Here is a 118,670-nt window from a genome sequence, read left to right as displayed (position 1 = left end):
ACAGTAACAGAAAAGGCACATCCAGATTCCAGTCCTAGGATTTGTTTGGAAGGTGTGCAAGCAAGATGTCAGTACTATGCTAGGGAGCTCCCTGGAGCCTTCTTCTTGTACAACTCTCTAAGTGGGTGTACTTCTTTTTTTTTTTTTTTTTTTTTGGTTTTTTGAGACAAGGTTTCTCTGTGTAGCTTTGCGCCTTTCCTGGATCTCGCTCTGTAGACAAGGCTGGCCTTAAACTCACAAAGATCCACCTGCCTCTGCCTCCCGAGTGCTGGGATTAAAGGCGTGCGCCACCACCGCCCACGTGGGTGTACTTTTTTACTCTCACCCTAGTGGTGTTTTTATGCCACGGGAGTCGGACCACCCTGTTTCTCTTGCTTTTCTGTTATCCAGAATCTTGAGGTTCCACTTTTCTGCTGTTGAATTTCATTTCTCATTTAGGGCTGCCCACTTGTGTGTATAGCTGCATGCCTGTTGTTTGATTCAAGTTCAGGGAGGAATGCCTTTATGCTACCATCTGACTAAATAAATCCAAAAATTATGATTGTACATTTTAATGGGACAAACATTTCCAATGTGTGAGGAAAAATATTGTTTAGATTTTTGGACCAGTTGGTGGAATTCAAAGAGAAACAATGGAGGCGGTGACCTTGGCTGCTATGGTATTTTTTAAGCCTTTGTGGCTTTGTTTCCTGTATCAGCTTATGGGGGTGGAAGTAGGACTCATTGACACATGTTGAAGAGCTTGGTCATCATCAGTCTGAGGATATGTCACATAAGCCGGGATCTGGGACAAAAGCTATAACCTTTACTTTGCCCCTAATTTATAAAATACCATTTAAAGTTTATGATTATAACTAAAGAGCTGTATTATCACCCTCTCGTAACACTAAGTGGCAGCCAAGCACACAGTAAAGAACAGTCATGAACAACTAGGGCTTTGTGAGGTCATGTGGGTCATGTTAGGAAAAGACACATTGCTGCATACTGCAAACTTGGGGGAAATGTGGAACAAATATCCTCCTCCATTTGCTTGTATCATAGGACCTGTACTTCTCAGTTTCCATTCTAGTTTCTGCTCCTTCTAAATTTCCTTTCACCAACTCAACCTTAGGATGTCTCATGTATCATTTTATTAATGTCCATACTAACCCACTCATTTTCACACTAATTTCAGGGCGCCTAAGCTGGAAATTATTTTCCAACAGAATCTAAATATGTGTCATTGGCACAACTCTAGGCTTAGTGGCACAACTGTCTTACACACTTAGGTAGATACCTGGGAAGTCAAATGTAGTGTGTTTAAAATTCATTGTCTTCCTGGGAAAAATCTGTTCCGTTCTCATTTCCTCAGCCAGCTCCTTCAGTTGTTGGCCTTACTAAATTTGGGGAGTTAACATGGAGTCCATTTCTTTTTTCTTACTATGTGTGTGATATATCAGAAAGCCATGTTGACTCTATTCTTGAAAAATTGTGATATTTTATTTGTGCTGAAATGTGGTGATATTTTATTTGTATGTTAATAAATAAAGTTTGCCTAGAGATCAGATGTCATAAGCAGCCATAAACAGAAGTCAGGCAGTGGTAGCACATGCCCTTAATCCGATCACATGGCAGGCAGAGTCTCTGTGTGTTCAAGGACACAGCCAAGGAGGGTGACACATGCCTTTAGTCCCAGTACCAAACATAGAGACCTGGAGGTCTGTATAGACACGCAGTGAGGAGGATGTGAAGTGGCTGGGTTCAGAGCCAATGAGAATGCAGAACAGCAAGGCCAAAAAAGGCACAGGTTAGATAGGTAGAGGTTCTCTTGGGAAACTATGGAAGCAGCGTGGTAAGCTAAGGTTAGTTAATGGTTATTCGCTATTCACTCTGATCTCTACAGCTATCACCCCTGTATTTGGCTCTGTGTTTCTTATTTAATAAGACTGTTTAGAAATTCACCTACAAAAAATTGTCATTTTACTCAAACTGTTGGCCATCTTCCCTGCTGGTGCTCTGATCCAAGCCTGTGCCATTTTACATATGAATTGTGAGAAGCCCAAGAGAACTTTATTAATTATGAGAAGTCTGAGAGAACTTATTTTCCCCGACACCTTCAGCATCTTCTTAATAAACACAGCCAATAGCCCTTTATAAACATACCTGTCATGTAGCAACTGTGCTGAGGAGTCATGATTATTTGGCTTTTTTTCCTGTATAAACATGGAAAAGCACAAACAATCATTGAGAAGGTCTAAGGAAGAATCAGAATCCTTGAGGTAGTAAAGGAATCCCCCAAACCAGAAGGGCAGGGTTGAGATTAGCTTGATATTACCAAGTAGTTGAAGTTGAAGAGCCAGACCCTGTAGGAGCTTCAACTTCTGATTCTAAATGTAGTCCTCTCCTTTCTCACCCTGGAAGCACGTGGAAGAAAGAAGAATGACTATGAATAAGATATGATGCATGCTCCCACATGAGAGAAATTGCTCCTGACGTCACAGTGTCTCACCTCGACAGATGCTCTTCAGTTGTGACTCCTTGATTCTCTGCTCATTGAAGCTCTTCACTTTCATACCACATTGTAATTGGTAGCACAAAATTACTTGGTCTAGAGTTTGTAGCTTTGGTAATGTGTAGATGTAACCAACCGTCTTATTAAATAAGAAGCACAGAGCCAATTCAGAGAAGAAAGCCAAGAGGTCAGAGCTAAGAGCCTTACCCTTCCTGCTTTAGCCAAGAGAGCTCTTCGAAAAGGGGGTCTACTTCCTGTGTGTATGTCTTTAAATAGTCTTTCTGTTCTGCCTTCTCATTGGTTGTAAACCCAAACACATGACTGCTTCGTCACTGCCTGCATGTAAAGCCCTCCAGGTCCTCTATGGTATTGAGATTAAAGGCGTGTGTCTCCAATGTTGGCTGTATCCTTGAACACACAGAGCTCTGTCTACCAAGTGCTGGGATTAAAGGCGTGCGCCACCACCGCCAGGCTCTTGCTATGGCTCTGATAGCTCTGACCCCCAGGCAACTTTATTTATTAATATACAATTAAAATCACATTTCAGTACAAGTAAAATACCACCACAGTAATGACCCTTAAGATTGGCTTCTCTAGGACATGTGGGCCGTGTACATAAACTTTCACACTGAAACATGTATACACACACACACACACACACACACACACACACACACACACACACACAGTCTGCAGACAATCAAAATTAAAGTATGATAACATTAACAAAAGTTTCATGAGTTCAGTAAGTGGAAGGAGCTAAAATTTCCATCAACAGATGAAGGTGTAAATAATATGTGATATACATGTAAACAAATGCAATGGAATGAATTACAGGCTCTTTCAGTCACAATGATAGATTTCTGTTTCTGTGCGACAGATACTAGGCACAAATGAAATATAGCTGATACTCTTTTCTATACGATTCATTTTTATGTGGATAGATATTTTGCCTACATGGTGTGTTTATCCACAACATGCATTTAGTGCCCATGGAGGTCAGAAAAGGGCATAAGATACTCTGGAGTTACATAACTCTGTGGACTGCCAAATGGTTGCTGAAATCAGACCTTGATCTTCTGGAAAAGGAGCTGATGCTTTTAACAGTAGAGCCCTCTCTTCAACCCTCTTTATATTTCATAGTAAACACCTTTTTTTTTTCAGCCTCCAACTTGACAGATATTAATTCTAGGTTGGAAAGCATATAAAAAGTTATTAATCAACATAACTTTCTTTCAGAAGAATGAAGTTTTATAAATTTCAGCCTTACCTTGTATAGAATGCACATTGTATGGTCAGATTACACTAAAAATGATCACATATTCTAGTCTCATATGTACAGCTTTATTGAGAACCCATATATTGTAGATTTAATAGAATAAATATATAGAATAGTATCTCATCAATACTTTACATTTACTCTCCCACTCCAAAACTCATAGTAATTTGATTATTTTCAGTTTAGTTATTTTATGAATATTGAATAAGGCTACAAACTCTAAAATATTGATCTGCATTTAACATCTTATTTATAGTGATCTAAAATTTGGGCACTGAAGAGATGGCTCAGTGGTTAAGAGAGGTTGCTGTGAGGTCATGGGACCAGAATTGTTGACCAACAATCTTATAACAAGCTAGGTCACCCATGACTGCTGGTAACTACAGCCCCAAGAGATCAGACACTCTCTTCTGGCACACCCAGCACATGTACACAAATATTTCAAAACTGCCTAACAAATGAGTGCTATAGTAATGTTTAAGTTCCCTTGCTTGTTGTAAAACAATACCCAGTAGTTGCCAATTGTTTATCAACCACTAAGCACTGTTCTGTGTTGTCCCCTTTATGCATTTCAGGATTGTATTGTGACCATGACAATGGAAAAATACAGGAAAAATTTCAAAAAAGATTAACCCTTCTATTTTAATTGTTGACTAAATTTAATTGTTGAGTATCAAAATGTTTTAAATGTTCGATAATGGCTTCTTTGTTCTTTTAATATATTTATATGGGAGTTGCAGCTCTTAATTTCCAATGATGCATGGTCAAGTGAAGGCTTCATAATGATCAAAGGACAATAAGTGTCTGAAGTATTATAATTATTCAGTCACTCTCTTCTCCACAAACATAACATATGTGATAATAAGAGAAAATTACAGAAAACAAATACTTTATCAGTATATAGTACTTTGTTTAAAATTCATCCTTCATATGAAAATGAGTGGTTTCCTTTATTCCATGAGAGATAAAGCTTTAACTTCATGGCCTGTTCCTTTCTGTCAGCTGTCCATTAGACAGTAGTATTTAATACCGTAGTATTTTAAATACAGTAGTATTTAAAAGGTAGGCATTCAGCAGTATTGTTTAACCATTAGCCAGACAGTAGCACTAGTTAATAAATTTCTAGGGAGTAGAAATGGTTAATCATTAGCCAGTAAGTAGGAATGGTTAACCACCAGAATGAGAGTGCCAACTGTTAGCCAGTAGACAGGAAGTTAATATATAATGTTTACCACCTTCCCCTTTAGGGCACCAGAAGATTCAGGACGTGCTTAGGCAGAGGAGTGGCAAGCTATGAGTTCCAAACAGCAGTTTGTCAAACTAAATGATGGCCACTTCATTCCTGCTCTGGGTTTTGGCACCTATAAACCCCAAGAGGTAAGACTATATGATTCTCAGTTATTTCCAGGCTAGAGCTATTCCAAGTCCAAGAAGGCAGAGAGTTAGGTTTGTCCTGCATCAGGGTTTGATTGACTCCCCACTTGTTTATTAATTTTGTTAAATAGAGGTTACAGCAGCATCTACAATTGGTGGCTGTGGGTAGGAGACGAAGCTGGTTCCCTAGATAGGCTGAGTCAGGATTCTGGCAGAATAGGGTCTTTCTCCATGCTTGCACTTCTCTGGGAGAAAGTTCCCTGCTCCTGGTGAGCCAGCAGAGAGGCATGCTTAATGGAGAACAAAGGGAAGGCCTAACTCTGAAAACATTTTCTTTGAGGATGGATGTGAGTGTTGTATATGATGGAGCTATAAGGTACATGCCTCAGTGGCATCGGAACATTTACTGTAACTCAGTTAGGAACTTCAGGGATAGGAAGAAAGATTTTTTTTTTTTATCTTCTCTGGTTATTCTTGCTGTAGGCTTAGGAACCAGGGCTTGGCAGGATGTGGCTGTATCTTTTCTCTTGGATTTGCTTTTCTAGCCCAGACCTGCCTGTGGGTTTACTGTTCTTATTTGAAGCCTCTAAGAGTGAACTTGGCATGAATCTCCAGGCTCTGAGCTCCAGACTTAAAGGGACATATTCTTGACCTAACAATTCTGAGCACTATGCTTTTCCTATGTCTATGTTTCTCAGTTTGATAGAAGAGAAGAACTTCACCAGATTGCCAATCAGCTTTCTTGGTTGCAGTGTGAGAGAGGACTTCTCTGTTTATGACTACAATCCATGACACCGTTTTTCCTTTCAAGGAGGAAAGATGCAGGGAAATCCGTGTGGTAACTCAGGGTGTCTCCCTGTAGATTAATGCATGAAACAAATATTTGAGGAATATTTCAGTTTTGTTTTGGGGGTAGCCTTCAGCATCGCATAGTGAATACTGCACCAGAGCTAAGTAAGCTCTCCCATGTACAAACTCTCAACTGTGGGAAACTCACTGGAGTTTGTAATGCATCATTATGATAAGGGGAAGGAGGACCTAGTAAAGATGAGTGTGAATTATTGGTCTTCATTAATGCATGTTGAGTTTGGAGCAAGGTTGCTGTGGGAAAATTTGTTCCGTTCAGCCAGTGTCTTTGGGATACAAGCCCTAGGGTGTGGCTTTGTCTGTATGTGACCCCTTAAGAGCTGTGCTTTCTTGGTTGGTTTGGAGGCCGGATGGTTGGTTCCCAAAATCCCTGGGCAGAATGGAGGACGACAACAGCTGAATACCCAGTGGTGTTTACTTGTTCTGTATTTGTGAGTCTTTATCCCCATTCTATATCTCAGTAAAGTCTAGAGATCCTTTCACCGATTCCTGTGGGTTCACATAACACCTGGTGGTCCCCAGAAGTGAAAACATTGAAGAATACTGTTTCTTAACCTGGGGTGAATTTCTTATTTTGTAAACGTTCTGAGACTTTAATTCTGTGACAAAGGACCACTCCCCTTAACTTCAAATTTGTACATTTCCTTCCTATTAGATTTATGCATGTATAATAGGGAAATCTGGAGAAATATACAGGATTTGTTTCTTTTGCAAAGTGGCACAAAACCCAAGATCAGGTCAAGGCCAGTGCTAAAGCCTCAGTGTTGGTAACTCATAGAATGGCTTTATTCATAAATAAGTCAGGGATGGTATCAGGAGAAGGTGGTACAAGCCAGAATTTCAGCCACTGTGTTTTTTTTATGGAAAGATAAATATGGAAATTATTGAAGTAATCAGAAAAGGCTGTCTGATTTCCTTTTTAATTCCTTTGATTATGTTTATGATTACATGAGTGTGTGCACAGGTGTGTGGAGGGTAGAGGTCAAAGTCTCCCTCAACTGCTCTTACTTTATTTTTGTGAGGTCTGCCACTGAGTCTGGAACTCAGTGATTCAGCTAGACTGGCAATCCAATGAACTCCAGGGATCACCCTGAGTTTGCATCCCCAAGCATGGGATTACATGTGTATACCACTATGCCATACTCTGATTTTACATGAGGGCTGGAGGTCTGAACTAAGATTCTGAGAGTTGTTAGCAAACACTTTATTGATTGAGACATCTCCCCAGCCACAATCTTAAATCCTTTAATAAAAGAACTGTCATATCATTATCCAAATCTCACAGTCAAGGCACTAATTTTAGATTTAATTCGTCATATCTTTTTTAAACAAATGATCTTAGGTTGAAAGGGCTGACACCACGAATGAATAATCTCCAATATGATATAGGTAATTTATTTTTTAATGAGGATATATTCCTAGGGTCAATTTTCTTTTCCTGTCAGTATTTAGGTCTGTCAGATAAAGAGAATGGATATTCAGAAAGACTGACATAGGACACTGTTCTCTGCCCAAGTCCCTAATATTAACCTGTCCTTGCTTAGTGTCTGTGATCTTTGCTTTCTTATCCCTTTGTGACAATGTCTTAGATAGGGTCAAGGAGGACACTGTTCTGCTTGTAATTGTCCTTTATCCCAAGTAGACTTTTTTTGTGTGTGTGTTTATTTTGCTTAGTAACCCTTCTACATAAACTGAGTGTGACTTTCAAGCAAACAGTTGAACCCAAGGTAAGCTTAGCATTCATCAGTGCCAATAAGTATCTAGGACTGCATGGGTATAAAGAAGTTTTTAGATGTGAAAGTCTTGCTATTAATTAGGAAAGACCCCGAGAAAGCAGATTTTGACTCATTGTCTGAAATATGGGACAAAATATAGGCAACCATTGAGTCTGTGGAGATACTTCATTTTCTGTGACATCTACAATGTTTCTGGAGAATTTGTTGTGTTTTGTAGAGTAGAAAGTGGAAATTCAAGGATCAAGGGAATAGGCTCTTGCCTAACAATTGGTCTGAGGATGACTTTGAAAGACAAAATTCTTTCTAGTCTAGTAAGCTCCCATCTATGTCTACTCTGACCTAGCTCTCAGAACATGCATCTCTAAATACCTCTTTTGGTTGTTTCTCTAGGTTCCCAAGAGTAAGTCACTGGAAGCTGCAAACCTAGCTATAGGTGTTGGGTACCGCCATATTGATACTGCTTTTGTGTATCAAGTAGAAGAGGAGGTAGGACAGGCCATTCAAAGCAAAATTAAAGCTGGTATTGTAAAGAGAGAAGACATGTTCATCACTACAAAGGTATTGTTTTTATACTATGCAAGTGTGCAAATTATTGAAATATAATATAAGGAAGTGAAAATTATATTACTTGATCAGAAGTTGGAAAAAGGAGTCAGTTGCAGAAATGGTGAGTGAAAGTAATGATAGATTATAATGTCTATGAAAAATATTTCAGTTGTTGGATGTTATCAGATGTATGTGTTTTATTTCTTAAGTAATTTCCTTTCATTGTTCGATAAATGATCTACCAATAACAAATATATATAATCGAGTTCACATTGTTAAGTGAGAGTAAAGTAAATTCTGGTGTAAAGGGAATGATTAAAACTTTCCTTCAAGTACAAAACATATTTCAGTATTAGGATAAATAAGTGTGCATGTTTGGGCAATCTATTAATTGATCACAACTTCTGTTCTTCAACTTCTGTAGCTTTGGTGCACTTGTTTTCGGCCAGAGCTGGTCCAGTCTAGTTTGGAAAAATCACTGAAAAGACTTCAACTGGACTATGTTGATCTTTACCTTATGCATTTCCCAGTGCCGATGAAAGTAGGTGATTTATATTGTCAAATGTACATATTTTTGCATGGGGGCATGGAAATAATTTTTATGGATGGTTGAGACAAGTTTCCATTATAATTTCATATAAAGTTAGTTTATGTTATTAAACTTCTTAGTAGGTTCTACAAAGAGTTTACTGGATTAGGAAATGAGGTGTCCAAGAAATTGTCAGAATCTCAGAGTAGAAGTAACTTCCAGAAAATCTTGTATGTACACATCTTTCACATGTATTTGTATTACTAGGTGTTTGCTTGGGTGTTGCCCCTATTTTTCTCTTAGTGGCAATAGTGGCCCAAGATAGTATCAATTTCAAGGTTATTGACACTTTATGGCTTCTCTGCATCTTTTCCTATCATAATCAATCTTGCACTCAGTCCTGATTGGCCATCCTTGGCTCTCATGGCTGCCCTTGGGCCCACATGTATTCATACTTATTATTTATACTGGGACTAGATTGATATAAATTCTTGGTGGAGGTCAAGGCCATGCATTGACTGGGCTTTCCTGTGAATAGGAAACATTTTCTTTTTTTCCAAAAGAAAGAGTAGACAAAAGAACACAGGTCAACTAGCAGGTCTCATTTTATTGTTTGAAAATATTATTTAGGTGCAAGAATTATATATATTTGTGTGTGTTTAATTAACAACAATTAAAGAAAGAGAGGCCATGAATTTGAGAGACAGCAAAGGCATACATGGGAGGGTTTGGAGGGAGAAAAGGGAAGGAGAAAAATGCTGTACTTATAATTTTAAAAATAAAATTATTATAAGAAAAAATATTTAATTACTTATATAATTAACATAAAAAAATACAGCAAAACTAGGCTCCTAAAGATAATTTGTACAACTCTATACGTATATCACTTTGTAAAAACAGTACATAGGATGATGCCTCACTACTTTATGGCTGTTTATTGTCTTATTTCCATGATAGTCTTTAAATTTTTTTAAAAATATTTGTTTAATGTATATGGGTGTTTGGCTTGTGTGTATGTCTGTGCACTATTGTCTGTGGAGGCCAGAAGAGGGCATTGCCAATGTAACGTATTTACAAATAGATGTGACCCATACTGTAGGTGCTGGGAATTGAACCCAGGTCCTCTGAAAGAGAAGCCAGTACTTAATCACTGAACTATCTCTGCAGCTCCTCTAAGACATTCTTAAAAGCCTTACTATAGGTGAGACACATGTGTTTGTGAGATTTATTTAACAACCATTACTCTTCCAGCCAGGGGATGATGATTTTCCAAAAGATGACCAAGGGAAAGTACTACTGGACACAGTGGACTTCTGTGACACATGGGAGGTGAGTGCCTTTCCAAAGGACAATAGAGCAAGCAGAAGGAGGGAGAGCCAGCTCATTTCCCCTTCAGTATAGAAATTCATTTACATGCATATATATTTGCTGGAGTAGAAGGGGAGAAATGCATTACTAAAATGTAAGAGATGGAAAATGAAGAAGCACTCAGAATAATAAGGAATATGTGTTATTTTGCCACCTTATGTAATAGCATCCTCAACTTTTTAGTGATGTCAGAGAAATATATCTTTGCCTGGCATCTTATTCTTAATATCACCATTATCTTGACTTCTTCATATTTAAGTCCAGTGATCACCTGGGCAATACATCCTTCCCTACCTTTTTTGTGTATGTGTCTATAATCAAACTTAGGGCCTTGTATACACTGGCAAGTGTTCCAATGCTGAAATGTATGTCTCACTCTAGATAATTTTTTAAAAACTGTTCCATCTTCTCTTTATATTGATGTAGCCAATTGCAAGTATGGCCCTTCACAACCTCTTTCTCATCACCAGGCATTGGAGAAGTGTAAGGATGCAGGATTGCTCAAGTCTATTGGGGTGTCCAACTTTAACCACAAGCAGTTAGAGAGAATCCTAAATAAGCCAGGACTTAAGTACAAGCCTGTCTGCAATCAGGTAAGGATTCTCATTCCCTCCTCATTTCTTATGGTTTTCCTTATTCTGTACTGCTGACATGTGTCCATTTATCCTCTGTGGAAGTGATTTTCATTTTGTGGAAAAGAAGATTCTGAGAGCAGTATCATTGCTTCAAAAGATGGGGGAGATTACAAATTTAACCTTGGACTATTAAAGTATTGGTGAGAATGGGGACATAATTTATTACACCACCTTTGGAGAATGTATAAATTTAAAGTTAGTCCAGTAGGCAGAATTTGCGGGCAGGGGAAAGTGATCTTCTCCTTGAGCTGCGAATAATGAGGAAGCATGGGACATTTTGTTGAAAGATTGAGTTAAAATAAAAATCAGTCAGTGTTCAGGACTTATGTGGAGTTTAGATGCTTCTCACCATCTTATTATGGTCCTTTCTGATGATTTTATTAAGCTTAGCAGCTGACATCTTTACCCATGAACTTCCTTGCTGACCCCTAACTACTTTTTGACACAAAAACTTGCCCAGTCAAATGTTGTTTACCAGAATCTTCCAAAATTAGTTCTTTTGCCTTTCAAGAAAAATTGCAAATGTTTTAAATTCAAAGGTGATATTGCATATAATTTTCTTAGTCTACTTTATTGACTTTGAGCATTTTTATTCATCGTAATATGAACATATGATATAATCTGATATCTTTCTATAATACTCCTTCATAGGTTGAATGTCATCTTTATTTAAACCAGAGTAAGCTGCTGGATTACTGCAAATCAAAAGACATTGTTCTCGTTGCTTATGGTGCTCTGGGAACACAACGATATAAAGAATGGTAATATGAAAAAGAGTATACCTGAAGCAAGACTGTCAATTAGCATCATGACACTCAGTTCTCAGGGAGAGAGGGATCTTTCTTTACAAGAACCTGGTGAAGCAGAAGTTGGTGGTTCAGGGACTCCTGAGTAGCCCTGGAGTCAGTTTCTTTTCCCTTTTTCTGACAGAATACTCGTATAAGAGAAACTTCAGGGAGAAAGGCCTGGTTATGGTGCACAGTTCTAGGCTACAGACCATAATGGTAGGGAAGTCAGGGTGTCAGGAGCTGGAAGCAGGTGGTACCTTCACTATACAATCAAGAAGCAGAGAATGACAGATGATCACTTATGGTCTGACCACTTTCTCCATTTATATAATCCAGGATCCCCAGCTCAGGGGAATGGTTTCAGTCACAATTAACATGGGCCTTCCCACATCAATTCTCATCATAAGATAATGCCCTATAGGCATCCCTGAAGCCCATCTTCCAGATGATTCTAGACTTTGTCCAGTTGACTCTTATCCGTAACCATCATGCCCAGTCTAGTATGTGCCCTCTACTGTGTTTTGAAGCACCATCAAAAACCTTGGCCTCAGCAGCTCATTTCTACTTTCCTGCTAGGGTGGACCAGAGCTCTCCAGTTCTCTTGAATGATCCAGTTCTTTGTGATGTGGCCAAAAAGAACAAGCGAAGCCCTGCCCTGATTGCACTTCGATACCTGCTTCAGCGTGGGGTTGTGCCCCTGGCCCAGAGTTTCAAAGAAAATGAGATGAAAGAGAATTTGCAGGTGATGAGCTCTCCTTCTTAGGGTTGTTACATAGTATCTTCCATGTGCTTGCTTCCTTCAAATTTCTGTGAACATTTTTTAGTTCAAGCCTATATTTCAAGCATTTTCTATACATGTGAGCTTTCAGGTGCATTGAGAAATGTTTTGTCTACAACATAAACAGCAACGCGACTTGATAATAGTGTTGGAGATGATGTAGAATTTGCTTTGCTTTGTTAGCCAAGTACTACATACCCCTTTCCTATGCATTTCTTTTTTATTTTCTGAAATGAGGGATCTGGACTGAGTAACTTTGATTCTAGAAATTTTTATGATTTTACTTTTAATTCTATGCATGCTGAGATATTCTAATACTCATTATACGTATATATATATATATATATATATATATATATATATATATATATATATTATGTTTCTGTTTTACTCATTTACCTGAGTTGCTTTTTTGAAATTTCACATAAGTATACTTTATTATAGTATAAAATATTAGTAGTTAGTAAAGAAACCATTCTCAAGTAGTTTAATATAAATAACTACTTAAGAATATTCTTTGATTTAAAACATTTTCTTTACTTTAGCCTGGACTCAGTGAAAATTATCTGTCTTTGCTGTGTTGCACATCTCTTCAAGGAACTCTTGTACATATATTCAGGACGATGCTGCCTCTCAGTCTCAGTGGACTGATCTTCTCAGTTCCATATAGGTTTCCTACAACTGACAAGTTTCCCAGTTCTCTGCACTTAGCCCTAAACCAAGCCAGTGAGAAGCCTTTTATGATAAGCACAGGGTTGAAGAATCACTGCTTCTGTCGTGATCAAGTGTCCAGTGCAGGTTGCACAGCCACCAAGATTAAAGGGGTGACAAGTAGACATCTCCTCCGTGGGTGAAGGTGTAAAGTCACTTCAACAGTGTACAGATCAAGAGTGTGGATTGGCTCCCAAAAGGCAGTCAACGCATTGGGGACAGCCCTTGCTCCCACTGCTAGGAGTCCCACAAGTAGACCAAGCTACACAACTGTCACACTTGTGTGGAGGACCTCAGTCGGTCCCATGAAGGCTCCCTGGCTGTTGGTCCAGACTCTGTGAGCTCCTACCAGCCCAGGTTACTTGTTTCTTTGTGTTCCCATGTGGTGTCCTTGATGTCCCTAGCTCATACAGTCCTTCCTCCCTCTCTTCTACAAGATTCCCTGAGATTGACCCAATGCTTTGCTATGGGTCTCTACATCTGTTTCCACCAGTTCGTACATGAACGCTCTCTGATAACAATTGGGATAGTCACCAAACTATGAGTATAGCAGAATATCACTAGGCATCATTATCTTCACATTTTTTCCCCAATCGTGTTTGGTTCTATCCTAGGTCTCTGGCCTATCTAGGCTCTGGGTCCTGAAGCTGCAGACAGTGTCAGGGGTGGGTCTGAGGCTGGACTAGTCATTGGTTGGCTGTTCTTACAATCACTGTGTCACTCTTTCCTCCCTCCCCTCCATACTTCCCATAAGCAGGACAGACAGTAGGTCCAAGGTTGTGTGGCTGGGCCAGGATCCCAATCCCTCCACTGGAAGCCTCCCCCTCCCCAGTCACAGGAGATGGCCAGTTCAGGCTAAGTATCCATCATTGCTAGGAGTCTTAGCTAGCTAGGGTCATCCTTGTAGATTCCTGGGAGTTTCCCTTGCATCAGGTTTCTGACTGACTCCAAAACACCCCCCTTTCCAGTCATTTCTTTCAATACTCTCCTCCATCCACCCTGAACCAGATTCTTCATGTTCCCATCTTTACCCACCTCCAATTCACTCATGAAATCTCTTCTATTTCCTCTTCCCCAGGAGATCCATGCATCCTTGCTTGGACCCTTCCTTGTTTCATTACCTCTCTGGGTCTGTGGATTGTAACATGGTTATCTGTTGCTGGAGAATTTCTCTCCAGCTCCCGCCACCAAGTCCCGTCAGTTTCAGAGCCCACTTATAAAATAAACACACAGACTCTTACATTATTTAAACTGCTTGGCCATTAGCTCAGGCCTGTTATTGTCTAGCTCTTACTCTTATATTTAGCCCATTTCTATTAATCTTTACTTTGCCACATGGCTCATGGCTTACTGGTACCTTACATCTTCCTTGTCCTGATGGCAGCTGGCAGTGTCTCTCTCTCCGCCTTCCACTTCCCAGAATTCTTTTCCTTGTCCCGCCTATACTTCCTGCCTAGCCAATGGCCAATCAGTGATTTATTTACTGACCAATCAGCAACACACTTGACATACAGACCATCCCACAGCACTTCCCCTTTTCTTTTCTTAAAAAGGAAGGTTTTAACTTTAACATAGTAAAATTACATATAACAAAACAATTATCAAGCAAGAATTACAGTTACAATATTAAAGAAGAGATCATATCTATCTTATATTTGTAAGTTTAAGGTTTTATATCTAACTTATCTTTTATTATAACTAAGGAAAATTGTAAGTATCTAGTCTTTAACCACATCAAAGACCTCAGAAGGATATACTACTACCTGAGAAATGGAGAAGGATATAAGTAACCTTTAGGAGTCTTGTAGGGTAGACAGAGACAGCTGGCAGCCTGGACAGTCATTCAAAGTTCTCTTGTAAAGTTGGGGCATCTGTCTTTAGCCCACAGGCCTAGAGTCTCTTATTTACTTTTCTCTGTGTCTTGTAGAATGTCTGGCAGTTTTCTCTGCAAAGTAGGAACCTGAAGGACCATTTTGTTAAGCAAAGTTCAGTGGTCACCTTTGTATGGGTCCTGCATGTCCAGTTGATCAGGCAGTCCAGGCAAGAACAGTTTCTTGCCCAAATGGCTATTTTTGTCAAGGTGAAGATAAACTCCGTATGGAGTGTCTTCGATGCCCATCCTCCTCTCTGAAGTAAATCGGTGCTGTCAGGAGCAGACATGTCTCATTGTCCAGAAAGTCTAAATTTTTAAAACATTTTAAATGCCATATTTTGTAGGTCTTTGAAGTGTTTGAAGACTACCTATCTATCTGAAATATAACTATGTATATCTAGAAGACTTAACTAACATGGCTACAAATATGATTATCATAGATGACTAATTATTAATCTATTTTTTAATTATCCATTATAATTTTAAATGAGTTACATAAACATAATACCTCAAACAAGAATAGAAATATATATACAGTATAACAAAATTAAGTTTAAACTTGTATCAATAAACTAAAATCTATAGCGATGTAAAACATTTTAAACAAGTTGTTATTCTTTAAAAGTAGGTTCATTAATCTACCCTTTCATCCTATCATATCTAAACTATCCCCTTTTTGTCTTTAGAAAGAGATTGTATTTATAATCAACCTGTTTTAAATAAAAATATTGGTTTTTGTCTGTCCCACACCAGAGGGCTCTTCTGATTTGGGACATAAGAATCTCTTAAGCATTTTTTTTTTTTTTGAGCAATATGTCTGGGTTTAGAGGGGGAGTGAGCCAATTCCATCTCTAAAGCCAGCTTGGTATATTTGGGAATTTGGGCGTAGCTTCTCTTACTACTTCCTGCTGGAGGGGGGCGCTGTATCTTATGGGGACACGAAGAAAATTTTAGGATCATGGAGTAGTCCATGAGGCTGTATCGTCTGAGCCAGTTGTCTTGAAACCATTTTGGATGTTGAATCATCTGGGCCATGGTGTCACTGGAGACCTTTCAGGGGGTCTTGGCTGGTCAAACCTGATGTATCTTAATCTGGAACAAATCCATAGTCTCTGGCTTTCTGTGGAAACAAGAGCAGAGACTCTTTTCCAAAGCAACATATCCTTATATCCAAATTTTGAAGTCAAGGTACCTTTAAAATATACATTTTGGCATAACTCAACAGCTTTTACAATCAAATGTTTTTCTGCAGTTACGAATATCAAAGAGAACATAATCCAGATTCTTTGTGTGGTAGCCATCTTTACGTGGCTTATTTTTTTATATTAGCGTGAGCCTATTGCTTTAAACTGCAGCATTCTAAGCCTGAAATGGCGCAGTGGCTGCTGGCTCCGCCCACTTTAGCTTTCCAACATGGCGGCGGTCCGCTTTCCGCCAGCTCTGGGAGCCATGACTCTCAGAAATAGTGGGTCTACACTTTTACCAAAGTAGCGTGTAGCCCAGAAACCTCTTTTTTTGTTTTGTACTAGCAAAGGCTAAATTCACCACACAGTTTAATGTGCTACTTGCAGAGGCCTCATTCCCACCATACTGCAGGTCGAGAGCGCACGCTAGGAACCCGCCAGTAGCTCAAACCAGCAGCTGCCGCTTATTTGAGAGAGACAATTAGGAAGCTGTTTTTAGGTCCGTTTTAGAATCTTTTTCTAAGTTTTTAGGTGGAAACTCTTGCCCCACGTTGGGCGCCATTTGTTGCTGGAGAATTTCTCTCCAGCTCCCGCCACCAAGTCCCGTCAGTTTCAGAGCCCACTTATAAAATAAACACACAGACTCTTACATTATTTAAACTGCTTGGCCATTAGCTCAGGCCTGTTATTGTCTAGCTCTTACTCTTATATTTAGCCCATTTCTATTAATCTTTACTTTGCCACATGGCTCATGGCTTACTGGTACCTTACATCTTCCTTGTCCTGATGGCAGCTGGCAGTGTCTCTCTCTCCGCCTTCCACTTCCCAGAATTCTTTTCCTTGTCCCGCCTATACTTCCTGCCTAGCCAATGGCCAATCAGTGATTTATTTACTGACCAATCAGCAACACACTTGACATACAGACCATCCCACAGCAGTTATCCTTTACTTTAGAGCTAATATCCACTTATAAGTGAGTACATTTCCTTGCCCAGCCTCAATACAAGAGGAGGAGCCTAGTGCTATCTCAACTTAATATGCCATGCTTCGTTGACAGCCATGGGAGTCTTGCCTCTTTCTGAACAGAAACAGAGGTGGGGTGCAGAGGGCTGCAGAGGTGAGGTAAAGGGAGGGCATGGGAGGAGTGGAGGGAGGGGAAATTGCAGTTGGGATGTAAAGTAAATGAAGAAATTTAATTTAAAAAATTGATATTAAAACTGGAGCAGCAATTGAATCAGAGGTGCTTCTGATACTTAAGCCTAGCAGACAGCTACAACTGCCTCACTGTTGTAGGCAAGTATTGCTGCTGTTTTTAGAAATGCTGCTGGAGAAGGAGAATAAACCCAGATTTTGTAATAAATGCCTGCAGATGTGTGCAGATTTGTACAGGTATGAGAGATTGATGATGTGTGGAATTTATATATGAATTATATATGTGATAAATATATACCATTTGATAAATATATATGGTAATTCACGTAAGTATATGTAATATTTATCATATATAATTCAATGTAATGTGATATGGTTTATATATGGTTATTTGACAATGATATACATACACACACACACAAATGAACACTGTTGATTGAAGGGTAGAAGTATACAAGTGTAAGAATTTGTAATTCTAGGTAGTGAATTATAAGATGTTCTGTTTTCTCAAACAAAAAGAAATAAGGAATATGAGTTTTCTGCATTTACATAGTCTCAATAGTGATTGTTACGCACATTCAGAAGCATTTGCTAAATTGCCTTCTCCCAATTTTTGCTTGTTTTCGTTCTCTTTTTATTACTTCACGAAAAAAGGGCACCTACTACAGTCTTCACACTTACTATGTGATTGAGCATCACATCTTTTCATTTGTCAGGCAAGAGTCTCCTTCACTATTTTGCCAAGGCTTTGTGGTATTTCCCCCTAAACTGTTCTCTAAATTGTAGTTTTTATGTATTGTAAAGAATGGATCCAGAAAGATATATATAATTTTAAATGACTTATTCAGAATAATTACATTTATGAGTTGTTTTCTGTATTCAATTGTTTTATTTATTCTCTCCCACTACCCTAATTATGTGTCTTACTAGATTCATCACTTGTTACACTGTTGACAAATTTCCTTGTCCTTCCCTCCATCCTTCTCTGTCTCCATATTTTTAAGGCACCAAGAGACTTACCAGTGCATATGTTTTAAGATGTGAACAATTAGTAAAAATCATTTTGAAGTTAAAATGTCTCAAATTTAAATAAGAAGATCCTTTTGAAAGCCAGCTCTTTTGTCCTACATAAATATGATATAATTAAAATTTGGACACATCTTGACTTACATAATATTGAATGAGCAATTGTTTACATTTTAATTATTCATTGATTTATTACAAAATGTACTTTCCATGAAAATCACTGTTCTGTGTGATACATTTCAAAAATTTGCTCTAGATTTCTTGGAAACTATGTAGGTGATGCCATTGCCTTTAGATGATGTTAAATGTTTTGTTTGTTTGTTTGTATTTTCTCATCTTTGGTACTGCAGTTTTAATATATCTCAAAAGCAGTTTTTGTTATTTTTGCTTGTTATTTATTAACCTTGAATGCTTTGGTAAACAATGTTCATTTCTTTTGAAACATATATGCTACTTACATTGCCTTTGACACCTAAAATCTCATTCATTCAAATGTCAAAACCTTTTGTTTTTCTGAAAGGTTTTTGAATTCCAGTTGTCTCCCGAGGATATGAAAACCCTAGACAGCCTGAACAAAAATTTTCGATATCTCACAGCTGAGATGTAAGTAATGTTCATAAAAACCTCACCTTAATTAGTTTCAGGTCCAAGTCTCTCCCTTGCTCGAAATCAAGTGCCTTATTCATCCTTATAATTTCCCTTGGAAAATAGTTAATACAACATTTGTTTCTGAGATTTGAAAATATGGATGTGTAATTGCAAAACACAGAGAAGGTTTTGAAAATCATCTTCAAAACTAAGAAAAAAACATTTAGGGAAAAGCACTATTGCATAGGAGCATTAATAGCCACCCCAAAGATCTTTAGTTTCCCTTCATGATCTGTGGTAACAAAATTTCATACTGGAAACAGGTTATAAATTGCAAACAAAGACTGCATCTCTCTCTCTCTCTCTCTCTCTATATATATATATATATATATATATATATATATATATATATTCAACTGTCTATCATCTATGTATTTACATCTTCTGCTTGTTGGAATTTTAATTCTCATAGAAATAAATATGGTAATGTTTGAAGGAGAATTAGAAAATCTACAATACCATGTAAATTTGGTATAGTAAGATTTTTTTGGTAGAGAGCAGAATGAAGGCAGAGGAGAGATATAGCTCAGTGAGTGAGCCATTGTTGTAAGTAATGAATAATTCTTTCCACACTTTAACAGTTAATGATTTTTATCACTGCATATTTTGGATTGTTGTTTATATAGAGAGGTCTACATATTATACAGTTAGCTCCTCGGCCATGGATGCCCATCTTGTTGATGCCATTCTTTCCTAACTGAGTCTAATACATTACTTTGTGCATAATGGGCAGTGAGTGAATAATGAATGGATTACTAATAATTAAATGGAAGTGAAAGTAGTAGGCATAAGTAATATTTTAAGGCATATTAAGACATTTTCGTGTTGATCAATATCTAGAGTTACCTTGAACTAAAGTGACTCATACTTTTTCTCCTTTCTTTGGAGACTGAAGTTCAGAAGGATTTTTGGCTCTTCTTTCTTTGATTGATGCATAGATGAAGCCAAGGGAGATGAATATTTATTGACACTGGTCTTTGTGCATTCTGTTCTGGGCAAAGGGACATAACTGGAAAAAATGTATAAATAGATAATATTTTAAAAACATTTCTAATAAATGTTTGTAAGTGAATGTAAGAATGTCACCTTCTGCAACATGTTAGGGAATAAAACGAATAACTCTCACCTTGATGGTGACTTTCTAGATGTCACATCTTTACACAGCAAAAATGGATCATACAGTGCATGTTTGTTTTTATTTCCTATTTTAGTGTTATGGAACATCCTGAATATCCATATTCTGAGGAATATTAACACGGAGACCTAGTCATGACTATGACTCTGACTAAAGTTATGGTGTGTGGACAGTGATGTCGGTGATGTGATTCAGATGCTGTTTGGTGGATGCCTCATTTCCAGTCAATCTAGGCTGCTTAGCAACTCTCACATTCAGCTGAAACTCCGACTAACAGTCTTGAAAAAAAGGGATTTAATTTTCATGATGCTTCAAAATAAATATAACATGTTCTCCTCAAAAGATACTTTATTTTTTTTTTTATGAATCATTATGACACAAAACTGGTTTTGATGGAAGTCTGTGGGTGGTGTTTGGAGATGATGATTTCCATTTTATAAATATTTCAGACTTGGGGTAGGTGGTATTTTCAGACCAGGGAATGGCTGTTAGTAGTTGTTTGTGAGTCAGTGGTCCTCTAGCCATGAGTCAACAAGAAAACACGGCACACAGTGTGTGATTCTCAGTCTGGAAGGTGAGACACACATGGAAAGGTTGACCAACAGTTCCCAGGCTCTCTCTAGCTGCTTAGCATTAGAGTCTTGGAAATGGAGAGTGAGGCATTCCTGAAAAGGTTAGACTAAAAAGGTGACATGAGAACCAGCCTAATAGGACCATTCAAAGTCAGGATGGGGGACTTCAGGAGGAGGGAGTTGATCATAGCTCTACCTAGAAATGATGCCAAGGTTGATTTTTTCCCCTAAATTTTTCTTTCTCTTTTCTTTTTTGAAGATAATTACATCTCTCAAACAAAAGGAGATTTTTATAAATTTAATCCAAGGACATATCAGAGAGTTATTTCTATCAATATTTTTGTAAAGACATAAAAAACAGAACCAACTTTAATTTTAATGAATTTAAAAATACTTACAAGAATTGTGATGCATTGATGGAATGTGATCTCCGAATCCCTGAAAATTTAGTGTGTAAAGATGTCAACACAATGTTGGACTAGGAAGTTTCAAATTTTCCCCATGAAAACATCAGAACAACCATGTAACCTAGGCTAACTGTCTAATAGGCTCTGGTAAGCAGTCAGCTGTTTACAGAAACCAAGTAAAGATGCAACTGTTAGTAACAACAGGATCCCCAAAATAGGTAGTTTTACATCTCACACTGAGAAGATCTACCTGCTTGGTAGCATGTGGTCTTGATATGTAGGTGGCATCAACAGTTATCAGTTAATTTTTCTTCAAAGCAACTGATCTTATAGGACCCAATGTACCAAATCTGTGCTTATCATTTCCAAACAATTTTCTTAATACTTCAATTCTCACATAAAGCCTCACCTCATAAATAGCAGTTGATATTAGAGAGCAAGTCTAGGTTTATGGTGCTTTCTTTAGGAATTTTACAAATTATTTCCCACAGAATCTTTATGTACCATAGAAAATAATTTTTTTTGCATTTGAAAAATGATTAAAATGATTACCAACATCTTTTTTTCAATGTTTAGAAAATTGTTTAGCAATTTAATATTTAACATTTTAGGAGAGAATTGAGTACTTTTTAAATATACGATTACCTTTTCCATATTTCTTCTTCTTCTTCTTCTTCTTCTTCTTCTTCTTCTTCTTCTTCTTCTTCTTCTTCTTCTTCTTCCTCCTCCTCCTCCTCCTCCTCCTCCTCCTCCTCCTCCTCCTCCTCCTCCTCTTCTTCTTCTTCTTCTTCTTCTTCTTTTGGTTTTTTGAGACAGGGTTTCTCTGTGTAGCTTTGTGCCTTTCCTGGATCTCGCTCTGTAGACCAGGCCTCAAACTCACAGAGATCTGCCTAGCTCTGCCTCCCAAGTGCTGGGATTAAAGGCATACCCCACCACCGCCCAGCCCATATTAATTCTTACTTACTAACCCTCAATATATTTTTTTAAATGTTTTTATCTTAAGTGTGTGTGTGTGTTTGTCTACCTATATGTCTGTTTACCACATGCATTCCTGATGCTTAGGGAGGTCATAAGAGAGTATTAGTCCCTTAGAATTGGAATTACAGATGGTTGTGAGCCATCATGTGGGTGGTAGGAAACCTAGGCCCTCTGGAAGAGAAGCAATTGTTCTTAATTTTTGAGCCATCTCTCCAACCCCTGTTGCTCAATATTTCGATCTTTATTTAGAGTCCCAGAAGCCTATAATCTCATTATGTTTTACTCGTTATGGATTCACAAAATGTCAGAAATTCTAGGTGTTTTTGGATGTGTGGAAAGTGCAATGGGAGATGAGTACATTATGGAGGAATTTGTTACCTTCACTTGCAGTTGTTAGGATATCTCTATGATATAAACCTACATCATGTTATCTGAAGTATCTCAGAAATATTTACTTCCACAAGAAGTCTGGTGAGAGACCAGACTCTGGATATTGTTCATTGAGCATTCTTATCTTCTTCCATCTCTACTGCACTTCTGTGTGTTAACCTCATGTTCAGGCTGGATGAACGAAGCTATAGTAACTTCAGATCTTATGAAACAGTAGTTCAATATCCAACAGGAGAAAAATCCACTTTTTTTTTTTTGGTTTTTCGAGGCAAGGTTTCTCTGTGTAGCTTTGCACCTTTCCTGGAACTCACTTGGTAGCCCAGGCTGGCCTCGAACTCACAGAGATCCACATGCCTCTGCCTCCCGAGTGCTGGGATTAAAGGCGTGCGCCACCACCGCCCGGCGAAAATCCACTTTTTGAAAGCAGCACTTACAAAATAATATTGGATATTGCCCTAGCGTGATCCTCTCTCATGCAGCATTGGCTAGGAATGGATCACAGCTCATTTCCCACAGGGATCATATGAAAAAGCTGATGAAATTAACAAGAACACCTGAAACAATTACTAACACAGCCCGGGAAGATCAGCCTCCAGGACTGCACCCAGAGTCGCAAAAAGAATGCCTACAGAGTAGCAGGGATTTAGAAAAAAATTATTATCTATCTGAAGGTTTGACTTTTCTATCTAAGGGGGAAAATAAGGAAACACACATTTTCTCATGGCGATTTTCTCTTTTACTTCATCTTGAAAAAAAAATCGTCTCTGAAATTCTCTTTGTCTCCACACAGGTATATCTCTTTTCACATTGCTATATCTCTCTCCATGCACATTTCTCTTTACCCACATCTCTCTCCTACACAGCTCTCTCCTATGCACACTTTTTCTTTCTACTCTGCTACATTCCTTCACACATTACTACATCATTCACATTCACTCACTTTCTCATTTCCTCAGTCTCACTCACTTGCTCTCCTTTACACACACATTTCTGCCTTACATGCACATCTCTGTCCTACATACACATATCTCTGTCTCTATAGCAAAAACTCTGGACAAATATGAGTTACATTTTCAAGGTCACAAAGCATTTCTTGAGTAAACAGTAAGAGACTGAGCCATGAGAAATCACACGGTTTCTCTCAGGCTAGGGAGGTGTGTAAAGCAGGCACATAGCTCTGATTGGTTAGCATTTTCAGACAGTTTGACATTGAAATTCAGGACTTAAACAATAAACAGATAGTTGGCTGAAACGAGCCTCGTATCAAAAGTGAGGCTAGGAGTACATGTAGAAAGTCCATTACTGCAGAGAATTATATCTACCAAAGTTGCTTCATGCTTGACCTTGATTCAACAAACACTTGGGAACTTGTCCTTGTGTATTCTCTGCAGGGGTAGGTAGTCTGTTTTAAATTTGTCCTGAAGTCTAAAATTAGCTGAGAATACTGTTACTTTCCTATGTCAGCTATGAAAAATATCCTAGTATTATTTCTGTTCATCAGAATTATACAGCTCAAGCAGAAATCATCTTCCTAACCATCTACAGCTATATGTGTACCCAATAGACGGAATATTTACATGGGATAAACACACAAGCAGTGGGAAAACACCCATAGTAGTTCTTTTTAGGGAGTAATTGTGGCAGTACATGAGAGAATTACAGACAGAAACTGGATTCAGAGTCAGTGACCCCCACGGTCTTTGCCAAGTGGGGGGCTCCCCATCAGAGAAGTATTCATCTGATAGGTCGACTTGTTGAATACTAGTTGTCACCTACTTTATACTCCCATGGCCTCTGATAAAGCCATTGCTACTGGCAGCTCTCAGCTCCATTACTTTGGAGGAAAAAAGGCCATGATTGTTGCAATCATAGGGAGAAAGTGATGATTTTATTGAAAGTGTGTTTTTCACCTTACCTAGACTTATAACTGCTTGGCAAGTTTTGAATGTTAGTCATGCCTGATTTACCATAAGTCCAAATGAATAAGTATGTATAGGAGAGGGACTCAGCTTTAAATAAATGGGTCTGTGCAAGTAAGAGCAGAATTCTTTCTGTTATAGATAAATTTATGCCAAAAAAATCGATGCAAAAGCAGACTAATAGTGAAAACAAAAGTTTCTGAATTACAATTTATAGAGAGAATGATCAGAGTTTACTAATCTTTTCCTGAGTTCGTGTTTAGCCTAATTTGAGCTCTTAGACTTGTATGGGAACTGATCATTTTGAGTCCATGGAACCCAATTCTAAATTAGACAATAACTAGTAAAACACCAGAAATAACGTTTAATGACCAGATGACCACTAAGGTCTTGGTCCTCATCTTTGAGGCACTAGATTTATCCTTTAATATTTTCCAACACAGATCAACTTTCAAATAATAGAATTATGATTGGTCACGACAGAGCAGAGAACTGTGCTCACATCTTAACTGAAGTTATGAGTGGAGTTTTATGTATGTAATATATTAATGGCTATGTACCCAGGAATAATTACTGTCCTATTAATTCCTAGATATTAAAAAAAATCACTATATTATATACATTAAAACTCTACCAATAAATTCAATTTAGATGTGACACGGTTTTAGGCACAAAAGAAGATCTAAGAGTATCATAAAACTATGAGAATTTTGATAGTTTATATATATATATATATATATATATATATATATATAAATTCTTTATATAATAAAGATCTTTGCTTACAAGCGCAACAGTTTTCTTTTTTCTTTTTTTTTTTTTGAAAAGTAAAAATCAAACTTGTTTATTGTTGCTTTTTGCCATTTGGTAGCATTTTACACACAGACTTCGATCTTCAGAATACCCTGGATTCGGTAGAAAAACCTTTTAAATGAAGTTTTGTACAATAGAAACTTCTCAGCAGTCAAAATTTGGACTGTAAAAAAATACATGCAAAACATACTTTTCTGAAAACACAACTTTGAACAAAGCACCGAACTACACAAACGCAGAATGAAAACAGCATGTCAACTCCACCAAAAGTAGTCATCATAAAAGGTATAAAAGTCACCTAGCTTCACTAGGCACTGTTCACTTTTTAAACAGGAGACAATAGAAAATATTGTCCACAAACAATATCCCAGCTCTATGGCAGCTTTCAGAAAGTCTTCAACTTCATGCTTTAATAGCGACGAGGTGAGTATGATCGCGATCTGGACCGAGATCTGTATCCTCCACGACTGTAGTAAGGAGAAGGTGACCGCCTTCTGTAAATCTGATCCCTGTCTTGAGCGGCTCTCCATCCACCACCTCCTCCTCCACTTCCTCTGTATGATCTGCTGTAATAGTCCCAATCATCATAACCCCGATCATATCCTCTGTCATAATAATCTCGGCGGCGTGAGCTACCATAAGTGGGTCTCCCCATGTAAATTCCTGGTGTTGGGGTATAGGACCTTTTTGTTATAGAGAAATCGACCTTAATTCGGCATCCATCAAGCTCCATTCCATTGGCTCGTTCTTTAGCTTCCTTGGCATCATCTACATTTTCAAAATATACAAAGGCAAATCCTCTTGAACGTCTAGACTGCTGGTCATACACAATAAACACATCAACAATGGGGCCATATTTAGAGAACACTTCTCTTAGGTCTCTTTCCGTGGTGTACAAGCTCAATCCAAATACTCCAAGACAACAGTTGGGGTCAGGATTTGCCCGGTTCCCACCATGACGCCTTCGAGTAGACATGGAAAAATGGCTGTGGCTGTGACGTCTGCGATAGTCTCGGTTGTAAGACCTGCTCCGGGATGGTCTATGGGAGCGGGATCATGATCGTGACCTTGTATAATGCCTTATAGAACTTCTTCCGGATCTGGACCTTGATCCAGATCTGGACCTTGACTTTGATCTAGAACGCCTTGATCTTCCTTGGAGCGAGACCTTGCAGGGGTATGCCGTGCAGATTTCCCCGATCCATGAGCACTTCCACTTCTTGAAGCAGAATGGGGTTCCCGTTCTGTAGTTCTGCTCGCCGCTGTCGCTCATGGCTGCGGATTGCTGTCCCCGCTCCTGGCCTTTACAGAAGCTGTCAAGCTCCTGCCTTCTTACCAGAGGCCCTGCCGCAGCCTCTCCCAACGACACACTTTTGAGAGTGGCCTAAGACTGACATGCTCCACACCACCTCTGCCCCGGTCTCGCGTAACAGTTTTCATGTTGTAATCTCATTTAAATTTTGTTTATTCCTTGTTCTCCCTCTCTCTTCTTGATCCAGCTGGGATCTCCCGCTCCCCCAAGCTCTCTTTCTCTCGACCCTCCCCCTTCATTACCCCCACTCATGTATAGGCTGTTCATGTAGATCTCTTCCATTTCTCCGTCATTGGGCGATCCCCGTGTCTTTCTTGGGGTCCTGTTCTCCAGGTAGCCTCCCTGGTGACATGAGTAGCAGTCCAGACATCCTTGTTCCACATCTAGTATCCTCCTATGAGTGAGTACATACCATGTTTGTCTTTCTGAATCTGGGTTACCTCACTCAGGATGATTTTTTCTAGATCCATCCATTTGCCTGCAAACCTCATGATGTCATTAACTCTGCTGAGTAGTATTCCAAGATCACAGCTGGATCAAGAACAGAGAGGGAGAACAAGGAATAGGAGACCATGGTAAATGAAGACCACATGAGAATAGGAAGAAACAAAGTGCTAGAGAGGCCCACAGAAATCCACAAAGATACCCCCACAACAGACTGCTGGCAATGGTCGAGAGACAGCCCGAACTGACCTACTCTGGTGATGGGATGGCCAAACACCCTAATTGTCGTGCTAGAAACCCCATCCAACGACTGAGGGATCTGGATGCAGAGATCTATGGCTAGGCCCCAGGTGGAGCTCTGGGAGTCCAATTAACGAGAAAGAGGAGGGTTTATATGAGCGAGAATTGTTGAGACCAAGGTTGGATAAAGCACAGGGACAAATAGCCAAACAAATGGAAACACATGAACTATGAACCAATGGCTGAGGGTTCCCCAACTGGATCAGGCCCTCTGAATGGGTGAGACAGTTGATTGGCTTGATCTGTTTGGGAGGCATCCAGGCAGTGGGACCAGGTCCTGTGCTCATTGCGTGAGTTGGCTGTTTGAAACCTGGGGCCTATGCAGGGTCCCTTGACTCTGCCTGTGAGGAGGGGACTGGACCTGCCTGGACGGAGTCTACCAGGTTGATCTCAGTCCTCGGGGGAGGCTTTGCCCTGGAAGAGGTGGGAATGGGGGGTGGGCTGGGGGGAAGGTGAGGGGGGCGGGAGGGGGGAGAACAAGGGAATCCGTGGCTGATATGTAGAACTGAATTGTATTGTAAAATAAAAAAAAAAGAAAAAGAAAAGAATAAAATGAATCACACTGTAAAAAACAAAAACAAAAACAAAAACAAAACAAAACAAAATTTGTTTAGATTTGCTTCTGAATTTTTACCATACCCTCAAGGCTCTATAAAGAGGAGCATTTGCAAACGTAGATTGGGGGCAGGATGTAGCAACCTTGAAATTGCTGTCCATGAAGCAAAGTAGTACTTTCCTGTGTCCAGGGCATTCAAACAGATATGTGGGTATATAGTATAATGTACAAGTAGAACAACTGGGTACCAGGATTAAAAACGAAATATTCAAATCTCCAGAGAGATGGACAATTTTGGCAGTGTCCTGGAATCCAACCAAAGGGTACTCAAGAGTTATCAATATCCATATTTGCATTTATGAGAGTAGGTTGGAGGAGTTTAATAATGTTCGGGAACATAATGAAGGAGAGATGGACACTGAGTTTGTGGTATTGAGTAAATGCAGTTGCAGTAAAGTTAAGAGTGTTGTAGAGTGTTATTTTCTGCTTGGGAAATTCCGTTCTATTCCAATAATTAAAGGCATAGCTTTACCTAAAAACTCCTTTAAATTTTTAAGATTATATATATATATATATATATATATATATATATATATATACCAACGCCCCTTTTACACTTAGTTCCCTCCAAGCCCTCGCATATACCCTTTCTGCTCTTTCAAATTTATGGCCTTTTAAAATTAATTATTGCTATATGCACACACAGATATACACATACACACACACACACATACACACACACATATATATATATTTATAAATACATAAAAACACTTCCCTGTGTCTGTATAATGTCAATTGTATGCATGCTTTGGGGACTGACATTTGGTATAGCACACCAATTAGAGTACTCTTCAGAAAGACTATTTCTTCTGTTCTCAGCATTTCTTAGCTGCTTGTAAAGAAACCCTTCATAGAGTTGAAAATAACAAAATTTTCGTATAATAACTGAAAAAGCACATAGGACATAACATAACCACACTCTGAACTTTCAGAAATAAGGACTGCTTAAAAATTCCAGTCTTCTTGTTTTCTATCACCCATGTCATATAACTATGTGATAGTATGGATGATAATATACTCCCTGCTCTTTGAAAGAAATGCATTAAAAGCTCTAGTCCTGTATTTAAACTTTCTTCATTAATATGAAATCTGTATGCTCCACTTAGAACTATGTTGTGGTATTTTGATGCCAATATTTCAAGTCCTACACAAGTACTCTAAAATTTACAGCCATGAAGTGCTTCCCGATTCCTCTTACATGAATAATTCTGAGTAAGGTCACACATTAAATGAAGTAGTCTTCTGCATTTTGACTATACTGATAGATTCTCATAGTTGTATAACAGGTGAAAGGTACAATGAGTCCTAAGGTTCTGTTTGTACCTTGGCACTGATTTCCAACAGTGGTTAATCATTCTACATATAATCAGTACACTACTGTACTGCCCTTTATATTGCACAGTGCTCTCACTACAGTGTCATGACTAAGCATAATATTTACAAAGCAAAAATATATTTGTCAGGGAGAAAGTTGAAAGGGTATTTTTCTTTTCAATTTTCAACTTAGCTTCTTAAGAGTCAAAGATTGAGAAATACTCAATTGTCATATCTTTAATGCTCTCTCTGTGCGTATTGCTATGTGCATAGTATAAAACATTTGATTGTTTCAAGGGACTTCTGATTATGTAGAGGCTTTGTGAGCTGGGAAGATGGTTCAGTGGATAAAATGCTGGATGTGTAAGTGTAAGATCTGAGTTCAGATTCCTAGAATTTGTGTAAAGCCTGTATGGTAGCCTGTGTCTGTAATCTCAATGTCTCTATAGTGGGACAGAATACAGAGATGGGAGAATGAATCCCTGGGTGCTTGTGGGTGAGCTAGTCTGGCATACTCAGCAGTGAACCACAGCAAGAAATCTGTCTCAGCCAAGGTGGAAGTTAAGGATCAAGGACTAACTCCTGAGGTTGTCTTCTGATTTCCATGCTGAGGCATATGTGCCCACACACTTGCATACATATTTATAAACATATCATGCACATTCTGCCTCCACATACAAATATAAAACAAAGGGTTCATGGTGACCAAAAAAAAATTATCAAGGAAGTAGGAGGCTAATGCATCCCAGTATAACAAATGCTAGCTTATCCAATAAATACATTGCATAATTTACTATGATTGAAAGACTCTAAAAAGAAAATTCATTAAAAGATGTTTCTTTATCATGATAGAGTCTTAAATTTAGGGATTCTAATTCATATAAAATAAGCAAATTGGTTCGAACTCTGGTACATGTGGACTACTGCTTTAACCTCTGCTCTCCCCATGCTGTTGCTTGAACATGGAAGAAGTTTTAGATGTAATGATTTCTGTTATTCTTGTGTCTTGGGAAGGAAAAGAGAAACAGTATCTGTTTAACCAGAAGAGTGACAGGAAATGAATTACACACATCAGTTTGTGGAGCTTCTGAAGCAACAGTAGTGGTGCTGGTATTGCAGGATCAATGGAAAACAGATGTAGAATGAGTGGGTACTCAACTGGATTGCCCAGTCACCTGCTTCTGGTTCTCAGTTTCTTCACACTAGAACTAGTCCATGAACGGGAGACAAGATAGTCAGAGCTTGCTCTGTCTCAGGGTTTGATCATGTCATCACCTATTAGTTATTCTGCGTACTGTGTTTGCCTATTTCAGTTTATTTTATAGCTTTGTAGAAAAATGAAAATATCTAATCTAGAGCATTGCCTAACAGCTTCCTGTTTTCAATATTGATTGCAATGAGATGGCGGTAGATTCTCTATTTATATGAACTCTGGATATATTTCTTCCTTCCTAGCAGGTCAGATCCAGAGAAGTTAATGTCCTAAATGGTAATGAGGATAAGATACACGAGTCATACTGCATTTTTGTGGAGTAGCCTCAGAATCTCTCACTAGATGCTGGACCTGGGCTATAGGGACTCATGTGTGTCACTCTCAACTGTTGGGTTTCAAGTGGTAAAGTTGGTCCTGAGAAATGAAATGATCAAAGTCAATAGTTTACCAGATTCAGAAGAAGAAGCTTTTATTCAGGTATTGTCCTCAGAACAATTAGTTGTATGATAAAGGAATAGTTTAATGGACTTTAAATTTGAAATTTTATTAGATATACACATAAAAAGCATAATATTTGTCTTTCTTTCTTCCATTGTCCTCTCTGGGCCCCTGTCTTTTTTTTTCCATCCTTTTTTTTTTTTTTTTTTTTTTTTGCTTTTTGAGACAGAGTTTCTCTGTGTAGTTTTTGTGCTTGTCCTGGACCTTTCTCTGTAGACCAGGTTGGCCTCAAACTCACAGAGATTCATCTGGCTTTGCCTCCCGAATGCTGGGATTAAAGGCATGCACCACCACTACCCAGCTCCTGGTCCGCTCTCTTTCTCTATAGCATATTCCTTTGTCTATTTTTACATGATATGATATGATGTTATAAAACATGTTTATTTATTTGAAGCCTAAATTCTGCACATGAGAGAAAGCAAGTATGTTTGTTTTTCCAAGTCTGGCTTATTTGCTTAATATGGCAAATTAATTTTCATCTATTTTTTTTTGCAGGTGGTATACTTTATTTTTTGTTATAGCAGAATAAAACTCCACTGTGTGTTTGTATGTGTGTGCATAATATATATCTTGTTTTATATGTATTATGTTGTTTTCAATTCATTCATCAATTCATTCATCAGTTCATCAAGCAGTCAACATGGATTGGATGTACAAGTATTTCTGTGGAATGCTGACTCAAGGTTACTTCACTATACAAACAGGGGTGTATAGTATCCAGGGATCACATGGTTGGTCTATTTTTAGTAGTTTATTTTTAAACTCTATACTAATTACAAACAAACTATACTAGTTCACATTCCCAACAGTAATGCATAAGGGTTCCCCTGATCCTTGTCAGCATTTTTAAAAAATAATACCGTTTTTCAGTGGGGTCAGAGGGAGCCTCAGTATAGTTTTAATTTTTCATGTCCTTAATGCATAGGCACATTAAATTTTTTAAAATAAATTTATTGGGAATTTGTGTTTATTCCTTGAAATCTGTCTGATCAGTTCAATTTCCCTTTCAGTGACTGGATACTTTTTTGGTGCTTAATTTATTGAACTTTTAAAATATTCTGGATATTAGTAGCCTATCAGATGTATACTCGGGGAAGACTGTCTCCCACTGTGTCAGCTGCTCTTTCACTGTGTCGATTATCCTCCTTACTTTGAAGAACTTTCCAAATTTCATCTAATTCCATTAATCTGTTCTTACCATCATTTTCTTGGCCATCTGAGTCCGTGAGCCCTTGCCTTTAACTGCTTATGAAAAGTTTCCCTACAGTTTCTCTACATAACAAGCATTAACTATCTTCTGGAGTGCGGGCTTAGTGGTCATGGATTTAATTTGTACTGGTCTTCAGAAGTTTTGTTTTCTCTTGGTTAGCCACTATTTACTTCCAAAGCTTGAAATAGCTCTCATGCTCTTATCGATTTCACAGTTTCTGCTCACAGGTCTCATGTTATTCTGATGGCTTTACCCATAAAAGTGAAGTGACAGCTTTCTCTTGGAGCTTTTACTTTTGTTGTCTTGGCATCTCAATTATAGTATGCCGTGGCAAGGTTCTTGTTGGTTACTGCCTACTTGAGGTTGTAAAGTCTCTTGTAGTAGAATGTTCTAGATTTGGATCATTTTCTTCTATAATTTTATTGAGTAGACTTTCTGTGCCTTTCGTGCTGGTCTCAGCTCCTTCTGTCTCATGGAGTCTCAGGCTTGGTCTCTTGATTTCCTGAATGTTATGGTCATTCCTGTTTGCCTGTCTTTATTTGCATCTGAACGTCGTATTTTCTCATCTTTGTCTTCTATGCCTGATATTCCATATTAAGCTTAATTTAGCCTGGTGTTGGGGATTTTGACCCTGTATTTTATTTGTTTTTATTTTCCAACATTTCAAATTGCTTTTTATTTTCAAAATTTGTTTCCTTTACAAATTTATCCATATTACTGACTTTTCTTCTATGTTGCTTATAGACCTTTTCTTTGTTCAGCATTTTAGTCATTTCATCATTTTTGTATTCATCAGTGGAGGTGCTATGACGTCTTGGAGACATCATGTTGTCTTTTGTGTTTTTGTTCTTGTGTTTCTGTGTGTTGATATGTGCATTTGTCAGTTTCGGTATTTTTTGTTTTATTAGGACATTTTTTTTAGTGAACAGTCTGTCTTGAGGGATCAATCCATACTACCATCATGAGCATAAAAGTCAAGCCACTATAACAGAATAACATTAATCAAATCAATATAGAAACACTAAAAACCAATTAAATACCATACCATCAAAGGCAATGGCCATGTAAAACAAAAATAGAAAAAAAAAGGTTAAAATTATTCAGGGTAAATATATATGTAGTAAAGAACAAAATAAGTGAAAAGGTAAAAAAAGGAGGAAGAGAAATGTCAGCTAATATTAAATAAAAGAGAAAAAAATAAGATTATAGAAGAATGTCATAGGAAGTTGACCGAAGAGTGAGAAATATATTTATATAATTGACCAACAAAAAATGTGTAAGAAAAATTAATAAACTTAAGAAGAATAAAAATAAAACCATAAAAACATTTTTATAAATAAAATAAATTCAAATACTACTAAGAGGAGAAGACATAGTAAGAGGAGAAAGGTAGAAAGACAGGAGCAAAGACAAGACAAAGCACTAGGGAGCCTCTTTCTGGGCCTCTAAAACTGTGTTTGGCCAGGTGGAGGGGTGGGGTCACTTGAAGCTGGAGTCTCTTGCCTCTCCTACCAGTTAGACTTCTTGAAGTTCAACCAGTTAAGTGTGACATGGCCATTAGTGCTCTTCCACTTCTTTTCTGTGTGGTCCAGGAGGAGCCCCTAATTTATAAAATACCATTTAAAGTTTATGATTATAACTAAAGAGCTGTATTATCACCCTCTCGTAACACTAAGTGGCAGCCGAGCACACAGTAAAGAACAGTCATGAACAACTAGGGCTTTGTGAGGTCATGTGGGTCATGTTAGGAAAAGACACATTGCTGCATACTGCAAACTCGGGGGAAATTTGGAACAAATATCCTCCTCCATTTGCTTGTATCATAGGACCTGTACTTCTCAGTTTCCATTCTAGTTTCTGCTCCTTCTAAATTTCCTTTCACCAACTCAACCTTAGGATGTCTCATGTATCATTTTATTAATGTCCATACTAACCCACTCATTTTCACACTAATTTCAGGGCGCCTAAGCTGGAAATTATTTTCCAACAGAATCTAAATATGTGTCATTGGCACACCTCTAGGCTTAGTGGCACAACTGTCTTACACACTTAGGTGGATACCTGGAAAGTCAAATGTAATGTGTTTAAAATTCAACTCATTGTCTTCCTGAGAAAATCTGCTCCATCCTCATTTCCTCAGCCAGCTCCTTCAGTTGTTGGCCTTACTAAATCTGGGGAGTTAACATGGAGTTCATTTCTTTTTTCTTACTATGTGTGTGATATATCAGAAAGGCTTTTGACTCTATTCTTGAAAAATTGTCATTTTACTCAAACAGTTGGCCATCCTCCCTGCTGGTGTTCTGATCCAAGCCTGTGCCATTTTACATATGAATTGTGAGAAGTCTGAGAGAACTTATTTTTCCCGACACCTTCAGCATCTTCTTAATAAACACAGCCAATGGCCCTTTGAAAACACACCTGTCATGTAGCAACTGTGCTGAGGAGTCATGATTATTTGGCTTTTTTTCCTGTATAAATATGGAAAAGCACAAGCAATCATTGAGAAGGTCTAAGGAAGAATCAGAATTCTTGAGGTAGTAAAGGAATCCCCCAAACCAGAAGGGCAGGGTTGAGATTAGCTTGATGTTACCAAGCAGTGGAAGTGGAAGAGCCAGACCCTGTAGGAGCTTCAACTTCTGATTCTAAATGTAGTCCTCTCTTTTCTCACCCTGGAAGCACGTGGAAGAAAGAAGAATGACTATGAATGAGACATAATGCATATTACCACATGAGAGAAATTACCCCTGACGTCACAGTGTCTCACCTCGACAGATGCTCTGGAGTTTGTAGCTTTTGGTAATGACCCTTAAGATTGGCTTCTCTAGGACATCAGCTTCCACACTGAAACATTTGTACACACACACACACACACACACACACACACTCAAACAGTCTGCAGACAATCAAAAGTAAAGTGTGATAATGTTAAAAAGGAGTTTCATGAGTTCAATAAGTGGAAGGAGCTAAAATTTCCATCAACAAATGCAGGTGTAAACAAGATGTGACATACATGTAAACAAATACAGTACTACCAAGCAATAGAATGAACTACAGGCTCTTTCAGTCACATTGATAGATCTCTATTTCTGTGCAACAGAAAATATGCACAAATGAAATATAGCTGATACTCTTTTCTGCACGATTCATTTTTATGTGGATAGATAATTTGTCTATCCACCACATGCATGTAGTACCCATGGAAGCCAGAAGAGGGTGTGAGATCCCTTGGAGGTACATAACTCTGGATTGCCAAATGGCTGCTGAAATGAAACCTTCATCCTCTCAAAAAGGAGCTGATTCTCTTAACAGCAGAGCACTCTCTTTAGCCCTCGTTATATTTCTTAGTAAATACATTTTTTTTCAGACGCCAACTTGACAGATATTAATTCTAGGTTGGAAAGAATATAGAAATGTTATTAATTAACAAAACTGTTTCTTTCAGAAGAATGAAGTTTTATAAATTTCAGCCTTACCTTGTATAGAATGCACATTGTATGGCCACATTACATCAAAAATTATCACACGTTCTGGTTTCAAATGTTCTGTTTTAGTGAAAACCAATATAGTCTGTGTTTAATAGAATAAAAAAAATAGAATAGTATCTCATCAATACGTTGCATTTACTCTCCCACTCCAAACTCATAGTCATTTGATTATTTTAAGTTTAGTTATTTTATGAATCTTGAATGAGGCTACAAATTATAAAATATTGATCTGCATTTAACATCTTATTTATAGTTATCTAAAAAATCAGACACTGAAGAGATGGCTCAGTGGTTAAGAATGGTTGCTGTGAGGTCATGGGACCAGAATTGTTGACCAACAATCTTATAACAAGCTAGGTCACCCATGACTGCTGGTAACTACAGCCACAATTGATGAGACACTCTCTTCTGGCACACCCAGCACATGTACACAAATATTTCAAAACTGCCTAACAAATGAGTGCTATAGTAATGTTTAAGTCCCCTTGCTTTTTGTAAAACAATATCCAGTAGCTGCCAATTGTTCATCAACCACTAAGCACTGTTCTGTGTTGTCCCCTTTATGCATTTCAGGATTGTATTGTGACAATGACAATGGAAAAATACAGGAAAAATTTCAAAAAAGACTAACCCTTCTATTTGTAATTGTTGACTAAATTTAATTGTTGAGTATCAAAATGTTTTGAATGTTCGATTGTAGCTTCTTTGTTCTTTTAATATGTTTATATGGTGAGTTGCAGCTCATTATCTCCAATGATGCATGGTCAAGTGAAGGCTTCATAATGATCAAAGGACAATAAGTGTCTGAAGTATTATGATTATTCAGTAACTCTCTTCTCCACAAATATAACATATGTGGTAATAAAAGAAAGTTACAGAAAACAAATAATTTATCAATATATAGTACTTTGTTTAAAATTCATTCTTCATATGGAAATGAGTGGTTTCCTTTCTTCCATGAGAGATAAGGCTTTAACTTCATGGCCTCCTCCTTTCTGTCAGCTGTCCATTAGACAGTAGTATTTAATACAGTAGTATTTTAAATACAGTAGTATTTAAAAGGTAGGTATACAGCAGTATTGTTTAACCATTAGCCAGACAGTAGCACTAGTTAATCATTATCTAGGGAGTAGAAATGGTTAAACATTAGCCAGCAAGTAGGAATGGTTAACCACCAGAATGAGAGTGCCAACTGTTAGCCAGTAGACAGGAAGTTGATATATAATGTTTACCACCTTCCCCTTTAGGGCACCAGAAGATTCAGGACTTGCTTAGGCAGAGGAGTGGCAAGCCATGAGTTCCAAACAGCAGTTTGTCAAACTAAATGATGGCCACTTCATTCCTGCTCTGGGTTTTGGCACCTATAAACCCCAAGAGGTAAGACTATATGATTCTCAGTTATTTCCAGGCTAGAGCTATTCCAAGTCCAAGAAGGCAGAGAGTTAGGTTTGTCCTGCATCAGGGTTTGATTGACTCCCCACTTGTTTATTAATTTTGTTAAATAGAGGTTACAGCAGCATCTACAATTGGTGGCTGTGGGTAGGAGACGAAGCTGGTTCCCTAGATAGGCTGAGTCAGGATTCTGGCAGAATAGGGTCTTTCTCCATGCTTGCACTTCTCTGGGAGAAAGTTCCCTGCTCCTGGTGAGCCAGCAGAGAGGCATGCTTAATGGAGAACAAAGGGAAGGCCTAACTCTGAAAACATTTTCTTTGAGGATGGATGTGAGTGTTGTATATGATGGAGCTATAAGGTACATGCCTCAGTGGCATTAGAACATTTACTATAACTCGGTCAGGGACTTCAGGGATAATAAGAAAGATTTTTTTTAATCTTCTCTGGTTATTCTTGCTGTAGGCTTAGGAACCAGGGCTTGGCAGGATGTGGCTGTGTCTTTTCTCTTGGATTTGTTTTTCTAGCCCAGACCTGCCTGTGGGTTTACTGTTCTTACTTGAAGCCTCTAAGAGTGAACTTGGCATGAATCTTCAGGCTCTGAGCTCCAGACTTAAAGGGACATATTCTTGACCTAACAATTCTGAGCACTATGCTTTTCCTATGTCTATGTTTCTCAGTTTGATAGAAGAGAAGAACTTCACCAGATTGCCAATCAGCTTTCTTGGTTGCAGTGTGAGAGAGGACTTCTCTGTTTATGACTACAATCTATGACACCGTTTTTCCTTTCAAGGAGGAAAGATGCAGGGAAATTTGTGTGGTAACTCAGGGTGTCTCCTTGTAGATTAATGCATGAAACAAGTATTTGAGGAATATTTCAGTTTTGTTTTGGGTTAGCCTTCAGCATCGCACAGTGAATACTGCACCAGAGCTAAGTAAGCTCTCCCATGTACAAACTCTCAACTGTGGGAAACTCACTGGAGTTTGTAATGCATCATTATGATAAGGGGAAGGAGGACCTAGTAAAGATGAGTGTGAATTATTGGTCTTCATTAATGCATGTTGGGTTTAGAGCAAGGTTGCTGTGGGAAAATTTGTTCTGTTCAGCCAATGTCTTTGAAATACAAGCCCTAGGGTGTGGCTTTGTCTGTATGTGACACCTTAAGAGCTGAAGGAGAGTCATCGTGTACTCTCTTGGATGGTCAGAGGCCGGATGGTTGGTTCCCAAAAACCCTGTGCAGAATGGAGGACAACAACAGCTGAATAAGCAGTGGTGTTTACTTGTTCTGTGTCCGTGAGTGTATTGTCTCCCTTCTATATCTCAATAAATTCTAGAGATCCTTTAACAGACTTCTGTTGGTTCACTTAACAAATGGTGGTCCCCAGATCTGAAAACATCAAAGTGTACTGTTTCTTAACCTGAAGCGAATTTCTTATTTTTTAAACGTTCTGAGACTTTAATTCTGTGACAAAGGACCACTCCCCTTAACTTCAAATTTGTACATTTCCTTCCTATTAGATTTTTGCATGTATACATAGAAAAATCTGGAGAAATATATAGGATTTGTTTCTTTTGCAAAGTGGCACAAAAACCAGGATCAGGTCAAGTCCACTGCTAAAGCTTCAGTGTCGAAGAGTGGCTTTAATCTTTGATAAGTCAGGTCTGGTATCCACAGAAAGTGATACAAGCCAGAATTTAAGTCACTGTTCTTTTTCATGGAAAGATAACAGTAGAAATTATTAAAATAGTCAGAAATGGCCTGTGATTTCCTTTTTAAACCCTTTGTATAATGTTTATGATTACATATGAGTTTGTTCCCTGGGTGTGTGGATGCTAGAGGTCAAAGTCTCCCTCTACTGGTCTCACTGTGTTTTTGTGAGGTCTGCCTCTGACTCTGGAACTCAGTGATTCAGCTAGACTGGCAGTCTAGTGAACTCCAGGGATCACCCTGACTTTGCATCCCCAAGCACTGGGATTACATGTGTATACCACTATGCCATGCTCTGATTTTACATGAGGCCTGGGGGTCTGAACTAAGATTCTGAGAGTTGTTAGCAAACACTTTATTGATTGAGATATCTCCCCAGCCACAATCTTAAATCCTTTAATAAAAGAACTGTCGTATCATTATCCAAATCTCACAGTCAAGGCAGTAATTTTAGATTTAATTCCAGTCATATCTATTTTAAACAAATGATATTAGGCTGAAAGTGCTGACACCTCCAATAGGATGTAGGTAATTTGTGTTTAATGGGGATATATTCCTAGGGTCAATTTTCTCTTCCTGTCAGTATTTAGGTCTGTCAGGTAAAGAGAATGGATATACAGAAAGACTGACCCATGACACTGTTCTCTGCCCAAGTCCCTAATATTAACCTGTCCTTGCTTAGTGTCTGTGATCTTTGCTTTCTTATCCCTTTGTGACAATGTCTTACCTGGGGTCAAGGAGGACACTGTTCTCCTTGTAATTGTACTTTATCCCAAGCAGATTTCCTTATGTTCATTTTTGCTTAGTAACACCACTACATAAATTGAGATTAAGCGAACAGTTGAACCCAAGGTGAGCTTGGCATTCATCAGTGCCAATAAGTATCCAGGACTGCATGAGTATAAAGAAGTTCATAGATGTGAAAATCTTGCTATTAGTTAGGAAAGGCCCCGAGAAAGCAGATTTTGACTCATTGCCTGAAATGTGGGACAAAATATAGGCAACCATTTGAGTCTGTGGAAATACTTCATCTTCTGTGACATCTACAATGTTTCTGGAGAATTTGTTGTGTTTTGTAGAGTAGAAAGTGGAAATTCAAGGATCGGGGACTAGGCTCTTGCCTAACAAGTGATCTGAGGATGACTGCAATACAAAATTCTTTCTAATCTAGTATACTCCCATCTAGGCTCATTCTGAACTAGGTGTCAGAACATGCATCTCTAAATTTCTCTTTTGGTTGTTCCTCTAGGCTCCCAAGAGTAAGTCACTGGAAGCTGCAAACCTAGCTATAGGTGTTGGGTACCGCCATATTGATACTGCTTTTGCATATCAAATAGAAGAGGAGGTAGGACAGGCCATTCAAAGCAAAATTAAAGCTGGCATTGTAAAGAGAGAAGACATGTTCATCACTACAAAGGTATTGTTTTTATAGTATGCAAGTGTGCAAATTATTGAAATATAATATAAGGAAGTGAAAATTATATTACTTGATCAGAAGTTGGTTAAAGGTGTCAGTTGAAGAAATGGTGAGTGAAAGTTATAGTGGATTATAATGTCTATGAAAATATTTCAGTTGTTGGATGTTATTAGTAGTATGTGTTTTATTTCTTGAGTAATTTTCTTTCATTGTTTAATAAACAAGCTACCAATAACAAAAATATATAATTGAGTTCACATCGTTAAGTAGGAGTAAAGTAAATTCTGGTATAAAGGAATGATTATAACTTTCCTTCAAGTACAAAACATATTTCAGTATTAGGATAAATAAGTGTGCATGTTTGGGCAATCTATTAATTGATCACAACTTCTGTTCTTCAACTTCTGTAGCTTTGGTGCACTTGTTTTCGGCCAGAGCTGGTCCAGTCTAGTTTGGAAAAATCACTGAAAAGACTTCAACTGGACTATGTTGATCTTTACATTATGCATTACCCAGTGCCGATGAAAGTAGGTGATTTATATTGTCAAATGTACATATTTTTGCATGGGGGCATGGAAATAATTTTTATGGATGGTTGAGACAAGTTTCCATTATAATTTCATATAACTTCATTATAGTTAGATTATGTTATTAAACTTCTGAGTGGTTCTACAAAGAGTTTACTGGATTATGAAATGAGATATCCAAGAAATTGTCAGAATCACAGAGTAGAAGTAACTTCCAGAAAATCTTGTATGTACATATCTTTCACATTTATTTGTATTACTAGGTATTTGCTTGGGTCTTGCTCCTATTTTCTTTCTTGGTGGCAGTAGTGGCCCGAGATAGTATCAACTTCAAGGTCATTGACACTTTATGGCTTCTCTGCATCTTTTCTTATCATAATCAATCTTGCACTCAGTCCTGATTGGCCATCCTTGGCTCTCATGGCTGCCCTTGGACCCACATTTATTCATACTTATTATTTATACTGGGACTAGATTGATATAAATTTTGGTGGAGGTCAAGGCCATGCAATGACTGGGCTTCCCAGTGCATAGGAAACTTTTTTTTCCAAAAAAAAAAAAAAAAAAAAAAAAAAAGAATGGACAAAAGAATACAGGTCAATTAGCAGGTCTCATATTGTTATTTGAATATATTATTTAGGTGCAGGAATTTTATATGTTTGTGTGTGTGTGTGTGTGTGTGTGTGTGTGTGTGTGTGTTTATGTAACAACAATTACAAAAAGAGAGGCCATGAATTTGAGAGGCAGCAAGGGGAAACATTGGTGATGTTGGAGGGAGAAAAGGGAAGGAGAGAAATGATGTAATCATATTATAATTTTAAAAATAAAATTATTGTAATAAAGAAAATATTTAATTATTCATATAATTACCATAAGAGAATATAGCAAAACTAGGCTCCTAAAGATAACTTTACAACTCTACATGTGTAACATTTTGTAAACACAGTGTATAGGATGATGCTTCACTCACTTTATGGCTGCTTACTGTCTTATTTCCAAGATACACTTTAAAATTTTTAAAAAAAATACTTGTTTAATGTGTATGGGTGTTTGTCTTGTGTGTATGTCTGTGCACTATTGTCATTGGAGGACAGAAGAGGGCATTGGGACCCTTGGTACTTAGTTACAAACAGTTGTCACCCACCAAGTAGGTGCTGAGAATTGAACCCAGGTCCTCTGAAAGAGAAGCTTAATCACTGAGCTATCTCTCCAGCTCCTTCAAGACATTATTAAAAGCATTACTATAGGTGAGACACATGTTTTTGTGAGATTTATTTAACAAACATTTCTCTTCCAGCCAGGGGATAATGATTTTCCAATAGATGACCAAGGAAAAGTACTACTGGACACAGTGGACTTCTGTGTCACGTGGGAGGTGAGTGCCTTTCAAAAGGACAATAGAGCAAGCAGAAGGAGGGAGAGCCAGCTCATTTTTCCCTTCAGTATAGAAATTCATTTACATGCATACATATTTGCTGGAGTAGAAGGGGAGAAATGCATTACTAAAATGTAAGGGATGGAAAGTGAAGAAGCACTCAGAATAATAAGGAATATGTGTTATTTTGCCACCTTATGTAATAGCATTCTGAATTTTCTAGTGATGTCATAGAACTATCTTGCTGTCTGGCATCTTATTCTTAATATCACCATTATGTTGACTTCTTCATATTTAAGTCCAGTGATCACCTGGGCAATACATTCCTCCCTACCTTTTTTTGTGTCTGTAATCAAACTTAGGGACTTGTACACACTGGCAAGTGTTCCAATGAGGAAATGTATGTCTCACTCTTCATATTTTTTTTAAACTGTTCCATCTTCTCTTTATATTGATGTAGCCAATTGCAAGTATGGCTCTTCACAACCTCTTTCTCATCACCAGGCATTGGAGAAGTGTAAGGATGCAGGATTGGTCAAGTCTATTGGGGTGTCCAACTTTAACCACAAGCAGTTAGAGAGAATCCTGAATAAGCCAGGACTTAAGTACAAGCCTGTCTGCAATCAGGTAAGGATTCTCATTCCCTCCTCATTTCTCATGCTTTCCTCACTCTGTACTGCTGACATCTGTCCATTTGCCCTCTGTAGAAGTGATTTTTATTTTGTGGAAAAGAAGATTCTGAGAGCAGAACCACTGCTTCAAAAGACATGAGAATTTCTGAATTTAACCTTGGACTATTAAAGTATTGGTGAGAATGGGGACATACTTTAGTACCCCAGTGGTGGAGAATGTATAAATTTAAAGTTAGTCCAGTAGGCAGAATTTGTGGGCAGGGCAAAGTGATCTTCTCCCTGAACTGGAATAATGAGGAAGCATGGGACATTTTGTTGAAAGATTGAATTAAAATAAAAATCAGTCAGTGAGCAAGTGCTATTGTGGTATGATTGAGCATTCCTTGGGTATATGCTCAAGAGTGTTATAGCTGGATTTTGGGGAAGATTGATTCCTAATTTTCTAAGAAAGTGCCAAATTGATTTCCAAAGTAGTTGTACAAGCTTGCATTCCCACCAGCAGTGGAGGAGAGTTCCCCTAGCTTCACATTCTCTCCAGCATAAGGTGTCTTCAGTGTTTTTGATCTTAGCCATTCTGACAGGTGTAAGGTGGTATCTCAGAGTTGTTTTGATTTGCATTTCCCTGATAATTAGGGATGTTGAGAGACAGCCCGAACTGACCTACTCTGGTGATGGGATGGCCAAACACTCTAATTGTCGTACTAGGAACCCCATCCAATGACTGAGGGATCTGGATGCAGAGATCCACAGCTAGGCCCTGGGTGGAGCTCTGGGAGTCGAATTAGCGAGAAAGAGGAGGGTTTATATGAGTGAGAATTGTTGAGACCAAGGTTGGATAAAGCACAGGGACAAATAGCCAAACAAATGGAAACACATGAACTATGAACCAATGGCTGAGGAGCCCCCAACTGGATCAGGCCCTTTGAATGGGTGAGACAGTTGATTGGCTTGATCTGTTTGGGAGGCATCCAGGCAGTGGGACCAGGTCCTGTGCTCATTGCATGAGTTGGCTGTTTGAAACCTGGGGCTTATGCAGGGTCGCATGGCTAGACCTGGGAGGAGGGGACTGGACCTACCTGGACTGAATCTACCAGATTGATCTCAGTCCGAGGGGGAGGCTTTGCCCTGGAGGAGGTGGGAATGGGGGGTGGGCTGGGGGAAAGGTGAGGGGGGCGGGAGGGGGAGAACAAGGGAATCCGTGGCTGATATGTAGAACTGAATTGTATTGTAAAATAAAATAAAATAAAATAAAATAAAATAAAATAAAATAAAATAAAAATCAGTCAGTATTCAGGACTTATGTGGAGTTTAGATGCTTCTCACCATCTTATGATCCTTCCTCATGATTTTATTAAGCTTAGCAGCTGGCATCTTTACCCAGTGAACTGCCTTGCTGACCCCTAACTATTTTTTGACACAAAAACTTGCCCAATCAAATGTTATTAGCAGAATCTTCCAAAATTAGTTCTTTTGCCTTTCAAGAAAAATTGCAACTGTTTGATCTTTTTAAATTCAAAGGTGATATTGCATATAATTTTCTTATTATACTTTACTGACTTTAATGATTTTTATTCATCATAATATGAACATTTGATATAATCTGATATCTTTCTATCATACTCTTTCATAGGTTGAATGTCATCTTTATTTAAACCAGAGTAAGCTGCTGGATTACTGCAAATCAAAAGACATTGTTCTCGTTGCTTATGGTGCTCTGGGAACACAACGATATAAAGAATGGTAATATGAAAAAGAGTATGCCTGAAGCAAGACTGTCAATTAGCATCATGACACTCAGTTCTCAGGGAGAGAGGGATCTTTCTTTACAAGAACCTGGTGAAGCAGAAGTTGGTGGTTCAGGGACTCCTGAGTAGCCATGGAGTCTTATTTTCTTTTCCCATCACTCTGACAGAATACTCGTACAAGAGAAACTTCAGGGAGAAAGGCCTGGTTATGGTGCACAGTTCCAGGCTACAGATGATAATGGTAGGGAAGTCAGGGTGTCAGGAGCTGGAAGCAAGTGGTCGCTTTACATTTCAATGAAGAAGCAGAGAATGACAGAAGATCACTAATGATCTGAGCACTTTCTCCATTTATACAGTCCAGGATCCCCAGCTCAGGGGAATGGTTTCAGTCACAATTAAAATGGGCCTTCCCACATCAATTCTCATAGTGAGATAATGCCCTACAGGCACCCCTGAAGCCCATCTTCCAGATGATTCTAGACTTTGTCCAGTTGACAATTATCCATAACCATCATGCCCAGTCTAGTATGTGCCCTCTACTGTGTTTTGAAGCCTCATCAAAAACCTTGGCCTCAGCAGCTCATTTCTACTTTCCTGCTAGGGTGGACCAGAACTCTCCAGTTCTCTTGAATGATCCAGTTCTTTGTGATGTGGCCAAAAAGAACAAGCGAAGCCCTGCCCTGATTGCACTTCGATACCTGCTTCAGCGTGGGGTTGTGCCCCTGGCCCAGAGTTTCAAAGAAAATGAGATGAAAGAGAATTTACAGGTGATGAGCTCTCCTTCTTAGGGTTGTTACATAGTATCTTCCATGTGCTTGCTTCCTTCAAATTTCTGTGAACATTTTTTAGTTCAAGCCTATATTTCAAGCATTTTCTATATATGTGAGCTTTCAGGTGCATTGAGAAAAGTTTTGTCTACAACATAAACAGCAGCATGACTTGATAATAGTGTTGGAGATGATGTAGAATTTGCTTTGCTTTGTTAGCCAAGTACTACATACCCCTTTCCTATGCATTTCTTTTTTATTTTCTGAAATGAGGGATCTGGACTGAGTAACTTTGATTCTAGAAATTTTTATGGTTTTACTTTTAATTCATTGCATGCTTAGATATTCTAATACTCATTATATATATGTATATATATATATATATGTTAATTGTATATTTCTGTCTTACTCATTTACCTCAGTTGATTTTTTTGAAATTTCACATAAGTATACTTTATTATAGTATAAAATGTTAGTAGTTAGTAAAGAAACCATTCTTAAGTAGTTTAATATAAATAACTACTTAAGAATGTTCTTTGAAAATGTGAAAGATTTATATGATCTGAAGAGAAACCAGAGTATGGGATCGTTAAACTTGGTCTTTGAGCAGATACTGTTACCAGGTGGTGGAGGTGGATAGGGGAAAGAATAGTACAGAGTAAGGTACTATGCCTGTTGGTTGGTTCCTGGTTGTCTAGCTATTGTTCATGTGTGCGTTTCAGTTAATGTTGCCAAGTATTAGAGGATAAGTCCCACTGCCCAAAGGATGTTAGAAGTAGCAAGATAGTCATCATAAATGTCCTGCTAGTCTTTTGGAAGGGCTGTCTTCTGGGGGTTATCTTTGTAATACTCTCACTAGAATCATTCCGAACTGGAGTTGTGCAGAGGAGAGCATGGATGAGGGAAGAGCTCTTTGCTAGGACCATCACATATAGAAAACTGTTATGCTGTACCCAGGGATCCATATGTGCATTTCTTGTGTTTCTTGTGCACAAAGTTCATTCCACAACATTTGAAATTCATAAATGTCCTAAAGGAGAGCATATGGTTAAAGAGATAGCCTGACAGATTGACAGAAAAGGTTCCTCTTGAGCATAGAATTGTTAAACCATGTCTGGACAGTATGAGTTAATTCATGTTGCTAGGCTGACTGTGGAGGGGCAGAAGGAAGCTCACAGTGCGAGATCTGCAGCAGTGTGTTGTGTTGAGACTGACATCCTGAGAAGCCCTGCTGTAGGTGCATCTTCAGCTCCTCCATAGGAATACATTTATTAAGCAGGAACACGCCTTCTTCCTCATATTTTAGTATATAGATCTGATGATAAACTTGGGAATGCTGTACTTCATGTGGTCTGTGGCTTTGTTTTCTTGTAAGCTGAGCATTGAGGAGTGCAGAATTTTAATTGTAACTTTGTCAGTCCTTCTATCTAGAGACCTGCTGCCATTTTTGTCTTCTATGAAATTTTTGTTGCCGAGGAAGACAGGATTACAATTTTGTCTGACAGATTGAGATAGCATGGTATATTCTTGGTTATCAAAATACTCGTGTAGCATGGGGTTTTTAGTTGGTGAATATTCACAATGTGGGAGAAAGCATGGTACATACTGTATAATCTCAGTTCCCTAAATGTGTGTATACTTGCAGCATCTAGAAGGACACATCAAGCTGAGCTGCTTGTGACTGGGTGGCTGTTCTTGGCTTCTTGTGTTGTGTTTCCTGTAATGTACATACTACAATTAAATGCTTCTTTTAAAAGCTTAAAAAAAAGAATATTCTTTGATTTAAAAAATTTGCTTTACTTTAGCCTGAACTCAGTGAAAATAATTTGTCTTTGCTGAGTTGCTTCACATCTCTTCAAGGAACCTTTGTACATATATTCAGGACAATGCTGCCTCTCAGTCTCAGTGGACTGCTCTTCTCTTCAGTTCCATATAGGTTTCCTACAACTGACAAGTTTCCCGGGTTTCTCACTTAGCCCTAAACCAAGCCAGTGAGAAGCCTTTTATGACAAGCACAGGGTTGAAGAATCACTGCTTCTGTCACGTTCAAGTGTCCAGTGCAAGTTGCACAGCCACCAAGATTCAAGGGGTGACAAGTAGACATCTCTTCCGTGGGGGAAGGTATAAAGTCACTGCAACAGTGTGCACATCAAGAGTGTGGATGGGGCTCTGTGCTCTCCCCTCTTTCTGCACTTTCTCCCTCCTCAGCGCGGTCTCTCTCTCTCTCTCTCTCTCTCTCTCTCTCTCTCTCTCTCTCTCTTGCTCTCGCTCTCTCTCTTCCTCCCTCCCTCCTTCCCTCCCTCCCTCTTTCCCTCTCTCTCCCAGTAAAGCTCTAGAAAGGTTTAAAAATAAAGAGTGTGGATTGGCTCCCAAAGGCAGCCAATGCGTTGGGGACAGCCCTTGCTCCCACTGCTAGGAGTCCCACAAGTAGACCAAGCTACACAACTGTCACACTTGTGTGGAGGACCTCAGTTGGTCCCATGCAGGCTCCCTGTCTGTTGGTCCAGACTCTGTGAGCTCCTACAAGCCCAGGTTACGTGTTTCTTTGTGTTCTCATGTGATGTCCTTGACACCCCTGGCTCATACAATTCTTCTTCCCTCTCTTCTGCAGGATTCCCTGAGCTTGGCCCAATGCTTGGCTATAGGTCTCTGCATCTGTTTCCACCAGTTCGTACATGAAGGCTCTCTGATAACAATTGGGATAGTCACCAAATTATGAGCATAGCAGAATATCACTAGGCATCATTATCTTCACATTTTTTTCCCCAATCGTGTTTGGTTCTATCCTAGGTCTCTGGCCTATCCAGGCTCTGGGTCCTGAAGCTGCAGACAGTGTCAGGGGTGGGCTCACTCTTGTGGTGTGGGTCTGAGGCTGGACCAGTCGTTGGTTGGCTGTTCCTACAATCTCTGTGTCACTCTTTCCTCCCTCCCCTCCATACTTCCCATAGGCAGGACAGACAGTAGGTCCAAGGTTGTGTGGCTGGGCCAGGATCCCAATCCCTCCACTGGAAGCCTCCCCCTCTCCAGTCACAGGAGATAGCCAGTTCAGGCTAAGTATCCATCATTGCTAGGAGTCTTAGCTAGCTAGGGTCATCCTTGTAGATTCCTGGGAGTTTCCTTTTTACCAGGATCCTGATTGACCCCAAAACGCCCCCCTTTTCAGTCATTTCTTTCAATGCTCTCCCCCTCCATTCTTCATGTTCCCATCTCCACTCACCTCCAGTCCACTCATGAGATCTCTTCTATTTCCTCTTCCCCAGGAGATCCATGCATCCTTCCTTGGACCCCTCCTTGTTACATAGCCTCTCTGGGTCTGTGGATTGTAACATGGTTATCCTTTATTTTATAGCTAATATCTACTTATAAGTGAGTACATTTCCTTGCCCAGCCCTAATACAAGAGGAGATGCCTAATCCTACTTCAACTTAATATGCCATGCTTCATTGACACCCATGGGAGTCTTGTCCCTTTCTACACAGAAACAGAGAGGGAGGCAAAGGGGTGCAGTGTAGCTAGAGTTTTCCTGCCTGGCCCACAGTCAGGACAAATCTCTCTCACCTGCCAATCCCACAGCCGCTCAGACCCGACCAAGTAAACACAGAGACTTATATTGGTTGCAAACTGTATGGCCATGGCAGGCTTCTTGCTAACTGTTCTTACAGCTTAAATTAATCCATTTCTATAAATCTATACCTTGCCACATGGCTCGTGGCTTACCGGCATCTTCACATGCTGTTTCTCATCATGGCGGCTGGCAGTGTCTCTCTGACTCAGCCTTCCATTTCCCAGCTATATTCTCCTTCTTGTCCCGCCTATACTTCCTGCCTAGCCAATGGCCAAACAGTGTTTTATTGACCAATCAGCAACACATTTGCCATACAGAACATCCCACAGCAGTGCAGAGGTGAGATGTAGGGAGGGAATGAGAGGAGTGGAGGGTGGGGAAACTGCAATTGAGATATAAAGTAAATGAAGAAATTTAATTTAAAAGATTGATATTAAAACTGGACCAGCAAGCCGGGCGGTAGTGGCTCACGCCTTTAATCCCAGCACTCAGGAGGCAGAGCCAGGCGGATCTCTGTGAGTTCGAGGCCAGCCTGGACTACCAAGTGAGTTCCAGGAAAGGCACAAAGCTACACAGAGAAACCCTGTCTCGAAAAACCAAAAAAAAAAAAAACAAAAACCTGGACCAGCAATTGAATCAGAGGTGCTTCTGATACTTAAGCCTGGCAGACAGCTACAACTGCCTCACTGTTGTAGGCAAGTATTGCTAATGTCCCTAGGAATGCTGCTGGAGAAGGAGAATAAACCTAGATTTTGTAATAAATGCCTGCAGATGTGTGCAGAATTGTATAGGCGTGAGAGATTGATGATGTGTGGAATTTATGTATGTATTTTATATATATGATAAATATATACATTTGATAAATACATAAGGTAAATCATGTAAGTATATGTAATATTTATCATCTGTAATTATATGTGATGTGATATGATCTATATACGGTCATTTGACAATGATATACATATATATACACACACACAAATGAACACTGGTGGTTGAAGTGTAGAAGTATACAAGTGTAAGAATTTGTAAGTCTAGGTAGTGAATTATAAGATGTTCTGTTTTCTCAAACAAAAAGAAATAAGGATTATGAGTTTTCTGCATTTACATAGTCTCAATAGTGATTGTTACACACATTCAGAAGCGTTTGCTGAATTGCCTTCTCCCAAATTTTGCTTGTTTTCACTCTCTTTTTATTACTTCATGAGAAAAGGGCACCTACTACAGTCTTCACACTTACTATGTGATTGAGCATCACATCTTTTCACTTGTCAGGCAAGAGTCTCCTTCCCTATTTTACCAAGACTTTTTGGTATTTCCCCATAAAATGTTCTCTAAATTGTAGTTTCTATATATTGTAAAATATGGATCCAGAAAGACATATGTAATTTTAAATGGCTTATTCAGAATAATTACTTTTATGAGTTCTTTTCTGTGTTCAATTGTTTTATTTATTTTCTCCCACTACCCTAATTATGTGTCTTACTAGATTCATCAGTTGTTACACTGTTGACAAATTTCCTTGTCCTTCCCTCCATCCTTCTCTGTCTCCATATTTTTTTTTTTTACTCTTTTTTTTTTTTTTTTTTTTTGGTTTTTCGAGACAGGGTTTCTCTATGTAGCTTTGCGCCTCTCCTAGAACTCACTTGGTAGCCCAGGCTGGTGTCTCCATATTTTTAAGGCACCAAGAGACTTACCAGTGCATATGTTTTAAGATGTGAACAATTAGTGAAAATCATTTTGAAGTTAAAATGTCTCAAATTTAAATTAGAAGATCCTTTTGAAAGCCAGCTCTTTTGTCCTACATAAACATGATATAATTAAAATTTGGACACATCTTGACTTACATAATATTGAATGAGCAATTGTTTACATTTTAATTATTCATTGATTTATTACAAAATGTAACTTCCCATGCAAATGACTATCTTGTGTGATATATTTCAAAAATTTGCTCTAGATTTCTTGGAAACTATGTAGGTGATGCTATTGTCTTTAGATGATTTTAAATGTTTTGTTTGTATTTTCTCATCTGTGGTACTGTGAAATTTTAATATATCTCAAAAGCAGTTTTCTTTCATTTTTACTTAATATTTATTAACCATGGATGTTTTGGTAAACAATGTTCATTATTTTTAGAAACAAATATACTACACACATTGCCTTGAGACATAAAATCTGATTCAAGAAACCTTTTGTTTTTCTGAAAGGTTTTTGAATTCCAGTTGTCTCCTGAGGATATGAAAACCCTAGATGGCCTGAACAGAAATTTTCGATATCTTGCAGCTGACTTGTAAGTAATGTTGATAAACACCTCACCTCAATTTGTTTCAGGTCCAAGTCTCTTCCTTGCTCTTCCATTCATGATGGTTCAGTAACCAAATGTCCTATTAATCTGTAGCAAGTTTCTCATGGAGATAGTTCATACAGCATTTGTCCTTAGGTTTTTGAAAATATGGATGGGTCATCGCAAAACAGAGAAGGTTTTGAAAGTCATGCTCAAAACTAAGAAAAGAACCTTCAGGAAAAAGCACTATTGCATAGGAGCATTAATAGCCACCCCAAAGATCTTTAGTTTCCCTTCATGATCTGTGGTTACAAAATTTCATACTGGAAACAGATTATAAACCACAAATGAAGATTGCATATATATATATATATATATATATATATATATATATATATATGTACATATTCATCTATCCATCATCTATCTATATCTTCTCATTGTTGGAATTTTAATTCTCATAGAAATAAATATGGTAATGATTGAAGGAGAATTAGAAAATCTACAATACCATGTAAAATTGGTATATGTGTTATCATTAGTAAGATTTTTTTGGTAGAGAGCAGAATGAAGGCAGAGGAGAGATATAGCTCAGTGAGTGAGCCATTGTTGTAAGTAATGAATAATTCTTGCCACACTTTAACAGTTAATGATTTTTATCACTGCATATTTTGGATTGTTGTTTATATAGAGAGGTCTACATATTATACAGTTAGCTCCTCGGCCATGGATGCCCATCTTGTTGATGCCATTCTTTCCTAACCGAGTCTAATACATTACTTTGTGCATAATGGGCAGTGAGTGAATAATGAATGGATTACTAATAATTAAATGGAAGTGAAAGTAGTAGGCATAAGTAATATTTTAAGGCATATTAAGACATTTTCGTGTTGATCAATATCTAGAGTTATCTTGAACTAAAGTGACTCATACTTTTTCTCCTTTCTTTGGAGACTGAAGTTGGGAAGGATTTTTGGCTCTTCTTTCTTTGATTGATGCAAAAATGAAGCTAAGGGAGATGAGTCTTTATGAACACTGGTCTTTGTGCATTCTGTTCTAGGCAAAGGGACATAATTGGAAAATGTATAAATAGATAATATTTTAAAAACATTTCTAATAAATGTAAGTGAATGTAAGAATGTCACCTTCTGCAACATATCAGGGAATGAAGAGATTAACTTTTACCTCGATGGTGATTTCCTAGATGTCACGTCTTTTACACTGCAAAAGTGGATCATACAGTGCATGTTTGTTTTTATTTCCTATTTTAGTCTTGCTGGCCACCCTGAATATCCATTTTCTGAGGAATATTAACACGGAGACCTAGTCATGACTATGACTCTGACTGAAGTTATGGTGTGTGGACAGTGGTGTTGGTGATGTGATTCAGATGCTGTTTGGTGGATGCCTCATTTCCAGTCAATCTAGGCTGCTTAGCAACTCTCACATTCAGCTGAAACTCCGGCTAACAGTCTTGAAGAAAAGGGATTTAATTTTCATGAGGCTTCGAAATAAATATAACACGTTCTCCTCAAAAGATACTTTATTTTTTTTAATGAGTCATTATGACACAAAACTGGTTTTGGTGGAAGTCTGTGGGTGGTGTTTGGAGATGATGATTTCCATTTTATAAATATTTCAGACTTGGGGTAGGTGGTATTTTCAGGGAATGGCTGTTAGTAGTTGTTTGTGAGTCAGTGGTCCTCTAGCCATGAGTCAACAAGAAAACACGGCACACAGTGTGTGATTCTCAGTCTGGAAGGTGAGACACACATAGAAAGGTTGACCAACAGTTCCCAGGCTCTCTCTAGCTGCTTAGCATTAGAGTCTTGGAACTGGAGAGTGAGGCATTCCTGAAAAGGTTAGACTAAAAAGGTGACATGAGAACCAGCCTAATAGGACCATTCAAAGTCAGGATGGGGGACTTCAGGAGGAGGGAGTTGATCATAGCTCTACCTAGAAATGATGCCAAGGTTGATTTTTTCCCCTAACTTTTTCTTTCTCTTTTCTTTTCTTTTTTGAAGATAATTACATCTCTCAAACAAAAGATTTTCACAAATTTAATCCAAGAACATATCAGAGAGTTATTCCTAGCATTATTTTTGTAAAGATACAAAAAAGAGAATGAACTTTAATTTTCATAAATTTAAAAATATTTATAAGAATTGTGATGCATTGATGGAATGTGATATACAAATCCCTGAAAATTTAGTATGTAAAGATGTCAACACAATGTTGGACTAGGAAGCTTCAAATTTTCCCAATAGAAACATCGGAGAAACCATGTAACCCATGCTAACTGTCTAATAGGCTCTGGTAAGTAGTCAGCTGTTTACAGAAACCATGTAAAGATGCAACTGTTAGTAACAACAGGATCTCCAAAATAGGTAGTTTTACATCTCACACTGAGAAGATCTGCCTGCTTGGTAGCCTGTGGTCTTGATATGTAAGTGGCATCAACAGTTACCAGTTAATTTTTTTCAAAGCAACTGATCTTATAAGACCCAATATACCAAATCTGTGCTTATCATTTCCAAACAATTTTCTTTTGTTTTTTTTTTTTTTGGTTTTTCGAGACAGGGTTTCTCTGTGTAGCTTTGTGCCTTTCCTGGAACTCACTTGGTAGCCCAGGCTGGCCTCGAACTCACAGAGATCCGCCTGGCTCTGCCTCCCGAGTGCTGGGATTAAAGGCGTGCGCCACCACCGCCCGGCTCCAAACAATTTTCTTAATACTTCCATTCTCACATAAAGCCTCACCTCATTTTATGGTGCTTTCTTTAGGAATTTTACAAATTATTTCCCACAGAATATTTATGTTCCATAGAAAATAATTTTTTTGCATTTGAAAATGACTAAAATTATGACCAATAGCTTTTTCTCAATGTTTAGAAAACTGACAAGGTATTTAATGTTTTAGGAAAGAATTGAGTACTTAATATACTATTACCCTTTTTCCATATTAATTCTTATTTACTATTGCTCAATATATTTTTTGAAAAAATATATTTATTTTATGCATATGTGTGCTTTTCTGTATATATGTCTGTGTACTATATGCATGCCTGGTGCTAAAGGAGATTAGAAGACGGTATTAGTCCCTTAGAACTGGAATTACAGATGGTTATGAGCCATCATGTGGGTACTAGGAATCAAACCCTAGATCTTCTGGAAAAGAAGCAATTTCTCTTAACTTTGAGACATCTCTCCAGCCCATGTTGCCCAATATTTTGATCTTCATTTAGATTCACAACAGCCTATAATCTTGTTTTGGATTCACAAATGTTATGAAATTCTGGGAGATTTTAGATGTGTGGAAAGTGCAACGGAAGATGGGTGTGTAGCCTTTGTTACCTTCACTTGCAATTGTTAGGATATCTCTATGTTATAAACCTACATCATATTGGCTGAAGTATCACAGAAATATTTACTTCCACAACAAGAAGTGTGGTGAGAGACCACATTCTGGTTATTGTTCATTGAGCATCCTTATCTTCTTCCCTCTCTACTGGCACTTCTCCTGTGTGTTGACCTCATGGGTGAATGAAGCTACAGTAACTACAGATTTCATGGAGCAGTAGTACAATATCCAACAGGAAAAAATATCCATCTTTTAAAAGCGTCACAAAGTAAAATTGAATAGTGCCCTAGCATAGTCCTCCCTCATGTAGCATTGACTATGAATGGATCACAGCTCACTTTGCACTGAGATCATGTGAAAAGCCAATGAAATTAACAAGAATGTCTGAAACAATTAGTTTAGAGGAAAAAAGGCATGATTGCTGTAGTCATAGGGAGAAAGTGATATTATTGAAAAGAGGGTTTCTCACCTTACGTAAACTTACAACTGCTTGGCGTGTTTTGAATGTTAGTCGCACATGCTTTACCACTGTCCAAATGAGTAAGTATGCATAGGATAGGGACTCAGCTTTAAATAAATGGGTCTGTGCAAGTAAGAGCAGAACTCTTTCTGTTACAGACACATTTCTGTCAAAAAAATGATGCAAAAACAGACTAATAATTGAAAACAAAGGCTGTACCCATCAGCAAATAATTATGAATAACAAATTATGGAGAGAATTATAGCAGATAATTTACAAATACTGATAAAGGAACTATTTATTTAGAAATTATGTTAGGGAGAACAACTCACTAAACAGGACAGGCAAAATTGTCACAGAATCCTGGAAGGCTGATGTCCTGTCCCATGCTGGTCCTGCTGCCTGAGTCAGTCCACACCATCCAACCCATGAGGGAGAGAAGGGGCCTGAGGCGTTCGTGCCCCTCAGCTTAAGCTAGCCCCTGAAGCCAAGCCCTAGAGGCTGGTACTTCAAGGTCATAGGTGGAACAGGTACCCACTACCTCTCCCCTTTTGTCTACATAAGAAAGTTCTAACCTGATATAAAACTATATATAATTGGAATGATTATCAAGTATTGTCCAGGAGAGGGAAAGGTAGTAACATAAACAAAATAGAAATACAAACAGCAAGAACAACATCAAACAAGAAACACATACTAAGTGTCCAGAAATAGCCAGACCATAGGTAAATGGCAAGTTACAGAGATTACTCCAATAGCTGTCCTATCCTGAAGAATCTAACTTTAGTACCTAAAATGTTCTTAGCTAAGATATGAGAGGATTACAATTGTAATTATCTAGTCTTCAACCCCATCGAAGTCCTGAGAAGGAAAATATTACCTGAGAAAACAGGAAGTGCAAGCAAGCAATTTCTGAAAATGGCAAGAATTGATAGAGACAGCTGGCAGCCTGGACAGTCGCCTAATGTTTCTCAGCACCTTTGGGGCATCCATTTTTGGCTACAGGCCTAGATTATCTGACAGACCATTTTCTTTCTTTCTTTTTTTTTTTTTTTTTGGTTTTTTGAGACAGGGTTTCTCTGTGTAGCTTTGCACCTTTCCTGGAACTCACTCAGTAGCCCAGGCTGGCCTCGAACTCACAGAGATCCACCTGCCTCTGCCTCCCAAGTGCTGAGATTAAAGGTGTGCACCACCACCACCCAGCCACTGACAGACCATTTTCAAAAGCAGAAATTTTGAAAAACTATCTTACCCTGTCTTCGCAAGGTTCAGCAGCTGCATTTGCTTGTGTCCTACTCATCCAGAAAGGACAGTATGCATACGGTCAGCAGCCGAGGCAAGCACAGTTCTTTGCCTAGCAGGCCTTTTTTTTTTTTTTGCCAAAGACTCTTCCATATGGAGAGTCTTTGAGGCCCAATATTCTCTTGGGAGTAGATTGGTGATACCAGGAGCAATTGTGTTTCACGTCAACAGAATTCTAAGTTCTCAAAACATGTAAGTGTCATATCCTCTAGGTCTGTGAAGATTACCTATCCATCTGACATATATTTCTGTAAATCTGGAAAGCCTAACTAATGTAACTATAGATATGACAAGTATGGGTAACTGTTAATCTGTAAGTCTTATCTAACTAAATAACCTAAGAACTAAGGCTTCACATTATTAAAGTAAACAATCTGTAAACAGATATACAGTATGAGGACAATGACCTCAAAATTATGACAATATACAAAATATCTTAATCAGAGGTAAAAATTTATAGTGCAATGTAACAGGACAGGCAGCTCTCCCCTCAGCTTAAACTAGCCCCTGAGGCCATGCCCTAGAGGCTGGTACTTGAAGTTTATAGGTGGAACAGGTACCCACTACAGAGAATGATCAGAGTCTATTCATCTGTTCCTGGGTTCATGACTTCGCTTAATTCGAACACTCAGACTTGTATGAGAGCTGCTTGGTGTGAGTCCATGGAACCCAACTCTAAATCAGACAAACCAATAGCTTGGTAAAACACCAGAAATAGTATTTAATTGTCAGATGACCACCAAGGCCTTGGTCCTGAATTTTGAGGCTCTAGATATACCCTTTGACATTTGCCAAAACAAATCAACTTAGACATAACAGAATTATGATTGGTCACAAAAGAACAGAGAACTGTGCTCACAACTTAACTGAACTTATGGGTGGAGTTTTACATGTATAAAATAGTGATAGCCATGTACCCAGGAATAATTACTGTCTTATTAGTTCACAGGAATTAAAATAATTCTTTACTATATTATATACATAAAACTCTTCCCATATATTCAGTTTAGATGTGACACAGTTTTAGGCACAAAAGAAGATCGAAGAGTTTATCATATAAGATTATGAGAATTTTGATAATTTATATAAATTTTTTTATATAATAAAGATTTTACTTATAACAGTTTTCATGTTGTAATCTCATATAAATTAGGTTTAAAATTGATTCCAAATTTTCACCATACCCTCAAGGCTCTTTAAAGAAGAGAATTTGCCAATGTAGACTGTGAGCAGGATGCAGTAACTTTGAAATTGCTGTCCATGGAGCAAAGTAGTTCTTTTCCTGTGTCCAGGGCATTCAAACAGATATGTGGGCATATAGTATAATGTATAAGTAGAACAACTGGGTACCAGGATTTTAAAAAAAATATTCAAATCTGCAGAGAGATGGACAACTTTGGCAGTATCCTGGAGTCCAGCCAAAGGGTACTCAAGAGTTATCAATATCCATATTTGCATTTATGAGAGTAGGTTGGAGGAGTTTAATAATGTTCAGGAACATAATGAAGGAGACTGAGTTTGTGGTGTTGAGTAAATGCAGTTGCAATAAAATTAAGAGTGTTATTTTCTGCTTAGGAAATTCTGTTCTATTCCAATAGTTAAAGGCATAGCTTTAACTTTTTTTTTTTTTTTTTTTTTTGGTTTTTTTAGAGACAGGGCTTCTTCTCTGTGTAGCTTTGTGCCTTTCCTGGATAGCTTTACCTTTTAAAAACTTCTTTAATTTTTAAAGATCATATGTATATGTATAGTACCAACTCCCCTTTGCTCCCTCCAAGGCCTCCCATATACCCTTTCTGCTCTCTTTCAAGTTCATGGCCTTTTAAAATTAATTGTTGTTATATGCACACACACAAATATATATATACACACACATACACACACACACACACACACACACACACACACATATATATATATATATACACACACACACACACACACACACACACACATATATATATATATATATACACACACACACACACATTGCTCTGAGTCTGAATAATATCACTTGTACATAAGTTTTGACTACTGACCATTTGATACAATGTACCAATTAGAGTACTCTTCCTTGGAGAAGACTATTTCTTCTGCTCTCAGCATTCCTTAGTTGCTTTTAAAGAAACTCTTCTTAGAGTTGAAAATAGCAAACTTTTATTATAGTAACTGAAAAAGCACACAGAAATAATGACTGCCTAAAAGTTCCAGTCTTCCCATTATTTTTAATTACCTATGTCATATAATCATGTGAGAGTATGGATGATAACATATTCTCTGCTTTTTGAAAGAAATGCATTAAAAGCTCTAGTCCTGTATTTAAACTTTCTTCATTAATGTTAAATCTATGCTCCACTTAGAATTATTTCGTGGTATTTTGACACCAGCATTTTAAGACCTACACATGTACTTTAAAATTCACAGCCATGAAGTGCTTCCCAATTCCTCTTACATGAATAATTCTGAGTAAGGTCACACATTAAATGAAGTAGTCTTCTGCATTTTGACTATACTGATAGATTCTCATAGTTGTATAACAGGTGAAAGGTACAATGAGTCCTAAGGTTCTGTTTGTACCTTGGCACTGATTTCCAACAGTGGTTAATCATTCTACATCTAATCAATACACTACTAACCTTTTATTGCACAGTGCTCTCACTACAGTGTCATGACTAAGCATAATATTTACAAAGCAAAAATATATTTGTCAGGGAGAAAGTTGAAAGGGTAATTTTTCATTTCAATTTTCAACTTAGCTTCTTAAGAGTCAAAACTTGAGAAACATTCAGTTGTCATGTTTTTAATGCTCTCCTGTGTGTATTGCTATGTGCGTAGTATAAAACATTTGATTGTTTCAAGGGACTTCTGATTATGTAGAGGCTTTGTGAGCTGGGGAGATGGTTCAGTGGATAAAATGCTGGATGTGTAAGTGTAAGATCTGAGTTCAGATCCCTAGAACATGTGTAAAGCCTGTATGGTAGCCTGTGTCTGTAATCTCAATGTCTCTATAGTGGGACAGAATACAGAGATGGGAGAATGAATCCCTGGGTGCTTGTGGGTGAGCTAGTCTGGCATACTCAGCAGTGAACAACAGCAAGAGATCCGTCTCAGCCAAAATGGAAGTTAAGGATCAAGGACTGACTCCTGAGGTTGTCCTCTGATATCCATGCTGAGGCATATGTGCCCACACACTTGCACACACATTCATAAACATATCATGCACATTCTACCTCTACATACAAATATAAAACAAAGGGTTCAATGGTGGCCAAAAAATTAACAAGAAAGTAGGAGCTAATGCATTCTGGTCTAACAAATGCTAGCTTATCCAATAAATACATTGTATAATTTTCTACGATTGAAAGACTCTAAAAAGAAAATTTATTAAAAGATGTTTCTTTATCATGATAGAGTCTTATATTTAGAAATTCTAATTCATATAAAATAAGCAAATTGGTTCAAACTCTCTGGTACTTGTGGACTACTGCTTTAACCTCTGCTCTCCCCATGCTGTTGCTTGAACATGGAAGAAGTTTTAGATGTAATGATTTCTGTTATTCTTGTGTCTTGGGAAGGAAAAGAGAAACAGTATCTGTTTATCCAAAAGAGTGACAGGAAATGAATTACACACATCAGTTTGTGGAGCTTCTGAAGCAGCAGTAGTGGTGCTGGTATTGCAGGATCAATGGAAAACAGATGTAGAATGAGTGGGCACTCAACTGGATTGCCCAGTCACCTGCTTCTGGTTCTCAGTTTCTTCACGCTAGAACTAGTCCATGAACAGGACACAAGATAGTCAGAGCTTGCTCTGTCTCAGGGTCTGATCATGTCATCACCTGTTGGTTATTCTGCGTACTGTGTTTGCCTATTTCAGTTTATTTTATAGCTTTGTAGAAAAATGAAAATATCTAATCTAGAGCATTGCCTAACAGCTTCCTGGTTTCAATATTGATTGCAATGGGATGGAGGTAGATTCTCTATTTATATGGGCTCCTCATACATTTCTTCTTTCCTAGAAGGCCAGATCCAGAGAAATGAATATGCTAAATGGTAATGAGGATAAGATACACGAGTCATACTGCATTTTTGTGGAGCAGCCTCAGAATCTCTCACTAGATGATGGACCTGGGCAATAGGGACTCATGTGTGTCTCTCTCAACTGTTGAGTTTCGAGTGGTAAAGTTGGTCCTGAGAAATGGAATGACCAAAGTCAATAGTTTACTAGACTGGGAAGAAGCTTTTTTTCAGGTATTGCCCCCAGAACAATTAGTTGTATGATAAAGGAATAGTTTAATGGACTTTGAATTTGAATTTTTATTAGATATAGACATAAGAGAAAATATAATATTTGTCTTTCTTTCTCCCATTGTCCTCTCTGGTCCCCTGTCTTTTTTTTCCATATTTTTTTTTTCTATTGAGACAGGGTTTCTCTGTGTAGTTTTTGTGCCTGTCCTGAATCTTGCTCTGTAGACCAGGCTGGCCTCGAACTCACAGAGATCCACTTGGCTCTGCCTCTCGAGTGCTGGGATTAAAGGCACACACTACGACCAACTGGCTCCTGGTCCCCTCTCTTTCTCTACAACATATTCCTTTGTTTATTTTTATATGATATGATATGATGTTATATAACAAGTTTATTTATTTGAAACCTGGATTCTGCACATGAGAGCAAGCAGATATGTTTGTTTTTTTTTGAGTCTGGCTTATTTGCTTAATATGACAATTTCAGTTTCATCTATTTTCCTGCTGGTGGCACATTTTATTTCTTCTATATGGTAGAAAAAAACTCCAGTGTGTGCGTGTGTGTGTGTGTGTGTGTGTGTGTGTGTGTGTAAATATATATATAATTTTGTCTTCAATTCATTCATCAAGCAGTCAACATGGATTAGGTGTACAAGTATTTCTTAATATGGCAAATTTAGTTTCATCTATTTTCCTGAAGGTGCTATACTTTACTTCTTCTTTTTCTTCTTCATGGCAGAATAAAACTCTAATATATATATATATATATATATATATATATATATATATATAGTGCACTATGTTGTCTGCAATTCATTCATCAATTCATTCATCAGTTCATCAAGCAGTCAACATGGATTGGATGTACAAGTACTTCTGTGGAATGCTGACTCAAGGTTACTTCACTATACAAACAGGGGTGATATCCAGGGATCACATGGTTGGTCTATTTTTAGTAGTTTATTTTTAAACTCTATACTAAAGTACAAACAAACTGTACTAGTTCACATTCCCAACAGTAATGCATAAGGGTTCCTCTGATCCTTGTCAGCATTTTTTAAAAATAATACCGTTTTTCAGTGGGGTCAGAGGGAGCCTCAGTATAGTTTTAATTTTTCATGTCCTTAATGCATAGGCACATTAAATTTTTTAAAATAAACTTATTGGGAATTTGTGTTTATTCCTTGAAATCTGTCTGATCAGTTCAGTTTCCTTTTCAGTGACTGGATACTTTTTTGGTGTTTAATTTATTGAACTTTTAAAATATTCTGGATATTAGTAGCCTATCAGATGTATACTCGGGGAAGACTGTCTCCCACTGTGTCAGCTGCTCTTTCACTGTGTCGATTATCCTCCTTACTTTGAAGAACTTTCTAAATTTCATCTAATTCCATTAATCTGTTCTTACCATCATTTTCTTGGCCATCTGAGTCCGTGAGCCCTTGCCTTTAACTGCTTGTGAAAAGTTTCCCTACAGTTTCTCTATGTAACAAGCATTAACTGTCTTCTGGAGTGCGGGCTTAGTGGTCATGGATTTAATTTGTACTGGTCTTCAGAAGTTTTGTTTTCTCTTGGTTAGCCACTATTTACTTCCAAAGCTAGAAATAGCTCTCATGCTCTTATCGATTTCACAGTTTCTGCTCACAGGTCTCATGTTATTCTGATGGCTTTACCCATAAAAGTGAAGTGACAGCTTTCTCTTGGAGCTTTTACTTTTGTTGTCTTGGCATCTCAATTATAGTATGCCGTGGCAAGGTTCTTGTTGGTTACTGCCTACTTGAGGTTGTAAAGTCTCTTGTAGTAGAATGTTCTAGATTTGAATCATTTTCTTCTATAATTTTATTGAGTAGACTTTCTGTGCCTTTCGTGCTGGTCTCAGCTCCTTCTGTCTCATGGAGTCTCAGGCTTGGTCTCTTGATTTCCTGAATGTTATGGTCATTCTTGTTTGCCTGTCTTTATTTGCATCTGAATGTTGTATTTTCCCAACTTTGTCTTCGATCCCTGATGTTCTATATTAAGCTTAATTTAGCCTGGTGTTGGGGATTTTGACTGTATATTTTATTTGATTATTTGTTTTTATTTTCCAACATTTCAATTTGCTTTTTATTTTCAAAATTTGTTTACTCTCCAAATTTATCCATATTACTGACTTTTCTTCTATGTTGCTGATAGACCTTTTCTTTGTTCAGCATTTTAGTCATTTCATCTTTTTTGTATTCATCAGTGGAGGTGCTATGACGTCTTGGAGTCATCATGTTGTCTTTTGTGTTTTTGTTCTTGTTTTTCTGTGTGTTGATATGTGCATTTGTCATTTTCTGTATTTTTTTTTCTTTTATTAGGACATCTTTTTAGTGAGCAGTCTGCCTTGGCTCAATCCCTACTACCACCATGAGCATAAAAGTCAAGCCACTGTAACAGAGTAACATTAATCAAATCAATATAGAAACACTAAAAGCCAATAAAAGACTATAACACCAAAGGCAATGGCCATGGAAAACAAAAATAGAAAAAAATAAGGGATTAAAATTATTCAGGGTAAATATATATGTAGTAAAGAACAAAATAAGTGAAAAGGTAAAAAAAGGAGGAAGAGAAATATCAGCTAATATTAAATAAAAGAGAAAAAATAAGATTATAGAAGAATGTCATAGGAAGTTGACCGAAGAGTAAGAAATATATTTATATAATTGACCAACAAAAAATGTGTAAGAAAAATTAATAAACTTAAGAAGAATAAAAATAAAACCATAAAAACATTTTTATAAATAAAATAAATTCAAATACTACTAAAACATAGTAAGAGGAGAAAGGAAGAAAGACAGTAGCAAAGACAAGACAGAGCACTAGGGAGCCTCTTTCTGGGCCCTCTAAAACTGTGTTTGGCCAGGTGGAGGGGTGGGGTCACTTGAAGCTGGAGTCTCTTGCCTCTCCTACCAGTTAGACTTCTTGAAGTTCAACCAGTTAAGTGTGACATGGCCATTAGTGCTCTTCCACTTCTTTTCTGTGTGGTCCAGGAGGAGCCTCTGCTGGCTACACTTAACACTGCAACAGGGTGCCTGGCCGACTCTTCCACATTCTCAGGACTCCCTAGCTTGTACACTTCAGCAATGACTAATAATCTAGGCAGGAGCTTTCTCCCGTTTGCACTGGGGATGAGGGAAGCAAACCCCGCACTGACATTTGTACAGACAGACCACTGTCTACTTTCAAAGCACACTCACCTGCAGACATGCTGCTGGAGGGATGAGGTGAAGAAGTGGACTGCTTTGCTGGTGCTTCATCGTTCTCAGCCCCATTGACAGTACTCCTCAACTGACACAGGTGGCCGCAGAGCCTGGCCACCTGAGGGTCTGAGGCTTGGGTTCTAACACAGCTAGAAAAGGTGATGGGGTCAGCTTCTAGCTACTGAGGATGAGGCTGATTTCTAACCATGGCCTTCAGTGTCTGAGCCAAAGCTTCCACTTGAATTTTTCAGTTGCTGACACCTGGTTTGCCTCCTCTTTGTGACTAACTCCTTTGCCTGTCTCACCCAGGCTCCAGGTTCCTTGACTTGAGATTGTTCACTGTTACTAGGTACCCAGGGTGGTTCAATATTAAACAACAGATTCACTATCATGGTGGTGCCTAGCCCAAACCATCACATCAGAGAAGTCATGGTCTTACCACATTGTATAACTCAATTCAAGATTTTCAGGAGCTGTAGGCTTACCCCTTAGCAGGATTTTCAATCCCCTTTCTCTGACAATGAGGCTAAGCTAAGGCTTCTGCATTCTCTCTCCCACTAGGGATTTGCCTGGTGGCTACAGCAGTGTGTACCTTACCCCTCGACTCCCTTTGGAATATCATATTTCAGTCTGCCCACGTTTCTTAGGTGTCCTGCCACCCTATCACCTGCTATGTGACATTCAATGTTCTTCCAATCCTTCTCTCTTGGGAATGGAGTATATTCTTCATTGTCAGGCTCTTTTTATTTACCATGTCATATGTGGGTGACTTCTGATTTTCTGCTTTAGGCAGGGAGTCTCAGACATAGACTTTCATATCCCAGATATGCTATCCTTCCTAAAGAATAGATGATGCTGACATCTATACATGGCATCTGTTGTTAGTCTGGCAAATAATTATGAGTCTATCTAAATATAAGTATCTAGGAAACTACCCAGAAGGCTACATTTCAATTGTAGACACAAATGGAATCTAAAGAGTTTTAGGTGTTATTTGCATCATGGTATCAGAATATTTTGACTTACAACATCAAATTGTATTTGTTTTTCAGTTATTTATCTTAAGTTAAAAATAAAAGAAGATAAATGAATGATTTAAAGAGGAATAACAGCATATATATAGGAGTCCAATCGATGAAAGAGAGGAGGGATTCTATAAGCAAGGACATTGAAACCACAATGGGAAAATGTACAGAGATGATCAGCCACAGTAGTTGAAACCCATGAACTGTGGACCAATAGCTGTGGAGCCCCCTTAGGACTGGACAGGGCCCTCTGGATAGGCAAGACAGTTGTTTAACTTGAACTGTTTAGGCGCTCCCCAGGCAGGGTGATCAAGATCTGTCCCTGGTGCATGAGTAGGCTTTTGGAGGCTAGTGCCTAAGTTGTGACATCTTGCACAGCCTTGGTGCAGGATGGAGGGGCTTGGACCTGTCTCAACTGAATGTATCAGGCTCTGCTGACTCCCCATGGGAGACCTTGACTTGGAGGAGGTGAGAATGGGAGGTGGGTTGGAGGGAGGGTTGGGGGTCAGGGGGAGGGAGGGAGAATCTGTGGTTGGTATGTAAGATGAATAGAAAGTTTCTTAATAGTAATAATAATATTAATAATAAAGAAAAATAAAACTCAAGAATACAGAAGTTTTACACAGTTGAGCTACAGTAGGCTTGTAGAGAAGAAAGCATGTAGGAGTAAATTTATATGCGTTAGGTTGTTTATAATCAAAAGGTTATTTATACATTTTTTCCCATTCTTTTTTTTTTTTTTTTTTGATATTTGAGGCAGGGTTTTCACTGTGTAGTTTTAGAGCCTGTCTTGGAACTCTATCTGTAAATCAGGCTGGCCTCGAACTCAGAGAGATCTGCCTGCCTCTGCCTCCCTAGTGCTGGGATTAAAGGTGTGCACCACCACCACCACCACCACCACCACCACCACCACCACCACCACCCAGTTATTTTTTCTTATTCTTTACTTTCAAAGCAAAGTGACATTCTTAGAAAATGATCTATTTATAGCAAAGTTTTCTAAACAAAACCCCAAATTTAAACTATTTATGTTCTATTGTAATAGATGTTTAACATTTTTTTGTTATAATTTTTAGAACTTTAATAGAGTTAAGGATCATTTAAATTTTCATTTGGGCTGAAATTGTTTTAATACCTATTTTTATAACTCTGATTAAATGGAGCTATTATGTAACTGGGTTGTACTTGTGTATCAGGCCAAGGAAAACTTATTAATGGTCATTGATGTTGCTTTAAAAAAAAACTGTGCTTTTTCCAATCATGGTCTCAACAATTCTTGCTTATATAATCCCTCCTCTTTCTTGCAGATTGGACTCCCAGAGCTCAAATAGCCAAACTAGTGGAAACACATGAACTATGAACCAATAGCTGAGGAGCCCCCAACTGGATCAGGCCCTCTGGATAAGTGAGACAGTTGATTAACTTGAACTGTTTGGGAGGCCCCCAGGCAGTGGGACCAGGACCTGTCCTTAGTGCATGAGCTGGCTGTTTGGAACCTGGGGCCTATGCAGGGACACTTTGCTCAGCCTGGGTGAAGGGAGGAGGGGACTAGACCTGCCTGGACTGAATCTACCAGGCTGAGCTTAATCCCCAGGGGAGTTCTTGCCCTGGAGGAGATGGGAATGGGGGTGGGCTGGGGGGAGGGTGGGAGAGGGATGGGGCAGGAGGAGGGAGGACAGGGGAATCTGTGGCTGATATGTAAAATTAAATTAAATTATAAAATAAAAAAAATTTGTAAGAAATGTAAAAATTTCAAACATTCTAAATTTAGCTCCAAAATAACTAACTAACTAACTAAATAAATAGATAGCTAAATAAATAAATAAATAAATAAGCGTTTGTATAATTATGGTGCTAACTTTTACCAAATTCTATGTATATGTATTGTAGTCGATGATTCAAAGAATGCAAAACTTAAAATGCTCTGTGACCTGATGTCATCCATGCTAAAATTGTTAATAATCACTTTCCAAGGAGTATATTCTATTTTATCCACCTCCACTCTGCCTATCCCAATGGAGGGCCCTGAGTTGTCTCAGCTGAAATGACCACTCTTATGGTGTGAAGTATGTATTACTATGTACTGTGGTCAAATTGTGGTCCCTTGTGGCTCCAATCCCTCCTGAAAGATGGTCTAATACATCATAAGTCTTTCTCCTGGGGACAATTTTGTCTTCTGGCTGCACCTCTAATTTCAGCCTTTCCTTCTCCAAGTGAAAGATTCCTGGGAGAATTCTAACTTCTTAGGGTCCATTGTTTGAATAGTCTGTTAGCCCAAGAGAGACAAAAGCATCTCTGTAGAATTCCTAGGTCCTTTGGGGACCATAACAATGGCCAATTGTTTCTTGTGTTGTGTTATCAAGTAGGCACTTCATCATAACAAAAAGCTTTGAATATTAAGCACTCACAAACTTTAGGCAGGAGGTTAGCTCTGGAAAGGACTGACTCATGCCTGCACCCACAAATAGAACATAAATAACAGCAGGTGGTAGAAGCTGAGTCACCTTAAGCTGGCATGCTCAGGGAAGCATGCACAGTGAACCTTTTTATTTTATGGGTAATTAAAATCCTATACATATTTTGATCCTTCTGTATCTTAGATGGAAACCCAAGGAAAGTGGGCTCCTGAGGAAAGCAAGCTCCTTTCCTAGAAGTGCCTGCCCTGGAGGAGGGAGAGCAAGTGTTATGAAGGAAAGGAGAAATAGAAGTCCCTGGCTGCCAGGCCCCCAGTGCTGCTGCAGGGCTCACCCTGCTCTTATTTTGAAGAGAATGCTTGCTTCCTTGTTCTCTAAAGTGAAACTCTTGGCTGCTCTCCCTATGGTGCTTTCTTCACTCTGGAATGCAGAAGAAGCAAGACTGGAGCTGGAGTTGAGAGCAGGGGAAGCTGGAGACCTCCTGCAGGACATCTGGTGCTCAGTACAGGTCCACTTTCTTTAGCTAAAGGGCACTTTAGCTAAAGTGAGGCATTCTCCTCCTCCCTAGCCCACCTGTGGCAAGGACTCTGTTTCTGTTTGCCCCCTGCATTTTCTCACTTCTTTCATGTCTCCTAAGGTACTGAAAAATTCCCCTCTTGTTACTTTTTCTGCTGCAAGAACGCTTCAGCTTAAATGGCTCTTCTCTGTCCACCTTTTCTCTGTCACTGGCTTGCATCCCTGGTTCAATTGCCACTGCCACCCAGCCTGTCCCTTTCATTCTTTTCTTTATTCTGAAGACCTAAAGGCAGCTGTCTCTGGCTTGTTGATTGTGTGATGACCGACTGTTAGTGAAAACTTGGAATGGCCAAGGACCTTGTCTTCCTCCTTCTCCTACAGTTTTTGCCCAGATGAAACCCACTTGTGCTTCCTCTCACATGTCCTGGAAAGACACTGGAGTCCCCTGAGCAGGTTATTTTGATGTTGCACTTGCCTATCTGGAGAAGTTGCATGACTTTACAGATGCAGAGAGGATCTTTGTTCTGAGGGCTGCAGTATGGATGTCTTTTTAGCCAAGCAGCCTTCTTCATTATTCTTTGATTATGAAACCCTGGTATAACCTGGGAAAACATGACTGTTAATAGAGGGTGACCCTTACATGTCCTCATACCTTGTAGGGGTATCCTTGCCCCTGTTGCTTGGATTCTTTGGGCTGTCTTTAAAAAATATTTTGTTTAAATTATTATTATTATTATTATTATTAATTACTATTGTGTTGTATGTGCATTTGCATGTGTATAGTTTTCGGAGCACATATGTCATGCCCAGAGAGGTCAAAAGATAGTTTTGCAGATTGGCTTTCTGTTTCCACCTTTATGTAAGTTCTGGGGATCAATTGCAGGTCTTCAGACTTGCACAGAAAGTGCCTTTATCAGCCAAGCCACCTCACAGGCCCAAAGAAAATGTTTTCTTTATTTTTTTGCAATAGTGGGGATTAAGCCCAGGGCCCTGTACATATGAGGCATGCACTATGTCACTGAGTCATGTTCCCAGCTTGTGTGTATTCTTCAAAAAGCATATATGAACTCCTTACCCCTAAACGAAGCAGGGACTCTCTTTGACTCTGTTATTTGATGACAGGCACCATCTATGTTGTCAAGGAAACCAGCAAGCTCAAACACCAGGTTTAGTTGAAAAGGGGGACCATAATCAACTGGGAGAAACTCCTTGATTGCATAGACCTTAGGACAGAATTAGGCTGGTGGATGTCTGGGAGGACAGCCAAAGTACGAAGAGAGAGAGTTGACAATGGTGGGCGTCTGAGAAGGATGTTCCAGAGACTGGTCACTATTTGGTCACAAGAGGAAAATTCCCTGGTGACCCCTAAAGGGACCCAGGACTGCCCCCAGGAGGCTAGACCATGCATAGGAAGTGTGCACATTCAACCATGGTTGGAGGATAGCCTGAGTGGAGAGGGACACCTCATCTGAGATGCTGCTTACCTTTCTGATTCATGTTCCCTCTGTTTGTAGATGGGGAATCAGGCCCATCTCTATCTCATCAGATGCCGCTCCCCTGGGCTGCATCCTAAAGATCTGGGATAATTTTAACCCAGACACTCTCAAAAGAAGGCAGGATGTTTTCTTTTGCAATGAAGCCTGGCTTTACTACGAACTGGGGGTGGAAAGACTTGATCTCTGGATGGGAGCCTAAATCCAGATTCCATACTACAGTTATTGACATGCTCTTAAGAGATGAAAAAGGCAATGAGATCTCTTATGTTTAAGCTTTTTATGTTAATTACATCACTGTCCTCCTGCTTGATCTACTTTGCAGGTGAAAAAGAAAAAAAGGGAAAGTTTCCTTTGTCTACATGTGCATCCTTAAAGGAGGACAACTCTAGCTTCTGCAAAAGCTGCAAATTCCAAGTATTTATTCATGTGAGATTGTCTGCTTTAGCACTTACAGGCTTGATAGTGATTCAAAAATTCTTCGGGGAATAAAATGTAGTACAATCTGTTCTTATTGCAACATGGAGATCATTAAACGATTTGAAATTTAAAAATGTCATGTGGTAGCCCTTCAACATCAAGTGTTCCCTCTCTGAAAGCTTTTCCTTATTTATGAGTGAGAGAGGTGATCACTCTGAGAGGAGAAGGGCCTGTTTTCTGTTGTTTGTCAATGCCCATTTCCAATGTCTGGGGAAGGCTTTGCATGTTAGAAGTAGGATAAGTGCCCTGGGTGCAGCCTCTTGTCATTCACCAGCAGGTCTGTCCAGCAGGCACTAGTGGTATCTCTTTCCTCCATTGGTCCTCCAGGAAAAAGTAACTATTTGCAATCTCTCACAGTCCTTCATTGGGAACAGACACATCTTTTGTGTCCCAAACGGCAATTGCAAGGTTAGCATAGAAAGGTTTTGGCTCTCTGTGTGTTTTCTTTCATGCCTTTTATTGTTTGATAGTTCGCTGTTCAAGGTCCTTGGAAACTCCTATCATGGCCAAGTCTTGCTAGAATGTAACATTTAGAAACTCTCAGAATCATATGAGACCAAGAAAAAATATGTAAAAAATTTTTAAAAATTATCCAAGCAGAGATTATAGCTGCTTAGGACTTACAACAGACAAGAGTCTTACACTTTAACAACATGTGAACAGGTACCCATAGGTTACCTTAAGTTGTGAACATAATTTGGATTCAGTTCCTCTTGAGTAAGTTGGTATATTTGTTTATGTTACTCTGTTTCAAGTTAAGAAAGGGAATTAAACAGGAAGGGATTAGTGATTAGTAAGGAGATGATGCAAGTCACATAGTTTTGTGGAGGAGGGATTTACAGATAGTATGTATATGATAGGTAAAGGTTATTAAAATTTCTAAGGTCAGAATTCAGTGCACTGATATAAAGCCTGGCTTTAACTCAATGTAAAAGTATCTGGATTATATCATTCATAAAGGCTCAGTTAGAGAAAAATTTGTGTTTAATCAACATAATTATATTGTCTGCCAAATTTGTTAAAAATCTGTTCTTGTCTAAACTGTGAGTGTCACAGAAAATTTAGAGCTAAAAAAAGTCATCTCTCACTGTGTAAGATGGACAAAACTTTCCTTGTGGGTGTTTAAAGCCAAAGGTTGAAGTCTTAGCCCATGAGAATGAGAGATCAAAAGGATAGCCAGTGACCCTTACCTTCCAAAGTCAGCCAGAACACAGAGGGAAAAGTAACCCTTCTAAATGTTTTGCTTCTCTGGTAAGTCACCTGTCCTCTTAATTGGAGAGGCCTTAGAATTCCAAATACTGAACTCTAAGTGGCACATATTCTAGTAGTATAGTCAAAGAAAAGAGAATGTTCTCTGTGCTTCTGTGGTAAGCCATATGGTCAGCAAGAATCTGACCCATTCCTTCAGATGGCACACTTGGTAGAAGAAAATAAACAAAACAAAACAAAATAAAAACTCCTGAAAGTACCTAAGAGTTAGCCTGACATTTTTTGGGGGGGTTACTTATTTATTTTTATTTAATTAAAATTTTTTCATTTATTTTACATACCAACCACAGGCCCCTCCCTCTGCTCCCGCCTCCTGTCTATCATCCTCTCCATCTACTCCTTCTTCTTCTCCATTCAGAAGAGGGCAGGCCTCCCATGGGCTTGAACAAAGCATGGCTCATCAAGTTGAGGCAGGACTGAGCTCCTCCCCTGACAGCTAAGCACCAGTGACAGATTCTGATCTCACTGCTAGGAGTCTTACAAACAGACCAAGCTACACAACTGTTACACACAGGCAGAAGGCCTAGGTTGATCCCATGCAGGCTCCCTAACTGTTTTAGCCTGATTTTTTAATAAAGAGGGTAATTTTTTGCCTATATGGTCTTAAATGCATAAAAACAACAACAGTAGTGATGGGTGATGTCATTCTGTATGCTGTGAAAATATGTTGCTTTGACTGGTTGATAAATAAAGCTGTTTGGCTTATGGCAAGGCAGCTTGGAGGCAGGTGAAAAATCCAAACAAATAGAGAGGAAGGAGAAAGACAGAACAGAGGAGATACCACCAGCTGCCGCCATGAGAAGCAAGATGTAAAAGTGCCGGTAAGCCACAAGCCATGTGGCAAAGTATAGATTTATAGAAATGGGTTAATTTAAGATATACACACTAGGGCCGGGCAGTGGTGACACACACCTTTAATCCCAGCACTCGGGAGGCAGAGGCAGGCGGATCTCTGTGAGTTCAAGGCCAGCCTGGGCTACCAAGTGAGTTTCAGGAAAGATGCAAAGCTACACAGAGAAACCCTGTCTTGGGAAAAAAAAAAAGAAAAAGATATACAAACTAGGTAACAAGAAGTCTGCCATATCCATAGTTTAAAAATAATATTAGCCTGTGTGTGTTTATTTGGGACTGAGTGGCTGCAGGACTGGCAGGTGAGAGAGATTAGTCCTGACTGTGGACCAGGTGGGACACAGGAAAACTTTCAGCTACACAGTAATGCTATCTGTTCCAACTAAGATTCTGATTCTGACCTAGTGTAGCCAGGGAACCCCTGTGTCCCCAAACACATACAAACACAGTCATTCAGATAACTGGTTTCAGCCAGTATGAAAGAGACAATATTCAAAAGGCTGTCAAACTCCAAGGAATTAATAGCTGGGTCCACAGCCAAGAATAAAAACTTATTTTCCAGAAAGACTCAGAATGTGAAGCAAGATAAGTGCACTGAAGCAATAAACTAATTAACCACTTGTGATTTCTCTTCAAAGGGGCACCAAGGTTCAGATAAGCAGATCTATGGACCATGCACCATAGCTCCTGCTATTGAAATTATTCTTATGGGAGGTGTCTTAATGACATATTCACTCTTACCTCTGACCTCACCTGATTAAATCCTTCCTTGACTCCCATAAAAATATTTCCAAATGTTTTTCTAACGTTGTTCAAGCAGGTGTGGCCCTGATGAGCCTCTCATTCCCTACGATGTTGAACATTTTCAGTCCCTGCTCCTCCTTTAATGGATAATCAAATTTGTTGGTTGCAGAACTTAACAGATTCCTTTTCAAATAGTTATGAAAAAACATTACTCCACCTCTCCTCGACCAGATCCAGATACATCATACCTTACATTGGACCAAATGAGACAAGTTTTCCTTAGGATTTTCAAGTAAAAAAAAAAAAATTACATGTTTCTTATACCAACAGTCTCCTACAACCTTTTTCTCATGGTTTGATTTTCATCTTGTGTCTTTGATTCTTGTTCACTTAGCAACCTGGTACAACTGTTATCTTCAAGACTCCACACCCCAAAACTTTAACTGATGGTGACCAAGTGATGCTAACCTTCGACCACTATGATCACTTTCTTCTTTTAGAGTCCTTGAACTTCCTTCCTTGGAGGAATCTGTGACCCCTCATCTGGATGTTCCTTATGACAATGCCCTCACCCAGCAAGAAATAGCCAGATGAGCCACTCCCCCTGTTCCCTAGAAGATTTCAAGAGGCTAATGTTGAGCAGGAGGTTAGCTGACCAATTGTCTCTCCAAATCAGGATATAGAGAGCAATAGGTGATCCCTGAGCCTTAGGTACAGGAGCTGTGTTCTAGATGTATCAGTTGGGACTGGGCTTCTCAAATGTGCACTTCAATTAGTTGTGATTTTTTTTCTTTAATGGTCTGTGTCTGTCTCAAAGAGAAGTTTCCTTGACGAGGAATGAAGATTACACTTATCTTTGAGTATAAGAACAAATATTTAGAATATAGTTAAAGATTATAATGGTTTAATAAATGGGTGGTTATAGGTTCTCCTCCAAAAACCCATGACTTCACTAGTCCTGGGTAGTTGGCTAGGTTTCCAATACCAGGACTGATTTCCTCACTGTTGAGTGGGTATTAAGTCCAATTAGTCAGTTGTTTGTTACCACCAAAGTATACATGCCACTACTGCACACTTACAATGATTGTACCGTGGTAGTGGTCATTTTAATTGGGACAACTCGGGGCTCTTGGTAGGTTGCATAGATGGTGTAGGTGGATAGGATGTAACAATATTTGCTAGTGTTCATTCTCACTGGGCCAGTGCAAGAATTCCCAACAAATAGGACCTAAGGAGCAACAAGCGGGAGTGGTTGATTCTACCTGAATGAGCTCAAACTGGCCTCAGGAATTTTTTCACATGGGAATGTTTACCTGGTGCTGTTACCTTCTTTCTTAGTGAGCTTTTCAACTTTGGGGTTATTTAAACTCTATTCCTCACTTCTTAGACTGTACTTTGGGTAAAATCTAAGAGATGCTGGCTCTTTTCCTAAAAGTACCCACCCTAAGGCAAATATAGGTGAAGAGGTAACAGAGAGGAGAGTGTGCCTATCAGAATCAAAGCCACTGTTGCCCAGCTTGGTCTGCTCTGATTTTGAAGTCTGTTCTTGTTTCCTTGTTTGCTAAAACCCAGTGCTAACCTGCTTGCTCAATTTGCTGTGCTGTATTTGATGTTTTCTCTTCTAGGAGCAAAGAACTAAGAGTGTTACTGAGCTCGAGACTAGGGGAGACTTGAGACATGCCATAACCACAAGGGAATAATTTCTATGTAGCAAAAATAAGTAATTGTTCTTTTACCCTCTTGCAGTAGCTTGCAGTAATTTATATAGTATAAAGAGAAATTTTACTAAAACATATTATGATTATATAATGATTCACTATAGAATTATCTTTTATATATCTATATGGTACCAAATGGCATGTGAAGCAATGCTTTAAATTTCCTACCTCCCCTTTTCTATTGGTTAATTGTTAAACAGGTAATGTCACTGGTTAACCATTAGACAGTCAGAAGTACTGTTTAATCATTAATCAGAGAGTAACGCTGGTTAGCCATTGCATGGGGGTGGGGTGGGGTTGGTTACCCATTAACCAGGAAGTTGATGTACGGCCTCTATATATTCATGGTTCCACAAAGGCTGCAGGAGAATCAGAACCTTAGTCAGAAGAGTGGTAAACAATGAGTTCCAAGCAGCAACACGTGAAACTAAATGATGGCCACTTCATTCCAGCACTGGGCTTTGGCACATATAAACCCGAAGAGGTAAGAACAGTGGTGCTGTGGTGGAGGGCTCAAGAGAAAATAGGCTAAAGGACAGTGGAGGAGATAAAGCTCTCAAGTCATCCACTTCTCATGTGACTCTGGGAGACTCATCTGGTTCTGTTTCTCTAGACTAGCTCTATTCTATGTACAAGAAAGAAGATGGTTTGACTTTGTTCTGCGTCAAGGGTTGATTACATAATCAAATGCCAATTGCTTCAGTGTTTCTTGGCTTGGCAGGAGAGATCAAAGTCACCAGTCTGGAACACTGTCAGCTCCTTGATTTGATGCCAAAAGGAGGGAGGGAGGGTTCCTCATTTTAGCTCTGTATTCCAAAGTCTTTCCCTCGTACTAAAAACATTCAAGACTAAAGGAAATCAGCATACTGAATGTTTTCGTAGCTGAGAAACATAACAAATGTCCAAAGACTACTGCAGTTCTGTTTTGGGGGAGTGGTCAGTATTTTACAGTAAATGCTGCACGTGAGTTAATTAAAACATCCAACATACCACTCTCAACTGTGGGGACTGAGTGGACGCTGCAACAGTATGATGGTGAAAATGGTGTGAAATGCTGATCTTTGCTAATGGACATTAGGTTTGTAGCATAGTGATCCAGAGGGTTCTCTGAAATGAAGTGACCAAAGAGGGGAGTTTACAAACCTGGAAGGAATTTTGTATTTTAAAATCTTCTTTAGATCATGCAATTTTAAGATAAGTAAACTATTTTTTAATCTTTGAATGCAAATATTTCTCATCCGTAAGATTTACAAAGATATTTATGAAGTGCCAATGGCCATACTGCTTGGGATACAATTTATCTTCTTGGAAATATCCAAGGAGCAAGAGTGAAGAAACATGATGGGACTTAATTACTTTGTAGGATAAAGTGGCAAAAAGGAAGGGAAGGCAATGGGTCTGGAGTGATGGCTCAGTGGTTTAAGACCATTAGCTGCTCTTGCAGGGACCAGGATTTTGATCCCAGTAGCCACATGACACTTCACAACCATCAATGACTCCAGTGCTAGTGATCTGACCCCCTCTTCTGTCCTCCACAGGCACTGCATGCATGTGTTGCACAGACATACATGCAGGCAAATCATTCTCACATAAAATTAATCAAAAAACAGTTAAGAAAAAGAAAGAGAAGACAAGAGCCAAGATCACTACAGAAGCCTCAGCCTGAATAGCCCTGTAGCTAGAAAACCTGGGCAGGCCTCAGGGCTCATTGCTAAGAGCCACCATTTCACTTCATCATGAAAAGAATTTCTTTTTCTTTTTCTTTTTCTTTTTTAAATTGTTCTGATGTAGAGTCTTACTGTGTAGCCCTGGGCCTGGAATTTGCTATGTAGACAAGGCAGACCTCTAACTCAGAGATCCTCCTGCCTTTGCTTCAGGGGTACTGGGATTAAAAGTGTATGCACCATGTCTGGCTCTGATGTTTTTAAAATATATGCAAAAGGAGTTTGATGTGACTCTCTACCCTTTAACATAGGACTCTTCACAGTATTATCCAAGTCTGGCAGAGTAGGCAATAATCTTAAATTTAAGTCTGGTTATATTTTCACTAAACAAAGTAACTTTTGCTTTTAATGACTGATAACCTGCTGGGCGGTGGTCGTGTACACCTTTAATCCCAGCACTCGGGAGGCAGAGCCAGGCAGATCTCTGTGAGTTTGAGGCCAGCCTGGTCTATAGAGCGAGATCCAGGCACCAAAACTACACAGAGAAACCCTGTCTCAAAAAACAAAACAAAAAAAGGACTGATAACCTAACATGAATAATCCCTTACAAAATGAGAAATAAGTAGCTTTTTATACAGATGAGATTTCCCATATATGGTCACAATTTGATGCAGAAAATAACACAGTATTTCTTAGGAGTCTTCACTGGGAGAAGACTCATAACATTGCACTGAATTTGTATTTCTTCTCTGTTTTGTCCCAAGCACCTTTCTCGTGTGACCCCACTATATAAATTATAACAGGACTATTCCTATATGCTCAGTTCTGTAAGCCCTTTTAGTATAATTACTGAATTTGAGGACTGTTTGAGGTTCTCTGATGCAAATGATTGACCATTTTTGCATAGGTGTGAAGAAGTTATGGGATGTGAAATTCTCATTATTATCCTGGAAGGACTCAATGAAAGTAAGTTGAGACCTATTACCTCAAATGCTCAACTAACCTAAGATATGGAGAAAAGGTGATTCTCCTGAAATCACCTCCATGTCTGTGATCTCCAGAGTTACTATTCGTGGATATGTTAAGTTTCACAGGAGGTGAAATTTCAGTGGTCAGGAAACCAGTCTCTTGTGATGTAGTAAAGTGGTGTGCAAATGACATAAGAATATAAGATTCCTCCTTTTCTAGAAAACTGTCTATTAGATCCACTTGAACAACCTCTCTTAAGTGTCTTTAAATACTGCTTTTGGTTCCTCCTTAGGTTCCTGAAAATAAGCCCCTGGAGGCTATAAATTTAGCTATAGAGGCTGGGTTCCGCCATATCGATACTGCTTATGTGTATCAAACAGAAAAAGATGTAGGGCAGGCTATTCGAAGCAAGATTGCAGCTGGCATTGTGAAGAGGGAAGACATATTCGTTGTTACAAAGGTATTGTGTGCATAATGTTCAGGTGAACATATTAATTGAAATGTGATATAAGCAAGTAAATACTTATTTGATTGGATAATTCATTAATTGATAAAATATACATACTGGTACAACTTTTATTTAATATAATTCATAGATGAGTTCCAGCACGAAGCACAGAAAAAGATTATGACCTCTACCAATGTATCACTCTAAAGTCCTTTGCTTTTATGAGCTTCAGTTCAAAGCAGTGTATTTTTTTTACATGGGCTGTAAATTCAAGTAAAACTACGAAATTGTGGCTTTCTGAATCTCTTTGATAGCTTTGTAAAATCTGTTATATTCCAAATACTAATTTTTACCTTTAAATATTGAAAAGCAGTAAAAGAGAACTTTCATATGAAAGGTTAAAGTACATTTATTAGTGTCCATCACACATTAAAATGTCATCTGTTGCTTCTGTTCAATGATGTAAACAAAGGGATGCTAATTCTTCTCTAATACTAAGAATGGATCAAATAATTTGATTAATAACTGCTTTTGATCTCTGTGAGATGTAATTCAGAGACTAAATATTATTAGTAGTAGATATAAGTTTTATCTATTGAGAAATTTTCTTTTCTTTTTGAAGGATTAAAAACAAACATGTAATCATGTTCATATGTGTAAGTCAGATTAGTGAAAGCCACAGAACAAAGGGAATTTTATGTCGTATGATTATAAGTTTCTATGTAGTAAAAATGTATCAATATTAGAGAAAATAAAACCTCCATATTTGGATAATTTACTAATCCAGGATTACTTCATTTCTTTCATGTAAATAGCTTTGGTGCACTTTCTTTAGACCAGAGCTGGTTCGATCTAACTTGGAAAAATCATTGAAAAACCTTCAACTGGATTATGTTGACCTCTATATCATTCATTACCCAGTGCCAATGAAGGTAGGAAATTTGAGTGATCAGACTTAATCAACTTTAATAAGGACATGGTTATTATTTTTCTGGATGGTCAAGATAAAATTCTATTATATTTTTCTGTAAACTCAATTTCTGCATTATGTAGTCCACTCAAAGTAGATTACACAAATTGCCATAAAATAGGAAGCCAAAGCAATTGCTAGAATTATGGATTCAAAAAATAATCTTCAAAAATGTCACTATTTATGCATTCCTTATATTACATCAGTAGGTATTTGGGTTTTATTCCAGCATTTTATTTTTTTGTGTCATTGAGACAGTTCAAGCTTCCTGGTTATTACCTCCTTATAGCATCGTTGAGTTTTCCACCATCAAAATTAGCTTTGCATATAACCTTGAATGGCCATCTTTAGTGGACATAGTTTCCTTTTGACCAAATATATTCAGGTAAAGAAAGAATCAGTGATTGTTTGGCCTGGGTCAGGAGTGAAATCCATTACTACTGAAGGTCAAAGTTGTATGTTTGCTGAATTTCTCAGTGAAAGAGAAATATCTCAACAGAAGTATGAATAAGAAATGACAAAATAATGGACATCAGCTAGGAGACTATAGGTAGATACATGAGAATACCATTTAATAATAATAATAATAATAATAATATATGTAAAACTACATTTATGAATTTTACATGAGACTAGTTCAAGCATCTAAGAGTACTCCTAATAATTCCATGTACATATCACCTTGTAAATGTATGTAGAATGATGCTCCAATTAAGACATATTTAGTGTCCCATTTCTAGCTCTTCCTATGAGATACTTTTGTTTAGTCAGATCATTGTGAAGACTGTTTCTATTCCAGCCAGGGGAGAATCTGTTTCCAGAAGATGAACATGGGAAAACGTTATTGGACACTGTGGATATCTGTGCCACATGGGAGGTGAGAAGTTGAAAGAGGAACAACAGAGGAGCTGAGAGAGGGAAATCAGGTCATGCTTGAGAAAATGGGGTATATGCCTCTGTGTAGAAATTCATTATGTTTATATAGTGTGTTACTGGAGTGAAGGGGAGCCATGAATTACTACAGTGTAATAAAGGGAAACGAAGGGGTACTCAGGACGACAGAAATGACTGTATTTTGCCAGCATATGTAGTGTGAAAATCTCTGCTTCTTAGTGAGGACACACTAAGTAAATTCCTTTATGGCTGTCACTTTCTTCCTCTATCATCTTCACTCTTTTGGTTTCTTCATATTCAGTTTCAGTGATCATCTGGGCAGTGTCTCCCTAGAGCCTCCTTTTCAGTGTTAGTGTGATAGTGATCAAACTCAGGGTCTTTCACACACTGGCAAGTGCTCTGCCCATTGAGCTGTATGTCCAGAGCTAGATGGTGTACTCTTAACTGTTTCATCCTGCATTTGTTTCAACGTAAATATGACTCTTCACAACTCTTTCATTTCTAGGCCATGGAGAAGTGTAAGGATGCAGGATTGGTCAAGTCCATTGGAGTGTCCAACTTTAATAGCAGGCAGCTGGAGAAAATCCTGAATAAGCCTGGGCTTAAGTACAAGCCTGTCTGTAACCAGGTGAGAAACGTCACACTCCTCTTCATCTTGCACACATTTCCTTATTTCTGTTCTGATGCCTCCAGTCCATTTGCTCCTTCCTCAATTCATCTTATTTTCATGGAAAAGAAGATTCTAAGAGCAGTGTCACTGTAGCAAAGGATACTTTAAGGTTCTACAATTCAATTTTGGACTATTAAATTTTTGGAAAATGAGGCCGTACCATAGTGTCCAACTGGTACAGACTGTGGAGATTTAAAGTGGTCCAGGAAGCAGACTTATCCATGAGCTGGGAAAATGTAATGTATCGGACAAATGGAGGTGCTGGCAAATGGACTGATTTAATGAGAAGTCCAAAAAACATGAAATGAGCAGGAAAAGGAAAGAATGAAAATGGGAGAGATGAGTGGGCATGGCAGTTTTGGAGATAAAGGAATTATTCCTTCCTTTTAGTATATCTGGTCTTGGGATTTTGAAACAGAGACATAGCTGAAATTTCTGACTTGAAATTTTAGACTAGAATTCTAAAAACCATGTACATTTCACTGATTGCCTGTTTATGGTGATATTAGTGTTGGATAAACTCCACACTCAGAGACCATATGCAGAACATACAGTTGATTCTGTGTTGAAAACCTCCTGGTGAGCTTTTCTTTTCTTCCTCCTCTCCTAAAAGTAACTTAAATGCATATATTCTGTGAGTGGTCCTTTGTTCTTTATTATAATTTAACACATTCTCACCATGTAACAAATATTGTTGTCTGGAAACAGTAGTGAACCGGCTACTATGATAGCAAAGAAGAGACTGGCAGACAGTTAAAGTATTTCACTAGAGACCAGAATAAGGAAAGCATCTTATTGGGTGCACAAGAATAGGGCAGTGTGCTGGACATAACAGAAGCATTGCCTGGCACAGGCCCCACCACCATTCCACTGCACTCACTGTTGGAAGGCCTTGCTGCCTGGTCAGAGGTTGCAGTCCATCATGGCCTGGCAGCTTTTTCCAAAAGCTTGGCACATAGAGACCCTCTCCCTCTCCAGTGAAACTTTCTACCTGCCCTTATCTGGATAATGTCTCTGGGTCCAGAGTGTTGACCTTATCTAAAAGCTGTCTCTAAGCCAGATGCCTGATTTATCCTTAGCTTGACCCTTGGCACAGATTCCTGCTAGAAGACTTGTGCTAGAAGCTCTGCTATAGGACCCTACTGCCACATATGAAGCCTTGAGATAGGAGTGTGCCATTTAATGCAAATTAGAGTTTGTCTCCAAACTTCCCAATCCGATATATTCCTTATAGTCTGGGATAAAGTTGAGCTTATTTACTGAAGTCTGTCTCCCAAGGGGCTGTTTCCTTCATACCCACAGTCGACCTAACCCTGTTCCTGACTTCTAATCCCTTCATCCTCATGGACCAATGCAGCCAACGATCTGGAAGAAGAGGCAGAACTGCACCTCTCTATCCCTTCCTCTTTCTTCTTTGTTGCCCAAGAAGTTTGTCTCTACTTTGAAGTCATCTGTACATGTAGGATTTCATGTATCCACAAGGTCTAGGACTCACAAATGAGAGAAAAAGTGAGGTGCTTGTCTTTCAGCAACTAACTTAATTTACTTATTGTGATTATCTCCAATGCATTAATTCCTCTGCAAACAGCTTAACTTTATACATTTTTATAGCTAAAAACTTCCATTGTGTTTTGAAATCACATTGCTCCATTCTTTCCTCTGTTGTTGGTTGCTGTGTTGGTTCCCTAACTTAGCTATCATGAACTGGTCTGCTGTTAGCAGCCTTCTCCCCACAGAAAATACAATTTTGGGTCATTAAGTCTTTACATAATAACACAAAATTGTGACTTTCCGGTATAAATATTCAATATTTTTGTAGACTTGGTATTAATTTTCTCAAAATTTTCTTATCATAATTTTCATCAAACATCTTGAATAATTGATAGACTGATGCAGACTATTTCTGCTTCTTACCTAACCTATATCTCAAAACAGTGAGGTTGTCACCTGGACAAATAAACCTATATAGGGTATATCTCCACATATATGTAATATTTTCTTTAATTTTCAAAATTACATTCGTGTGTGCATGAATGTATGCCTCTCTCTCTCTCTCTCTCTCTCTCTCTCTCTCTCTCTCTCTCTCTCTCTCTCTCTTTGTGTGTGTGTGTGTTATGATGCATATGTGGAGGAGGACAGGAGATTACTTGTGAGTTTTATGGAACAAACTCAGGTCTGGCTGGGCAATAAGTATCTTAACTCACTGAGCCATCTCACTGACCCTCTTTCTGCAACATTCTTATAAAGTTGCTCTAAGTAGTTTCTTTGAGTGTTCTCCTTCAGAGAGCTCAGAAAATATGTCCTAATAATGAAGATGTTATCAGACATTGTCAGACTTATATTTAGAGAAATTAACAACAATTCTATTACTGAATCTGAACCTATCTATATTTAAATTTCCCAACGATTTCTGGAAACATCTTTAAGCCAACACTATGTTTTCTCTTTGTAATGCAAAATAGAATTTAAACTTCAAGATCTGGTTCATAGAATTAGTTTATCACCAGAAAATTTTTTTTGTGTATCATATTAGTAATATAGATGTGAAATTAAGTTTTAAAGACACAGATTATATTGATATTCTAAGTATGTTACATTTTCTTTTTTTTCTTTTTCTTTCTTTCTTTCTTTCTTTCTTTCTTTCTTTCTTTCTTTCTTTCTTTCTTTCTTTCTTTCTTTCTTTCTTTTTTTGGTTTTTCGAGACAGGGATTTTCTGTGTAGTTTTGGTGCCTGTCCTGGATCTCGATCTGTAGACCAGGCTGGCCTCAAACTCACAGAGATCCACTGGCTCTTCTTCCCAAGTACTGGGATTAAAGGCATGGGCCACCACCGCCCGGCTTGTTACATTTTCTTATTGAGGTACTTACCTTTAGTGATCCTCTTTTACATGAACATTAGCATCTCACATAATCAGATATCATCTTTCTGTCTGTCCATCTATAGGTGGAATGCCATCTTTACCTGAACCAGAGCAAGCTGTTGAACTACTGCAAGTCAAAGAACATTGTTCTAGTTGCCTACTGTGCTCTTGGATCTCAGCGTCCTAAACGATGGTAAGGACAGTAAGGAGATTACTTCAAACACCAGTATTGGTGAAATATTTTCAATACTATAAACTTACTTATCAGAAACTCATTTTGAATTTGCTCAGGGATAGAGGAGAATTTGCATGTTTGACATCTTGGTGATGGAAATGTTGCTGGTCCAAGGACTCTTTTGAAGACCCCTGGTTTTGAAGCCTCCGAACAATTCTCAGCTTTTGAAGCTAAAAATATCTGCCTTTTTTTCCAGGGTGGATCCAAACTCCCCAGTTCTCTTGAATGATCCAGTTCTTTGTGACATGGCGAAAAAACACAAGCGAAGTCCAGCCCAGATTGCTCTTCGTTACCATCTTCAACGTGGAATTGTGGTCCTTGCCCAGAGTTACAAAGAAAATGAGATAAAAGAGAACTTACAGGTGACCAGGGAGGCTGTGGGCATCAGGACTCTTACACATCATCTCTCTTCTATTTTCTTCTTTGAAATCTCTCAGGGAATTTTTTGGATAAGTCAATCTCCCTATCATTTCCTACTCATGTGAAATTTCAGTTGCTTTCAGAAATGTTTTTGTTCTACTCTACAATACAATCGACAACTTAGCTTGATAAAATTAGATTTAGAGAGAGCACAGAAATTTAGAATTGAGAATTAAGTCAGCCATGCACTTTGACCATCTTTGCAATGGATCTTTTCATTGTCAGATGACATGAGAGTTTAAGTTTGGGCAGATATTTTCATATGATAAATTTTTGTGGCTTTATTTTGCATTTGACTTGCATATTCACATGTTTTATTTTATTTTTGTTTATGTGTATAGATGTTTTGGCTGCATACATGTCTGTGCACCATGTACATGCCTAGTACCTGCACAGGCCAGAAAAGGGTATCACATGCCCTGGAACTGGATTTGTGGATGATTGTGAGCTGCCCTGTGGGTCCTGGGATTCTAATATGCTCTGGAAGAGAAGCTCTGGTGTCTGAACCACTGAGCCATGGCCAGCATCATGCTCACATATTTTAATATGGATGTATTTATTTCTTTTGAGTTGTTTTACAGGCTAAATGTATATTCTTTTCTTGAGACTTACCTATGTTGATGATCTTCTCTTTTCAACTACAAGAACTTTATTATACCATTACCTACAACAGTTGAAAAATGAACCAGCCCCAACCTAGTGCTTTAATATAAAGATTATTTGTTTATTTCATTATTCTATGATTTTACAACTTTCTAGAGTTCTCCCAGAACACTGAGGCATCTGTCTACCTTGAGTTTACTCAAGTATGTTCACAGAACTGTTGTGTGTGTATTTGCAAGTGATGAAGTCCATCTGCCTCAGGATATAGTTGGTCTCTTGCCTAATGTTCTTTAGCTTCAGATAGTTTTCATTCACTAGCCAATTGGCATAGGCTTAGTTCCTCACATATTCTTCTTTCAATTCATTGAGTAGGTATTTGCAAAGACTTTAAACCTAGGCAAACGATTATCTGTCATTTATTCTGCTAAGTTAAGAGCTGGGAGATGGCTCAGTGATTAAAGCTCTTGCCAAGCAAACATGGATCTGCAGAACTCATATAATTCCATGTGGGCGTGGTGCCCCCTCTAATTCCAACTTTTCAGACAGAGATAAAAGATCCCCAGAGTAAGCTGACTAGTGAAAATAGCCATATTAGTGAGCTCTGGGTCTAACGGACAGATCCTGCCTCAATGAATAAGGTGCAAGAGCTGTGAGGATGAAGCCTGGTATCAACCTCAGGCTTTCACATGCCATTCACACACATGTGAGCACCTACATGAAAAACACACATGCATGCCATACATACAGACATGGAAATAGCAAAAGGATAGTAGCAGCTAAAATTAAAGGAGTGAGAATATGGACCTGCCTGTTGGAGAAGTAGGTGCATATTTGCATGGAGTGTGGAGACTGGGAAATATGAGTTGTAATTAATTTCCTGCATTTATATCTTCTCCATATAAATTACCTTGCACATTCAGATACATTTACTCTATCCTAAATTCTGCTGTGTTTTCATTCTCCCTCTCTCCCTCCCTCCCTCCCTCCCTCTCTCTTCCTTTGTTTATTTTCATGAGCAGAAATTTCTCTTTATTGTGTTTCTTCATTCCTTTACTTTGTGGTTAAATGTCATGTCCTTTTCCTTATTTGGAATAGAACATCATATGCCATATATATATATATATATATATATATATATATATATATATTCAAAAATGTTACATTATTTCTTCCCAAACTCTAATTGAAGTACAGTTTCTGAAATAATGTAAAATAAAAATTGAAATAACACTTAATAATGTTCTAAGTGGCTATGTATGTGGTATTGCCAGCAAGAATAATTATATTCATGGATTCTCTTTGTCTTACTTATACTCACCCCTTTTCAAAATATGACAAATTACCTTGCCTTAAATGGCTACTTAAATAAGACCTCGATAAAAACAATGCCAGTAGACACTCCTACTTGTAAGGCAGAAATCTCATAGGGGATCATAATTAGATAAAGAACTATAAACGATTAAAGAATTCTAAGAGCCTAAGATCTGAAGAATTGGTCTCCCTTAGGATGGGCTCCTTGTTTATCCAATACCAACTGGCTGGCCATGAAATCATAAACATACAAGCAACACTAAACAGATTCATCAGGCTGAATTTATGTGTGTGTGTGTGTGTGTGTGTGTGTGTGTGTGTGTGTATGTGTGTGTGTAGAATAATTTAACAAAAGAGACCACGAATTTGGGAGAGAGCAACAAGGAGACATGTGAAAGTTTGAGAGAGGAAAGCAAAGGGTGGGAGGATGATATAATTATATTTTAATAAAAAATAAAAATATGATTTTCTGGACAGATAATACTTAAAAATGTAAGAATTTCATCATTTATTATTGCTTACTTTGATTACATCTTTTAGTGCTTAAATATCTAAACATTAAACGTCCATAAATTGAGAAAGAACTGAAGTTTTGAAATATTAAGAATTTTAATATGTACCTATAATGGGAATTTATAATTTTAAGTGGACTTTTAGTATATTAATAACTTTCTTAGTTTTTTCTATTAATGTATTTGTATATATTATTAGATTTATTGATAGAGATGTGGTGCTACTTATCATCTTTTAATAATATATTCTTTGCTTTTTGTTAGTTTTTAAATATAAAGATTTGCTCAGCGCTTTTTACTAGATGGATCAGTCGCTAGATTTTGACACTTTAAGCTTTTTCTCCTCCCTCCCGGCCTCCCTCCCTCTCTGCCTCCCTCCCTCCCTGCCTCCCTCCCTCCTTCCCTTACTCCTTCCCTCCCTCTCATTCTCTCTCCTTCTCTCCCTCCTTCCCTACCTCCTTTCCCTTCTTCTATTTATTTATCACCATTTTTGGAGAAATAACAAAGGATTTGATGATCTATTTATGTCACTATTTTAGAAATTAGTAAAAATTGTTTTTATGTAAAATAACCCAGTACCAGCCGTTGAAATCTTCTTCAAGTCAAATTCTTTCTTTATTGGAAATGATGAAATTAACACTTGAATAATTCTTGACTTAAATTGTGTTGCAAAGAATTGTTCCTATTCATGTAAGTATTAAAATTAAGTGGTTCAGAAATTTACTCTAGATTTTTTGTAAACTATCAATTTGTTCTTTGAATAACATCAGGTTTATATCTGCTGCATTTCCTTTTGATATATTATACTGCTTCAACATATCTCAAAAGTGATTTCCTTTAACTTTTGTCTGACCCATTGACCACTTGAGTATCTTGCTTGATGTTTAATAACTTTCAGAAATTTTTTTGGTATATTAAAAAGTTGCCTTTAAAGAATAAAATGGGATTCACTTGGGTTTTAAAAATTTGCAAATTGGTAGTGTCCTAAAATGTTTCTAATTGTTCAATAGGTACTTGAATTTGAACTGCCATTGGAGGATATGAAAATCCTAGATAGCCTGAACAGAAATTTAAGATATGCACCTGCTCCATTGTAAGTCACTCTTATAAATGTGCCACAATTTATTTTAGCTTCTGTCTTTTCCTTTTCAGTGAATGTTTGTTCAGAAACCAATCACTTCATTAGTTTCTTGAAAGCTGCCATTAAGACTGTTATTTTAACTTTTATTTTTCTTGTTTCTGAGTCATGAATATCTCAATACTGAAAATAAAGTTTATGCAGAAAGAGATTTAACACCAAGGGAAGACTAGGAAAAAAAGTTCCATCACTGATGAAATTGATAGCCTTTAAAAATCTTTATTCCTGCCGGGCGGTGGTGGCGCACGCCTTTAATCCCAGCACTCGGGAGGCAGAGCCAGGCGGATCTCTGTGAGTTCGAGGCCAGCCTGGGCTACCAAGTGAGTTCCAGGAAAGACGCAAAGCTACACAGAGAAACCCTGTCTCGAAAAAAAAAAAAACAAAAAAAATCTTTATTCCTCCTTATTGCTCAATGATTATATAATTTTATATTTCATACATATTTCAAATAAAGACAAACTAGGGACACATGATCCCTTTTATCTGTGGAGATTTTAATTCACAATGGAAGTAAATATAATAATTTTAAAAGAGGTATACAGTTTGCAAAGACTGGCATGCTCATTATCATTGCTAATAGAGTATTTTATTAATAGAGTGAATTGAAGGATAAAGATGAAACATAATGCATGTTAGAGAGTGGCAAGCATTTAGTAATTCTTGCCACCTATTAAATATTTTAGTAAGTAACAATTTTGTCATTTTATATTTTGTAATGGTGCTAAACTATAGAGATCTACAAATTATATGTTGAGTTTAATCTTTAGACATAGAAATCTGTCTCATTAGAGACATTATCTGAATGCAACACATTATGTTGATGGTCAGTGCATAAATACTGCACAAATTAAGTTGCAAGGAAATAAGTACCTATAAGCTGTATTCTCCACATTATTTTGTGATTATCAATGATTAGACCTTCATTAAATATGACATTAAGTTTCTGCTTTTATTGAGAGACTGAAATGATACATAATCTTTCCTCCTGTGCTTGACAGACTGACTATAGAAGTAAAAGGAAGGTACATGTATCAGTGTCTGTCTCTATGTTTTCCTGCTCTAGGCAAGAGAATTTAATTTAAAAAATTCAGTCATACTTTTTAAAAAACATTTCCTTCATAGTCAAGTTTAAAAAAATAAAACAGCAGATTCTGCAACCAGCCATGAAAATTAAGTGGTCAAGTCTAAAGATAGCATCATAGATATCTGCCTTTACTACCATAGAAATGAACCCAAGCATTAATATTTTATATTTTTCTTTTCTATTTTAGTGGTGAGGGCCACCCAGAATACCCCTTTTCTGATGAATTTTAATGTGGTGGCCTGTGTCATGACTTCTATCTCAAGTCTCAACATATCTCTATATGGATAATGATGTGGGCAACATCTGAGATGCTGTTGATAGAACATATCTCACTTCTGCTCAATCTGAACTGCTTAACAACTCAACTTCAGCTAGTTATGACCATCAGTCCACCATAATTCATTACATTTTCATCATGCTTTGAAATAATGCTAATGTTTCCTATAAAAAGGTCTTTCTTTAGTACTGTGTGCGTTTCTTTCCTCATTTGTTTTCTTTTGAGTCTTTGAGACCAAAAATTAACTTCTGTGGAAGTCTGGGGGCAGAGTTTAGGAAGTGATAATTTAAGGGGTTGTAGTGGGTGGAGACCTTCTGCTCTAGCAAAGTTACAGGTAGCAGATATTTGGGAGAATGGTCAACTGTCCTGTAAGCCCCAAAGAAAACACACTGCATGTGGTTCATGCTTCTCAGTCTGGAAAGTAAGGCATTCTTGGGAAGACTGACCAACAGTGCCAGGGATCCCTAGCAGCATCTAAATACCAGAGCCCTGGGAATGGTGAGTGAGATGTTCCTGAGATAGTGTTGACTCATAAGGTGACAGGGGGTTTGAGTAAGGCACTGATCTCTGGGTATAAAGTATGTCATTAGGAGCCATTCTGTTGCTGTTCCTTTATTAGAATCATAGTCGATTTTCCTTAGAACCTATGACCTATTTAATCTCAGGTTCTTGGCCTTAATAACAGTGTCAGGTATGGCTTGCATCTTGAGGAGCAGGCCTTAAATCTAATAAAGTGGGGTTGGCTACTTCCATAACATAGGTGTCACTATTCCACCAGCACTTCTTGCTGACGAACACTGTTATAGGTTGCAGGGCTTGTAGATGAGTTATATTGATGATTACCTTTCTTCTCAGGTAGCATGAGAAGTTTATAGTAGTCAGTTTACTAGTCAGTAGGGTTGAAGCTTCTAGTTGGGCACCAGATTTATTTCTCTATGTTTTATGATATAAATATAAATATGATCTTACTCAAAAAGAGCCTGCCTATGTTTCACAGACTCTAGAGCATTGTCTTATTTTCATAATAATAAAGTACAATTTCAAGTAAATGAAAACAGCAACAACAAAACACCAAAAAAAAAATGTGGGGCTATGAAGTTTCACATTCTCATATAGAAACATCAATGATTTATTTGATATTGGCTAACTGACATTATACAGACTCTTGGAAACAGTCAAATGTCTACAGCAACAAAATAAAGAGTCAAACAAAATAAATGAGATTTTAATTGGTAGGAAAATTTTCTGTTTTACACAGCTTTGCCAAACATAACCAGTGTGATCTTGGTTGATAGGTCACATTCACAGTTAACCAATTTCTTGCTTTAAAGTAGAGTAATTATCCTAGAAGTTACAATAACTTATCTTATTGGTCCCATGCTTTGAAGATTCATCAAAACAAAGTTACGCTTATCATGTATATAATGATTCACCCTTTCCTCTCAGCCCTAGATGTACCTTAACATCATAGAGGACTGCTGAAACCAGGGCAATGCCTGCGGTTTATGGTGCTGTTTTTTATTTATCTTAGAAATAATTTGCCATAGAATCTTTGTAAACTATAAAAGTAGATGGAAATAAGCTTTGATTTTACTTGCTCTTGAGAAAATGATTGACTAATATCTGTTCCCATAATATGGAAAACTGACCATGATTCTACAACATTTGAGGAGAAAATTTGATACCCTTTTGGATATCATACTGCCTATTCCTCATTTTTTTAAAATTTTTCTTCCTCTTTAAAAAATTCCCTTTACTGAAAATAGATTCTTTCCTCAAACAATATATCTTGATTACATTTTCCCCTCCCTCTACTCCTCTAAATTCCTCCCTTCTTCCCCTCCCATCCATATCCACCCCCTTTTAGTCTCTCATTAGAAAAGAACAGGATTCTAATAGATAACAACCAAACAATAACATAAAATATAATAAGATAAAACAAAACCATCACATCAAGGTTGGACAAGGCAACCAACAGAATGCAAAGTTCCCCCAAGGAAGGAACAAAAAAATCAGACCTACTCATTCACATATTCAGGAGTCCCATAAAAATACTAAATTGAAGCTGTAATTTTGTTACTACTCTTTTCTTTTTTAATTTTTTTTTTAGACCAGTAGCATGTAGTTTTGCCCTAGGCCTCTGGGTTATCTAGTCTTTGGTTCTTGGTCACCCAAGCCATGTAGGGTATGGGTTCCGTCTTCTGGAGTGGGTCTTAAGTCAAATTGGACATTGTTTGATTTCTCCCACAAGCTTTGTGGCACCATTGCGCTAGCATATTTTGCAGTCAGGATAGCATTGTAGATGGAAAGGTTTGCATCTGGGTTTGTGTTTACATTTCTCCTTTGGCAGCCTGCAGAGTACCTTCCCATATCAAAGATACTAGAATGTAGGGGTGAAGGCTCTGTGTAGGTACCAAGGCAAACTCTCCATTTCAATGTATTGTGTGGGTGTTGTCTTCAACAATGGGGCCTCACTGTTAGTATGTGCAGAGCAACTTAATGCCCTGTCAACAGGTTGGATTATTTGGAGGTTCTATGGAACCCTTTTTGTCAACAGCTCAATTGGATGTAACCCAGTCCCAGTACTGGAAGCTTCATTTGATGACAAGAGATAGCCAGTTGGGACTCTATCTTCCCCATTATTTGATACTTTATTAGAATCACCTTCATATATTTTAGGAAGTGTCCACTGCACTATGTTTTCATATCACCCCTCAAATGCCCCACGATTCTAGCTGTCTTGCTCCTAATTCCCTCCATCAAGTCCATTTCCCCTCCCACTTCCCACCACATCCTCACATTCCCATCCCCCTTGTCCCCACTCCACCTATAAAATGTAATCTATTTTTCCCTCCCAGAGAGATCCATGTGTCCCATCTAGTCACTTCTTTTTTTAACCTAACACCTCAATGTCTATAGATTGTAGCTTTGTTATCAATTATTTAATGGATAACATCCACATAGAAGAAATACCATGTTATCTTTCTGAGTCTGGGATACCTCACTCAGAATGATTTTCATAGTGGTTGTTCAAGTCTGCACTCCCACCAGCACTGGAGGAGTGTTTCCTTTGCTCCACACCTTCCCAAGAATGAGCTATCATTTGTGTTATTTATCTTTCCTATTCTCACAGGTGCAAGATGGAATCTCAAAGTAGTTTCTATTTGCATTGCCCTGATGACTAAGGATGTCAAACATTTAAGTGTTTCTTAGTCATTTGAGTTTTCTCTATTGAGAATTTTGTTTAGATTTGTATCCCATTTTTAAATTGGATTATTTATGTTTTATATATATATATAGTTTCTTGAAAAAATATATAAATATTGGATATTAGTATTGGATATATATATTGGATATTAGTCCTCTATCTGATGTAGGGTCAGTGAAAATGTTTTCCCAGCCCATAGACTGCTCCTTTGTCATATTGACGGTGTCCTTTGCCTTACAGAAGCTTTTCAGTTTCATGAGGTCTCATTTAATAATTGTTGATCTTAGTGTATATGTGTTCTGTTCAGAAAGCCTTCTCCTGTGCCAATAAGTTCAAGGCTATTCCCCACTTTCTTTTTCCAGGTCCAGTGTACCTGGTTTTATGTTGAGGTATTTGATCCATTTGGACTTGAGTTTTATGCAGGGTGATAAGTAAGAATCTATTTGCATTCTTCTACACGCAGACTAAAGTTTGACTATTACTTGAAGATGTTATCTTTTTTTCTAATGTGTATTTCTGGTTTCTTCTTAAAAAAACAAAAACAAACAAACAAAAACAAACAAACAAAAACAAACAAGTCATGTGTCCATAGGCAAGTGGATTTGTTTCTGAGTTTTTAATCCGAGTCCATTGATCAATGTGTCTGTTTTTATGCCAGTAACCTGACTTTTTTTAGTTCTATAGTTCTGTAGTAGAACTATTAGGAATGACAATACCATCATAAGTTCTTTTATTGTTCAGGATTGTTTTATCTCTCCTGGATTTTTGTTTTTCCATATCAAGCTGAGAATTGTCCTTTCAAAGTCTGTGAAGAATTTTGTTGGGATTGATGGGGACGCCACTGAATCTGTAGTTTGCTTTTAATAGGATGGCCATTTTTACTGTGTTAATCTTACCAATCCATGAGCATGGCAGATCTTTTCATCTTCTGATATCTTCTTCAATTTCACTTTTCAAACACTTGAAGTTTTTATCATATAAGTCTTTCATTTGCTTGGTTAGAGTTACCTTAAGATATTTTATATTATTAGGGACCACTGTGAAAGGCGTTGCTTCTCTGATTTCTTCCTCAGTCCATTTGTCATTTGTATTTAAAAGGGCTACTGATTCTGTGAGTTAATTCTGTATACAGATAATATGCTGAAAATTTTTATTAGCTGTAGGAGTTCTCTGTTGTAATTTTTAGGGTCTATGGTTTCATATGCGAATAAGGATACTTTGACCTCTCTCTTTCCAATTAATATCCCCTTGATCTACTTTAGTTGTCTTGTTGCTCTAGCTTCGATGTCAAGGACTATATTGAATAGATATGGAGAGAGTGGACAGCCTTGTTTTATTCCTGATTTAGTGGAATTGCTTTGAGTTTTTCACCATTTAATTTGATGTTGGCTGTAGGCTTGCTGTATATTACCTTTATTATGTCTAGATAGTTCTTCATATCCCTAATTTCTCTCATGAAGAGGTGTAGATTTTGTCAGAGGCCTTTTCTGCATCTATTGAGATGATTGTGTGTGTGTTTTTTTTATTTCAGTTTGTTTAAATGGTGGATTGCATTTGTTGATTTTTGTATATTGAGTGATCCCTGAATCTCTGGGATAAATCATACTTGATCATGGTGGGTGATCTTTTTGATGTGTTCTTGGATTTGATTTGCCAATATTTTATTGTGTATTTTTGCATCTATATTCATAAAGGAAATTTGTTTGTAATCTCTTCCTTTGTTGGGTCTTTATGTTTGAGTATTAGGGTAACTGTGGCCTCATAAAAGGAATTGGGCAATGTTCCAACTGATTTTACTTTGTGGAATAATTTGAGAAACATTGGCATTAACTCTTTTTATTATTATTATTAAGAAATATTCTGTTCATTTTATATACCAACCACAGATGCCCCCTCCTCCCTCCTTCCGCTCCCTCCCAACATTCCTCCCTCAACCCACCCCCATTTCCACCTCCTCTAAGGCAAGGACTCCCATGGGGAGTCAGCAGAGGTTGGTACATTCAGTTGAGGCAGGTCTAAGCCCCTCCCCATGAACCAAGGCTGTCTAAGGTATCCCACCATAGACACTGGGCTCCAAAAAGCCCACTCATGCACTAGGGACAGATCCTGAACCTACTGCCAGGGTCCCCTTAAACATGTTAAGCTGAAACAATTGTCTTGCCTATGCAGAGGGCTTAGTCCAGTCCTATGGAGGCTCCAGAGCTATTGGTCCACAGTTTATGGGTTCCTACTAGTTTGGTTTGGTTGTCTCTGTAGTTTTCCCCATCATGATCTTGATGTCTCTTGCTCATAGAATCCCACTTCTCTCTTTTCGACCAGGCTCCTGGAGCTTGGCCTGGTGCTTGGCTGTGGATCTCTTCCATCAGTTACTGGATAGAGGCTCTATGATGACAGTTAGGGTATTCACCAATCTGATTACCAGAGTAGGTCAGTTCAGGCACCCTCTCTACTATTGCTAGTAGTCTAAGGTGGGGTCATTCCTGTAGATTCCTGGGAAATACCCTACCACCCTGTTTCTCCCTGTTCCCTTGATGTCTCCCTCTATCATGGTATATCTTTCCTTGCTCTCCCACTCCGTCCCTGTTCCAGTTCGACCATCCAGTTCCCTTATGTTCTCATGCCTCATCCCCCACCCTCCAATGCCCCTCCACACCCCCAGTTTGCTCATGGAGATCTTATCTATTTCCCCATCCCAGGGTGATCCATGCGTCCCTTTTAGGGTTCTCCTTGTTAGCTAGCTTCTCTGGAGCTGTGGATTGTAGTCTGATTATCCTTTGCTTTACATCTACTATCCACTTATGAGTGAGTATATACCATGTTTGTCCTTCCGAGTCTGAGTTACCTCACTCAGGATGATATTTTCTAGTTCCATCCATTTGCCTGAAAATTTCATGATGTCATTGTTTTTCACTGCTGAGTAGTACTCCATTGTGTATATGTACCACATTTTCTTAATCCATTCTTTAGTTGAGGGGCATCTAGGTTCCAGATTCTGGTTAGTACAAATAATGCTGCTATGAACATAGTTGATTTTTTTTTAAGTTAATCTTGTATCCTGCCACATTACTGAAGGTGCTTATCAAAGGTAGGAATTCTCTGGTAGGATTTTTGGGGTCACTAATGTATACTATCATATCGTCTGCAAATAGCAAAAGTTTGAACTCTTCCTTTCCTATTTGTGTCCCCTTAATCTCCTTTTGTTATCTTATTGCTCTAGCTAGAACATTGAGTACTATATTGAATAGATATGAGGAGAGTGGGCAGCCTTGTGTTGTTCCTGGTTTTAGTGGAATCACTTTGAGTTTCTGTCCATTTAATTTGATGTTGGCTGTCAGCTTGCTGTAAATTGCCTTTATTATGTTAACATATGTTCCTTGTATTCTTGATCTTCTCAAGACCTTTATCATGAAGGGGTGTTGGATTTTGTCAAAGGTTTTTACAACATCTAATGAGATGATTGTGTGTTTTTTTTCTTTCAGTTTGTTTATATGGTGGGTTACATTAACAGATTTTTGTATGTTGAACCATCCTTGCATCTCTGGAATGAAGCCTACTTGGTCATGGTGGATAATTATTTGATGTGTTCTTGGGTTTTGTTTGCCAATATTTTTTTTAATAGACAAAGTATTCTTTATGTTTTGTATAGTTAGCTTTTGCCTCTTTTTTTCATTTTTCTTTATGCTGATTCCCCATGGGAGACGTTGATTTGGGGGGTTGACAATATTTTATTGAGTATTTTTGCATCAATGTTCATGAGAGAGATTGGTCTGTAACTCTCTTTCTTTGTTGCATCTTTGTGTGGTTTTGGTATTGGGGTAAATGTGACCTCATAAAGAGTTTGGTAATGTTCCTTCTGTTTCCATTTGTGTGGAACAATTTGAAGAGTATTGGTATTAGCTCTTCTTTGAAAATCTGGTAGAATTCCGTGCTGAAACTATCTTGTCTTGGGCTTTTTTGGTTTGGAGACTTTTAATGACTGTTTCTATTTCCTTAGGGGTTATTGGTCTATTTAAATTGTTTATCTGGTCTTGATTTAGCTTTGGTATGTGGTACCTATCCAGAAAATTGTGCACTTCATTTAGATTTTCCAATTTTGTGGAGTACAGGTTTTTGAAGTATGACCTGATGATTCTCTGGCTTTTTTGGTTGCCTGTTGTTGTCCCCCTTTTCATTTCTGATTTTGTTAATTTGGATGTGCTCTCTCTGCCTTTTGGTTAGTTTGGAAAAGGGCTAGGGGTCTGAAGGGATTCATAGGAGGGAGGAAAGCAGAGTGTTCCAACAGGATCTGCTTATTTAGTCTCCTTAGAATTGGGTAGAGGGTGAAGAGAGGTCACCCCAGAAAGTCAGTGAAAGAGCTGGTGATGAGACTGGAAAATTGGATCTGGAAGAAGAGAAGGATGGGGGAAGATCTACAATTAGTCCACCCGTTTCCCTGATGGGAGTGGCCTGTGTGTTACTAGAGTATGCCTGCTGGAGTTGGGGGCTGGGATAAAATAAAAGTTGGGGGAGGGAGGATAGGAGGGAAAAGTCTGTGGGATTTACATGAGATTTGGGCACAGGAGGAAGGAAAGCTGTAGCAGTTGTTCAGTCACAGAGCTAGTGATGAGACTGGAGATTGGATTTGAGCTAGAGAAGGCAGTGGCAAAGTCTTCAGTTAACTTATCTATTTTTCCTGGGATGTTTAGCTTGTGTACTCCCAGGGAATGACTGCTGATGTTGGGGGCCGAGATAATGGGATGAGTTGGGGGAAGGAAGGTTGGAGGAGAACATCTTTCTGGTCCATGGGGAATGGGGTCAGATAGGAAGGGAAACTTCAGCAGAGGTTCTGTTGTAGAGCTGGGAATGAGACTAGGGGATTGGATCTGGAGGAGAAGAAGGGGAGATGAAGATATGCAGTCAGCCTACCTGCTTCTCTGGCAAAAGTGTCTTTCTCATTCTTTTAAAAATTATTTCTAGGTTTTACATATCCAGTGCCTGTGGTGTGACACCTTGCGCAGCCTTGGTGCAGTGGGAAGGGGTTTAGACCTGCCTAGGCTCAGTGTGCCATGCTCTGCTGACTCCCCATGGGAGACCTTGATTTGGGGGATGTGGGGATGTGGTGTGGCTTGTGGGGGAGGGCTGGGGAGTGGGAGGAGGGAGGAGATAGGATCTGTGGGTGGTATGTAGAGTGAGTAGAAAATTTCTTAATAAAGAAAAATGAAAAAAAATTATTTCTTTTATTCTTCTAGATTATAATGCAATCTCATCATTATAATCATATCTCATTCCATTGCTACTCTCAAACTCTCCCATATACCCCTCCTTGCTCTTTTCCAAATTCTTATCCTCTTTGTCATTATTATTATGTATATAGGTTTTACATATATAAAATATACGTTATATATTTTTATACTGTATATACAACATATACATGTTCATAAATACACAGCTACAACATGCTCAGTTTGTATTACTTGTGTGTGTGCTTTCAGGAATGACCATTTGGTATTGGATAACCAATTGGTGTGCTCCTCCTTGTGGAAGACTATTTTTTTCCATTCTCAACATTCCTTAGCTGCTGTTCTGCATTATTATTGTGATTAAGTCAATCTTTTGAGCAGTCTTTGGATTCATATAGGTTAATATTCTCAAAGAAGAGCTTAGAGTTTTTAACTATTTCCAATGCTTTGGGATGTATGAAAAGTCTGGAAAAGTGATAAGTGGATAGGAAATTTGTTTCCTTCATTATTTTCTTCAATGGCTACAACTAGGCTGTAATCCTGTATACTATTGGCTTAAACCTTTCAGAAATATTAATTCCACAACAAGAACCCAGAGAAAGAGTGAGCTCTGAGTATTGTCCCCTGAAAGTCTAAATCTTCTTCCCTTGTTTCCTGGCCTTCCCCTCATTTGTGTTCTAATATCATGTTCTGGCTGGCAAAGCAGAACACAGTACAATAGCACATTGTGCAGTAAGTGAGTAAGTAAGTAAGCCACATCCTCAAAACATTCTCCTTAGAAAAGTTCTGTTTCTGATTTGTCATTCATTCTCTTGATTGCATCTTTTGCTACAGAAGGTTTAAATTCTAGTGATTTCTCATCGTTTTTCCTTTTGTATCTCATAACTTTTATGTATCAGAGAAGCCACAGTCTGATCAAGCATCGAAGTTCTTTATCTTGTTTTTCATCTCTTGGTTTTATAGTCTCAATCGTCTAAATTGAAAACTTGCGTCCATTTTATGACAATTTTCACATATTATGTGAGATAATGGTTTGAATTCTTTATTTTTCATTTTAGATTTTCATTTCATTCAGTACCATCAGTTAAAATCTGTCAGGAACCTCTCCAGTCAGCACTGTGTCTGCCTGCTTTCTTACTTGCTTCTTGCCATGATGATAATGCACTAAACCTCTGAAACTGTAAGCCAGCCCCAATTAAATGTTTTCCTTTATAAGAATTGCCATGGTCATGGTGTGTCTTCACAACAACAGAAACCCCGACTAAGACAACCCTTAATTTCTCTCAAAGCAACATTTTTACAAATGTTACAAATTTATCTATAAGTGTTGTGATAGAATACTTTTATCTTTTTTTATCTTGCCAGTGTAGTTCTAATGATATAATTATTCCCAGATTCATTTATGTGGTAAGAAATGATAAAAAAGCCATTTAGGGATGAATAGATTTCTACTGTGTATATGTCCAACATTTTTTTTTTTTTACTTATTGCTCAGCTAATGGATAGCTAGATATTTTTGTTTGATATCAGAACAGTGACACCTTATTGTTTCTGTTTCTCATTTGCTTAAAATAACTTTGCCCATCCTTTCACTCTAAGGTAGTGTCTTAGAGTTTCTATTGCTGTGAAGAGACACCATGACCACAGCAGCTCTTATAAAGGAAATCATTTAATTAGGATGGTGACTTACATTTCAGAGGTTCAGTTCATTATCATTGTAGTGGGGAGCATGGTGGTGTGCAGGCAGACATGACACTGGCTATAACTTGATTAGAATACAACAGGAAGTGGCTGTGACACTAAGTGGTATCTTAAGCATAGGAGAACTCAAAGCCCACCCCAACAGTGAAGCACTTCCTCCAACAAGGCCATATTTACTCCAACAAAGCCATACCTCTTAACAGTGCCACTCCCTTTGGGAACCATCTTCTTTCAAACCACCATATTCCACAACCTGGCCCTCAAAGGCTTGTAGCCATATCCTAATGCAAAAATACATTCAGTCCAACTTCATAAGTCCCCATAGTCTATAACAGTTTCAACCATATTTCAAAGTCCAAAGCCTCTTCTGAGACTCATAACTATAATCCCCTGTAAAATTAAAATAAAAAAGCAGAGCACATAGTACAATAATGGCCCAGGATATACATTACTGTTCAAAACAGAGGGAAGGAAGCATAGTGAGGAAATACTGGACCAAAGCAAGACAAAAACTAGCTGGGCAAATTACAAACGATACATCTTCATGTCTGATGTCAAAACACTCTTCAGATCTCCAACTCCATTCAGCTTTGTTGATTGCTACACACTTCTTTCTCTTGGGCTGTTCCACTCCCTGTTAGCAGCTCTCCTTGGCAGGTATCCCACAACTCTGGCATCTCTAACATATTGGAGTCTCCAAGGCAATCCAGACTTCAACTTCATAGCTTCATGAATGGCTTCTTTAGGTCTCCATTCAAGGACATCCCTGACACATGCTTGGCTTGGCAACTTTCCTTAGTCTCAGGGGCAAATTCCATAGCCCCTTTCTTCTATACTTAATTCCGGAACCAAGTGGCCAAAGCTGCCAAGTTCTACTGCTTGCTGGGCCGGAAACATGGTCCCCATGTTCAATTACATCTTCACTAGCTTTCTGTCCTTCACTGTCTAAACTTGGATATGCTTGAACTTGCTCTCTAGACAGGGATGGCATCAACCTCAGAGATCTGCCAGCCTCCCCCTTCTCAGTGCTGGGATAAAAGATGTGCCTCACCACACCCAGCTCTAAGCTTTTCTTTAGTTTCTTTTCACAAATTGGAAATTTAGCAGAGTGGGATCTTGTCCTGAAGTCACCACTCCCTTTATTCCATTCCTTAATCCATTTATCTCCTTGAACACAGAATTTAGCTCTATTACACTTCTTGGTACTCTTTTTCTCCTCAAATTTTACATTTTGTAATTTACTCTGTTCAGCTTTCTCCTTTTTGTTATAAATCTTCATTAGAGTTACCATTACTAACCACATAACAGAGTCTATATTAGGCTGTTTTGAGATTTCCTCTGCCAACAGAATTAATCCAAAACGCTTCACTTTAGCCTCAGGCAGACTCTTCAGACAAGGGCAGAAGGCAGCCACTTTCTTCACCAAAATATCACAAGAATGATCTCTAGGCAACACACTAAAATTCTTCTCCTCTGAAACCACTTGAGTGAGCCCCCACAGTTCAAATAGCTCTCAGCACCACTAACTTCAGCGCTCCAACTAGTATAGCCAATTAAACAGTACTTAAAGCATTTTACTGCTTTCCTAACTCAAACTCCCCAAATTCAAATTCCTCCAAACAAAAACATGGCTAGCCCTTTCATAGAAGTACCCCAGTCCTTGATAGCAGCTTCAGTTTTAGTTGAGCTGTCTATCGCTGTGAAGAGACACCATGACCATGGCAACTCTTCTAAAGGAAAACATTTAATTGGGGTGGCTCACTTAGAGGTCAAAGGGTCAATTCATTATCAGTCATGGCAGGAAGCATGGAGACATGTAGGCACACATAGTGCTGGTAAAGTAGCTGAGAGTCCTACATCTTGCAGGCAACAGGAAATGGTTTGAAAATCACACTGAGGAAGGTTTGAACAAGAGACCTAAAAGCCCACCTCCACAATGACACACTTCCTCCAATAAGGCTGCACCTACTTCAACAAGGCCACACCTCTTCATAGTGTCATTCTCTATGATCTTATGGGGGCCGACTACATTCAAACTACCACAGGTAGTATTTATCTTTTATGGTAAGGAGTGTTTAATGGAACTAATCCTGTTTTCTGACACAACCCTTCATTCTGTTCTTCAGTGGCAGGGCCTAATAGCCCTCCTGGTAGACCAGAAGATCAGAAAACAAACAAACAAACAAACAAAAAAAGCAAACAAAAAGTAGAAAAGCTGGGATCAGAACATCTTGCATTAGCTATGTCTTATGCCAAGAAAGCTTATTAAGTACATTATCTTATATACAGTTTTCATGGAGGAAATGGAACAGGATCAATAGAAAACTGTCATACTACAGAACAAAATTATCAGGAAGCTAATCAAGCAATGCTGCATAAAAGGAATGCATGGTATCTCAAATGTACCACAGACCAAGCACATAGAGGCCTCGGGATTGACAACCATAGTCCCTTTGGGTGGGAAAAGTTGAGTTCTTCAAATGAAGTTGAAGCATCCCTAAGGTCCATTCTATTTGAAAAGATTTCAATTTAGACTTCTATATCATTCATTGGGTTACTTTTAATTTTTTGACTGAAATTTCATAAACATTTTTTTTATTTGGCTGTCATTCTGGGATTTATAGTTTTGGAGAAGGCAGATCATCTTGGATTTTCATGCTACTACGTTTTGTACTGGGAGTTGCAACACTAGGAATTCAATTTTTGGGTTTTGAGGTGGGTTTTTTTTTTTTTTTTTTTTTTTTTTTTTTTTTTTTTTTTTTGGTAGTAGTAGTTTTTAAAAGTGTTCTTTGACAACAAGGCCCTATTTCCGAGGACAACACCCATACAGCTCATTTAATGTAGAAAGGTTGAGCTGGTGCCCTCATGGAGCTTTCACCTCTAAATTCCAGTCTCCACAATATTCCGCAGAGTATTGAAAGAGAAACCTGTACTCCAACCTAGCCACAAAACCCACAACCTCCAGTTTGATCTGCCTGCAAAAGGTGCTGGAGCAATTAAGAATGGCACAGAACCTGTGGGAGTGGCCAACTAATATCTGGTTTAATAAGAGGCCCACACCACAAGAGGGAGCCCATGTCCTACACTACCTAGATGGCCAGGAACAAGAGATTGGATTGCCCAGAGATCTAGCTTAGAACAAAACACTACTGTACTCTGACCTCACATTAGCCTATCCAGTTTGGTGCACTTCATAACAGAGCTGTGGTTTCAGGACTCTGGATTTAGGTAAGAGTCCAAGTATGTAGTGAGAGAAAACCAAGGTGGTTGACAGAGACTGACAATGGACTGTGATTGAGATCACAGGTCTCTGACCTCACACAGAACTTGTTTGAGTTCGGGTGCTTCATGATTTTATTTATTTTCCTTGCTGTTTCTTTCATTGCTTCAGATACAACTTCTTAAAAGAGACTGTACAATGTTAATTAGCAAATTGCAATTGGATTCTTGATATTTCCAAGTTTAAATTTGAAACTTCATAGGCTAAGATTTTATTAACCTCATTCTGTAGCTTCAATTTACAGTAGGCACATAAGATTCCACTCAGTCATGACCTCATAAGTGTTACAAGTATTTTCAAACAGAAATATTCCATTCCTCAGTTTTAGGACTCAGATAGAGAACTGATAGGAGCAACATTGGCATTTTTGGTCACTCTTCTTAGGTGTGCCTCTTTGGTATGAAAAAAGATTAGTGTGTATTGTGTGTTTTCTTGTTGACCTATGGGCTAAGAACACTGACTTCTTAACACCATCTAAAGGTCACTTCCCTGGAGCTTGAAGAGTCTATGCTCTCCCATCCTTCAATTTCCTAAATGGCTGTTATTATCTACCACTCTTCAGCCAAATCAATTTTGGTTATAATTAGTCAAAAGAAACACATGTACAAATAAGAGAGATGGTACCAGACACAATTCTTCAGGGAAAAGAACATTATATTTATTTCAATAAGTGATTAAAACTTTAGTGTCTTTCTTCCAGGATGATGAATGTGGTTCCAATTGCTTGTGAGTTGCTAAGTAGTATGGATCAACCAGAAGTGGTGGGTATCATTAGCATCACTTCAATCATCGTCATCATCATCATTATCCACATTTAGAAGCTTCAGGTAGAAACCATGACAAAGGATATCATGTTAATATTCATGAAAATGAATAATTGAAAATGAAAAATTGGGGTGTCCAACAGCACTAAAATATGAAAGAGAAATGCCCATTGTAGGCTCAATGAATCTGGTTCAAACAAAATATGTAATTATTGTCACTATAATTTATTATTGTTTCTTGCGGGCTCTGGCACTAGAATGAATTTGAATTGCTTCATTTCCTGGTTGCAAAAATCTGCCTTTCTTACTTTCACAAAGGAAGCTTCATAAAAATATTTTAAAATACCATAAATAAGTTATTTAGATTATAGTCCCTGGCCTAGAGCAGAAAACAAAGAAAGTTTTCACATATGTGCTTCTGACTTAACTACATCTGTCAATCAAACACAGCAGAGAAACCCCCATAATCTGCTTCAATTTAAGTCACCTAAAGAAAATAGGTGCTAATTATGTATCTTTAGTAAAAGAACAAGTATAAATATTTATCAACACAAAAAAATTAAGAGTGCCTGACTTATGAGTTCTAATTTCAATTCTGCTAAATATGCACTAGTTATTTTTGTCATTCTGAATCTCACACAGTGTATTATGTTTAAATTGGTGACACAATACCTTTAAAAAGTCTTCCATGTCCATGGAACTTTCCATAAGTGTTTGTAGATCTCCTTATATTAATATCAATACAATATATAAAGTAATAATATTTACTAGCCATTTGATGCTTTCTCTCTCTATGTATTATTCCCACATATTATCTACCATTTGCTCTATGCTAACAAAATTTAGTAATAAATCTACCAAATTTTGAGCCCAAACAATTGTGGATTTTCCAATACACTTTCAAGCACTATAACACTTATTTCCTTTATGAGTAATATTTCCCACCACAAGCAAAAGGATAATGGAGTTTCCTCTTCAACAAGCAATAAATTTAGACAATAACCTATAGGCAGCTATTGACTGCAAAGAGAGGGAGAAATATTATATTCTGGTGATGAGTCCCTTGTTTGGTTATCTAATACAAAGGGGTCAGCCCTGGAATCATATACACATAAAAAACACTAACAGACTTATCAGAATACACACACACACATATGTAACAGTACTAAAGAAAAAGAGGCCAGCAAATTGAGAGGATGGAAGAAGGGGAATGGGAGTGATTGGAGGGAAGGGACACGAGAGAAGCTGGAGGGAGGAGAGTGAATGGGAGGAATGATGTATGTATATTTTAATTTTACATGTAAAATTTTATATTTTAATTAAAGTAATTTTAAAACAATGCCTTACTTGCTCCTGTTTGTAACATACAGTTAGGATCATGTTGTAAAGTGGAGAATGAAAGAAGAAAAACTTTTTAAAGATTGTAAACTCTCTTTAGTGACTGTACTTATACTTAATAGTCTTTCCTTACTTTTGAATCCTTCACCAAAACTTTTAGCCTCTTCATGGAAATCTTTTTGTCTCTAAAACTCACCAAAAGATCCATTGTGGGATTCTGAACAAATTTGCACCAAAGGAAGGGGGAGGCTTAAGATTAGGAAATTGTAGCAACGTGTTTGTCAAATAACCTTACAGCATTTATTGAAGTTACTTACAAGTTCATGGGAAAATATCTGAAATTTCTGTTCAGGCCATCTATGACTTCCATATCCTCTGGAGGCAACTGGAATTCAGGTACCTATCACACAAGGAGAAAAGATTTTCACAAATCTACTCTGTGAATTTGCCAATCTTGAAAACCCAAGTTAATTATATTGGTTCAGATGCAATATTTAAAATAGCTGATAAATTTACAAAAATAATGAAAGACATCAAAAAATATATCGGTCATCAGGGACTATCTGGTGGAATAAAAAAGAAAACTTTTTTTTTCTTTTTTTTGCATGATTTTGATTAACACATCGAGAATTTCACACAATATATTTTGAGCATATTCATTCCTTGGCTCCTCCCCTTACCATTTTCTCTATCCTCTCATTCCTTCTCCTACATCTGTGAGATTACTTTTTCATTTTCATCTTTCTCCATGGAGTCTGTTTTGTACTGCCCACTTATTTTTGGTATTGAGATAGTCCTAGTATGTGGTTGCTATAAGTGGTTACATCATTAAAGGAAAGTGACTCTCCTCTCAGTAGCTATCAGATATACCAATGGCTCCTCAGCTAATGGTGTTATCACATTTACACCTTACCCCTTCTTGCTAGAAGTTTGTCTAGCTGGAGCTTGTAAATAGCTTGTGTATGTTGTTACAATCACTATGAGTTCAAATGCACCTCTGCCTTGTTGTGTTTGGAAAACACTATTTCCTTCATGTTATCAGCCACCCCTACCTAGATCTTACTATCTTTCTGCAATCTCTTCTGCAAAGATCTATGAGTTTTGGGATGAGATATATTCAAACTGTACTACCTGAGGAGACTCAAACACGGCTGGAGAAGAAACAAAGATGGCATCACTCAATAACTACATTACATTACTACATGTACTTAAAAGTTCTGAAGAATCAAGAAAATAGTTTTAATCTACCAATTTTCCTGGATATAGTTATATTTGAACAATATCCCTTTAAATAAAATTTAAGCTAGGAGTTGTCCAAATACAAATGATATCTTAGGACAAAAAAACTGGCTCAAAAAACACCTCATTTTTTCCCCCTGTCATTCCCAAGCCTTTATTTGTTAAATTTTTTTTTGTATTTTTTTTTTAATTTTTATTTTACAATACAATTCGGTTCTACATATCAGCCACGGATTCCTTTGTTCTTCCCCTCCCGCCCCCCTCACCTTCCCCCCAGCCCACCCCCCCATTCCCACCTCCTCCAGGACAAAGCCTCCCCCAAGGACTGAGATTAACCTGGTAGACTCAGTCCAGGCATGTCCAGTCCCCTCCTCCCAGGCCAAGCCAAGTGACCCTGCATAAGCCTCAGGTTTCAAGCAGCCAACTCATGCAATGAGCACAGGACCCGGTCCCACTGCCTGGATGCCTCCCAAACAGATCAAGCCAATCAACTGTCTCACCCATTCAGAGGGCCTGATCCAGTTGGGGGCCCCTCAGTTCATAGTTCATGTGTTTCTATTCGTTTGGCTATTTGTCCCTGTGCTTTATCCAACCTAGGTTTCAACAATTCTCGCTCATATAAACCCTCCTCTTTCTCACTAATTAGACTCCAGGAGCTCCACCCGGGGCCTAGCCGTGGGTCTCTGCATCCAGATCCCTCAGTTGTTGGATGGGGTTTCTAGCACGACAATTAGGGTGTTTGGCCATCCCATCACCAGAGTAGGTCAGTTCGGGCTGTCTCTCCACCATGGCCAGCAGTCTATTGCGGGGATATCTTTGTGGATTTCTGTGGGCCTCTCTAGCACTTTGCTTCTTCCTATTCTCATGTGGTCTTCATTTACCATGGTCTCCTATTCCTTGTTCTCCCTCCCTGTTCTTGATCCAGCTGGGATCTCCAGCTCCCCCAAGCTCTCTTTCCCTCGAACCTCGCCCTTCATTACCCCCACTCATGTCCAGGCTGTTCATGTAGATCTCATCCATTTCTCTGTCATTGGGTGATCCCCTTGTCTGTCTTGGGGTCCTGTTTTCCAGGTAGCTTCCCTGGTGATGTCAGTAGCAGTCCAGTCATCCTTGATCCACATCTAGTATCCTCCTATGAGTGAGTACATACCATGTTTGTCTTTCTGAGTCTGGGTTACCTCACTCAGGATGATTTTTTTCTAGATCCATCCATTTGCCTGTAAACCTCATGATGTCATTGTTTTTCTCTACTGAGTAGTATTCCATTGTGTAATATGTACCACATTTTGTTTATCCATTCTTCAGTTGAAGGGCATCTAGGTTGTTTCCAGGTTTTGGCTATTACAAACAATGCTGATATGAACATAGCTGAGCAAGTGCTCTTGTGGTATGATTGAGTATCCTTTGGGTATATGCCCAAGAGTGGTATAGCTGGATCTTGGGGGAGATGGATTTCCAATTTTCTAAGAAAGCACCATATTGATTTCCAAAGTGTAGTACAGGTTTTTGAAGTATGACCTGACGATTCTCTGGATTTCCTCAATGTCAGTTGTTATGTCTCCCTTTTCATTTCTGATTTTGTTATTTTGGTTGCTCTCTCTGCCTTTTGGTTAGTCTGGATAAGGGCTTGTCTATCTTGTTGATTTTCTCAAAGAGCCAACTCTTTGTTTCATTGATTCTTTGTATTGTTCTCTTTTTTTCTATTTTATTGATTCCAGCTATCAATTTGATTATTTCCTGGCATCTATTCCTCCTGGGTGACTTTGCTTCTCCTTGTTCTAGAGCTTCCAGGTGTGCTGTTAAGTCACTAGTGTGAGATTTCTACAACTTCTTTATGTGGGCATTTAGTGCTATGAATTTTCCTCTTAGTATTGCTTTTATAGTGTCCCATAAGTTTGGATATGTAGTACATTCATTTTCATTGATTTCTAGGAAGTAGAAATCATTAATTTCCTTCTTTATTTCTTCCTTGACCCATTGGTGATTCAGTTGGACATTATTCAGTTTCTATGTAATTTTTGTTCTTGTTGAAATCTAACTTTAAACCATGGTGGTCTGATAGAATACAGTAGGTTATTCCATTTTTTTTTTTTGTATCTGTTAGATTTGCTTTGTGACAGAGATGTGGTTGATTTTAGAGAAGGTTCCATGGGGTGCTGAGAAGAAGGTATATTCTTTTTTTGTGAGGGTGGAATGTTCTGTAGATATCAATTAAGTCCATTTGAGTCATAACATTAGCTAAGTTCCTTATTTCTCTGTTAAGTTTCAATCTGGCAGATCTGTCCAGTGGGGTGTTGAAGTCTCCCACTATTAAATTTTGGGGTTTTATGTGTGATTTAAGCTTTAGTAATATTTCTTTTACATATGTGGGTGCCCTTTTATTTGGGGCATAAATGTTCAGAATTAAAATTTCATCTTGGTGGATCTTTCCTGTGATGAGTATGTAATGTCCTTCTTAATCTCTTTTGATTTTAGTTTGAAGTCTATTTTGTTGGATATTAGGATAGCTACACCAGCTTGTTTCTTAAGACCATTTGGTTGGAAAGACTTTTCCCAGCCTTTTACTCTGAGGTAGTGTCTGTCTTTGAAGTTGAGGAGTGTTTCTTGTATGCAGCAGACAGATGGGTCATGCTTTTGTAACCATTCTATTAGCCTGTGTCTTTGTATAGGTGAATTAAGTCCATTTATATTAAGGGATATTAATGATCAGTGATTGTTAACTCCTGTTATCTTTTGGTGGTAGTGTGTGTGTATTTCCCTTCTTTGGAATTTACTGCTGTGGGTTTATCTATCACTTGTGTTTTCGTGGGTATATCTGACTTCCTTAGGTTGGAATTTTCCTTCTAGTGGTTTCTGTAGGGCTGGATTTGTGGATAGGTATTGTTTAAATCTGGTTTTGTTCTGGAATGTCTTGTTCACTTCATCTATGGTAATTGAAAATTTTGTTGTGTGTTAGTCTAGGCTGGTATCCATGGTCTCTTAGTGTCTGCATTATATCTGTCCAGGTCCTTCTGGCTTTCAAATTCTCCATTGAGAAGTCGGGTGCTATTCTGATGGGTCTGCCTTTATAGATCACTTGGCCTTTTTCCTTTGCTGATCTTAAAATTCTTTCTTTATTCTGTATGTTAAGTTGTTTAACTATTATATGGCAAGGGGACTTTTTTTGGGGGGGTCTATGTTTGGTGTTCTATAGGCTTCTTATATCTTCATAGGTATTTCCTTTTTTAAGCTGGGAAAGTTTTCTTCTATGATCTTGTTGAATATATTTTCTGTGCCTTTGAGTTGGCATTCTTCTCCTTCTTCTATCCCTATTATTCTTGGGTTTGGCCTTATCATGGTGTTCCAGATTTCCTGGACATTTTGTTTTATGACTTTTTTTGGCTTTGGTATTTTCTTTGAGTGATGAAACTATTTCCTCTAATGTATCCTCTACACCAGAGATTCTCTCCTCCATTTCTTGCATTCTGTTGGTTATGCTTGCATCTGTGTTTCCTGTTCGTTTACTCAAATTTTCTATTTCCAGCATTCCCTCTGTTTTTGTCTTCTTCATTGTTTCTATTTCACTTTTCACTTGAACTGTTTTCCTCACATGTTTAATTGCCTTTTCATGGTTTTCTTAACTTTCTTTAAGGGATTTATTGATTTATTCTAATTTTTTATTTGTCTTTTCCTCAATTTCTTTGTTGATTTCTTCCATTTTTTGTTTGTCTTTTCCTCAATTTCTTTACTAATTTCTTCCAATTTTTTGCTTGTCTTTTTCTCAATTTCTTTATTGATTTCTTCCAGTTTTTTGTTTGTCTTTTCCTCAACTTCTTTAAAGGAATTTTCCATTTTTTTTCTTGAAAGGCCTCTAGCATGTTCATGAAGCTAATTTTAAGGTCGCTTTCTTCTGCTTCTTCTACATTGTGATGTTCAAGTTATGCTGTTGGAGGAGGGCTAGGTTCTGATGATGCCATATTGCTCTTTATGTTGTTATATGTATTTTTGCCTTGATGTCTGCCCATCTCCTCCTCTAATAGGTATAAGAGGTTCCTGTGTCTGAGCAAGTTACTAGTGGTCCACTCTGTGCTTATTGTGTCTGTGTCTCCAGGGGCCCCTCTGGTCCAATCTTGACTCTTGATCTAATTGGAGCTAGCCGATTCTGTATCTCAGGGAGCTGCTCTTGGCCCAAGCCAAACTAGTTGATTCTGTGACTCAGGGAGCCACTCTTAGTCTTATCGGGACTCTTGGTCTAGTCAGAGCTAACAGATTCTGTGTCCCAGGAAGCCTCTCTTGATCTAATGAGAGCTGGCTGTTTCTATATCTCAGAAAGCCACTCTTGGTCCAATGAGGGCTGGTGGATTACCTGTCTCAGGATATTACTCTCGGTCAAATGAGAGCTCTTGGTCCAATGAGAGCTGGTGGTTTGGTTTCCATGCCTCATGAAGTTACTGGGGTCACAGGTAGATGGGTATTGGGGCAGGGTGTAGAACTTGTAGATTGCAGGGTCCTATGGGGGGGTTTCGGTGGGGGGGCTTCCTGCAGGAGTTTTCCCTTCTGGCTGGCAACTGGGGCATTGTTGAGTGGGGGTTCCCAGGGACTAGCTGTGTCCTAGGGCCTGGGTCCTAGGGGCAGGACTCTCTGGGTGTGAGTAAAGTCACTCACCTCTTGGTCCAATGAGAGCTGGTGGTTTGGTTTCTGGCCTCAGGAGGTTACTAGGGTCACAGGAAGATGGGTATCCAGGCAGGGTATGGAACTTGTAGATTACAGGGTCCGATGGGGGGTTTTGGTGGTGATGGTGCCTTCCTTCAGGAGTTTTCCCTGTTGTCCGGCAACTGGGGCAGAGCTTCCCTCATGTTCTTATGGCTACTCACTCTGGCAAGTCCTAGACCCCATTCCTTTCTGTAATACAAGAAGCTCTGTGAACTTCAATCACCTGACTCTTCCAGACTTACATTTTGCGGAATTCCCATATGTCTGCATGCAATGAAAAAGATTTTCCCCTGTTTTTCACTGTCAGTTTATTTCATAAACTCAAACCACCACAGAGTAAAGAGAAAGTCTTTTGGTGTTTTTGATGTAGGGTCTCATGTAGCCCAGTCTAGCTTTGAACTTGCCATGTAGCTGGGAATGACTGTGAGCTCCTGATCTTTCTGTCTCCACCTCCCAAGTATTGGGAATACAGGTGTTTACCACCACTCTTGGCTTTTGCATAGTACAGATCACATTTTCTTTTCAGTGTGTGTGTGTGTGTGTGTGTGTGTGTGTGTGTGTGTTTTTGCATATTCATGTATGTGTGCAGGTACACATAGAAGCCAGAAAATAACTCAGATATCAACTTCAGGAATGCCATTTACTTTCAAGGACTTTCCTTGGCCTGGGGCTCACCAATTAGGCTGGGCTGGCCAACAAGCACATGCCATCATGTCCAGCATTTTTGAATGGGTTCTGGAGATCAAACTCAGGTCCTCATGCCTGGGAGACATTTTTTTTTTTAAATCAACTGAGCAGTCCCTCTAGCCCCCTGACCAAGTTTTTGTAATGGGAGGTGCTGATTCCTTTACCCAGGTAATGGCAACTGAGGGTACTTACTAAATATCTCCTATTCCTTCCTTGCTTTTCAGACATTGAATATTTATTTGGGTCACTTTGCTGAAATCTTACTAAATTGGAAAATACCCTTGCAAATGCAGAAGCTAGAACACTCAAGAAGTTACCCTCAGTAACTAAAGAGGTCATGGTACTCGATATGAGATCTGTTCTGTTCATACACTGTGGACATCAGTGCATAGTTATACTTCTAACCCAGAAGTTCCTGAATTTTTGTGAAGTTTAGTTCAGCATCATAAAGGAGCTAGGGAATTGAACTTACTTAGCAAATGAAGAGATAGAAAATGACCAGGATGTAGTCATTGAAAGAAGAGCTAAGGAAGGAAGTGATCTTAAATGGCCATTGTACTCTACATTGAGGCTTTTTCCCAGTAGGACAAGGTGTGGTTTCTCAAATCTGAGGCCAGCTCATGCTAATACACATTAAATGACCACAGCTTATTATGAATGCTATTTTCTGTGTGAAAAGACTAGCTCTACCTTCATCATTTCTAAGAAGTAGAAAATAAATTAAGTGTTAAGACTTGCCTTTCTAGGTATTGAGTTTTTTATTTATCTCCTAATCTTTATGCTAAATGTTGCTTATCATAGGCTTTCAGATTTGTAGACTAGTAAATTCTGCATTTAAACAGCATTGCTGTTGGACCTAGTGTGGGGAAAGAGCATTCAGCTTTTCAGCTTGTCACAAAATAAAAGTAAAAACAAAGGGCCCAGAGTGTGGGCAAATGGTAGTGTGCTTGTCCCCTTGGGTATAAACCCGAGGACTAAATAAATAAGTAAATAGGCTTTCATTTCACACAAAACAACAGATAAACAGGGGAAACAAACAAGCTAGACACTCTTACAGATCCCAGTTAAAGAAGCAGAACAAACAAGACATGCTAACCCAGCACCTTGGCGCAACACAGGCTGACAAGCATGTGTCTGATTAGTTCCTCCAGAAAGCTGTCATCTACAGCCAGGTAACTTGTAGCACATATTTCTCCCGATCACATCACATGGACCTGTTCTCTTTGAGTCATGACGAACTCACCCGGGAAAGTAAGTTTCGTGTCCGCTCGGCGCTGAATCAGAACCTTCTTCTCTGAGTTAAACAGAACAACACTGAAGGCTCAGTGGAGCAGCCCTGAAATGCAAAGGTCTGATGTGAGCACCCAGCACAGCCACAGGGTGGTTGCAAATGCAAAGGTCTGAGTGTGAGCACCCAGTATAGTTGCAAATGTAAAGATCTGAGTGTGAGCACCCAGTATAGTTGCAAATGCAAAGGTCTGAGAGTGAGCATCCAGCACAGCCACAGGGTGGTTGCAAATGCAAAGGTCTGAGTGTGAGCACCCAGCACAGCCACAGGATGGTTGCCTGCACTCTGTCTTCAGTCTCTGTGTTGTAAAAGAAAAATGGATGCTTACAGCAGTTGTATGCTTCACAGGACCATGGTTACCAAAACTGATGTTTTATAGCCTGTAGCTAATTAAAACTTATTTGACAAAACTTGAGACAAATATTTTAAACTTGTGAGGGAAAATCAGGTCTAGATGGTAGTGAGGCAAAATTAAGACAAAAAGATTTTATTCAGAACTATTGTAATAGGGAGAAAAGAGACCTCAGTATAGATTTGGGATCAACTCTGAGTGTAAAATGGACAAGTGGGCATTTACAGCCTAGTGGCAGAACAGGGGTAGGTGAGTGGAAATGTCTAGTGAGAAGAAATCAGAGGGATGAAGAGAGCTGGATGAGATTGGCAGGTTGAGCTGGCCTTGGTGATGCATATCATTGTTCCCAGCACTCTGGAGGCAGATCTCTGAGTTTGAGATCAGCCTGATTTTTCTAGCAAGTTCCAGACCAGCTAGGACTATACAATGAAACAGTCTCAACAACCAGACAGACAGACACACAGACAAAAGACACCGAAGTCACATAGCACCTCCCAAGGGATGATAGAGCTTAAGGAATCTGATTGAACATCAGGATGGGGAACTCCTTTTGAACCTATCGGGATTCCTGTCCCATGGGATTTCAGAGGGAAGTGCACAGCTGCCCACAGAGTTGCAAGGTTCAGGATTCTGACAGTGGTTGGTTAAATAGATAATCCTGTCTAAGTGAGTTTCTCAGAATCCACCCCTGAAGACTGTGTACTCTTTCTATAGGCTGGAGGGGCAGGAGGAGGGAAGAGGGGGATCTTTGACTGGTATGTAAAATGAATAAAAAAATTTTCTTAATGAAAAAAAAGAAAGCCTTTTTTTGCATTATAGTGAATCTTGTTATTAATTGTACTTTCCATGAAAAAATAATATAGTTTTATATCATACACAGAAACTAATAAAGAAAATCTGCTAAGAATTTCATACATTATGACTCTTCAGGGTCCAAAATGAAAACAAGCAGACAACTAATCTTTTAAACTGTGTACTAGGGGAAATATTTTCAGTATTTTCTTTTTTTCCTTGCTAAATAAATGAACAAAACCCCCAAATGTTCAAATACATGGCAGAAAAGCAATAAGTCCAGCACATATTCAGTGAATGCTAAATTATTAACTATGGTTGGAAAAACAGATTTCTAGAACTCAGTGTTCTTCTCATCCATAACAGAACTATTTGAAAGTACAAATATTTGATTGTACAAAGAACAGATGTGTTGTTAATATGTTTGATCTTTTTCAAAATTATTCATAAAATTAAGCATGGAAGTGTCATACAAATTGTGGAAAAATTGAAATTTGATGCATTGATAAAAAACGTAAAACTACTCAAAATTTAACTCTGCTGAGTAGTACTCCATTGTGTATATGTACCACATTTTATTTATTCATTCTTCAGTTGAAGGGCATCTAGGTTGTTTCCAGGTTCTGGCTATTACAAGCAATGCTGCTATGAATATAGCTAAGCATGTACCCTTGTGGTATGATTGAGCATTCCTTGGGTATATGCCCAAGAGTGGTATAACTGGGTCTTGGGGGAGACTGATTCCCAATTTTCTAAGAAAGCACCATATTGATTTCCAAAGTGGCTGTACAAGCTTGCATTCCCACCAACAGTGGAGGAGAGTTCCCCTAGCTCCACATCCTCTCCAGCATAAGCTGTCTTCAGTGTTTTTGATTTTAGCCATTCTGACGGGTATAAGGTGATATCTCAGAGTCATTTTGATTTCCATTTCCCTGATGATTAGGGATGTTGAGCAATTCCTTAAATGTCTTTCAGCCATTTGAGCTTCCTCTGTTGAGAATTCTCTGTTTAAATCATGGGCTTTGTATGAGTGAATAATTTTTAATAAAACTGGAGACTTCTTTGCTTTTATGTTTGGGACAATAATGAATTACATTTCTCCCTTCCTTTTTTCCTTCCAAACCCTCCCATAATGCCCTCCTTGCTCTTTTTCAAATTCATGACCGCTTTATCCATTCATTGTTATTATATGCATGTGTATATATACATATATATTCCTAAATATAATCTGCTAAGTCTATATAACGTTAGGCATATATATGTTTTCAGGGCTGACCACTTGATATTGGATAACCAATTGGTGTGCTCTTCTGGAGAAGACTATTTCTCCTGCTCTCTGCATTCCTTAGTTGCCTGTAGTTCTTTGTGAAGGGCTGAGACATCTTGGGCTTCCTTCATACACTTTGACATGTCTATTGGTAAGGTCCTCTTTCAGTTTATGTTTGGGTAGTCACATTGGTGGGACTTTATGTGTATAGCTTCTGATATTACTAGAAAACACAGTTTCACAGAAAGTTCTCTGTTCCACTGACTCTTACACTCTTTCTGTTTCCATTTCCACAATGATTCCTGAGCCTTAGGTGTGCAAGTTGTTTTGTAGATATATCCACTGGGACTAAGCTCTACAACTGTATTTTGATTGGCTGTGGTTTTCTGTAGTGATCTGTCTATTGTAAAGAGAACTTTCCCTGATGAGGGGTGAGGACTACATTTATCTGTGGGTATAAGGACAAATGTTTAGATTGTTATTAGAGATTATGCTGTTTCAGTAAAGTGGTGGTTCTATGTTCTCCTCCAGTGTCCACAACTTCACTATCTCTGAGTAGTGGCTAAGTTTCCAGTACCAGGTATGGTTTCCCACTTGTTGAGCATGTTTTAAGTTCAACTAGAGAGTTGTGGGTTACCAGCAAGGTATGTATGCCACTACTACACCCTTAGATTAATTGTAATATGCGGATCATAGTCTTCTAAGCTGGGCAGTACCTTTAGTTCACTCCCTCCTTTGGAAACTTGTATGGTGCTTTCTGGTCCAAGGAAAGGTTGTTCTATCCCTCAGGAAGAGTTGTTCAGGTCAATTCTAGCTTAGAGGCCTCTAGGCTCTGTTTCTTAAGTAAGTTGTATCTTTAGCAATAGGGACTTACCTTATACCTCTGTGGGGTAACCAAGAGCAACAGCAATAGGCTGTATGATTTGGGAGTCTCTTGAACAGCCCTGACCAATAACTCCAAGAGGGTGTGGTAGTTTGAATGTAATTGGTCCCCATAACCACATAATCCCATAATCTCCTAGGGCGTGCCACTATTAGTTGGTATGGCTTTGTTGAAGAGGGTATGGCCTTGTCGGAGGAAGTATGTCATTGTGGGGGTGGGCTTTGAGGTTTCATATACTTAGGATACTGCCCAATGTGTCAGTTGATTTCCTGTTGCCTGCATGATATAGCAGTCTCGACTACAGCACCACCTCTGCCTGCATGCCACCATGCTTCCTGCCATGATGATAATTTTCCAAATCTCTGAAACTGTAATCAAGCTCCCTCAATTAAATGTTTTCTTTATAAGAGTTGCTATGGTCATAGTATCTCTTCACAGCAATAAAAACCCAAGCTAATACAGAAGTTGGTATCAGGAGTGGGGTATTGCTGTCATAGACCTGACCATGCTTTTGTTTGGAGTAATATGGACTTTGGTACTTTGGGTTAGGAAAGCAGTAGAATGCTTTAAGCACTGCTTAATGGTGCATGCTAGTAGGAACATGGAAGACAATGGTATTGATAATGATTTGGAATGCCTGGAGCTGGCTCAAGAGGTTTCAGAGAAGAATTTTAGTATGTTGCCTAGAAATCATTTTTTTTTTTTTTTTTTTTTTGTGATATTTTGGTAAAGGAAGTGGCTGCCTTTTGCCATTGTCTGAAGAATCTTTCTGAGGCTAAAGTGAAGAGTCTCAGGTTAATTCTGTTGGCAGGTGAAATCTCAAAAGAGCCTAGTATAGACTCTGTCATGTGTATATTAGTGGTAACTCTAATGAAATTTATAATGAAAGGAGCAAACTGAGCAAGGAAAAATATTTTAGTAGAAAAGGGGCACCAGAAAGATATCAAAATGCCAAACAATCCAATTAAAAAATGGGCTACAATGCTAAACAGAGAATTCTCAACAGAAGAATCTCAAATGTTCAAAAGACATTAAAGGAATTGCTCAATATCCTTAGTCATCAGGGAAATGCAAATCAAAATGTCTCTGAGATATCATCTTACACCTGTAAGAATGGCTAAGATCAAAAACACTGATGACAGCTTATATTGCATAGGACATGGAGCAAGGGGAACACTCCTCCACTGTAGGTGGAGGGTAAACTTGTACAGTAACTTGGAAATAAGTATGGCAACTTCTCAGAATATTGGGAATCAAGGATACCACTCGTGAGCATATACCCAAGGGATGCTCAATTATGCCATAAGGCACTTGCTCAACTATGTTCATAGCAGCATTATTCATAATAGCCAGAACCTGGAAACAACCTAGATGCCCCTCAACTGAAGAACAGATAAAGAAAATGTGTTGTATATACACAATGGAGTATTACTCAGCAATGATATCATGAAATTTGCAGGCAAATGATGGAACTAGAAAATATCATCCTGAGTGAGGTTACCCAGACTCAGAAAGACAAACATGGTATGTATTGACTCATTATCAAAGGATAACCAAACTACAACTCACAGCTCCAGAGAAACTAGGAAACAAGGAGAACCCTAAGAGGGACACATGGATCACCTTGGGAAGGGGAATCACAGGAGATCTCCAGGAGTAAACTGGAGATGCAGGGAGCAATAGGGATGGGGGTGGGGGAGGAGCACATGATGGAATGGGATGGTCAAGCTAGGAGAGGGACAGAGTGGGAAAGCAATGAAATAGATATCTTGATAGAGGGAGACATTGTGGGGCAAGGAAGAAACCTGGTGCTAGGGAAATTCTCAGGAATCCACAAGGATGATCACAGATTAGACTACTAGCAATAGTGGAGGGTGCCTGAACTGGCCTATCCCAGTAATCAGTTCGGTGAATACCCTAACTATCATCATAGAGTCTTCATTCAGTAACTGATGGAAGGAAATGGAGAGACCCACAATGAAGCACCAGGCCAAGCTCTGGGAGCCCAGTTAAAGAGAATAAAGAGGGATGTTTTTGAGCAAGGGGAGTCAAGATCATGATGGGGAAGTCTACAGAGACAGCTGAACCAAGCTCATAGGAACTCACAAACTTTAGACAGCTGTGGAACCTTCATGGGACTGGACTAGACCTTCTGCATATGGAGACAGTTGTGTAGCTTGTCTGTTTGAGGGGCCCCTGGCAGTGTGATCAGCATTTATCCCTGGTTCATGAATTGGCTTTCTGGATCCCATTACCTATGGTTGGACACCTTGCTCACCCTTGATGCAGATGGGAGGGTCTTGTTCCTGCCTCAACTGAATGTACCAGGCTTTGATGTCCTCCCCATGGAAGGACTTAACCTTTTGGAGGAGGAAATGAGGGTGGGTTGGGGGGAGAAGGTGGTGGTGGGGGAGCAGGAGGAGGGATGAGAGGGAGATCTGTAGTTGGTATGTAAAATAAATAAATTTTTTAAATAAAAAGTTAAAAATAAAGAAGAAGAAAAAAAGAAAATGGAATGGAGCTAAATTCTCTGTTCAAGGCAGGTAAATCTCTGTGAGTTCAAAGCCAGCCTGATTACAGAGCACGTTTCAGGACAGCCAAGCTTAGTCAGTAAAGGACAGGAAGCTGGTGAAGATGCAATTAAACAAGGGGGCCATGTTCCAGCCCCAGCAAGCAGCAGAACTTGGCAGCTTTAGACACATGGTTCTAGCTTTAGAGTTAAAGATAGAAGAAAGGAGTTAAGATCCTGTGGTTCTGGTTAGCTGGGGCTGAAGGGCTGAAGAATCAGCTGTGATGAACAAGATACTAGAACTACTAAAGCAAAATTTTTCTTTGAGGGGATACTTGATGCTGATCAGCTGGATCTAAGAAATTAGCAGTAATTCAGAAAAAAACAGCATCACTGAGGTGAAATCTTCTAAGAAGTGTTTCCTGAGAGCACACAGAAGCTGTGTTCCAGAGGTGGCCAAGGTTGTACCTCTTGCTGGCAGCCAGACTTGGTAATGTGTAAGCATCACCCACGTAGTACTGGTTTTGAAGGAGAGCAGCTGAGGCTTGGCACTCTCAGGGACCAGGTGTAGCCTCAGAGGCAATTGAAGGTCAGGGACTGAAGGAGTCATGCCAAGTTGAGGCTTGGCACCATGAGGAGAGCATAGGAGAGGCTATTGGTGAAAGTGCAGCCCAGTTGCAGCAGAAGACCCAAGCATTTTTGAGATGCCAGTACCACGGAGTGGGCACCAAGAACAGCAATAGCAGTGCAGTGGAGCCAGCCGGAACCTAGAAGATGAGCTGTGTGTACTGCATAGGGTAGAGCTGGAGAAGTGACCCAAGGCCTTTGGAAGAGTCCAGAAGAACATGAGTGGATCTCATGATATTGGAAGGTTGGAATTTTGTAATTATTACCCAAGATGTTAGAGATGCCAGAGTCATGGGATACCGCCAAGGAGAACTACTAACAGGGAGTGGAACCAGTCCAAGAGAAAGAAGTGTGTTGCAGTCAACAAAGCTGAACGGAATTGAGGGTGTGGAGAGCATTTTGACATCAGACATGGAGATGCAGAGTTTGGAGTTTGCCCAGCTGGTTTTCTGTCTTGCTTTGGTCCAGTATTTCTTTGTTATGTTCCATTCCCTGTGTTTTCAAATGGTAATGTATGTCCTGTGCCATTATATGTTGGAAATATATGATCTGCATTTTGATTTTGATTTTTTACAGGTGATAATAGTTAAGAGATTGTCATGTGTTGGATTTTTAAACATTGTTGAGACTGTGATAGACTATGGGGACTTTTAACATTGGACTAAAATGCA

At 38.5% G+C, this 118,670-nt stretch overlaps 3 protein-coding genes, 1 long non-coding RNA gene and 1 pseudogene across 20 annotated transcripts; 3 read left to right on the top strand and 2 right to left on the bottom strand.

Annotated features, from left to right (window-relative positions):
* The first annotated feature begins 5,063 nt into the window (after positions 1-5,063).
* On the top strand, positions 5,064-12,376 carry LOC131911052 (aldo-keto reductase family 1 member C13-like). Its single transcript, XM_059263019.1, has 7 exons — positions 5,064-5,147; positions 8,138-8,305; positions 8,718-8,834; positions 10,074-10,151; positions 10,661-10,783; positions 11,477-11,586; positions 12,190-12,376. The coding sequence occupies exons 1-7, from the start codon at positions 5,064-5,066 to the stop codon at positions 12,374-12,376; spliced, it is 867 nt and encodes a 288-aa protein (XP_059119002.1).
* A 12,866-nt stretch (positions 12,377-25,242) lies between these two features.
* Positions 25,243-26,617, bottom strand: LOC131910496 (transformer-2 protein homolog beta-like; annotated as a pseudogene).
* Positions 26,618-34,279: 7,662 nt separating this feature from the next.
* On the top strand, positions 34,280-66,228 carry LOC131911432 (aldo-keto reductase family 1 member C13). Of its 2 annotated transcripts, none has more exons than XM_059263465.1 (10): positions 34,280-34,905; positions 36,842-36,971; positions 39,942-40,109; positions 40,520-40,636; positions 41,934-42,011; positions 42,516-42,638; positions 44,274-44,383; positions 44,990-45,155; positions 50,931-51,013; positions 65,923-66,228. In XM_059263465.1, the coding sequence occupies exons 2-10, from the start codon at positions 36,888-36,890 to the stop codon at positions 65,966-65,968; spliced, it is 975 nt and encodes a 324-aa protein (XP_059119448.1). In that variant the 5' UTR covers positions 34,280-34,905; positions 36,842-36,887; the 3' UTR covers positions 65,969-66,228. The 2 variants fall into 2 exon arrangements, with proteins under 2 accessions (XP_059119448.1, XP_059119449.1); XM_059263466.1 differs by lacking the exon at positions 65,923-66,228 and adding an exon at positions 52,279-52,529 and having other exon boundaries at positions 34,304-34,905.
* Positions 66,229-67,390: 1,162 nt separating this feature from the next.
* LOC131911430 (aldo-keto reductase family 1 member C13-like) lies at positions 67,391-88,338 on the top strand. 16 transcript variants are annotated; one of them, XM_059263454.1, is made up of 14 exons: positions 67,392-67,537; positions 67,927-67,998; positions 69,364-69,455; positions 74,006-74,100; positions 74,457-74,582; positions 77,024-77,191; positions 77,995-78,111; positions 78,949-79,026; positions 79,549-79,671; positions 81,071-81,172; positions 82,657-82,766; positions 83,005-83,170; positions 86,665-86,747; positions 88,064-88,338. In XM_059263454.1, the coding sequence occupies exons 5-14, from the start codon at positions 74,499-74,501 to the stop codon at positions 88,104-88,106; spliced, it is 1,074 nt and encodes a 357-aa protein (XP_059119437.1). In that variant the 5' UTR covers positions 67,392-67,537; positions 67,927-67,998; positions 69,364-69,455; positions 74,006-74,100; positions 74,457-74,498; the 3' UTR covers positions 88,107-88,338. The 16 variants fall into 16 exon arrangements, with proteins under 16 accessions (XP_059119443.1, XP_059119442.1, XP_059119445.1 ...); XM_059263452.1 differs by having other exon boundaries at positions 69,364-69,467; XM_059263460.1 differs by lacking the exon at positions 74,006-74,100 and having other exon boundaries at positions 67,391-67,537.
* A 15,574-nt stretch (positions 88,339-103,912) lies between these two features.
* On the bottom strand, positions 103,913-111,622 carry LOC131910495 (uncharacterized). The gene is made up of 3 exons (XR_009379143.1): positions 111,525-111,622; positions 109,547-109,783; positions 103,913-104,063 (listed from the first exon to the last, which is right to left on the bottom strand). It is a non-coding gene; the product is annotated as an uncharacterized LOC131910495 (long non-coding RNA).
* Positions 111,623-118,670: the final 7,048 nt, after the last annotated feature.

This window comes from Peromyscus eremicus, chromosome 5 (assembly GCF_949786415.1).
Source record: "Peromyscus eremicus chromosome 5, PerEre_H2_v1, whole genome shotgun sequence".
NCBI classification, from domain to species: domain Eukaryota; kingdom Metazoa; phylum Chordata; class Mammalia; order Rodentia; family Cricetidae; genus Peromyscus; species Peromyscus eremicus.
The sequence above is the reverse complement of the archived record's forward strand: the minus strand, read 5'-3'. Positions and strand labels throughout refer to the sequence as shown.

Excerpts from the sequence above, each read along its gene's own strand:
- LOC131911052 (XM_059263019.1), top strand. The coding sequence starts at position 5,064 with ATGAGTTCCAAACAGCAGTTTGTCAAACTAAATGATGGCCACTTCATT. Across the intron at positions 8,835-10,073 it reads ATTTCCCAGTGCCGATGAAA|CCAGGGGATGATGATTTTCC; the intron begins GTAGGTGATTTA and ends TTACTCTTCCAG. Across the intron at positions 10,784-11,476 it reads ACAAGCCTGTCTGCAATCAG|GTTGAATGTCATCTTTATTT; the intron begins GTAAGGATTCTC and ends ACTCCTTCATAG.
- LOC131911432 (XM_059263465.1), top strand. The coding sequence starts at position 36,888 with ATGAGTTCCAAACAGCAGTTTGTCAAACTAAATGATGGCCACTTCATT. Across the intron at positions 42,012-42,515 it reads ACTTCTGTGTCACGTGGGAG|GCATTGGAGAAGTGTAAGGA; the intron begins GTGAGTGCCTTT and ends TCTCATCACCAG. Across the intron at positions 51,014-65,922 it reads CGATATCTTGCAGCTGACTT|ATTGGACTCCCAGAGCTCAA; the intron begins GTAAGTAATGTT and ends TCTTTCTTGCAG.
- LOC131911430 (XM_059263462.1), top strand. The coding sequence starts at position 74,499 with ATGAGTTCCAAGCAGCAACACGTGAAACTAAATGATGGCCACTTCATT. Across the intron at positions 74,583-77,023 it reads GCACATATAAACCCGAAGAG|GTTCCTGAAAATAAGCCCCT; the intron begins GTAAGAACAGTG and ends GTTCCTCCTTAG. Across the intron at positions 86,748-88,063 it reads AGATATGCACCTGCTCCATT|TGGTGAGGGCCACCCAGAAT; the intron begins GTAAGTCACTCT and ends TTTCTATTTTAG.